Source organism: Lemur catta, chromosome 1 (genome assembly GCF_020740605.2).
Source record: "Lemur catta isolate mLemCat1 chromosome 1, mLemCat1.pri, whole genome shotgun sequence".
NCBI lineage: Eukaryota > Metazoa > Chordata > Mammalia > Primates > Lemuridae > Lemur > Lemur catta.
In genome coordinates, this window is record NC_059128.1 from 117,873,591 (window position 1) to 117,979,460 (window position 105,870).

The 105,870-nt window shown below is 50.8% G+C and overlaps 1 protein-coding gene across 8 annotated transcripts; it reads right to left on the bottom strand.

Moving 5' to 3' along the window:
- Positions 1 to 5,583: 5,583 nt before the first annotated feature.
- On the bottom strand, positions 5,584 to 103,159 carry EPS15L1 (epidermal growth factor receptor pathway substrate 15 like 1). 8 transcript variants are annotated; one of them, XM_045551281.1, is made up of 25 exons: positions 102,993 to 103,159; positions 79,388 to 79,429; positions 79,104 to 79,193; positions 78,559 to 78,606; positions 76,429 to 76,524; positions 75,616 to 75,678; positions 72,964 to 73,089; positions 68,154 to 68,213; positions 63,696 to 63,929; positions 60,120 to 60,277; positions 56,868 to 57,024; positions 56,456 to 56,541; positions 53,866 to 53,938; positions 48,728 to 48,889; positions 47,868 to 48,065; positions 45,820 to 45,984; positions 40,056 to 40,179; positions 38,960 to 39,010; positions 37,773 to 37,909; positions 33,700 to 33,760; positions 32,663 to 32,745; positions 26,819 to 26,951; positions 23,247 to 23,294; positions 11,471 to 11,676; positions 5,584 to 6,901 (listed from the first exon to the last, which is right to left on the bottom strand). In XM_045551281.1, the coding sequence occupies exons 1-25, from the start codon at positions 103,023 to 103,025 to the stop codon at positions 6,755 to 6,757; spliced, it is 2,781 nt and encodes a 926-aa protein (XP_045407237.1). In that variant the 5' UTR covers positions 103,026 to 103,159; the 3' UTR covers positions 5,584 to 6,754. The 8 variants fall into 8 exon arrangements, 7 of the variants coding, with proteins under 7 accessions (XP_045407237.1, XP_045407281.1, XP_045407246.1 ...); XM_045551325.1 differs by lacking the exon at positions 102,993 to 103,159 and adding an exon at positions 86,806 to 86,881; XM_045551290.1 differs by lacking the exon at positions 23,247 to 23,294 and having other exon boundaries at positions 102,993 to 103,064.
- Positions 103,160 to 105,870: the final 2,711 nt, after the last annotated feature.

The following is a 105,870-nucleotide window of genomic DNA, read 5'->3' on the forward strand; positions in this document are numbered from 1 at the left end:
CCACACTCCCTACTATCTTACTTGCGCATCTAGAATGTGCCAGGAACTTGGCATAGAACATTGTTCTGTGAACAGCCCTAAGATCTAGATAGAGTTTGTGGTTTCTATTTTATAGATTGAGGGAAAATGGAGACTCCAAGTGGTGACTTGAGCTCTCCCAGGTCCCACTGCTATGAACAGTCAAAGCTGGGTCCAGGCACGTGGCTCACACCTACAATCCCAGCACTTTGGGAGGCTGAGGCAGGAGGATCGCTTGAGACCAGGAATTCAAGACCAGCCTGGGCAACACAGTGAGACCTCATCTCTACAAAAAGTTTAAAATTAGCCTGGCATGGTGGCCCGTGCCTATAGTCCCAGCTACTTGAGGGCTGAGACAGGAGGATCGCTTGAGCCCACGAGTTTGAGGCTGCAGTGAGCTATGATGATGCCACTGGACTCCAGTCTGGGTGACAGAGTGAGACTATGTCTCTAAAAACTTAATTATTTAATTAATTTTTTTAAATAACTAATTAATGTTTTTTGGGGGGAGACAGAGTCTCACTCTGTCACCCTAGCTAGAGTGCAGTGGCATCATCATAGCTCACTACAACCTCAAACTCCTGAGCTCAAGCGATCCTCCTGCCTCAGCCTCCCGAGTAGCTGGGACTACAGGCATGTGCCACCACACCTGGCTAATTTTTCTATCTTTTGTATAGATGGGGTCTCGCTCTTGCTCAGGCTGGCCTCAAACTCCTGAAATTCATTAATTTTGAAAAAAGAGTTGAAGCTGGATTTATATCAAATCTGTCTGACTCCAACATGCTCATGGGCCTCTTCCTAGCTTCAGTATCTTCTCTGGTCTATCTCAGGGGAAGAGAAGCCAGAGGTATCTTACCCCAGACTCTAGAATGGGAAAAGGAACCAGAGTTCTGGTCTACCATGTTGTTCTCTTAGAATCCAGATCCTCAAGTTCCTTTAAAAAGTGTGTTTATAATTGAACAATTGCTACATCTTGTCTTGAGTCTGGTTTTGGCTTTTGGAGTGGACACTCTGCCCTTTGTCTTCAGTGCAAAGAAACAATACTCATTGCAGACCACGACCTCAAAAGTCCTTATGCTCTGGCCACAGAAAGGGCTCGCTCCCAGGCGAAAGGAAACCACTGGAAGGTCACAGAATTGTTCATTTATTAGGCTAGTGTTTCTTATACTATAGCAGTGTTTTAAAAATTTATATTATGAGATGTATATTATTTCTGTAATCCCAGCACTTTGCAAAGCTGAAGTGGGAGGATTGCTTGAGGCTAGGAGTTCGATACCAGCCTGGGCAACATAGTGAGAACCCATCTCTACTAAAAATTTTAAAAATTAGCCAGGTGTTGTGGCATGCGCCTGCACCTATAGTTCAAGCTACTTGGGAGGAGGATCCCTTGAGCCCAGGAGTTCGAGGCTGCAGTGAGCTATGAATTGGGCCACTGCACTCCAGCCTGGGTGACAGAGTGAGACCCTGTCTTTAAAAAAAAGAAAAAAAAGTATATTATTGATATATATTATAGAATGTATATCATATTGATATGATTTATACTGATATAATGATATATTGCTATATCATTATCATATCGTATCAGTGTCATTTAAACCGGCCTTTCTCCCTTAGCTGTCGAATCAAGATTACGGAGTGTGAGCAAAATATTTTAAAGATGATTTCATTACCTGAAATCCTAAAATATGTGCCTTTTTAGTCCTGAACTCCTGAGCTCAAGGGATCCTCCCCGCCTCGGCCTCCCAGAGTGCTGGGATTACAGGCGTGAGCGACTTCACCCAGCCAACCTTTTTAGATACTTGAATAACAATCTTAAGGACTTTTAGAGCTAGAAAGGTCTGCACTGGTCATCTGGCTCAATGTTCTTGGTCAAACGAGGAAAGTGAGGCCCGGAGAGGTCAGTTAGGAAACACCACCGAGGTCCTGAAGACAGAGCACCCACCTCGTCAGCCAGGGAGCAAATCACAGCGTGACATTTAAAGACCCGCTCAGTCTAAACACAGCCCTGCCCCGGCGAGCCCACATCACGTAATTTCTTTGGGACAAGCTTGCGATAACCATCATGTTTCCATTTCGCTTTATATTTTTCCAACAACAGCTCCTGACACAATTTGTACGGCCCCCCAGTAAACTTTTACTGGGGGAAAATTCGGGGAAGAAAAAAAAGTAGCATGTTTCAAAGGCACCAGATCTGATAAGGGGACAGAAATATTTACTCCATTAATTCAAGAGGCAGGTTCTTTGTTTCCCAGACACTTCCTGTACCGTCTTAAAAATAGCTTTCCACAACTGTTCCAGGACTAGAATGTCCTTTGAAATAAAACTGGCTTTGAAGATGTGATTTCATTTACTCGGTGGAGGCTGCGGATAACCGGTCATCACTTTCCAAAACAATGCTTGGCCAGGCCACGTGGGCCCTTTAACTCTAGTCCAGACAGCAGTCCGAGCTGGGGCGCTGACATCGAGGAGGCAGATTAAATGGGGAGAGGGGTCCCCCCCAAAGGGGACAAGACTCCTTACCATCGGGGAGCTAAAACCCAAGGACGTCGCAAAGTCAAACATGACCTCTTGCCCACTGTATCCGCAGGCTTTGCATCTGAAGATTCAACCAACCGAGGATCAAAAATGTTCCGGAAAAACAAACCAAAATAAGTGGCCTCTTATCTGAAAGATCTGACTGACAGAAGGAGGGGGTTACTGTTCATTCTGTCAGGTGTGACCTTGGCAGGGCATTTATATGACACGTCACGTGTCTTAGCGACATGTACTTCGAGGTCTATGGGTGAAATGATGTCCCGACTCTGATTTGCTTTATTTTTTTATTTTTTTGAGACAGGGTCTTGCTCTGTCACTGGGCTAGAGTGCTGTGGCATGATCACAGCTCACAGCAGCCACCAACTCCTGGGCTCAAGCGATCCTCCTGGCTCAGCCTCCCGAATAGCTGGGGCTACAGGCAGGCACCACCTCGCCCGGCTATCTGATTTGCTTTAAAACACTTCTGTAAAGCAAAGGAAGGAAGCAAAGGTGGAAAAATCTGGATTAGAGTTGATGCCTGGCAAGGGGTGGAGGTGATGGGGTTATTGTCCTTTTCTCACAACTATTATGTTTGTTAATTTTCATAATACACTTTTTCAAACTGGACACTCTGCTTTCCAGGAAAGGGTGGGAGTTTTTCTCTGCTCGGGAAAAGGCAGAAAGAGCCAATGCGGGCCGGGCACAGTGGCTCACGCCTGTGAGCCCAGCAATTTGGGAGGCCAAGGCGGGAGGATCACTTGATGCCAGGAGTTCAAGACCAACCTGGGCAACATAGTGAGACCCCATCTCTACAAAAAATAAGAAAAGTTAGCTGGTTGTGGTAGCACATGCCTACAGTCTCAGCTCCTTAGGAGGCTGAGGCAGGAGGATGGCTTGAGCCCAGGAGTTGGAGGCTGCTGTGAGCTGTGATGACGCCACGGCACTCTTGCCTGGGTGACAGAGCAAGGCTCTCTATTGAAAAAAAAAACAAAACTAAAGAAGAGCCAATGAGAGTGGAGATGGATGAGTGGACTTGACACCGACTACTTACACAGCAGGGGACTGTGGTTCTGTGTGTGTGTGAAGCAAGGAAGGAAGGAAACAAGATTTAAACTGGATCTAACTTTTGGGGGGAGGTCTGAGAACCTGTTTAAGAATCAGATGCAAAAGTTAGGAACATGCTGCACACGCACACACACATCCAAAAATAAAATAAACCCACAAATGTGCATTCATGGGGTCACCAATCCCCTAAAAACCACCCCTCCCCTGGGTAAGAACAATGGATTCGATGCACAGTTTTCTATTTCTAAGAAATCAAGAGGCTCTTTCTGTCTTTTCTAGATACAATGCGATGGATATGTAAATAAGCAGAAGGCATCGAGAAACTAGAAAGCCTTAGATTTTCTAAGAAACACTCGACTCTTTTCTCAGACCAAAAGAAGCCACCACTGCCCCTGGCTGGGTTTGCGGCTCTGGGCAAATGACTCCAGACACTGAGTCTCGGTTTTCCCATCAGGAAAATGAGCTAACGTCCACCCTCGTCACCTACATCCCACAGGATGACACAAGTTGAATCACTCTGAAAACTGTGAGGTCACACGCCCAATATAGAGTGTGGCCTCACCTGTGCACAGTGACAAAGCTGAGACCACCCTGGACAGAGGTGACTCAGTGCATTCCCTGAAGGGATGTGACGGCAGGGGCACGTGGCTCGGGGGCTCCCCTGCTGGAGGAAGGAAGCCGCAGGAATTGCCCCAGCCATGACCGAGTTCTGGAAGCTGCTGACTCTTCCAGAGGGGATTAGAAGCACCTTAGAGTTCACAAAGTCCACAGACTCCCCGCCAGGCCCCCAACAGCGAAGCAAGGCTGTTCCAGGGGCACCAAAGAATCCTCCTCCCACCCCACCCTCAACCCAGAGCCACAGGGACCCATCGTCGTCTGCAGCATGGAAAAGGAAGATGACCAAGGACTCAGATCGTCTTGGGTCAATCTCTGCATTCCCTGACACCTACCGTCACCTGCAATTTACGGCTCACATTTGACCCTTGACCAACACTGGTCTGAACCGCACGGGACAGCTTTCATGTGGATTTTCTTCCGCCTCTGCCAACCCTGAGGCAGCAAGGCCAGCCCCTCCTCTCCCTCCTCCTCCGCCTATTCAACATGAGGAGGATGAGGATGAAGACCTTTGTCATGATACACTTTCACTTGAGGAATAGGAACTGTATTTCCTCTTCCTTATGGTTTTTTTTGTTTTTTTTTTTTGAGACAGAGTCTTGCTGTTGTCCTAGCTACAGTGCAGTGGCGTCAGCCTAGCTCACAGCAACCTACAATTCCTGGGCTCAAGCAATCCTCCTGCCTCAGCCTCCCGAGTAGCTGGGACTACAGGCATGTGCCACCATGCCCGGCTAATTTTTCTATTTTTTGTAGAGATGGGGGTCTCACTATGTTGCCCAAGCTGGTCTCGAACTCCTGGCCTCCAGGAATCCTCCTGCCTCAGCCTCCCAGAGTGCTGGGACTGCAGGTTGCTCCACGGGAAGGGAGCCAGCAAAGACGTTCCCAGAGAGACAGAGCGAACAGAGAGGTAACTTCTCGAGGAAGAGCGGAATTCCTCCCACACTCACACTGTACGAGGAGAAGGGGTGGGGCCTGCACCTGCTTTTTGATTCCCAATAAGGGCTGATTTTGAGATGGACCATTCTGGACAATTGCATCTCCCCCTTGTGAATCTGCCCAGCTCTCTGCTGTTTCTCTGGTGCTGCGGTTTGAATGTTCCCTCCAAAGCCCGTGCTGACAGTTATCGTCCCCGGGACGATGCCAGGAGGTGATCGGGCCATACAGGCCTTTGCCTCGCAGACGGATTCCCGTCCTTATTGGGCAGGGCTGGGGGGGCGGGGGGACATTGCAAGAGCGAGCTCAGACCTCTCATGCGCCCTCTTCTCCTCCTACCTCCCAACACGGGATGACGTGGGCACGAAGGCCCTCACTGGATGTCGGCACCTTGACATTGAACTTCACAACCTCCAGAATTGTGTGAAATAAATTTTTCTTTATAAATGATCCAGTCTGTGGGTTATAGAAACAGAACAAAGACATCTGGCGGTGCTCAGGCTGCTCTGCCGCCAGTTGGTATGTAGGGTTGACCTGGAGTTAGAAATACTTCACAGGTTTTTAATCATCTTAATGTGAAAGAGACCAACCTGGCATGTCTCACCTGCATGGGGACAGTGAGAAACAAAGCAGGGATCGGGGTGGGGGGTGGAAGGGAAACTGCAATATCCTCAATAGCCTCTGGGACCCTCCCAACAGTTATGTCCAAGCAGAACATTCTAAGGGAATCAGCTGTGTCCTGATTGAAGGCTCCCCGCCTCCCAGTTCTGAGTAAGGGCTGGTGGCGCAAAGACCCGCTGGCCTTGCCCCTGGTGCACACACGGCCTTGCAAACTGCGTGCAGGAAGTGCAAACTGTAGTCGTGTCAACGTGCTTGGGCTGTGACGATGGCACAACCAACGCTTTCAAAGACACTCTTTGTGAGGGGTGGGGGGACTGGAGATGCATTTTGGAAAACTGCAAAATTTCCAAAACTGGCTTTCTCTGTGGCCCTAGAGTGTCTCCCAAAACTGAGCATTGAGACAGGAATGCTCGACCTATTTTTCCGCAGTTGATCTGCTCCCACGACACCGATGCAAGGAAAACAGTGTTTGGACAGATGGAAGAAGATTCTTGTGTTTTCTATTAAAATATTTTATATTAATCATTCAAACTTCATTTTTATACAACGAATGCATACATCGCTGGGGGAGTGTCTCGCCGGATGTGGGGACGGGCTGGGGCGGAGGGTGGGGCGTCTGTGGCTGCGGGGGGCAGGGCAGGAAGGCCCCTGGCACTCCCTCCGCTCGGCCGGCCGCCCTGCGCGCCCTCGGAGGAAGAGCTGGACGCCATCAGCCCTCGGGGGACGGCACAGTGGAGAGCGGCCGAGGCAGCCTGTGCAAGACACTTCCCCAGGAGACGTGACCTTTCACACCTGTGTCCACGGCTGCGTTTGCACACCTGGAACGAGCCCTGCAGGGTGCCTAGTCCTTGACATATGGTGGCTGTGGCATGTCACAACGTGAAACGGGGACCGCTCTGAGCATGTGCGTGTGTGTGTGTACGTATATAGACACGTCGTCTCCCCTCTCGCACTGCCCGCACTGTCCCAGCCTCACTCGCGGCCCCGCCTAGGCGGCGGGCATGTCGGCCTTGCTGAGCGCGATGGCCAACTCCAGGTCCTCCTGCTCCTGCCGCCGCAGCCGTGCCAGCCGCTCCTGCTCCGCCTTCTCGCTCTCCCGCTTGGCCCACGCCAGCTGCTGCTCCTCATTGCCAAACTGCAAAGGAAAAGCAACAGGTGGGTTACACGGCCCGGGGGCTGAGACCTGCCAGCTCTGGGGGAGTTGCAAGGCGGGGCCCTGACTCCTCATCTGGAAGGCGGTGTGGAAGGGGGGGACACATGGCTGGCTGTGACCTTAGCCGCAACCTCTGGGCCTCAGAGGAACCAGCTACCCTGCCCCATGCACAGAACCCAGGACAGGCTGGGTTCCAAGATGCTGGCAGTCAAGAGGCACAGAGAAAGGGAGGCTCGGTCGCACGTGTGTTCAGGTGCCCACGTCTGAGCATCAGATGCGTCAAGGGGCTCTGAAGCCCAGGGTGCAGGGACAACTGTGCCGTCTGGAAACGCAGCATTCCCACCTCCAGCCATGCTCTGCAACACGCTGAGGGTCACTGTGTACTTGAACGTTGACCAAAGCCCTAGCACGTACTTGCCATAAGGAGTTTTTATTGGGGTATTTTTCTGAAACGTTCAATTTTTTTAAAACCACTTTAAAAAAAAAAAAAAAGGGCAGGAGAAAACCACCTTGATCCAGAGGCAGGAAATCTCAAACCATTGAAAGTATCTTAGCTATGAAAAGAAAAGCCACATCCCACAAGCCGCTCCCCTAGCGTGGGTCCTCGTTTCCCTGATGTCCCCATCACTCTGTGCTCCCTCCCTGCATGAGATGCTGAGATGCCTCCAGCACTGTTGGACCCAAGGAAAGCTGTCCCCTGCTTGGGGACTTAAAGGATTTCCCTTAATCAACATCTCTCTCTGAAGCGCTGCCTCTGGCCTATTCTCTGCCACATGCTGGGGTAACACCAGGCCAGGCCCTCGTGGGGGCCCTGCAGACTCCCCCAGGTGTGCGTGTGAACACCCACAGCCACTCCACACACAGTGCTGAGCCGGCATGACACCCGGGGAGTCAGCCCCCTGTCACCATGCCCCTCTGACCAGCTGGGGACACTATGTCAGGGGACGGGGGAGGGCCCCACACTCCAGACCTCCTCCCTGGGCCCGAGGGGGGCCTTGGCTATTGGCTGTGACTGATGGGGAAGACGGCCTCGGGCCCTGGGGGCCAGATGGGCACTGGCCCTTGTGCAGTCCCAGGTGTGAGGCCCAGTGCCCCACCCTGGGGTCACCGGGAGCTGCGTGGGCTGGGAGGAGTGGTGATCCCCCGGGGAGGCTCCGTGGGTGAGCGAGCAGGACGGCTTCAGACTGGCAGTTTTTGAAGGTTTCATGGCCTGACGGCTGGCATGAGGAGGGACGGGTAGGAGGAGCTTGGTTTGGAGGCAGACGCGGCAACAAGGAGGTGCACAGCCCAGGAGGCCTCCCTCCACCTGGCCTTGGGACTCAGGCAGGGGACAGCTGGGGCGGGGGGCAGTATGAGGAAAAACGTCTCCCAGAGGAATGGCTGAGGCCTGATTCCTTAGAGGCACTGCCCATAGGACATCACAGCCTTTGTGTTCCCACCACAGGCCACAGATAAGCGCACCCCCGCCCCCCAGGCTTTGGAGAATTTTCCAACACCTCATCAGGAGAAAAACAAGGAAAAAACAACAAATGCTGGTGGAAACCGTTCCACGGTGCCACTGACAGGGACCTCGCCCTCCACCGCCAGCCCCGCGGACCTCGCGGGGAGGAGCTACGGGAGCCGCTGCCCTGATCTGGATCAAAGCCCCGAACCAGCCAAGTAACAGGCCTGTTGGGTCCAAACCATAAGCCCCCTGGCCTTTTCTGGCCCTGCTCAGCCTGCGTGTCCCCAAATGTCACACAAGAGCCCCCCCACTGGAGGGGTCTGCATTTCCAAATTAAACATGCCGACGAGAAAATTCCAGGTGCCTTTGGAGTCGACTGGTTCAAGGCTGGCTCAGGAATCCGACACCAAGACTTGCATGGTGAGGTTTGCACACACTTGCGAGACGCGTTGGTCAGTGGTGTCTGGGCGAGGTCTCTGCAGCTCCCTGTGTGTCTCGAACGAGGAAAAAATTTTTACCACTTCCTAGCCCTGGATGGGGCCACTTTGAGACGGGCCAGAATCTGGAACACCTGTGGCACACAGGGCATGGTGGACAGCCCCAAGAGGTGCCCAGCGCCTCCCGGTGAGCAAGTCTCCTTGCTGGGAATGGACACCTGCGCCCGGAGGCATCAGAACGCACCCAACTGCGTGCAGGACACTGGCAGCTGCCTCCCTTTCACGCACTTACTCTGACGTGGAAATTGCATCCAACTTGTTACACAACACAAAGCACAGCTTAGCAGATCTGATATCTGTGCTACTCTTAATGCAGACATATGAAAAGCCAAAAGAAAAAAGAACCATTCTGCTAACCTATAAATGCCACTTCCTAATAAACACGTTCGCCTGAGACAGAAAGTCTTGTTTTAAAAGAAATACCAGAGAAGGTAGAGGTTTCCCGTGAACCGCTACAAGCACAAACAACCCATTGATGGGGGACTTGTACAGGAGAGAGCTCCAGAGCAGCACAGCGGGGGTTATCGAGAGCAGCGTGCGGGTGACATCGGTCCCCCTGACTGCCAGCATGGATTGAGTTGCTTCACATGGGTGACAACACGTCCTGGACAGCACTCTCAGAACATCTGACGCGAAAGATTTTCACCACCAATCTGCTGGGTATTTCGAGACCTCTTAGCATGGACTGGGGGATGCGGAAATATTCAACCAGGAGGAACCAGCTGTGGCCTCTTCTGAGCTAACACAAACATCCAAGATCCACCGAACCTAGACACCACTGGCTGAGCCCCCGGACGCCAGAAACATGGAAAGCTGTCCTGAGTCCCCGCAGAAAGGATGGGTATGGGCACTTTTAGACTATGGTATGACAAGTCCCGTCTTTGCTCAACCAACATCCCACCAGAGTGGGCCAAACTGCACTATCTGATAACTGCCTCTGGAAAAACCGGGCCGTTTGCAGTGGGAAAGGTGATTTTAAACAGAAGACCAGCAGAGATGTATACTAGACTGGGCACAGTTTGATTTCTCGCCTGGAGATGACGGTGATGAATGACCCAGGAGTGTTTTCAAATCAAAGCTAACGACTGTTCTGGAACAACCAGAAATGGGAAGCCAAACAACAGCTTCAGGCCTTGGGTGTTTTTTAAAAATAATGTTTTTGAAAAACGAGCCCTTTGGAGGTGGGGGTGGGGGTCACAGGAAATAGAACTGTTCATTTCAGAAAGAGAACACTCATTTCTTCATGCAAGCTTCACTCGCCTAACTTTTCCCTGTCGGAGACAGAGTACCTGAGTCATGCGTGAACGGCTTTTTTTTTTTTTTCCATCAGCATTTAATATTTTTCCACCAGAAAATAAATGGAGGGCTATTCAAGAAACTCGAGATAAAGCGGGTTTTGTTTCTGGCTTTGATTAACAACGTCACCGTTTTGTATACATCCACGGTGTGCGCCGACTGTCAACAAAATCAAACTAACTGCAGTCATAAAATATGTGCAGGTCGCCAAGGGCCAGGAACGTGTCAGGGTCTTGGACAATTTTAAATAAGCCACAGGATAGCCATGCACGGTGGACGTCACCAAGGTGGCTCTGAAACAAACTGGGTGTTTTTGTTCATTGATACGTCCGGGCTTGTTTTAAAAGAAATAGCCATCTATAAATAATGTATCTCATACCCAGTGACAAAACAAAATACTTGACAGATTTGAGTGAGGAAAACCTACTTTTAAAAGTGGGTACCCAACACAGGGTGAAACTGATTCTGGGAAGACAGCATCTCCACCTCTCAGAGAACAAGACTTTTGTGCACCGGGGAGGGGACTGAAGGACTCCCTCAAGCGATGCCATTCGACAATCTGGAATATTTTTCCGCACGGAGGAAACAAAGCCAGGCTTTCAAAATCCCAGGATCAGCTTCTGAAAAGGCACTTAACTTTGCTAAGCAGCTTTTTGGAGCCCCTTTTTTGGTTTTGGCAAAAGGAAAGGGCTTCAGAATGGGTTGTTGTAGATTGGATTTTTCACTGTAGCCGGTAACTGAAATAAAAGCTTAAAAAAAAAAAACAAACCCAAAAACCCACATTGCTCTTCATTTGTTGTCCTGCCTGGGGCCTTCAATTGGTACTTGCTGCACACAAAACACATCTAGGCAGAACCATCAGAATTTTTGCACAAAGACCTTTCTGGGGACAGCGGAACCCTGATGTGACTTGCGCAATCTTGTTTTCATACTTCGGAAGCGTTTGCCATCTTGGCTTCCAAACAATCAGTGAACACAATGGCCTTCATGCAACGGAAATGATATAAAGAGTCCACTGTGAGGGACAGAGGTGGGCATGTTCTGCCACCATGCTGGAAGAAAACGTGCCCCTCATCATGGACTATACAAACCGCTCTTTTATTATTGAGAAAGTTTTTCTTACAGAGGCAGCAGTACTGAACAAACAACACAAGGGCCAGATAGCGTGAGGTACCGAGAGACGGAAAAGCAGGGAGCTTTGCCAATTTAAAGAGACAAAAATAAATACGTAAATAAATAAATCAATCGCCCCGGAAGAGCTGCAAGCGGGAGGGGGGGGCGGGGGATGCTGCGGGGGCGGAGGACTCAACTTACAGAGGTGAAGTCAGCAAAGCCCGAGGAAGAGGCCTTAGAAGGTTTAGCTGAAGAGGAGGGGACAAATGGATCTTTTCCACTAAACGGGTCCCCAAAACCCTTTTTATTTTGGAACGGGTCGCCGCTGTCAGCCCCAAGTGACTGGAATGGATCGGGGGGTTCGGGAAAGTCTGCAGAGCCGAGCTGGCTTACAGGTGTACTTTTACCTGGAAAGTTTAGGAGAAAACAAAAACAAAAACAAAAAAAAAAAAGGAGAAAGAAAGAAATATAAGTGACTCGGCACCGACAGAGCAGAGGCGCTGCCCTGGCTGGACACCCTGCTGCGTCTCGGGGGGGGGGGTGGCGGGGGCCTGTGATTCAGCTAAGGGGACAGACCCCAGGAAATCCTAGTTCTAGCTGGCTTTACCCCAGGGGCTTAACAGGTTGTGGACGACACAATAAAAACACTTCGGATGACAGATGCACAAACACATACACACACACGCCAGCTAAAACATGAGAGTTGTCCTTAAAAAGCTCACATGCAGGCGCATCTCAAAGTGATTTGCGTGAGCGTAGCAACACACTTACTACCACACTGTGTTAAACAAAATCATGGCTGAGCAGAAAAATACACCGCAAGCTTCTAAAAATTAAAAAAGGGTGGGGGGGAGGGTCACCTGCAATAAGAAGGGGGATTAACCCCACAGCGTGGCGGGGTTATCAGGCGTGTTAGCGACGGGGTCTGCGGGTGGCTCACCAAATGCGCTCTGCCGCCCCTGCGGTGCTGGTAGCTCTGAGGGGCAGGGTTTGTTTGGGAAATGAGGCCGTGAGACCATAAAGGGGTGTGGCCTGAGGGCAGGTGGCTTCTCCTAATGCATCCTACCAACATGCCGGAACATTCCACCAGGAACCTGATGGCCTCTCGAGACCTGCTCAGTGACGGGAGGTCCCTGGGAGATGAGCCTCACAGAATCTGCGGTTTGCAGACCCGCCGGGCTGACCCGATGCTCCTGCTGGACACCGCTCCGCTCTGTCTTCCCAGCCAGTGCCCAGGGTGGTCGGAGCGCCCAGGGGGCCAGACACTCCGTCACCTCAGGCTGGCAGCTCCTCAGCACTTGACACGATTCCAATTTGTTAACGGAGCTGCCCATGGTGACCCTTGAGGTTTCAAAGCTCACGTTCAAAATGAAACCAAGAGCCACCTGCCACTCCACAGCTGATGCTGGACCTCTGGCTGCACGTCAAGAGGACACCCTGGCTCCTGGCTGCACCCGACCCCTGCAGCACCCCAGCCCGGGGACACCCGACTTCCTCACTGGCCTTGGTCGCTCTCCATGCCCAGACCTAAAGCCATTCTCTCGCTTTCCTGGCAGGTCACCCTTCCCAGGCCACATTTCTGAGGGCCCCAAGGTGCCCCTAAGGGCTCCAGGGTCACAGCCTGCCTCTCCCACCTTTAGCCCTGGGGCCTTGGCAAAGGCAAGCGCCTCCCTCCCAGCTGGCTTCAGTTTCCTTATCTGCAAAGTGGGTCACACGAGGTGACCTGCACCAGCACGCACAGCAGGCACCTGGTGCTTGTGTGGCAGGTGGGAACCAGGCCTGCAGCCCGCCTTCTGGACACGGAACTTTTTTTTTTGGAGACAGAGTCTCGCTCTGTCACCTGGCTAGAGTGCAGTGGCGTCATCACAGCTCACTGCAACTTCCAACTCCTGGGCTTAAGCAATTCTCCCACCTCAGCCTCCCAGAGTGCCAGGATTACAGGCCTGAGCCACCTGGCCTGGAAATAGCACTTTGTCTCTCAGTTGGGACCAGCTGGAGCCGGGTGGCGTAAGGGACAACTGCCGGCCCAGTCTACTCTCAGCCTCATTCACGGCCTTGGGGGCACAGCCATGAGCATCGCACGTCACAGGCCATCGGGGAACCAACAGAGGTGAGCACGGGGCAGAGCCCACCAGGAGCACCTGCTCCCATAGAAAGCCTCACCCAGACGTAGTCAGGACATTTGGGGTGGGGCCACGGCCACGGGAGGGTGGTCTGGCCCGGCCACAGCCCCCGGCTTGTCCCACTGGCCTTGAAGAACTGTCCCCGCCCAGGCAACCCCTGCGTCAGACACACTCCCTGCTCCTTCAGAGGAGGACAGGCAGCTCTGCGGGAGGGTACTGTAGACCCCATGCTGTCCTGGGTGTGCCACCTCCAGCTCTCCCACCTCAGCTCCCTCCCTTGGGCCAAACCCACTGGCAGAGTGGCTCTTCCTTCCCTCCACTCAGCCCTCCTCACTGCTCTGGGATTACCCAGCCTCCTGGCCTCCACCTTTCTGCCTGTACCTGGCTCTGGTCCTTCTAGTATCACCTGGAAGCAGCTATTGGGTCAGGTCAGACGCCTCTCAGGCGCTGTCTCTGCACCCCTTGTCATACAGCCCAGCGGTCAGGTCACTTCACTGCGCATCTTCTTTCAGGCAGCTCCATGAGGCTGGGGAGCCCTGGTGTCCACCCCTGTGTGCCCCCTGCCTAGAGTAGAGCCTGACACTCAAATCCCTCTGCTGAACGAAGCTTTCTAAAATGCACACTCCGTTGCACCCCCGCCCCATCTCGGGTGGACACATTCCCATGAATCGGGAAGATCCCAATGACCGGCACCAACCTCTCTCCTGACAGCCTTCCCCAGGGTCTGGGCACAACTCCTTCTCCAGTAGCCCCCAAACCCGGTGCTTCTTTTCTGGCTCTGCCGGGAAGATACTCCCAAAAGCCGTTGCAAGCAGCGCTGTCTGGCAGAAGCCCCTTGAGGAACCCCCTGTCACACCTGTGCTTGGCTCTGCATGCGGGGCCAGCCCTAGGGCAGGGATTGCCCTGCGTGGGGTGGGGCAGATGTGCCCCTTGAAGATGGTGAGGGGCATAGCAGCCACCCACCTCGGCTTTGCAAGGCCACTCTCAGTCTCAATTTCCCAATTCAAGAAAAGGGCTGAACTATGCCACCCCCTCCAAATGCACATGTTCAAGTCCTAACGCCTAACTCAGGACACGACTGTATTTGGAGAAAGGCTCTGTAAAGGAACAACTGTATGAAAAGGAGGTTATCAGGGTGGGCCCTGCCCCAGTGACTGCTGTCCTCAGAGGACGAGCTCAGGACGCAGACACACACACAGACGACCACACAAGGAGACAGGGCTCAGGAGAACCACCCCTGCTGACATCTTGAATTTGGAGTTGTGGGAATTGCCCTCTGCTGTTTACACTGCCTGGCTGCTCCAACAGAATCATGCAGGGGTGGGGAGAGGGCATGGCTGACTGGGAGCAGGTGTGTGCACGGAGACACCACGGCCACGGGCAGGGGTGCCCTGGCAAACGGCATGTCCTGTACCCCCCTGGGTTTGCAAGGGGAAGAGACTGGCCACAGCCAGTCTCTCGTGCCCCTCCCTGCCTCTGCACGGCCTCTCCCTTCACCTGGAAGCCCCCCTCTCCCCCAGGGGCCCACGCAGCTCTGTCCTCTGGCACGTGGAAGGGTCAGCTCCGTGAGGGCCGGGCCCAGCACAATGCAGGTGCCAGTCAATACTGCCCTGTGTCCCTGGTGCCGGCCAGCCTGGGGTTCAGCACGCAACAGGCTTCGGTGGGTCCTCGTGAGCCAGGTGCTGCCCACACAGACTCCACGGGTCCCGAGGGGCACAGGGCCCTTTGGGGTAACACCTCTGGGCAACCAGGAGGGAATAAAAGCACCAGGCCTTCCTTGTTTGCAGGAAAGAATACTGAATGCTGGTGCTTGGGCGGACTGTCTCTCAAATACTTAAATGATGTGGATCTAATGGCAAAATTCTAGCAGAGGAAACAGTGAGCACTTGCAGGGGACAGGATGAAAGTTCCAGGACGCAGTGCAGCCCCCTGGGACCTCCTGCAGGGTCTGACCACCTGGGGCAGACCTGCGACTGTCTGGGCAGGGGGTAAGAGGAGGCCGACTCCAGCCAGGCCCCCCACAGTGTCCACCGTGGTGCAGAGGTTCAAATAAATTTGTCATTTCTGAGCTGTTTTTCTTCTTCTTTTCAGAGAAGATCTTCCTCCCTCGGTTTGGGGGATTAAAAAAAAATTGTTTTTTGGGAGGGGCGGTTTAAGAATTCAGCCTGCTACAATTTCGAGCTGAGGTTTCTGAGAGCAAAGAGATTACTGAAGAGATGAAAAGCTCTGTTCACACCAAGAATTGCCTGCGCCGGGTTTTGCTCTGTTGCCGAAACCATTGTTATTTAGAAATCATGACAATGTTAATATGAAACCAGGGCACATCAACTGCTCGCCTCTTGTTTTCAGAGGGGAAAAAAACGGTTTTTTCTCGAGTGTCTGTGTTTGCGCTTTGGTACAGAGGCGGCATTTGGACCTGGCATGTTCCAGGTCGGCGGAGTCCTCTGTCTAGCTGTAGACCTTGCCGGGGATCTCAGGCTGTGCAAAGAAGCTGGGGCCAGCCCTGCGGGGGTACTGCCCTTGGCCCAAACTTCCCACTTTTGCACACTGACTTATTTTTAGCAACTGTACTTTTAAAACATACTGGGTCTAGTTCCTGCTTTTATGTAACCACTTCTGCTAAATCCTTAATCGTTTTTCCGATTTTCTGAAGGATAGCTTATCTCAAACGTGACAAAATGACTTTAATATGCCTCTGAGCCCTGAAACAAACGCACGACGATGCATTCAAAGCCAGGGCTTCGTGCTTTCTCCCAGCTCCAGGATCTCTAGGGAGGTGTGTATCAGAGAAGGGGTCAGAAATCATTTGTTAAAAAAACAAACAAAAATCGGCATTAAAAACTAGCCAGCATGATGCCTGGCACATGGTTTGGCGCCATCATTCCTAGATCTCTGTGGCGGGAACTGCCCAACCCCACAGCGTAGCAGAAGGCAGAGAATAAACACAAATGAAGTTAAAGACCCCCCGACGTGTTCACTCGACACCCACGGTGAGTCTTCATTAACAGGGGGCACGAGGAATGTAAGATTGAAGAAAAGGCAAAATAGAACTTATTTTCAAACCACAGCAGTTTCAACAGTTACCCAAGCGGTGTACCGAAACCACACACAGGACTGACTTTGGCAAAAACAATATGAACCGAATGGTTTACCGCAGTGTGTGCTGTTAAAAAAAAAACTCGGTGGCCGGCTCCACCCTAGTAGAAATTTCTTTAATTCTCCTATTTCTTAAGCTTTTCAGGGCCACAAGTGCGCCTGGCACCCGGGACCCGGGCCGGGCTTCTGGACACACATTGGCCAGTGAAGGTTCTGCCTTTTCTGTCTCGCTTTGTCGGAAAACTCCTGCCGGAAGGGTCCCCAAAAGCTGGGGTCGGGACAAAACAATAGAATACACATACCCCGCAAACTCTAAAAATGGTGAACACCTTTGAAAACCTGGAAGAAAGGAAACTCTTTTGGTTTAAGTTTGTTACTTAGGAAGAAAGACGTTTCAGGTGATGTGGGGTCTTAATCTAATTAATAAAGATACCAAAAACACACGTGAGAGTGTGTGTGTGTATGTGCTGGATCCAGTCAGATCCTTGCTGGGTTCTGTGTATACAGTTTAGTGCTGTACTTGGAACATGCAGGACTGGAGATGAGAGACAAATACAAAATAAACAAACAAAACAAAACAAAAAAACAAAAGGTTTGTGGTCAGGGCAGCTGCTCACCTCAGCCATTGTCCTATGCAACACAAGTTGTTCACACAACTCCCATTTATCCCAACACAGAACGGCCACACAACTGTCATTCATCCTGCACAACATGAATGACCACACAGCTGTCACTCATGCTGCACAACACAGAACGGCCACACACCTGTCACTCATGCTGCACAACACAGAACGGCCACACACCTGTCACTCATGCTGCACAACACAGAACGGCCACACACCTGTCACTCATGCAGTGTAACAGAGAAGGGCCACACAACTGTCACTCATGCTGCACAACACAGAACGGCCACACAACTGTCACTCATGCTGCGTAACAGAGAAGGGCCACACAACTGTCACTCATGCTGCACAACACAGAACGGCCACACAACTGTCACTCATGCTGCGTAACAGAGAAGGGCCACACAACTGTCACTCATGCTGCACAACACAGAACAGCCACACAACTGTCACTCATGCTGCGTAACAGAAAAGGGCCACACAACTGTCACTCATGCTGCATAACACACAACTGTCACTCATGCTGCACAACACAGAACGGCCACACAGCTGGCTTCTGAGAGTCACAGCACACAGAGAGCTGCAGAGCTGCTGCCCGGGACGGGGCACCACTGGGGCCAAGCTCACCCAGAGCCACTGACTTGTGCCCTTGCTCCTCCCTCCCCACCTGGCCGACAAAAGCAGTTTAGCTGGGGGGAGAAGGGAGAAAGAGAGAAGCCAGGGTGCCCAGAGCACAATTTTTAAAATTCACAATCACTCAGGGACTTGCACTGAAAAAGACCGCTTTTCTCCAGGGCATTTCAATGCCTTCCTCTGGCTCCCATGGGAGGTGGGCGAGAAGACCGAATTTTAAAAACATGGGTGGTGCGCAGGACCACGTAGGGCGCTTGCAAGCCGGGAGTCCTGCAGACGCCAGCCCCGCGCTCTCACTGCAGCAGATCAAAGCTGTGCCAAGTAGCACAGCCCCGGGAGATAAAAATCTGAGGTCCCCGCGGATCACAGCATTGAGATTTTCCACTAAAAATATTTACCAAATTTTAAGAAAATCTGCTTAATGCATTGAAGGGAACAGGATGAGGTTTGGTTCTGAATTGTTGAGAAAAGCTGAACAAATATTTACTGTGATCCACCTATGGCTGGTCATGTTTTCAGCCTCTGGGAAGCGTGTGGGGCGACCAGGGCTTGTGGAAATCTCACCGGGCTGACCAGCCTGGGGGCCGGGGTCTCATTCCACTGTTACAAGGAAAAGAAAAAGGGGAGAAAAATAGCCACACTCTTTGGGTCCCCAGAAGACAAATATCATTTGAAGTGAGAAGTAACAATTTTCTAGAGGTTACCGCAAAAGACTCATGACATTTACATTAAGCCTGCCTGGGGTTACGTTAGCTCTGCAGCAAAAGAGTGTGTGTGAGTGTGTGTGTGTGTGTATGTGTGTGTGTATGTGTGTGTGTGTGAGTGTGTGTGAGTGTGTGTGACTGTGTGTGTGTGTGTGTAGGGCTGGGTACATGATTTGGAAATGAATCTACAAATCACAAGTGAGTCTTCACAACAAAAATAATAGACGGCCAGGTGTCCCAGTTCTGCTTTTCTGGAAAGATTGCATTTGTTCTGTGATGGGCACCTTTGATTCAATCTGCTTGAGCGCCCGTGGGTGCTGGCCCTGTCCCCTCCAAGGGGCTCTCCGAAGGGAGACACTATCTACATGTAAGCCAGGCAGGGGGAGCCCGGCCTTTGTTCCTCCCTGCAGAGAGCAGCAACCTCGCCAGAACGCCACCTCTGCAAAGGGCAGGGAGGTGCCATGCCCACATTTAACAAAGTCTCCAAAGAACACCGTGCGCGGGTCTGCCAGCTGGTTAGGGGTCGCGTATGCACTGGGGTGGAAGGATGTGAACGAGCCCCCGTGGAGGGGAGGAAGTGAAATGCGCAGGAGCTCCCATGGCGGGGAGGGCACCTCGGAGAGTCAGGTCTGGGTGGAGGGCTCCTCCTGCTCTGTTTGGGGCCAGGTTCCCGTCACCTGTGTGCATGCACTGTTGCCGTTGGCAATGGCAGGACTAGGGGGTGCTGACTCAGTGCTTTCAGCAGGAGAGATGGAAGACTAGGGGCCACATTCATCCTGTCAGAAAAGCAGGGAGGCTGTGCCCGGGGCTGCAGCCTGAGTCCCAAGCCCCCTTCTGACGTGTCTGCCTGGGCCCCTCACCCCGACGCAGGTGGAGCCTCTGCCAAGCGAGGGGCTGGGGAAGTCCTGGTGGCAGGTACACTCGGGCCCTGTCTGGTCATACCCACACTCAGATTCGGGGTCGCTGGTGGCCTCTCTGGGCCTACACCCCACCCCACGGCCCCCCAGACCCCTGGCTGGCTGAGCCCTGACTCCTCTGCTCCAGGACCCCAGGCCCAGCATGTGCACCCCACTGAACACCAGATGACAGCCCAGTCACATGACACCCACTCCATCCCCGCCCTTTTGGGTACAGAGGGTGGGTGTGTGCCGAGGTAGGCAAATGCTTCTATTTTCAAACTTAGTGGACTTTACAGAACAGAAATCGCCCCAAACAGCAACCTGCCTCTAGGCGGCTTATATGCAAGAGGTTGACACTCCTCCCTCTCCCCAGTGCGGGAACCTTTCCGGGCTGGGAACCCTCTGTGCTGTCCGCAGGTCACACCCAGCCCTGGGACAGAGGAAGCCCCAAAGTTCCCTTGACCATAGCAGTGCCAGGGGGCACAGGGTGAGAGTGGACGAAAAAGGGGGACTGCACAACGTTGAGCACTTTAGGCTCCTCTGCAGCCCCCACATGCAAATCCTGGCTGGCAGGCAAGTGCCAGCATTTTCCGGGTCCCTCGAGATGGTGGAACCACTTGTGCCGTTCTAAAACTTCACATGTACCCACGAAATTATCTCTTTGAGATCATCGTGGGAACGGAATTAAAGTAGTTAAGTTCAAGGCTGAGGTGCTAACCGCACGGCTCAAATGGAGATGCCGTCTTAAAATTGGATCTTGTGCAACAAACAAGGGGTTTTGGGACCAAACGCGAAAATGACAGGAGAGACCACAGACCACCCTGGTTTCCACCCTGACGGGGCACTTCAGAGGAGGAGAGGAGCTGGCGTCATTCAGGAACTCAGGCTTCCTCTGCTGTGACCCTGTCCTGTGTGCTGGTCCCCCCAGTGGTCCGCAAGAACCCATGGCCGCCCTGTGGGGACTCCACATGCAGGGGTGGGAGGGGACTCGTTTGCTAGGGGAGAAAGGATTTTTGTCTTTTCTTTTTTTGAGAGAGCTGTGTGACTCAAACAGGATGCTGGTTCAATTGCATCTCGAGCAAGTGAAGTAAAAGTGCATGAGGAGAATTGTGGGGAGGGGGCAAGAAGGCACCCTGAGCAGTATCATCACACGCAGGGCTTTGTTTAGGAGGTGAAAAGGTCGTCAGCAGTAATAAAGTGATCATTAAATTGGAGAGAGGTTAAAGGTGACTGGCTGGTTAGCGGTGGAGGCTCGCAGGCTGGTGTCACCCGGGCGCTGCAGCAACCGCACCGCAGGGCTGCGCTGGCAGGAAGTGGCAAGGGTGGGGCCCTTGCAGGATCCCACTATCGCAGCCGGCCCGAGGCCCAATCACTGACACCCACACAGCCGTTTCCTGCACTTAAAAAAAAAATCTGTTTCTCTCTTTGCAAATCAACAACTTTTACCTAGAAACTCTTCAGCGGTGAGTTCTGACTGATCTCGATCTCTGGTCCGTTGCAGAAAATACACCATTGTTTACCTGGGGGGGGTGTGCACCAGGGCTAACTTTAACCTAACTTTAACTGACAGGTTTCAGCCGCCTGCTGGGGCTGTTTTGCATCTGCCTGGAAGAAACCAGCTTCTTCTGCCCCACACAGACACCTGCTGCTTACTTAATACCTTGATAGACCTTTCTAGAAAAGACCTATAGGCACAGAGAACTTAGTGCAGACACCAAAGCTCTGTGCGTGCCCCTGGAGATGACCCTGAATGTCCACAGGAGATGCTTCTTGGCTGGGATTGGGAGAGAACTGAGTATCTGGTGTGGGGGGCAGGTGGCCAACCATGGGCTGCTCAGGTGTAAGATGTGACCGCAGTTCTCCCTTGAGGAAACTCCATGGGGCTCCCCGGTGGGGAGGGTCCCTACCATGACTGCCCAGGTTGACACTTGTCCAGCGGTAAATATGTGCTGTACATATCCAACATCAACTCAACCTCCATCGAGCTTTAAACAGTAAAAAACAAAACAAGCGGCTCCCACAGAATTTGAAAACTGCAGCTTCTAGAACACAAGAGCTATAGCACCAAAAATCCAAATGTGACTCAGACCCAACCTTCACTTGGTCCTGTACCGGCGACAGCCCAAGGGGACCCTGGAGCCCTCTGTGAAGCTCAACTCACTGCATGCCGACATTTTTTAAGGGAAGAGATTTCTGCGAAACCGCAGTCTCGTGGGGGAAAGGCCCCTCGGTAACGCCCTGGCCCAGCCTCTGTCTTTCCTGGAAAAGGCGCCCACAGCCGGAGGACGCTGCGTCTTGGTCCCTGTTCCCTGGGGTGGGGGAAGGGATGCAGGTCACACACAGCACATTGCTGCAAGGCTTTCCCCACACACCCACCTGCTAGCCCTGACTCAGTCCCATGTTCAGGTGGGGAAACTGAGGCTTGGCCAGGTTAAGTCACTCACCCAGAGCCCCGAAGACAGTTGGTAGCAGGATTGGAATCTGAACAGGAGACCTTTCTACAATGTCCAGAAACCAGCCTGATCAAGCAGCCTCCTGGGTTGGAGTGGTATGGATGGCCCCGAGGCCAGAGGTAAGTGGACTCAGAGTCTCCTGTCCTGGCCTCTCGTGTTGGAGCCATTTCCTGGCGCAGAGACCTAGCAGGTTTCTAGAGCGCTCCAGGTCCCCTGGGACACACGAGCCCTGGGTGGGCGTGTGGCAACATCAGGTGGCTTCCCAGGCAAGGCGGTGAGATGATGGAAGAGAGTCTTCCTTCATCGTGATTTCCGAGAACACAGGTACGATGCTTCGTGCATGGTTTGTAAGAAATACCGCCATCATTAGACAGTCTGTCTACTGGTCTGTCTCTCTCCACTGGGTCACAACCCAAGCACCAGTGCCACAGGGGCTCCCACCCGTCCCTCCCCCGCACTCAGCCACGCTGGGACCAACACTTCTCCCACAAAGCCCCAGCACCTACAAGGCCCTTGAGGGACTGAGAGTGCCCAGGTGAAGGTGGTCTCACCACACACTGGACACATGGTCTCTCAGAGGTTGAGAAAAGGCTGAATCAGCACACAGGGCAGAAAAGCCATTCCCTCATTTTCAAACTGCTGGACTTTTATGTTTTCTTAAAAACAAAATAAAAAAAAAAATACGGACACAGGCTTGGCCATCTCCCATCTTTTTTTTTTTTTTTTTTGAGACAGAGTCTCACTTTGTTGCCCAGGCTAGAGTGAGTGCCGTGGCATCAGCCTAGCTCACAGCAACCTCAGACTCCTGGGCTTAAGCAATCCTACTGCCTCAGCCTCCCGAGTAGCTGGGACTACAGGCATGAGCCACCATGCCCGGCTAATATTTTTGTATATATATTTTTAGTTGGCCAGATAATTTCTTTCTATTTTTAGTAGAGACGGGGTCTCACTCTTGCTCAGGCTGGTCTCGAACTCCTGACCTCGAGCGATCCACCCGCCTCGGCCTCCCAGCGCTAGGATTACAGGCGTGAGCCACCGCGCCCGGCCGCCATCTCCCATCTTAAGAAGCCAAGGAAACAAGAGACGTGTCTCATGTTTTCCAGATGAACTTTCTGAGCGGGACTTCATCTGACACTCATCTGCTGACCTCTCTTGCTAATGGCCAGACACCCAGCGAGCTGCCGCGTGGCTGGGAAGTGGGAAGGGAATTGTGGAGGGCTGGGCTCCGAGTCCCCTGACCAGAGAACCAGGGCAGGGTGAGCAGCTGCCTTCGTCTCCCAGTAGAGAGCCACACACACCCCACCAACATGCGACTTGTTAAAAGGCCACCCCCGGTCCCACGTTTTGCACGGCCGGTGGCATTCAGATCATTAGATGTTAGTGTGGAATTGCAGCAGAAACGGTGCTGGAAGCTCAAACGGCAGTCCCTGTACAGTCTGTACCTACCACCCAGCAGCGTGTACAACGCAGAATTTTTCTGTTCAGCCATTGCTTCTAGGTAAAAGAATCAAATGAGAGACACTGAGGCCTCCACACCAATATCCCCCAGTCGCTCACAGATTAAAACACTGCACATGCATCGACCATTTTCCAGAACACTCCGAATCGCACAGCTTGGTCCATATTACTGCTGTCTAAGGGAGTAGGGTGAGGCCTGGGCAGGAAGCAGGTCACTAGGTCTAGATCTGGCCCTGCAGCCACCTCAATGAATGACCTCAGGCACTCTCCACGACCTCTGATCCCCTGTCCTCTTCTGCGAAAGGGACAGCACACCTGTCCTGTCTCTCACAGGTCTTGCTAGGGTCTGCTGAGGGAAGAGCTGAGCAAGTGCTTCCTGAGGGCCCATCAATGTTAATGTAGTTCTGCAGAGGGCACCGAGGGCCCCCAGCACCTCGCTGACCACAGCAGAATAAAAGTGCAGTGGCCCAAGCCAAAGCAAATCCTGACATGGCTCTACAAAAAGCCTCAACTCCGACGCCAGGTCCAAAGGGGTCCTCCAAACCCCGGTTGCTGAACATCCCACTTTTAACCAGCATTCTCTGCTTTCTAAGCCCACGGTACACTAAAAATAGAAGCCAAAATGGGGTGGGTAGGCTCGCAGAGGGAGACACAAGGGGAGGTGACAGCTGAGGAAAAGTTCAACAGCAGACCCAGTTGGGTTCAGGTAGGCGGGGAGGTGGAGGTGACAGTTTCCATGAAACACTCAAAATGAAGCTCTGTGCCTTTGAGCTACTGAGTGGGATGGCTCCTCCGCAGGGCCCACCAAATACAGCATTGCCCTCCACGCATATGCCTGCATACACATTCCCATATGAATATGCATGTGTGCAAGAATCTATATATACAAGTATTCATGTGTGCGTGAATGAATGCATGCATGTAAGCATGGAGAGCATGCATGCATGGGTACGTATGTGTTTGTGTGTGCATGCGTATGGATATGTGCACACATACATGAGCATGCATGTGTGATGCAGTATGTGAATGTGTGTGCTCACCTGTGTGCATGTGTGTGCATTCACATGCCATTCTGCCTATGTGCATGTGCGCACAAGCACTGAAAATGTATATGCACACACAGGCATGTGTGTGCATGCAAGTGTGTGTACAAGTGTGCATGCATGTATCACATGCATGTGAATATGTGCCCTTGTGTGTACGCATGGACATGTGTGCCAACTGTGTGCATGTAGTATGTGACTATGCATGTACTCATCTGTGTGCATGTAGGCATGTGTGCATGCATGTATGTGTACATGTGTGTGCATGCATGCTTTTGCTCCTGTCTTTCAGACAGAATGAGCAGGCCCCATGCCATCCATCAGGAGACCGACAAGGGTCCCCTCAGAGCCACTGCCTCTATGTAAGGTGCTGGTGGCCTCTCATGGATAGAAGGGAATTCCTTTGTTGTTTTTTTTTCCTCCATTTTATGGTAAGTGCCTTTGATGTGTGGTTTACAGAAATGATCTCTTTACCCATCTGTTATCTGCTCACGGTTCACAGACAATCTGCTCTAAATCTGCACAGCCCTCTGGTCATACTTTCTTTCATGACTCATCAACAAGGAAGCCAACCTGATCACTGCAGCCCGCTTCACTGTCCTCCCAAAAGGCGGCCAGGCCAGGTACCAGGACAGGAGAGGCAGTGGGTTTTTGTTTGGTTAGATTTTTTTGTAGAGACAGGGTCTCGCTCTGTCACCCAGGCTGGAGTGCAGTGGCGCAATCATAGCTCACTGCAGTCTCAAATTCCTGGGCCTAAGTGATCCTCCTGCCTCAGCCTTCTGAGTCGCTAGGACTATAGGCGTGCACCACCACGCCTGGCTAATATTTTTCATTTTTTTACAGACAGGGTCTCATTATGTTGCTCAGGCTGGTCTCGAACTCGTGGCCTCAAGTGATCCTCCTGCCCCAGCCTCCCAAAGTGCTGGGATTACAGGCGTGAGCCACCTCGCCTGGCCAGTGTTTTTAAAATAAGTTCCCCTCTGCTCATCCCTACTGACCGGTGGCCCATATGCGGGATCGAGGGTCACTGGTATTAATAACTGTAGAGCTGGGTGCAAGGAGAGCCTACTAAGATCTGCTCAAGGACCTGCAACGATGACGGAGCCACAAGTGGAGCCCACTGGGTGGATTCAAGGGGAGGGGCGAGTCCAGGCTGGAAGGTGAGTGCTACACCCCACTGCAGAGGCGGTGGGGCTGGGAGGGGGCACACCTGTCTAGGGAAAGCCGAGTAACAGAAGGCACAACCATGGGGGCGTGTGGGTCTCCTGTGGCCACCACAATCCAGGGACAGTGCAGGTGAGACTTGCCTGGAGACTAGAAAACAGAAGGGAAGTCCCAGGCCAGGCCTGGACGAAACGGGCAATGAGGGGCTGGGGACACAGACTGGAGAACTGCAGCGACTCCTTCTGCCACATGAAGCAACAGCTTTCTGCCCGAGAGTCTGGGAAATGGGCCTGCCAGCCTATCTCTAGCACACGAGAGAAAACCCATGAGTGAGTTTAAAGTCCTCAGAATCCTCAGGGGCACACTCGACTCTCCCGAGAGCAGAGCCGAGGGCCGAGGCTGGGAGACCCGGCAGCACCAGCCACTGAGAGGCCAGGCAGGGTCTGCAGGAAGACCTTGCTCGTAAGTGTGTGCCGAGAAGCAGGGCTGCGGGGAGGCCCGCACCATCCTGCCTCTTCTTGCACCGAACACAGCCACGGAAGACTCCCTGCCTTCCCAGCACGAGTCCTTTTTTTTTTTTTTCAATTCTTTTTTTTTTTTTTTTTTTGAGACAGAGTCTCGCTTTGTTGCCCGGGCTAGAGTGAGTGCCGTGGTGTCAGCCTAGCTCACAGCAACCTCAGACTCCTGGGCTTAAGCGATCCTACTGCCTCAGCCTCTCGAGTAGCTGGGACTACAGGCATGCGCCACCATGCCCGGCTAATTTTTTCTATATAGATTTTTAGCTGTCCAAATCATTTCTTTCTATTTTTGGTAGAGACGGGGTCTCACTCTTGCTCAGGCTGGTCTCGAACTCCTGACCGCGAGCGATCCACCCGCCTCGGCCTCCCAGAGTGTTAGGATTACAGGCGTGAGCCACCGCGCCCGGCCCCCAGCACGAGTCCTTAACCAGCCAGGGAGGGCTGGACCGAGCAGGCGGCCTCTGCTGCCATCCCCACTCCAGGCCCTCCTGGAGTGCTGGGGGTAAAGGAAGGGGCCAGAGCAGCCCGGGGGCCGAGGCCCGTGGTGCTTCCTGAGGTGTAGCCAGGGTGCCGGGGTGGCACTGACATGCTTGGGCAGGGGCCACAAGGAGGGCTTTGAGGCCTGGGTTTTCTAGACCCCAGCATAGAGCCTGGAGCCAAGGGGCCCACAGGATGGGGGCGAGGGCAGGCAGGTGGGAGGTGCTGGGGAGACCCTCTTGCTCAGCATGCATCAACAGGGCATCTGCTTCTACTCTAGCTGGTGAATGGGGGGCCCTGGGTCCCCCGCTGTTCCGCATCGGCGGGCGGCGGCAGTGAGAGAAGAAAGCGTACTGACCGCTGGGCGGCTTAGGCCGTGGAGGAGCGGGTTTCTTCGGAGGCAGAGCAGGAGTGTCCTGTTTACTTTTAAAGGGGTCATCTGAGAATCCTGCCCCTCCCAAGGAGGAGGTGAAAGGGCCAGAAGTTGGGGGCTGTAAGAGAGGACATGAAACAGAGGCAAAAACAGTCATTAAAACGAAGGCAATGGACGTCCACTGAGCAGATGCTCACGCACCGAGGCCCCTGGCGAGGCCTCCAACCCTCCAGGCTGCATGCCATGGCCCTGCTCGGACCCGAGTCTTTTGAAAGGTCCCTGCTTTCCTACACCCTCAAGGACCTGTGGCCTGCGAGAGGCAAGCTACCTGACGTACAGCAGCCCTGTCCCCTGAGGGCACCCCCGGCTGCGCTTGCCATCCCACCTGCACAGGTGGGAGTGGTGGTGCTGGGGTCTTTCCTGACTCCAGGACTTGGCACACAGGGTCCCCTGGGCCTCCTGCTCACACTCCAGAGACGCACCCCACCCTCACGCCTGGACCCACTGTGGTGCTCGGCGTGGACCCCAGTGTGATGCCTCCCAGCTGAGCGGGTGTGGTCACAGCCTCCGGTTAGGGACAGGCAGCTCCAGGCGCTGGCACCAGATCCCCCCTCCTCACCCCTGGGCTGCCCACATGCCACATCCCATGACTGACCCAGGTCACGTGCCCAGCCCAACCCCACCCATCAGCACAGCCACGCCACCCCCCATCGGACTCTGACCACCTCTGCCTGGAGCCCCCAGCAGCCTCCTCCACCCCTGCACCTGCTCACCCCCACACCTACTGCCTCAAACCCAAACTGGATCACGTCACCCCAGCTCTGAGCAGTTAGACAGAGACGGTTATAGACAGCTGGGTGGTGGTATAGGGGGATGGGGGCGGACAAGTGGGTGGGCAGATGGATGTATAAGTGGATGAGTGGCGGAATGAGTGGTAGGCGAGTGGATGGAAGGACAGGTAGGGAGGGGGTTCAGGGGGTCGGGGCAGGGATGGACAGGGAGAAGGTCGATACGCAGAGGTGATACTTAGGTAGGCAGGTAGCCCTGGACGGCCCACACCTACAGGTAGCTCTGGGCTCTTTAAGTCATTCAGGCCCTCCATTGCTGCCCCCGCTGCCTGATTCTTCAGCCTCATCCCTGAGGTTACCCCCCCCATCCCCTCACGATGACGACTCAGTCCCTGGATTCTCTTGTGATCCCCGGACGCTGACTCGGCCCCACATTTCTGGGCCCTGTGCACATGGGTCTCCCGCTGAGGAGCCTGTCTCCTTCCTCAGACACTGTGGGTGCCCTATCCTGCCCCAGGGCTCTCCCTGGGGCCCCTTCCTACCATCCATGCCTGCTCCAACACCATGCTGTTGCCCAATGGGACACAAGTCACGGCGCCATTGTGATTGGCTTCCAGGGCTCTCACCTGGAGGGCAAGCGCAGGCCCTTCCTCTCCGGCAGTGGACAGGGTCAGCACACGCCTCTGAGTGCCACCTCCCATGGGAACGCCTGCCCCTCACCTCAAGCACCAGCACAGCATGAACTCCACTGCGCCTCAGTTTCCCCACGTGCAAAGTGAGGGGCATGAGGCAGAGCTGCATCACAGGTGCCTGAGTAAAGGGGCTGGGGAGCCCCAGGAGGGAGAAAATTACTTTCTACTGGGGGCAGGGAGAGGGCGGAATACAATAGAAAACAACTACAAAGAGGGTGGGGGGGGACTCAGTGTGGGGTGGGGACGGGCCACAGTGAGAGATGGAGGAGTGGCTGGGAGGGGGCTTTTAACTGTCCCCCCACTAGGGCAGGGCTAGCGACAGAGAACAAAGCAGAACACAAAGGCACCTTTAAGGGGTTCCCTTAGATAACTGGGACCCCATAGACTGCTGGAGGAGCAGGGAGGGTCAACCCCACCTCTAGTGACGAGTCGCAGAGTGTCGGCCACCTTGGCCTCTAACGTCTAGTCGCAGAGTCTCGGCCGCTCGGCCCAGGCAGAGCTGCATCAGGGACAAGGCCCCACTGCAAGAGGCAGCCACCCCTACCCACGCCCAGGTCCCCGAGACAGGTAACTGGCAGGGGCCCCAGGGAGGAGGAGGGGCCGGAAGGGCTTTTGCACACACAGCAGCCCACCTAGCCCTGGCCCTGGGTGCTGCTCGGCTCTCTGGAGCCACCCAGGTGGGAAACGCTCACTCCGCACTGATCTTCTCACCTAACCTAGCCAGTGGCCTTGGGAGGGAGCCCCCCTTTTTTAAATGGGGTCTTGCTATGTTGCCCAGGCTGGTCTCAAACTCCCAGCCTCAAGCAATTCGCCTGCATAAGTCTCCCAAAGTACTGGGATTATAGGTGTGAGCCACTGCACCTGCCCTCTCTGCACAACTTCAGCTAGGCAGGCAGGAATGGAAACCACTTAGCAGAGAGGCAGCAGGACTAGGTGAAGCCCGAGTGGACCCCAGCCCTCATCCTGGTGCTCCGGGGAAGGGGCACGGAGGGGACAACCTCTCTGTGTCTCTTCGTCCACCCTCGGCATATGCTGCCTTCTGGGCCATGTCTCCCCACTCAAATTGAGCCACTGGCCCTGAGGACCAAGGGGTGCCTTTCTGTCCTCTGGGTTGTGCGGTAAGACCTGGGCTCTAAGGGTACGCTCAGCCTGAAGTCCCTAAGGTGTAAGACCTGGTGACGAATTCAAACCTGAGCTGCGTCATCCCCTAGGCTGACTGGGGACATCTCAGGCCAAGCAGGCTCAGCGCCTCCCGCTTACATTTGAACCCGAAGGGCCAATCGGCTCCTTGCAGATGCCAGGGTTCCAATTGTAAACGCCTGGCACCCCCTCAACGGTGAACTCTATCGCTCCTAATGCCAAAACGCCGAGTCATTTCCCAATCCCAATTTTCATGACTTCACATTTCCTAAGACATCTCTCTGGGGACTCAATTCTTTCCTACTAGGGCAGCAGCTTCAAGGAAAGTTGCTATTTTTAGAAAGGTTTCAGTAAAGCTGTCAGGGGCTCGGCAGGAGTGAAGTGTGCTTAAAATAAAAGACAGACAGAAAAGCTACTATGAAAACCGGCTCTGAGAGACACAGGTTTGGGTTCACTGTTTAAAGAACTGGCTCAAAGCAAACGGCTCTGACCTTTAAAAAGCAGCCCTAAGTACGAACGCATAGCTTTAAAAAGTGATTGGGAAGTTGCTAAAAATGGGCTGAACACCAATTAAGTACTTCATAGATGGCCTTCCTTGGGGCACGGAGTGTGAAATAAGTAAGTCAGACTCTTGTTTTTATTCTCAAATGCTCCCCAAAAATATATTTTGGGGAATTTGCTTTTAAAGCAAGCTGGTGTCATTTAGGCCCAATACTATCTAGAAAAATCTCTCCAGGTGGGGGTGGACGGACCTCAACTAAGTGTGCAGGCCTGAGGGCCTCCCAGAGGGAACCGCTGGAAGCAGATCGCTGCCTGTTACTCTCCTCCACAAGCCCAGCAGAGGGGAAAAGTTGGCAATGTTAAAAAAAAAAAAAAAAAGCCCAAAAAACACCTTCTCGTCACTTTACTTTCATTTCCTTCAGCATTTTATTTATATACACGATGTTGTTCTTAAAAAACAGAAAGGTAACCGGGAGGAAAAACAAAGCTTCCAGGTCACGCGGCGCTTGGTATCCAGCTGTCTAAGTGTCACGACAGCAGGAGCGTGTGGGTCGGTGGAAACAAAACAATATAGTACTGGAGACCAATTTTCCACAGCCCCGTCCAACTCTGTTCTGGCCCGGCGCCCCGCACAGGAAGTGGGACTGGCTCTCAAATCACAACCGCACGTGTGTGAACAGCCTGATCTTGGGGCACGAGGACAGGGAGAGGGAGGTCATTCGAAGAGGAGAAAATGCAACTCGGGTTAGGACAGACAGCAAAACAGGGAAGGGCCAGGCTCTGCAGTGTCCCACTCAGGAAAGACGCAGTAGCTCTGGGAAACTCAGGGTCTGTGGGACATGGTGCCACGCTGTGGGGGGAGTGAGGAGACGGTGGTCTGACACTGCTGGGGCTGGGAGGGCTGCTCCTGCCGTCCAGGGCCGAGGGTCGCTGCTGCAGGCTGGCCACCCTGCCCTGGCCCCGGCAACACCCACGCAGCCTCTGCTCTGCCACTGCTTGACACAGGGGTCCTCACTCGTGCACAGCAGGCCCCTGGAGCTTCTCTCTCATCCTTGTCCTAGCTCCGGCCACTCCGGGTGACATGGCCTGGTGCTGACAGTGAGGAGGATGGAGGAAGGAGGATCTGAAGCCCTCTGCCTCCAGGGCCAGCCTCCTGCATATGACAGTCAGAGAAGACGAGCCACAGCCCTGCCCTTGGGATTGCTGCCACCGTGTGGCAGAAGTTTCTGATTTCAGGAGATGGTTTCCCACCTGTTCGGGAGCGTGTGAGCCAACGTCAGAGGAACTCTCACTGCCCTGCTGCCCTCTGGCCATCCCAAACAGTAGAGCCGCTGCTCCACCAAGTTTGGGTACTCCAGCTAACGTGCTTCTCTGAAAACCTGAACAGAACCTCAACTGTTTCTCAGAAGCTGTGCACCACAACCAATCACACGTTGCTACCGCTGCCAACCACAAGGCACCCAGGGAATTGCTTGCTCTGTCGGCTGAGCCAACACGGCACAACCAAGGCAGGAAGCCCCACGAAGCTGGCACTTCGGGGTGCCTGGGTTTGGGGGCTGGCAGCGGCTGGGGGGACTCCGTACCTGGGGTGCTTGCATTCCATGTACTCACAGGGCTCCCTGCCGTCCCCGCCTTCAGGCTGAGGCCACTGCCTCTCCCTGAGTGCTGATGGCACCTGGGCCTCAGCAGGCACTCAGTAAAAATCGGCGGAATGCGTGGGGAAAGCAGGGCCCAGGCTGTGGCCCAGAGGCTCCCTGTCTAGGGCTCCCGAGAAGGAACAAAGCAGGATCGGGCACTGGCACCAGACGCGGCACAGCTTACCTGCTTCCCTCAATGCCCATCAGAGAAACGCGCTCACTGCTGAAACCGAGGGACACACGACGTCGAAATGAAGCACAGCGGACCCTCACCTTGGCTTTATTCTCACTCACCAAGGTGACCATTTTTGATTTTTTAGCAGTTTCTTCTGGAACTTACCTCAGTAATAATGGGCTTCTGCTGTTATTTCTTGATCGGTCCATCTTGGACACTACGGACAGACGTCTTGCCATGTTACAGATGTGGCCCTAACCATGGCGCCCCACCAAGCCCCTCGAGGAAGAGCCCCAATACCATTCGGGCTACAGCCACGTCAGTTCACGCCATCGTGTGTCAGGCTGGACGCACACACTGTCTGGCCTCATAGCGGCCCTGACTAGTGTCCTTCTAGAACAATTCGCTTCTGCCCTGTGGACTTATTCACATCTATTCCTGGGCCTGGCCCTCATGTTTGGACTCCCCTCCTGAGTTCTGCCCCACAGGGGGCTCCAGACACTGGCTCGGCCCACTGCCTCAGACGCCTCACACCTACAGGCCTCGACCCTCCTGGGAGCTCTGTTCTCAACATCTTCATGAGCTCCTACGTGGCCATGGTAACAACTTCATCGCCTGTGATCTGATGGTCGCCAGATGCCAGCAGGAGCCGGGGGAACTGGGGCACGGACGGTCACTGCAAGGGTTTCAGGACTACGGCCATTTCACACAGAGGGAGACGCATCCGATCACAGCCGGGGGTGCTTTCTGGACCCTGCCCTTACTTACGACCTCACGTTTGAAAGGTGCTGGGGAAATACATATGTGACATTAACAATTCTGTCTGGCAGCCCACACCACGACAAGAGGCACAAAGAGACTGGCAGAGGCACGGGGCTCTGTGGGAGGGGCTTTACCTTGGACATCTGGCTGAAGTCGGCAAAGCCCTCAGCACTATTGAAGGACCCACTTCCAAAGGGGTCTAACGTTCCAAAGGGATCTGCAATTGGCACCAACAAAGTCACAGTTACAGGTCTTGAACGGAACATGCCTTCTGGGGTCAAAGGAAAATACTAAACGGCTCCTGACTCAGGCGTCAGGGAGGCTGTCTACATTGGCCAGAGACGTGCACCTGTGTGGTCCTCAACACAGCCTCCCCGCGGGCTCTGCCTCAGGGTTCCTGCATCTCGGTAGGACACTTTCTCACCATGACAGCCGGCTCTGGGAGGGCCAGTGTCATTCACAGCCATCACAGGGGCAAAAAGGTGCTGCAGGGCCACGGCCTGCTGTCCCACTGGGTCAGGGTGGGAGGATGAGACAGAGGGGAGGGGCAATTCAGGGGCCACCCACGGCCCACATAATTTTTGTAGGGACGTCGTCTGCATGGTAGAGATTTTTGCTGAACGTTGCCCGTTGGCCTGGGAGTGATTTGCCTGGAGCAGCTGACGCACCCACCTATGATACCAAACTCTGCTAACCACCAGGTGAGGCCGCACGGCCAGGTGGGGCCCGTTCCCAAGAGAAATGAGGAGCATGCGCTGAACGCTGTGTGCAGGCTCGAGAGCGCAGCGGTGAGGTGAGGCTTCTTCACACACAGACCCCACCACCCAAGCCAGGAGCCTGGGTCAGGCTTTGGATTCTCTTCGGGAGAAAACCCAAAGATACAAACCCAAGGCTGGTACGAAGGAATGAGTAAACAGTAACTAGTAACTCTGGTGCCATCACTGGATTCCTACTGCAAAACGTCCTTTCTGGACAGATGCCACCGCTTGCCCAGGAAGCTGAGCAGCTGGCGTGGGTATTGGTTTTGGCCTAAGGGTCTCAGGCAAGGATCTGGGTCCCCAACTATGACAACACCAAGGCCACGCTGGATGTGGAGGTGAAAGCATTAACTGAGCCTGCTCTGCCACTGCCCGAGGAACCGTCAGGAAGGAAAATAAGCCGCAGGACTCACCTGATCCTTTTGAGGAGACGCTGGAGGAGGAGAAGGGATCGCTGGATTCAAAGGGGTCGAGCTGGGGGGAAGGAGAGAGGAGAGTAAACAGCAGTTCGTTTGTTCCATCACCCACTTGTTCAACCAAACTTTCCTGACGTCCACACCCGCCATATGCAGTGCCAGGCCATGGGCAGGGTGAACTGATTTAAACTAAACCCAAGTGGAGTAAAATCCCTCCTGCAAATAATACACCTGTAAACTCTGGACAAACTACAAACAAAAAATTAAAAAGCCACTACCTGAAGGCTTGGGAAGTGAACCAAAGCAAGAAGACTTTGGGGGAGAATTGAAATTTGGCAGAAGAACACAGTATGAGGTTGAGTTTTCCATTTTGACAGCAAGAGCCTGAGGGTGCCAGATGGCTGCAGTGTGGCGCAGTGCGGTGCAGGCGGCTGACATTACAACGGAAAACTGGGGCTCAGGGATAACCACTGCCATGAGAAAGGGAGGGGTGGATCAGAAAGGAGTGGCAGAGAATAGGAGCCCCCAAATCCGCTGATACGCTCTGCCCAAGTCTCAGGCTGACCCCTGCCCCGTGTGTGCATGGTAAGACTCAAAGAGGCCTGCAGCTGAGGCTGTAAGAATTAAACCTGGATTTGAGCATCTGCAGGAGGCAGGCGAGGGAGAGTCAGAGTGTGAGGCCCACCAAGTTGTTTGCCTGCTGAAACAAAACCAGCCACATTCTTTGGAGGAATGTAACAGAACACAGTCTCCACAACAGCACTTGCAATGTACAGGATACATTTCTAAACTAGTCAACACACAAAGAACCAGAAAAATGTGGCCAGTTATCAAGGGAAAAGACAATCAAGGGGGCCGATTCCACGACAGACACAGATGCTGGAATTCTTGGACAAGGACAACCTTAAAGCAGTGATTATAACTATGCTCAATGAGGAAAAGGAAAATACACTTAAAATGAATGAAAAAATACGAGATCTTAGCAGAGAAATAGAAATTATACAGAAGAAACAAACAGAAATTCGACAACTGAAAAAGTATAATATCTAGAATGAAAACTTCAGTAGGTTAAACAAACAATAACAGAGGAAAGAGTAAGTTAAGTTGAAGATAGATCAGTAGAAATTACCTGATCTAAAGAAAAAGGAAGAAGAAGAATGAAAAGAAAAAGAAACAGAGCCTCAGGGACCTGAGGGACAATAATAAAAGGTCTAACAAACATGTAACTGGAATCCCAGAAGAGAGACAAAATAGGGGAGAAAAAAATATTTGAAGAATTAATGGCTGAAAACTTATCAACTTTGGTGAAAAAAAAATTTATAGACACAAGAAGCTTGGCAAAGCCTAAATAGCATAAATACAGAAAAAACCACATGTAGATATGTCACAAACTAATAAAAACCATAGATAAAGAAAGAATCTTGGCCAGGCATGGTGGCTCATGCCTGTAATCCTAGCACTCTGGGAGGCTGAGGCAGGAGGATGGCTTGAGCTCAGGAGTTCAAAACCAGCCTGAGCAAGAACAAAACTCGTCTCTACTAAAAACAAAAATTAGCCAGGCGTCGTGGTGCACAACTGTAGTGCCAGCTACTCAGGAGGCCGAGGCAAGAGGATCACTTGAGCCCAGGAGTTCGAGGTTGCAGTGAGCTAGGCTGACACCACTGCACTCTATCCAGGGTGACAGAGCAAGACTCTGTCTCAAAAAAAAAAAAAAAAAAAAAAAAAAAATTCTTGAAAGCAGAGGAAAAAATACATTACATACAAGACAACTATTGAAAAGACAAATCTTATCAAGGACAATAGAGGCTGAAAAGCAGTAGAACAACAACCTAAAGTGCTGAAAGAAAAAAAGAAAATACTGTATTGAGCACAAATATGCTTCAAGAATGACAACACAATAGATCTGCACTACATGAAGTGCTAAAGAAAATTCTTTAGGCTGAAGGAAAATGACAATGGAGGGAAAATCAATCTTCAGAAACGAATGAAGAACATTAGAAATGGTAAATATTTTGGTAAAATTAAGACTTTTCCTATTCATTTCTTTAAAATACACACAGTGGATTAAAGCAAAAATTAGAACACTGTCTTATGGAGTTTATAATGTATTCAGGTGTATGACATTCATACAATAGCTATAACATAAGCACACTGATTGGGGAGGAGGATAAATGGATCTATATGGTTGCAAGTTTTCTACATTTTACATAAAGTAATAATATTAACTCCAAGTAGACTACGAAATGTTAAAACTGTACATGGTAATCCCTAAAGCAACCTCTAAAAAATAACTAAAAGAGGTATAATTAAAATAAGAAGATAATAGATAGAATAAAATGGAATTCTAGAAAATATTCAAATAATCCAAAAGAGGGCAAGAAACAAAATATGGGATAAAAAGCAAGCAAATATTTGCTTCTAACAGGCTGTTAGGGAAAAAAAGCAAATCAAATATAGTGGACTTAAATCCAACTATATCGATAATTACACTAAATGTTAATAGACCAGAAACTCCATTTAAAAGGCAGAGACTTCCAGACTAGATTAAAAAAAAAGCAAGCCCTGACAGTATGCTAATTACAAAAGACACCTATCAAATATAAAGACCCAGGTAGCTTGAAAGTAAACGGCTGAAAAAAGATATACCATGCAGTAAACAGAAAAGGATGAAGTAATAAAATAGATTTCAAGACAAAGAATATCATCAGAGATCAAAAGGAATCTTTTCTAATGATAAAGGTTGTTGGATTAGGAAGACATAATAATCATTAATGTGTATGCACCTCACAAAGCTTCAAAATACACAAAGCAAAACTTGACTGAATTAAAGGGGGACATAGATAATTCCTCAATCATAGGTGAGGGTTTAACACCCCTCTCTCAGCCATTGGTAGAGCTAAAAAAACAGGTAATCTGAATGCTATCAGCCAACTCGACCTAATTGGCATTTAGAGAACATTATGCCCAACTGCAAATACATATTCTTCTCCAGTGTATATGGTACGTTCACCAATACACACCATAGAAAACAGGCTCGATAAATTTAAAAGTATTGAAAACATACAGAATATGTTCTCTAATAACAGATTTGATTAGAAATCAATATTATAAGATACCTAGGGAAAAAAGCCAAATATCTGCAAATAAAATATACCACCCTTTAAATAATCATGGGCAAACAGAAATCACAGGGGAAATTAGAAAATATCTTAAAACTGAATGACAATGACAATGAAAATACAGTTTCAAAATGTATGGAACACAGCTACAGCAGAACAGCAGGGTAACAGGCTGCTTTAAATGTAGACAGATGTTCCTCCACTTACAGTGGGGCTACATTCCCATAAACACCCTGTAAATCGAAAATATTGTAAGTTGAAAATGTGTTTGATGCCCTGATAAACCCATCGTAAAGTTGGAAAATCATAAGTTGAACCAATGTGAGTCCAGAAGCTCCCTGACTTATAATAGGGTGACTTCTCTTAATCCACTGTGGTCAAAACATCTTAAGTTGAACCACTATAAATTTGGGATCATCTTTATATTAGAAAACAAAGTCTAACATCAATGGCTTGAAGGCTGGATCGTAAGAAGTTAGAAGAGCAAAGTGAACCCAAAGCGAGGAGGAGAAAGGAAATAACAACAGGAGAGAAGCAATCAGTGAAACAGAACACTAACAGTAGGGAAGATTCACAAAGCCAAAACATGGTTCGTGGAAAGGATCAACAAAATTTGAGAAACAGATCACCAATACCAGGAATAAAAGGCAGATTCTCACTACAAGTCTTAAAGACATTTTTTTAAAAGGCTAAAAAGGAAACATTACAAACAAGTCCCTGCCTCTGCAGCCACAAAGCCAACGGCTGCCTCACTATCCGTGAGGGAGACTGGGCCCAGGACGCCAGCTCCCCGAGAACAGCCGGCACAGCTCACGCTGACAAGCCCGGTGGGGAGCGAGCAAGCACGCTGGGGACTCGCTCCATGCTCCAAGAAGGGGGCCAGCTGTCAGGAGGCGCCACCTTCCCTCCTTCTCTCTAGGCATTCGGCTCTCCGATGTCTGCCCCACTCACCTTTGCCGGTAGGGAAGGGTTTTTCGTGAACAGGTCTGAGGTAAAAGGGTCGTTCTTCGTCTGTTTCTTAAAGAAGTCGTCAGTGGTGGAGCTGCGGAATGGGTCACTTTCTTTGAAAGGATCCCCTCCGAATGGATCTGGAAGGTGTTTAGGGAAGTTAAGGAAAAATGCCCCCCGAGTAAACAACGTTATGCTTAGTGACGGAACTCAGGCATAAAAGAACACATAACTGAATGGTGCCATTTCCACGAAATTCTACAAAAGGCAGAAACCCCAGTAACAGCAAGCAGGTCAGTTGTGGGGGGCGGGGAGGTGACGCCAAAGGAACACAAGGGAACGTATAGGGATGAGGGAACTGTTCTCTGACCACACACATCTGTCGAAACTCATCTCATCGTATGCTTAAAACGGGCAGATTTTGTCATGTGTTATTTATGCCTCTTAATAAAGCCGATTTTAAAATAAGAAGCAACATGGGTCAATCCACGGGTAGAGACAGAAGGCAGATTGGTGGCTGCCAGGGGCTAGGGGAGTGGAGAGTGACTGCTACAGGGGACAGGGTCTCCCTTTGGGGGGATGAGAATGTCCTGGAACCAGAGGAGGTGGTGTCTGCACAACCTGTGGATGTGCTACACGCCACTTAAACTGGACACTTTAAAATGGTGAATTCTTTGTTATGTGAATTTCACCTCAAAAAAGAAAAAAGAAAGAAACTAGCAAGCAATGTGATCCCAACGCCAACTACGCCCACAGTTCCCTCGCCCAGCGCCCCGGAGTGGGGTGACTGGACCGAGACCGGGGAAGCCACCGCCAGAGGGACGGAGACACCAGGCTTGCGTTCAACGCAGACAACCGTCCCTCCGCATCTACACTGCTGCCAGCCCCAGCGTGTGTACAGAGGTCCCACTGAGTGTGGATATTGCATAGGATACCTGGACACAGGCAACTTCATCACCAAACTGCTGTGGGCACAACCCAACAACAACTACCTGGCTACCGGGAGCTGCTGCTCGAGTTCTGAGTGTCATTACCAGGTTCCTTCCAGAACTAATCTCCCTGCCACCATGTCTTGGAAAATCTGGAAGGGGGAAGCTGGGAGGTGTTTCTCCATTTTCCTCACCTTGAACTAGGGCTGGAAGTATTCTGAGGACTAACTAGTCCAGGGAACATTTAACAAAAGCCTTTACCTGCTGAAGCTGTCTGCTGTTCTGCAAAGGGGTCATTCTGGAAAGGGTCGCCTAGATTGGAGAGGAGGGAAATGCTTATTAGCTCTGGGACGGAGGAACAGCACCTGGCAGGTCACCTGGACATGGCTGCCCACCTGCCAGGCCTTTCACTAACTTCTACTCCCCACCCCCAATTTGGGGAGCAAATGTTACTTCCTTCTCCACCAGCCCCTGCCCCCGGTAACTTCAGCATATCCAAGTGGGAGGCCTGGAGGCGGCGGCCATTCTTGGCTAGAACATTCAAGATGGCATGGAAGGTATCACTGGCTGCTTGGCGTGGGCCAGAGATGTAGAACGAGCCAGAACTCACTTCTCTTTCCACGCCCAGTTTCCTTTATCTCACCGCCTGCCACCTCCCACGGTAAGAGAACATAGGTCCCCAGGGCTGTTCCACACTTCACTGCCAGTGCACTTGAACTTCCAGAGCTGCCTGATTCACCTCTCAGACCTAAGATACCTCAGCCCCAAACCTGACACTTGAAGGGAGCTCCCACTGCCCTCCCCCTGCCTCCAGATTCTTCTCAGAAATGTACAGATAACCTTCTTGGAAATACTATTTTGCTCTGAAAAATGGAGAGAAGTTAGGAAATCTTGTTTCTAGAATTATTCTTAGTTATTCTTGACTGGTACGTGAGTAACTCTGGGTAAACTCCTGAGAGTAGGAAGACCTTAGGCTTACGTAGCAATCCGTGGTTTCATAGGTACTTTCATAATCATTGATCTATGGTATCAACCCTGCGAGGCGAGCAAGGAAGAGTTTATCAACCTGCCAAGGGATTAGGAAACTGAAGCAGTTTGGAGTTTAAGGGCCAACCAAGAAGCCCTCAAACACAGGAATCTTGCTGTGAGCGTGTAGCTCTTCCCGCCACATCCTGACGCTCAGCTCTGTAGTTAACAGGGTAAGATAAGAAACTCCAGAGGCTAATTAGGCTTCAAGAATTCCTTTCCTCCTCCATTTCAGATCATGCTATTTCCTCACTTGTCAAGCCACTGAACAACTCCAAATGACATAAAATAAACAGTCTTTCATCAAGAACGTGGGCACCAAGTGAGATACCTTTGAAAGGGTCAGCTCCTTTAAATGGGTCGGATTTGAAGGGGTCCTCTGCCTGGAAAGGATCCGGATGTAATTCTTGCGTGTTGTTGCTAAATAACAAGGCTTTATTTTTGAAAGGATCATCCTATAATTTTGTGAAGAAACAGGACAGGGATTTTATTATTTCAGATTTAAAGCAAAGTACAGAATTCCATACCTAACTTGCATTTTCACTTTAAGTAGTACGACCATAAAAAGAATGATTAAAAAAAAATGATGAAGTATGGACTTCACTGAATAATAATGTTTGATGCTGGTTTATTAGTTATGACAAATGTACCATGTAAGATATGAACAGGGAAAACTGGGTGTGGGGTATATGGGAACTCTGCCCTATCTTTGTAATTTTTCTGTAACTATTCTATATAAAATAAAAGTTCAGGCCAGAAATGGTGCCTCATGTCTATAATCCCAGCACTTTGGGAGGCTGAGGTGGGAGGACTGCTTGAGTCCAGGAGTTTGAGACCATCCTAGGCAACATAGCAAGACCCCTGTCTCTACAAATAATAAAAAAAAAATTAGCCAGATGTGATGGTACACGCCTGCAGTCCCAGCTACTTGGGAGGCTGGGGTGGGAGGATCACTTGAGCCCAGGAGTCTAAGGTTGCAGTGAGCTATGATCAGGCCACTGTACTCTAGCCAGAGTAACAAAATGAGACTTTGTTTCAAAATAAATTAATTAATAGTTAATTAAGAAATCATTGAGTAGAAGCAACACAAATGTCTATCAATGGATGAATGGATAAACAAAATGTGGTCCATCCATACAACAGATTATTATTCAGCCTTTAAAAGGAAGGAAAGTCTGATACATGCTACAATGTGGATGAACTCTGAAGACATTATGCTACATGAAATAAACCAGTCACAAAAAGACACATACTGTGTGATCCCACTCACAGGAGGTCCCTCGAGTAGTCAGATTTATAGACACAGAAAGAAAGGTGGGTGCCAGGGGCTGGGGTGGGGAACGAAGACAGTATGGAGCGTGATGCACGACAACGTGAATGTACTTAACACTACTGAACTGCACCCTTAAAGATGGTCATGATGATAATTTTTATGTCTATTTTGCCACAGTTAAAAAAATTTTTTTAATTCATTGAATCAGAAAAAAGTAATGTTTTTAGAAATATTACAAAGAAAACATAAACAGCCACTCAACAACTGCAACACAGGGCTCATTCCAAAGTGTAGTTTCAACACCAAGAAACCCGTTAGTTGTTTACGCTCTATGAGGAAATGAGTACTTATGCAGTTAGAATTACTAAAGCATATACAACACTTTGCATTTTAAAAAAAGGTGCTTGTTTCTAGAAACAAACAGGCATCTTGAAGCCAGGAGAAAAAAAGTATTGACTTTTGAAGAGCACATTGTTATAATGGAAAACAGCCTGTGAGGGGTGGGTTTGTAAAATACATGGGAACAATGCACTTGGTTTAGAACTAAGCAGTGTATTTTAGTTACTAAAGACACGACCTCAGTGAAAACACGGATGTTTCATGGTGATATTAAAAAAAGCATAACACCCTCACTGAATTTGGCAAATATGTTGTCATCTTTGTGCAGGACTGGCAGACCAATCCAGTATTCCAACCAACTGAAACCAAATGATCACAACACTGAGACTTTCATGAAAACATAGACAATGGTTTGGGGCAATGACATCAAAGGTCCAAGAGGGCTGCCACCACCCTGGGGCAGCTGACTCAGGGGCACAGGACAGTTCTCAGAGGTATTAGGTTAAGAGAAGCCATGGTCCGGGCTATGAATGAACGTGAGCCGGCGTGGGGGCCTCTTCCCCAGCCCTGGCTCTGGGAGAACGCACCAACATCCCTGCCCTCTGCCAAATACGGAACAGTTTTCTTACCTGGGGAAGATTAGCCGGAGCCTCTGACCACAGGGCTTCCCAGGGTGGGGAAACCAAGCTGGTTCTTAGGCAAGTAAAGAACAGATGTCCGAGAGCACCGCATCTGGAAACGGTGCTGGCATTCTGCACGGACGTCACGGTGCTGACGACTGCAAGACTCACGCGCCCAGCGAGCGTCCGACAGGGTTCTCGGACACAGACATGGATGGAGAAGTCCTGATCTAAGGAAGCCAGGGGGCCAGAGTGGAAAATGCACTTCTCATGCTGCACTGCGGGGCAAGGGATGGATTTGTTCCAGAAGGAGGACAGAGGGGGATCACCACCTGAATGAAGTGGTGAGTTAAGAATGATAGCTTGGCCTCAGAACAGAAGCTTCTGTTTAGTTTTTTAATTGACATTTATTTACAAGTTGGGTTTTTCCTTTCTTTCTTTCATTGTTTTTAATCGTCGATTAGAAGGCTGCCAAATAAGTGTACAATGGCAGAAAAGAGAACGAGATTCTGGGAACTCCGGTTGCAAGCCTCCTGCACTGAGTCGGGGCCTATTAATCTCCTTAGGAGGAATCATCTGCCTAAGGCCACCATTGTTCCTTCACCTTCAAAGAAGCCTGAGAAGACACAGTGGCGTTCAGGTGGTTAGGCTACCTAATGGTGGCTTTGATTCCAACTCACAGTTTCAGAGTAGAAAACCCGGACTTCCCACCCATTACAAAGATGTCATCAGCCAGGGCATGGTAGTTGAGGCAGGAGGATCACCTGAGGCCAGCCTGGGCAACATAGCAAGACCCCCTCTCTACAAAAAAATTTAAAAGTTAGCTGGGCATGGTGTATGCACCTGTAGTCCCAGCTACTAGGGAGGCTGGGGCAGGAGGATAACTTGAGCCCAGGAATTCGAGGCTGCAGTGAGCTATAATTGCACCACTGCACTCCAGCCTGGGAGACAGAGCAAGACCATGTCTCTGGAAAAAAAAAAAAAAAAACAGAGATTCTACCAACTTCACTACACCAAGAACTGACTCATCTGCCAACTTAGGGGACGCAAGTACACAGACAAGTCCTGGGATGAACAAAATGTCTCCTCACAGAGGTGAATATCTTGATCAAGTTCAGCAACCAGTCTTATGTGCTGCCCTCCTTTAGAAATAGACATGGCCAGCCGGGCGCGGCGGCTCACGCCTATAATCCTAGCACTCTGGGAGGCGGAGGTAGGTGGATTGTTTGAGCTCAGGAGTTCAAGACCAGCTTGAGCAAGAGCGAGACACCGTCTCTATTAAACATAGAAAGAAATTATATGGACAGCTAAAAATATATAAAGAAAAAATTACTTGGGCAGGGTGGCACATGCCTGTAGTCCCAGCTACTCGGGAGGCTGAGGCAGGAGGATTGCTTGAGCCCAGAACTTTGAGGTTGCTGTGAGCTGGACTGATGCCACGGCACTCTAGCCCAGGCAACAGAGTGAGACTCTGTCTCAAAAAAAAAAAAAAGAAAAGAAATAGACATGGCAACTCTGAAAGGGCACTGAAGAAATTTCTGGGATGGTCCTTCCCTTCCTTTCCTGCGAATTTGGGTGGTTGGCCCAATGTAAATGGTGCTGGGCTGGGGCGTGCTGGCAAACCAGTTTTCTGAGAAGAAAAAGCCCTGATTTGGAGCCTCTGCCAATTCCTGTGGTGTGAATACTCCCACTGTGGTGGTTTCAAGTAACCACAGGTTTAACCACCAGCTCATGAGTCCCTATTTAATAGTCGACTTTGGGGAGTCAGTAAGAACTGGCTCTGGAATGCCACTGGGGCTACATGTGACAGATGACCTGGACTAATCTTTCATGACAAATTCTCGGTGAGATTTAAGTCTAGAATGGTTTATTATTAATACTACCTTCTCTCTACTCCAGGTTGGTTGGGGACTGAGCAAGAGGCCAAAATTCTCATAATCAGATGACAGATGAGAAATAAATATGGCTTTGAGAACCCTGTGTGTCTTGGAAAAAGTCTCACTGTGTGAGCTTAATAACTTGGGTAACTTGGGTAGACTTGTCCAGACACAGAAAGTTCCAGAAGCAACACTTCAGTTATACTTTTCTCAGGGATCTAAATCCCCCACCTTCACCCGGCAAAGAGAACTAAGAGAGCTCTCTCTTTGCCCTGGAGCAGTCCCGAAATGTTTAGGAGTAAATGGTGGGGGGGAGAGGGAACCCTCTTCAAAGTGTTTATTAAGCAATGGAAACAAACCAAAAAAATGCTTTAAAGACTGTATTTGTACAACAACATAAAGATAGTTTTTCTTCCAGACATCTGTTTCCTATGTAACATATCTGATGTCTACATTCCAAGAGTAATTGACTCATGTAAATTTTGCCCCACTTAAAAGATGATCAAAAGTAACGAGAAAGGTAAAAATCTGTGTGTGGGGGGCTCCACTGGCTACTTGCAAATTGCGACTTCACTGCCAACTTTTTTCCAGGTAAATCAATCTTTAAAAAAACCTGCAAAAGGGGTGTTTAAGAGGGACCTGTTCCCTGACCTAAGACCAAACGGGGCAAGCTGAAAGCCAAGCAAGGGGGAACAGTGCCAAGATGGGAAAGTAAGAGCAGGGTCGTGAGGCGGAAACACACACACCAAGAACAGGAGCAAAGCACGAAGTTCTGGCTTCATGTAATTCATGAAGGATGAACGTTCACTGTTTAAATCGAGACGACAAAGTGGATGATGAGCCCAGCGGCAGACATGGAAGTCACCGGTTTATAAGTCCGAGAGAAAAAGAGTATTTGGGGAGGACAGAGGGAGGCAACGCACCCAGAGTGCGGGGCAAGAGACAGGGGCTTGCCAACTGTGTCTTCTAAGAGACCCAGGGAGGCCTGTGCTTCCCCGTGAATTCCTGAAACTGAGAACTTGGCTACTGAGAAAAGAACCATGTCAAGGAATGAACATAAAGAGGTGAGTCTGGAGTTTAGAGAGAGGGAAACCATATTATTGTGACAGGGAGGAAAAGGAATTCAAGACACAAACAGGGCGAGGAGCAGAGGGGCTCTGGAAGAGCGAGTCGCAGCACTGGGTGAGCTGTTAAAGGCAGCAGAGCACCACGAAACATCAAGACCAGCCGCGGCCCATCCATCCACTCCCTCAACAGCACAGCCAGACAAAACGGAAACCGCACATGCCTGGGGCCAGGGCTGTAATGGCAGGCTCTGCTGTAAATGGCAGGAGGTGGCAATCTGAGGAAGAGGTCACACCAGCCTAAGCCCACAGAAATCTAAAAGGCCAACAGCCCGAGCCCTTGGCCTGATCACACTCCCATGGTCAAGAGGTGCTGATGTTTTAAACATAACCAAAATTTCAGGAGAGAGCCCAATTTGCAGTTGAACAGCAATGCCCTGGGAGGACTGCCTGCCACTTCTCTTGATCTTCAGTGAGATACCTGATTTTTAAGGTGCTCCCGGTGGAAACATACACACTCCTGCAGACTCCCCAGTGACCCCAGATTAGAAGAATGTGGGGTTTCCACAATGAATGAAGAGGCTGATCCAATTTCATCTCAACATGTTAAGTTTGAGAAGCCCTGCGAATTTGGGTGGTTGGCCCAATATAAATGCTTCCACGGGGATGGAGGGCTTCAAAAATGGGTTTTGCAAAGGATTCGGGCCTATCTTGGGCTTTGTCCTGGACACCAGGGTGGAGCTCAGCCACCGCACTACACTGCGGGGCCTGTGCAAACACGCCAAGTGGCAGCAGAAATAACAAACGGCCTGAGCTGGGACAGAACCAAGGTTGGCCGTGGACAGATCCAGTGGGTGGGGCATTCTCTTTTCACACCAGGGGACTGGATCCTGGTACCGTAGTACATTTATTCAACCTTTACCATGGCTCCAAAACCGCCCCTCTCTGCCAAGGAGACGCCTTCACTCAGGTCGGCCAGGTCAGTCAGGCTGGCACCATGGACCCCGTCAAGTGCCTGGTCGTACTGCTCGAGGCTCCGGTGGGCGTCCTGGCGGCTTTCGTGCAGCTGGGAGAGCTTGCTTCTCGCCTGCGCAACAGAGACACAGCCAGCATCACACAGGGTTCAGGACACTGCATCAGGCAAGACATTTTTGCTGACACCCAACTTCAGGCATTCACATGTGTCAGGAGTGGAGCAGAGGACCTTGTCGGCAAACAGAAATGAGACCGCTCACACGGCAAGGCATGACCTTGTCACTACTCCAGGAGGTCTCTTTGTATCCCCACCCCTGAGAGGGTAATACAAACAAACATTTGCTGATTCTCAACTAATGAAAAGTGGACAAAACCCAGATTCATAATCTGTTCAAAGTGATGTTCAACAGTCAATTTCTTTTATGAGGTTTTTATTGCCCCATTAGTTCCTCCTTGTTCCTGGAGAAGGTATGTGAAGAGAGGTAGAGGAGGACAATCTGCAAAGTCAGACAGACCCGGGTGTGTATCTGAACTCTGTCTCATACACGCTGTGTGACCCCAAGCTAGTATCTTAACCTCTCTGTTTCCTCTTCTCCAAAATGGAACACTAGAAATGATGGGAAAAACACCTGCCAGTGGTCCTCGACACACAACGATCTGACTTATAATTTTTTCACTTTGTGAGGATACAAAAGTGACCTGCATTCAGTAGAAACTGTACTCTGAACTTTGACCTTTTCCCGAGCTAATGATACATGGTGGGACACTCTGTGACGGTGCTGGGTGGCAGCAGTGAGCTGAGACTCCAGGTCAGTCGCACAACCCTGAGGGCGAAGCCCCAGGACTCCCTTGTGTGCTGTGCGGCTAGCAGTTTTTAGATACTGTGTTTTGTGTTTTCACATCCCATCGTGTCCACAAAATGCCCATTTTCCATCTATGAAATTTGCAACTTGCAACAGGTTTATCAGGACATAACCTCCTCGTGAGTTCAGCAGCATCTGCACTGCAGTGTCTGGCAGGGTGGGCATTGCACCAGCTAATTATCATTACCATTATATTATAATAATTATCATTATCATTATCACACACACCTGTGTCTTGGCTCCCATCTAGACTTTATAAACTCTAAGGGTTGGAAGGGAAAACACTCAAAATAGTCCTACAGATATTAATTAACAATAAAGCACAACACAGGGCATTAACTCTCTGAATGGTACACGTTTGTGATCAACTTTTGCTTGCAAAATAGCAAACAGAGCACAGAGATTGGTTCAGTCAAGAAAGAGAACTTGGCTGGTCACCGTGGCTTTGTGTGGCAGCACAGAGGCCTGCGACTGCTGCGTGTGGGGGAGCAGGGAAGGGCCCTGGCTCTGCTGGAGGCAGCAGCCGCAGACCCTGGGAAGCCAGTGCCACCGTGGACTGTGGAAGAGTGTGGTGGCACCCTGGGCAGCCTGGAGGTAGACTTGGAGACTGGGGGTCCCGGGGTGACGCTTGGTACAGGGTGGTGCCTCCCTGACACGCCAAGTTCTGTTCGAGGCCTTGGAGGATGGATCACTTCTGTCCTCTCGCACAGAGACAGAGAAGTCGTTTCTCCAACACTGTGTGTCTTGTGTGCGGGAGGCCCAGGCTGGAGAGAGGGGCTCTCTCCAAATGAGCTGCTGATGAAATGTTCTCACCCAGTCCCTGCCCGCTCCCTGTAGATGCAGTGTGCTCAGCTGAGGCAAAGTAAACTGCCCCCAGGCCAACATCAACACTGGAGCACACTGGGGAGTTCTCGCACCGCACCTCCAGGCCAGCGCCACCGGAGAAGAGACCCTCACACAGACGAGGGGGTGAGCGCAAAGGAAACCAGCAGCTGCAGTGCAGACGCTCAAGGCTTGCTGGTCACACGCATCTATGTGACTGCCCCAGCACTACCCTCTGCTTGGCAGAAGACGCCAGAAGACCCCAGGCTTCAGCTGCGCATGGCAGAGACCCCACCCCCTAGAGAAATACCTGGTTGATCTCGTCTTGCGTGGATTTCAGAGACTTGATGATGGTTTCCAGCTGGACTCTCCCAGCCTGAATGCTCTGCTCCAGCTGGGTTTCCTCCTGCTGCAGTCGGCTCAGCTCTGACTTTGCCCGGTTCAGGTCATCTTCCTGGGACTTTAAGTCGGATTCCTGAGACTGGATTTGTGTTTTCAGTGATGAGATCTGAAACAGGTTCACAGTGCAGGATGAAGTGGGACTCCAAGAAAGAACCTAGTTCATGTTCTTGAACTTCTCGAACAAGCTGACCCAGGAAGGCAGACACCGAGCCCAAGCCCGGACGCCTGGCTTCCTTAGAAGGCCCCCTTTCTACACCTGAAGAGGAGACACAAAGGAAAAGATGGACAGGCTCATGCCCGTGAGACTGATGGAAGGTCACTTTGGAATAAGGAGGGATGTGACCAAGCATGAGCAATCTGTGTGTCCCCAGGAGCTGCGTGTGCCCATGCAGTTTGCTGAGGCTACAGCCTCTCTGGTTTGTAACAAGCAGCAGAGACCCTAGAGGAGGTGGGACAGGCACCCTGGAGCTCCCCATATTGTGGGGCACAGGCCACAGGGGATGTCCTCAGGGCACAGGTTCACAGGGACCAAGGCATTCGCTTACACAATGTGGTCTCTAGGAACACAGGTGGGTGACTTGGAGGTTGGCCACAAGTGCTTGGGTGCTTTTCCCCGTGATGTTTTAAACAACTCTATTAAACTGATAGGACGTCTTAGCGGTCCGTTTCCAGGCAACCAGGAGCCCAGAGAAGCCCTCAAGAAGCCCCCCACCCCCACCCCTACCCCACGGTCGGGGCACCGGCCCCCAGCAGGCGGCTCTGACTCACCATCTGGGTCTCATCCTGGCACTTCTGCCTGACGTCACTCAGCATGTCTCGGAGCTTGGCCTTCTGCTGGTCCATTTCGTCGAGGCGGTCTTGAGCGTCTTGTTTCTGAGCTTCAAGCTCTTGCAAATTGCTTGTTTCCCGGTCTAGATCGTTTTGTAATTCCTAGGGAAGAGGTGCAGGGATTTACCTGAGGCCAGTACAGACGAGGCACATCTGAGATGACACAGTCACAGGCTGGGCGAGAGCGCCCAGAAGTCCTACAAGACTGCCGGCAGGGCTGTGCGCAGGGCAGGTATCCCGCAACACCCGCTGCTGATACTGTCTCTCGGGCCAGGGGCCAAGCCTCAGTTTCTCACTAGCCCCCTCCACAGATACTGACTGATGGCCTAACAGAGGAGAGGCACCGAGAGGCTGGCTCCCCAGTGATGTGCAGTCACAGTTGCAGAGAGGAAAAGACAGCCCCCAAACAAAAATACAGTGGAACATGTGGCACCTAGGAACAGCATGGTACTTCCTGAAGGGCTCATGGGGAGACCAGAGTCACACCACGTGGGCAGAGAAGATGCCCACGTTAGCACCATTTCAGGTGGACCCGATGGGTGAGCAGGTGCCAGCCACATGAAGAGCTAGGGGCACACAGAGCATGGCAGAGGGAACCGTGTAAGGCCCCAGGATGAGGAGGGAGTGTCATGGTGTCACACTCCAGCTGGAGCAAAAGGGAGTAGGGTAGAGGTAGCAGAGGCTGCACCCTGCAGGCCACGCCGAGGAGACCATGCCGGGTTCTGCAGTGGGGAGCAGGTCTTGAACTCCTGGCCTCAAGCCATTCTCCCGCTTTGGCCTCCCAAAGTGCTGAGATTACAGGCATGAGCCACCTCGCACGGCCTCGGATGGTATTTAAACATGTGGGAATGGATGAGGCCTGGCGGGGAGGGGCATGGATGAGCCTGACGTAGCCCAATGCTCTGAAAGAAGCAACCAGGGACGGGAACCTCTAGAACCTGCCACATCACTCCTGGCCCTGCCACCGGATGATCCCGGCTGCTCACTCCAATGTACCCGAGCCCCGGAGTTCTCATCAGCACCACGCCGACCCCTTTCAGGCCACAGTCCACATTTCACAGTCCCAGGACACTGCGGGCTCTGATGGTCTTGGCCTGCTTTGCGCCCATCCCCCAAAGAGAAGTTCCTTCCTATTTCTGCCCTTAAATAAAAACCAAAGATGACAAAATGCATACACCACACACTTCATGCCCAGAGAATATGTGCCTGGAAGAGGCATGACATGAGGACCGGGGGAAAAAGAACTTGCTGGCCATGTGCTGTGGACTGAACATCTGTGTCTCCCTGCCCCCCAAATTCCTATGTTGAAATCCTCACCCCTAAAGGGATGGGATTAGCAGGGGGGCCTTTGGGAGGTGATGAGGTCATGAGGGTGGAGCCCTCATGAGTGGGATCAGTGGCCTTATAAAAGAGACACCAGAGAGCTGCCATGACCCTTCCACCATGTGAGGACACAGCGAGAAGGCGCCACCTACGAACTAGGAAGCGGGACCTCACCAGACAGAATCTGCCAGATCCTGATCTTGGACCTCCGGCCCCTAGAACTGTGAGCAATGATACATTTCTGTTGTTTATTAGCCACCCAGCCTATAGTATTTCATCACAGCAGGCCAAGTGGACAAAGACAACATAGTCCACGCTCAGGCTGTGTCGGGGTCTGAGATGACAAAGGTGCTCGGGGACGCCTCGCTACTCCTCCTAGCAGAGGGTGCCCAGCAGAGCCCACTCCCTGGAAGCCCCTGCCCTGCTCACTCTCCCCCCTCTCTTCGCCCCTCTTGACTCTTGCTTTCCCCTGATATATAAATCCACAGAACTGAGAAATACACATTTTTGACCTTCCTGCATACGTTTTTGCACTGTAGGTTCTCCCTCCTGGATTCCCTATGACACCAGTGGAGACTCTGGGCTGTTGATGGGACAGGGACTGTGTTTCGGAACCCCTACACTGAGGTGTGATAACACAGAATATCTGAAACAGAGTTAGTCATGGGGAGTCGAGGGCCTGGGTTTGCCACATCCAAGGGAAGTGACAAGTGACAACAGAGATGGAGGAGGGAGGAGAGTTAGGCCCAGTGTGATAGCCTGAGACAATGGGTGACTAACAGCCTGGGACATCAAGGGATCTGGGCCTCATTCTGTAATGGAGAAGGAGCAACTGAAGAGTCCCATGGGGACAAAGACCCACTAGCTCAAGGTGAGAAAGGGGCTTAGTGGCAGCATGGGGGACAAGCAAGGAGAACACAAAAATAACTCAGATGGTCTACAGATTCAACATGGTCCCTATCAGAATCCCAGCTGGCTTCTTTGCAGAAACTGATGACAAACTGATTCCAAACTTCATATGGAAAAGCAAGTGGTCTAGAATGGCCAAGACAATCTCGACAAAGAAGAAAGAGATGGAGGACTCACACTTTCTGATGTCAAACCTGCTACAGTCATCAAGCCAGTGTGGTCCTGGCATAAGCAGAGGTGTGTAGGTCAATGGGACAGAGCTGAGTCCAGAAATAAACCCACACAGCTACCATCAGGTGGGTCAACAAGGGTGCCAGGACCATTCGAGGGGGCAAGGAACAGTCTCTTCAACAAATGGTGCTGAGACAACTGGATCTCCACATGCAAAAGAATGAAGCTGGACCCCTACCTCACACCAAATACAAAGAGTATCTGGAAATGGATCACAGGCCTAAATGTAAAAGCTAAAACTATAAAATTCTTAGAAGAAAACAGACTGCTACATTTTTGTGACCTTGGATTTGGCAATAGGTTCTTAATATGGCACCAAAAGCAAGAACAACAATAAGAAAGAACAGATAAACTGGACATGACCAAAATTAAAAACTTTTGTGCTTCGAAGGACACCATCAACAAAGTGAAATGACAACCCACAGAAAGTATCTGCAAGTCATATGACTGATAAGGAACTTCTAGAAACAATAAAAAACTCTTAAAAATCAGTTATGAAAAGACAACCCAATTTAAAAATACACAAGGGATCTGAATTGATTTTTCTCCAAAGAAGATATACAAATAGCTAATTGGCACACAGAAAGATGCCTGGCATCATTAGGACAGCACTGACGATATGCAAATCAAAACCACAGTGAGGGACCATTCCATACCCGCTAGGATGTCTGTGACAGAAAATGGGAAATAACAAGTGTTAGCGAGGAAGCAAAGACACTGGAACCCTCACACACTGCTCATGGGAATGTGAAATGGTTCAGCCACTTTGGAAAACAGTCTGGCAGCTCCTCAACAGGTTAAACATAGAGTTGTCGTATGACCTGGCAAGTTTGCTCTTACGTATACACCAAGAGAAATGAAAACAGGTGTTCACACAAAAATCTGCACATGGATTTTTTCAGCAGCATTATTCACAATAGCCAAAAAGTAGAAAAACCCAAATATCTGACATCTGATGAATGGATGAATAAAAAGTGGCCCATGCATACAATGGAACAGTATTTAGACTCGAAAAGGAATGCGATACTAACACATGCGACAATATGGATAACCCTTGTCAATGTGACACGCAGCGGAGTGAGAGAAGCCAGACACAAGAGGCCATGGGTTGTGTGATCCCCTTTACGTGAAATGTCCAGAATAGAAAAATTCAGACATAGAAAGCAGACTGGTGGTTGCCAGGGGCTGGGGGCTGGGGGGAGGCGGGGATAGGAAATGAGTACTGATGGTTATGGGGATCCACTTTTGGGTGGTGGAAATGTTCTGGAACTAGACAGAAGTGATGGTTAAGCAATACAGCGAATATGCTAAAAAACACTGAATTATGCACTTTAAAATATTAAATTTTATGTTATGTGAATTATATACATACAGTCATCCCCTGGTATCAGTGGAAGATTGGTACCATGATCCACGGATGCCCAGGCCCCTCTCATAAAAGGGCACACAGTATGTGCACACAACCTGCACACACCCTCCTGTATGCTCTGAGTCCTGTCTGGATTACTTTTTTTTTTTTAGACAAAGTCTCGCTCTGTTGCCCGGGTTAGAGTGCCGTGGCATCAGCCCAGCTCACAGCAACCTCCAACTCCTGGGCTCAAGCGATCCTCCTGCCTCAGCCTCCTGAGTAGCTGGGACTACAGGCATGCGTCACCATGCCTGGCTAACTTTTTCTATATATTTTTAGTTGTCCAGTTAATTTCTTTCTATTTTTTAGTAGAGATGGGGTCTTGCTCTTGCTCAGGTTGGTCTCAAACTCCTGACCTCGAGTGATCCACCCACCTCAGCCTCCCAGAGTGCTGGGATTACAGGCGTGGGCCACCTCGCCCGGCCCTGTCTGGATTACTTATAATATCTAACACACTGTAAATTCTATATTAATAGTTGTTATACTATATTGTTTTATTAATTTGGATTATTTTTATTGTTTATTTTTATTTTTAGAGTAATTTTGATCTGCAGTTGGTTGAATCTGTGGATACGGAACCTGTGGATACGGAGGGCCGACTGTCTCAATTTAAAAAAAAGCAAAGCTGCTGTCTATGGTTATAGGCAACTGTATTATTTTTATTTCTTTTAACTTTTTATTTTCTTTCACAAACATTTATCCCATATAGTAGGTTCTAGGCAACTTTAAAAGATTCACTTGGGCCGGGCACGGTGGCTCACACCTGTAATCCTAGCACTCTGGGAGCCCGAGGCGGGCAGATCATTTGAGCTCAGGAGTTCGAGACCAGCCTGAGCAAGAGCGAGACCCCGTCTCTACTAAAAAAATATACAGAAAGAAATTAGCTGGACAACTAAAAATATATATACATAAAATTAGCCGGGCATGGTGGCGCATGCCTGTAATCCCAGCTACTCAGGAGGCTGAGGCAGGAGGATCGCTTGAGCCCAGGAGTTTGAGGTTGCTGTGAGCTAGGCTGATGCCACGGCACTCAAGCTCTGTCTCAAAAAAGAAAAAAAAAAAGAAGAAAGATTCACTTGGAAGCCCCCAAGAGTTCACGCTTCTGTCCAGTGCAGACCTTGGCCCCTCCCTTCCAAATGCTAAGGGAAGTTTTCTCACACTGCATTTAACACAAAGTCGATGGAACCAAAATGAGCAGCGTCCTTACCTGTACTTCATTGGTTTTCTGTCTGATTGCCTCTTCCTTTTCTCTAATGTCTTGTTCCAGTGAGTACTTCTCTCTGAATGTTGAAAAATATTTCATGAAAACACAGGGTGAACAGGAACTCTCCACCCTGACTTCTAAAGACCCGATTCTGCTCAGCCCCACAGAAACCTGCCCATGTCGACCCCTCTCTGCGGTGGCAGAAGGCTAAGAATGATGCCCAAGACCATTTGCCCTAGGTAATCCCCCTCTGACTGCAGGCAGGACCTGGGACCAGCCCAGCCAGCACCTTGACCTCAACCTTGAGAGACCCCCCCCCATGGAGAGCCTAGTCGAGCCCCCCTGGACTTCTGCACCATAGAACCGCGAGCTAATGCTTTTGTCTTGTTTTGAAGCCACTACATTTTGGGTGATTTGTTACATGGCTAGAAAACCAACACAATCTCTCACTCCACTGACTTCCTCCCTGAATACTGAGCACAGAGGACCTGGGGGCACGCCATGAGGCACTGCGCCCTGCCTGCAGGGAGCCCACCGGCCGGTGGGGAGACAGAGGGAGTCAGTGAGAGAATGTCCTAAATGACAGGAACTGGAAGGCAAAGCCGGGCTGGGGGAGCCAAGGCGAGAAGTTGGAGTGATGCAGAGGGGGGAGGTCCACCTGGCTCGCAGTGGGAAGTGGCAGTGAGGTGCTGCCCCCAGCTCCTCCCTGGCAGGAGGCTGTGTGCACATGGCCGCTGTGCACGCCAGTGCGCTGGGGCTCAGCAGTCTGTCTCCCAGGTGCACACCAGCTCCCTCCCTCTTGCTCTCCTGTTATGAACTGAACGTTTGTTCCCCCGAATTCCTATTTTCAATCCTCACCCTGAGTGAGATGGCATGAGGAGGTGGGGCCTTTGGGAGGGGATGAGGTCATGAGGGTGGAGCCCTCATGAATGGCTTTAGTGCCCTTATACAATGGACCCCAGGAACTCTCTCTGCTCCTCCTGAAATGTGAGGATGCCGTGAGAAGGCAGGCGTCTACCAATCAGGAAACGGGCCCGTGCTAGGCACAGGATCTGCTGGTACCCGGATCTTGGACTTCCAGCTTCCAAAACTATGACAAATGTCTGTTCTTTAAGCTACTCAGTCTGTGGTGGTCTGTTACAGCAGCCTGGATGGGCTAGGACACTCTGGTGCCCAAAGGGGCTGTCTCAGGGGCAGGAATGTCATGTGTCCTACAAATCCTGCCTCGTGCCCGGGGACCCAGCACTTGCATGACAGTAAGGCCCTCTTTGGGACATTTGGCCAGACATACACAACTATAGTCATCAGAATATCCATTTCCACAAACCTAGAAACTAACAACACAATGTCGTCTTTAAACTCAACCCGTTATAGCTGTATGGAACCAGCCCACACTCCGCAAATCCAAGGGACACTCTCAAAGCCACCTGCTCAAGGGCTGCTGCAGGCTCCAGCCTCCTGCAAACAGGTACTCTGCACACACCTAGCTGTCACCTTCCTAGGGCTGAGACTACTCTGGCCTGACTCAGACCCCAGCGTCCCTTCTGCGACCTCCACCCTCGCCTTACAAGGGCTCCCTCCATCCTGGTCCTTCCAGTCCTGATTCTCAGGCCTGCCTAGGCTCTGGGACACTGGCCCTCCCATCTACAGACCCCGTCCACCCTGTCGGGTTGCACGTGCTCATCTCTGGTTTGGAAAACACAGCCCAGGGAGCTGGGACAGAACAGGAACTGTCCATGGGCTGAGCGTGAAGTGGGGAGTCTGCGCTGGGGAGGCTGAGGGTTTGTAACCAGCCCCCATCCCGACCCCTTCCGAGACCTAACCCGCCTTTGCTCATCAGGGCTCTGCTGACAGCACAAAGCCAAGTGCGGAGGGACTGGCAGAACGCTGCACTTGTTACAGTGACACCCAAGGAGCCTCCAGCTATGGGTGGGATCTAGCCCTGTCTGGGAAAGCAACAGCCTCTTTGCATTTTCAGGTAAGAAAAGGATCCCTTTCCCACGGAGGGCAGAGCACCTTTGGGGCCTTCGGCACAGTGCCCCCACATCACAAGCATCCATCCTCCCCCAGCATTAATTGGAAAGAGAATTTCTCTCTTGAGGCCCCAGAGGGGAATACAGGAAGTGACTGTATTTCTTTATGCTGGACTCCAAAAGCGCAGACAGCCCGTTCAAAGCCTTCATTTACATGTAAGGAAACTGAGGCAGCGGCCACAGGGAGTGGGGCCAGAAACCTGGATGTGAGGCCCTTTCCCGCGGTTTGGCTGTCAGGTCCTCAGCCAGCTGCACACCGCGTGACACTCCGCTGCCTCACCTGCCACCGATAGCAAGGCCTTCCCGGCGCTGGGGAGAGGCTGGTGTGCGACCACACAGCTGCTGCAGCCCCTGACCCATCACGACTCACAGCAAGGCATTATTCTTCAAGCCCCTTCAGCCAATTTAGGAACTCGGAAGAATCTGTGTCCCTTCCTTTTTCCTGAATAAACTTGTGATAATCAAATTTCCACTGCAGTCTCTGCCGTTTCCAGAAACTACCTAGGAGGGAGCTCACGTGAGATTCGGACGCTGAAGGGAAAGAGCTGTTTCCGACATACCTTTGCAACTGAGCAATCTCCTGACTGATGTCATCCAGCTCCTTCACGCCAGCGAACTCCCCTGAGCCAAGAGCGCTTGAACTGTCCTGGAATCAGATTCAGACGTGAGATCCCGGATCAGCAAACGGACATCCCCCGACAGCAAGCACTACCAGGTCTCAGGCCCAAGGATGCAATTTTCTCTTTAGTTCACAGGTGGTGAAAGTGCCACCGCCAGGCTGAGGCACTACCTGGGTGGCCGGGCCACACTCCCGGGGAACGGGGGGGGGGGGGGGGGGGGGGGGGAGTGGGGGGAAGGCAGGGACCTCGCGGAGGCGCCCCCCGGACTGTGGGGCTCGCGCGGGCCACCGGCGCCACCTGGTGGCAGGCGGCGGGCAGGGACGCGAACGCAACCGGGCCACCGGCTACTCACCGGGACTGGAGTGCCTCTCTCCGAGGGCGGCACCATGTCCGGCGAGAGGACTTGAGGGGGGTCGATGCCTTTACTGACCTTCTGCTGAATGAAATACATAGCTAACGCGAATTGGTCTTTGCTTAACTTCCCCGTTTGCCTCGTATCGGCCAGGGCCCTGGGAGAGACGTGGGACGCTAATTACACATTGCAGGCTGGGATTCCAATTGCACAACCAACACGAGTCATCCAACCCGTACTTTTGAAAAAAATGACCATGACACACACGATTGGCAGGATGTGGTGGCAAGCCTCAACTCCTGTTCCACATAACATCCCAACCCTGGGAAGCAGTTCTGGGGTGCCCAAACTCCCAGTGCCCCCAACCCAAGGAGAGACATCAGGGGCAGCGGGGGGTTGGGGGGAGGTCCTGGCTGGCTGTAGAACCAAGCCCTTTCCCATGGGCCAAGGAGCCCACCCCCCGGGAGACCTCGCTAGCCACAGAGAGAGGTAGTTTGGTTTATTGACTCTACGACAGACCAGCCATTCCTGTGCAAACGGAACTACTCAGCCTGTTCCTGCAGCTCTGGGTTATCTGAATGGCCTAGGCCACGGGTTTTCAGCAGGGACAACAGCAGCAATTTGGGTTGTCATGATGATGAGGGAGGAAGCAAACAGCCTCTCTCTCCCCATTGGGCACTGAATGTTGCATCCCCCCAAACTCCTATGTTAAAATGCTCACCCCCATGGGATGATATTAGAAGATGGGGACTTTGGGAGGTGATCAGGTCATGAGGGTGGATGGGATCAGTGCCCTTATAAAAGAGACCCTGGAGAGCTCTCTCTGATCCTTCTGCCAGGTGAGGACACAGGGAAGGTGGCCCTCACCAGTCACCAATCTGCCGGTACCTTAATCTTAGACTTCCAACCTCCAGAACCATAAGAAACATGTGGCTTAAGCCATGCTGTCACAGCAGCCTGATGGACTAAGACAATCCTCTTGTGCCCAAAAGGGGCTGCCGCAGGGGCATGGCTGCATTACAAAGGACAGCCCCCACAGCTAAGCATCCCCTGCCCACAGGACAAGGTGGCCTGTGAACAGCAGCATACAGTGGTCCCGCAGAGCTTGGATAAGAAGCGCCCCAATACTTGAGGTAAGTGGGGAGCCGGCCACAGAACCAGAGAAGACACACGCAGTAAGGATGCAGCCTCTGTGCCTGTGAAAATTGCGTTCCTCCACTCTCGCCACCCTCTCGACAAGGGATCTCCTTTCCTACCTCACGTGCAGTTACCGCAGAAGCCATGACATGGTTTTCTAATTTCGAGCGAAGGAGAGCCGGCAATGTTCTAACTGTAAGGCCCAAAAGCTGGCCGTGAACAGACACGGGGAATGACCAGATCACTCAGAATATGACTGATAAAGATGTTTTTGGGGGGTTTGTTTGAGACGGGGTCTCACTCTGTTGTCCAGGCTGGAGCAGTGGTGGGATCATAGCTCACTGTAACCTCGAACTCTTGGGCTCCGTGATCCTTCTGCCCCAGCCTCCCAAGTAGCTGGGACTACAGGCGCACGCCATCATACCTGGCTAATTTTTTTGTTTTTTATAGAGACGGGGTCTCGCTATGTTGCCCAGGCTGGTCTTGAACTCCTAGCCTCAAGCAATCCTCCTACCTTGGCCTCCCAAAGAGCTGGGATTACAGACTTGAGCCACCTCACCCAGCCAAGGCTGTTTTTAAAATGCCTATGTTATCACCCACAGTTTGTGGCCAAAGGCCACTGTCTCTCCCCAGTCTGGCTGTGGAAGGCCTGCGGCCTGCCCTTTGGCTGCTGCTGCCTCTCCTCACTGGCCCTTCTCTGCTCCTGCTGTCTCTCAAGGAGCCCGGGCTCCGAGGCTCACATGCCGGGGGTTTCAAGAGAAAGAGAGGACCCTTGCTCTGCTGGCGTCCACCACGCCGACTGGTAAGGTACCAGCCATCGTGGGGGCAAAGCCTGCACTCTCGTGTTCCCCTGTGATCCCCCTTGGAGCATTATCTCCACTTGCGCCCCGCCCCCGCCTCTGCCACCTGCAGACAAATGCAGACCATTGCTCTAACTCTCCTCGGGTTATTTATTCTAGAGCTCGTTCCCTCCCCCTTTGCTCCCTGCATGGAATGGATTCCATGTTCCCTCTTTGATCCAGGTAGATTTGTGATTTCCTTGTGTCATTTACATGCCAATACATCATGGATGGATTGCACTCTACCTTATAATTACTTTCCCTGTACTGTCCCTTTACACTGCACTCAAGGCGTCATGGCACTATCTTAGAACTGCACGTGCAAACTCTCCTTACGATTCCATTTTGGGATCACAAAGGGGCCATTCATTGTATTGGTTTCCAAAAGGGAACACTAGATCCAAAGGGGTCGAGAACCACTGTTCCTGGCCAGTCGGAGGCAGGTGGCTCAGCCATTATGGTGACGACTCCGGGAGGCTGGTTTCTCAGGCCTGGGCTCTCCCCTCACACTGCGGACCCGCACAGTGTAGACAACACCTGCGAATTATTACTAAGGATGGGCGTTGCCCCCCCCCCCAAGTAACGTGCTAAATTTCACTGCTCTACCCGGAGGGATTCACCTGTCAAGAATTATATGGAAATTCTCTCCTTTTTATAACTCTTAAGTGAATCTCTCTAACGTCCCAGCACTCTGTGGAACAAGCTCAAAAGCGACTTCACCACTGGCCTGTTACAGAAGGAATGGCCCTCCAACCTGTGACGTCCGCTCTGTCTGGCCCTGGAGGGAAGAAGGGGTGAGGCTGGCTCCTGGACTGGGCCCTGAGGTACAGACCAGGTCTCTCCACTGTTTATTGTCCCGCCAGAGCCAAGGCACTGGCTTAACAGAGCAGGGGACCCCTGGAACAGGCGGCCACAACCCAGACTGCTCAGAGGACTCTGCTGGGGCCTTTGAGGCCCCGTTGCAGCTGTGACAAAGGCCGGGCCTCCTGCAGGAACCAGTATCACCACCAGCAGCAAGAACTGGGCCCACTGTGCAAGCAGACGGCCTGAGAGCTCTCACAGGGGCCCAACAGGGCCTCTCCTGCTGGAAGACGGTGAACTGCCCTGTATGGAGGATGAGCTCGAAGCCTGTACGCTTGCACCTTGCTCAACCCCTATCAGCCCAGGGAGAATAAATGAGGCCAGGTACAGGCTGGGGCGGGGCCCTCACCACCATCCTCCACGCGTCCTCTCCCAGAGGTCCCCTGGAGCCACCCACAGCCACAACTGTCCTCACCATATGTGTGCTAGAAGGTTCTGGGTGAGGCCTGAGTGCATGAAGATCTCCTTCACCTCCTGGCCACTGACATAGCCGTCCAGGTCCAAGTCTGTCTTCAGGAATATCTCGTCGAATCGCATCTTGTCTGCCACTGGCACCACCCAGTTTGCTGTTGGCTGAAATGGTTTTTTTAAAAAACAGTTAATCTGGAAGCTCTTTATGACCTACAAACGCACACTTTTTGATGGCAGGACAATCCAAGTGCTTTCACGTGCATTTGGCACCAAATTCTTCTCACAATTCCATAAGCCAAGAGTGCAGATGGGTCCCCTGGTCTGTAGGTGGGAAATCTGAGGCTGAGAGAGGTTGACGCAGGCTCGTTCAAGCTCCCCCAGCGGCCAGTCTGCACCTCTTTCCACCCCATCACTTTGCTCTCCTGTGCTTACAGGAAGGTCAAGAGCCAGCATCCAACCACCACGAGCCCTTCCATTCCGCCACCTGGGGCGCCAAGAGAGGCCGGTGATCTTCCAGGAGAGGACTCCAAGCACGCCAGGACAGACCCCCCGGGCACCCATTACGGAAGGACTGTCTCCTGAGAGCCACCCCTGCTCACATGCCAGCCTCCCTGGTCTTAGGCTGCTCCGCCAACAAAGGCTTCTCTGCAGGCTGCCAGGTGCTCTTGGTGCCCAGGGTTCCAGGACTCTACAGACCATCCTTCTTTGTCCCTGACCCCACCCCCTGAGACAACAAAGATCGGCCCTGAGGTGTCAGCACACACGTCACTGACAGGTTACAAGCAAGACCCCACCACCCAAGAGGACCAGCCCCTCCCCAGGGGTCCACTCCTGCAGATAGAACCAAGAGCCCAGCGCAGCATGAAGTCCATGGCCTCAGGGATGGGCCACCTGCTGCGTGTGTGGCCTGTCTCACTGCCTGCTCTCATTTTGCTTAACAGAAGTGAGTGCCAATCGTGGGTCACCCAGGGCCCAGCCACCCCGTCGTGCAGAGGATCAAAGCCCTTGGGCACCCAGGAGCAGGTCCCTTCATGGCTGATTCTGGCTGTGTCCCCTTGGGCCTTTGACACACTCATCACACCAAGGTTCACAGTGTCTCCGTCCTGGATTCTAGAGACACTTTTCATCACCTAGGTTTTTTTGTTTTTTTAAATAATTAACATGTATAGAAGTCTCTCCTTTTAAACAATCTTGTAACAACAGCAACAAGAATAAAAACGTAACTGAGGCCAGGCGTGGTGGCGATGAGCCCAGGAGTCTGAGGTTGCTGTGAGCTGTGACTGTGCCACTGCACTCTAGCCCGGGCTCCAAAATGAGACTCTGTCTCAAAAACAAACAAAAAAACCCTAAGTGAATTGATCTGGATGACGAGGGAGTTGGGAGAGAAAGGAAGGCGGAAACTTGGGCTCGAGGGACTGTCCCTCTACAGCGTAGCGACTGATCAGAAAAGCCCACACCACTCCCTACCCTCAAAGAACGGCCACGATGCCCGAGTTTTCCACTTAGGAGTCGTTCCTTTCGGTTAGGAAAGGATTTCTCAAAGAACGTTGACAACCCAAGGATGTTAATAAGTATTAAGGAAGAGAAGGGATTCCTGGTGGAGACCGGCGGTTATAAGGCTGGGTGACCTGCACCTGCCAGTGAGCGTGGCCCTACTGACTACCGTGACAATAAGACACATCTCCCCTAACCCGGCTTTTGGTACTAAGAACTCCTGGCAAGAGCTCTGCGGACACCCACTGCTAGGCCATCTCGAGCAGGTGCTACGTGGCCCAGCCTTGGCCCCCTCTCTGACCCCACCCCACTGCCAGGTGGGCTCACCCTGCCCTGACCTCCTTCCTGTTTCTAGAACACACTGAGGGCTCCCACACCAGAGCCTGGGCAAGGGCTGGTCCCCTGATGGCTTCTTATCGCTCAGGGTCCACCTTGGGAGTGACCTCATTGGTGGCCTTCCTGCTGGCCCATCTGCAGGGACACACCCCCTACCCACTGCTGGCACTTCCAGGCCAGGCTCTGTGGTGCTTGCTCTCGGCTGTCTGCTTATCGCCTGTCTCCCTGGGAGAGCAGGAGCCTGTCATGAGGGCATTGGGGTGCCCCTAGGGCCCCCAGGATGCACCAGGGCATGGGGTGGGCACGGTAAAGATGCCTGAGCTGGGCCATCTGGACGCCGGGCTTGTTAATAGCCGACCACATGAAACTCCCCAAGTGGAGGAACACCTGCAGGTCCTGCCTCCCCCTGGGATGGACCCCCCCCAGATCGCCTCTTTCAAACTCTAGGGTATGATGCTGTGTCCTGCAAACTCCTTGGAAATGGGCCCCCTGGAGTCGAATACTTAACTTCACAAATACAGCATGTGTAAGACAAAACACTGTCTGTTTATACCTTTTTCATTTTCATTATCCACAGTCTGTCTGAAGCTGTGTGGTGACACTGGTGGCCGCCTTCTTGACATGACCACTCACTCACTGCTGTGCTTTGAAACCACAAATGAGGCAGGACATGAAGCATGATTCCAGATGTGACTCTTGGTCACTTTCTCGCATGTTTTAGACAATCTTAAAAACTCCCTTTTCTAAGGAGCCCATTGTGATGCTGCATTTGCCAAAACAAGAAAGACCTTTTTAGGCCAGGTGTGGTGGCTCACGCCTGTAATCCCAGCACTCTGGGAGGCTGAGGTGGGAGGATTGCTTGAGGTCAGGAGTTCAAGACCAGCCTGAGCAAGAGCGAGACCCCGTCTCTACTAAAAAATAGAAAGAAATTAGCTGGACAACTAAAAAATACGTAGAAAAAATTAGCCGGGCATGGTGGCACGTGCCTGTAGTCCCAGCTACTTGGGAGGCTGAGGCAGGAGGATTGCTTGAGCCCAGGAGTTCAAGACCAGCCTGTATAACATAGAAAGACACCAAATTTTTTCTCTACAAAAAAATTTTAATAAATCAGCCAGGCAAGGTATGCAGGACTGTAGTCCCAGCTACTTGGGAGGCTGAGGCAGGAGGACTGCTTGAGCCCAGGAGTTTGAGGTTGCTGTAAGCTAGATTGATGCTACGGCACTCTAGCCTGGGTGACAGAGAGAGACTCTGTCTCAAAAAAAAAAAAAGATCTTTTTTGATACGTGGGATGTGGTTGTGGGGAGGAACAGAGCTGCCAGGTGTCTTCCTAACATGACGCAGATGCCTCCCTCACTCACCTGACCATTTGACACACAGTTACTGAGCATCTCCTAAGTACCAGAGATCATTCTAGATGCTGAGGGTATAACCAAGAACTCTGCTCTCATGAAGCTGAGGAGTGGGGACGTGGACGACACGTAATTGACCCCACAACAGGCCAGGTCAGAACCGCACAGAGGCTCGAGGCTGGGGCAGAGCCGGGAGGAAGGAGCCCCAAGGGGGCAGTGTGCTGGTGTGTGCAGTTGGGCTTACATGCAAGTGAATAATAAAGTCCATTCCAAATCCCTGCAATTAATATTTTTAAAAGACATTTAATCACAAACTTGACCTTTTTTGGGCCACATGTTAAGCAATCCCGAGAACCGTCGTGCTGCATGCTGAGAGGTGGCCAAACGCTGAGGCCGCGTACCTGTGCTTGCTTGATGCTGTGTTTGGGGGACAAGCTGCCAGTGCTATTGAGGCTGCTGACGCTGCCATGGGACGGTGTGGAGCGGAGGCTGTCTTTTGGTGGGGGGCTGGCAGGCAGGACAGGGACGGCACCAGGGAACACAGTCTTCTTTCTCTTGGAGAGTGGGATGAGGGACGGGGGCAGGACGGAGGGCACGGGCTCCTTTTCGAGGGCTCGGTACACCAAGTGCATGGCCTGTAAGTACAAATGACAATGGACGGCAATGAGGGGGCAAGGCCAGGGGCCACCAGGAGCAAGAGAAGGCAGAAGGTGGCCCTTTCCAGGACTGCAGTGACACAACAAAGACTCTTGAGAGGACGCCAAGTGACCAGAGTAAAAGTAATCTTTTTTGATGAGTTATCTTCCGATGTGTAACTTTCCAAGACACTTGTTTAATTATTACACAACACTAAAATGAACACAAAGATAATTCAACCAAGCCAGAATTCATGAGCGTCCCTTCACTGCTCAGGAGGGCCACCAGCTCCAGGGCTGACAACTTCCGAAGTGCTGGAGCGTGGAAGTCTAGAGACACCTTGAGAGCTGCTTGTGCTTCAAGATACTCAGCTACTCAGGAGGCTGAAGCAGGAGGATCACGTGAGCCCTGGAGTTCAAGGCCAGCCTTGTCAACATAGCAAGACCTCATCTCTAATCAATCAATCAATCAATCAATCCCATATTCAAGGGATGCAGAAAATGCAGCCCAAGGGCATGCTATGCAGAGGATGGGAGGCTCCCCTGTCCCTGGTGGGAAAAACAAACTTGGTCTAAAACAAGGACTTAAAAAGTCCATTTTAAAATCTAACGAACACCAAAATCACAACCCTCCTCCCTTCAAAAGAGCTTTTAACTTGCTATCTGCATAGAGAACAGATGAAAAACGTAGATAAAATTTATGGTCACTTCAAAACAACATAATGTTAAACCCAGCTAGTGACAAAAATAAATGCAAAATGACACAATTCGAAGACCCACTTACAGACTCACACATATCTTGACTGAAATGATGAGAAATGATCAAAAGAAAACAAAGGGAACTCAGGGTGAGGCAGGTCCCTGGGCACCTGAGTACATGCTGGGCCGGTCACCCCATTGCTGGGGTCCCTCCCCAAGGGCCACTCAATCAAGTACGATCAGAAAAAATATAAAAAATACATGATGAGGGGCTGGGAGGAGGAGGTGATAGGAGTTAGTGTTTAATAGGGGCAGAGATTCAGTTGGGGAGGGTAAGAAAGTTCTGGAGAGGGATGGGGGTGATGGTTGCACAATGCTATGAGTGTGCTTAACGCCCCTGAGCTATATATTTGGAAATGGTTAAGATGGTGAGTTTTTGTTGTTGTTTTTTTTTTTTTTTTTTGAGACAGAGTCTCACTCTATTGCCCGGGCTAGAGTGCCGTGGCATCAGCCTAGCTCACAGCAACCTCAAACTTCCGGGCTCAAGCGATCCTCCTGCCTCAGCCTCCCGAGTAGCTGGGACTACATACAGGCATGCACCACCATGCCCAGCTAATTTTTTCTGTATATTTTTAGTTGTCCAGCCAATTTCTTTCTATTTTTTTAGTAGAGACAGGGTCTCGCTCTTGCTCAGGCTAGTCTCGAACTCTTGACCTCAAACAATCCACCCACCTCAGCCTCCCAGAGTGCTAGGATTACAGGTGTGAGCCACCGCACCCGGCCAAGATGGTGAGTTGTATGTATATTTTACCACCACGTAATAAGTCATTAATGACAACCACTGAAAATAACAGGATGACCGGAGAAGCCTGGAAAACACTCAAGGTGGAAAGGCAGAACCAAGCTCACCTGTGCGGGAAAGGAACACAACTGAGTGCTATGGGGTGTGGGGGGTTAATGAAGGGAAAAGTAAGAGACACTTGTCATTTAACCTAGATATTTCAAATTTCAAAGGCTTTACACACACGTAAAGTAAGGTAATCATAAGCTCCCTTCATGTGTACATTCTAAATCACATTTTAAAGGTGTTTGAAATCCTTAGGACAGAAGATGCATCCTGGTATACTGTTGTATTTCATGGTTTTTCTACTACTTTGAAATCCCCAGATAATTCACAGGGTAGTTGGACATTTGTTTTTTGGTTTGGTTGAACTCAATTACTAATTATTAAAGCATCAAAGGGCTACTTTATTCTACTTTCTTTGAGACTCAACGGAATGAGGAGAGTGATTAAATCCCATTACCGGCACAGAAAGGCCAAAGATGGGAGGGAAGGAGGCGGAGGAAAAGGAGAATGAGGAAGAGGAGGGGAACCTCTATCATTCAAATGTCTGTGCCCCTCCAAAACTCACATTGAAACGTAATCCCCGGTGCAACAGCATTAAGAAGTGGGGTATTAAGGGAGGTGGCTAGGCCATGAGGGCTCGACCCTCGGGGATGGGACTGGTGCCTTATAAAAGGGCTTGAGGGAGTCCATCACTCCCTTTTTGCCTTCCTGCCACATAAGGACGATCATCCCCTCTGGAGGATGCCGCAAGAGGTGTTACCCTGGAAGCAGAGATTAAGCCCTCACCAGACATCGAATCTGCTGGGGCCTCAATCTTGGATGTCCCTGCCTCCGGAACTGTGAGCAACAAATTTCTGTTGTTTACAAATTACCTGGGCTCAGGTACTTTATTATGACAGCAGGAATGGACTAAGACCAGTGTGGTGACCTGGGCCCAGGGGGAGGAAGGCAGGCTGGGGGGAAGTCAGCCCAGCCCACCCAGCTGCAGGGGTGCGAAGGCACCCACGGGCCAGGAGGGCCCTGCCATACACACAGATCCCCTGCTGTACCAGAAGAAGAGGATGGGGACACCTGGACCTTGACACAGGCAGACGTCCATGGCTAGGGGGTATGGCCCTACACACAGCTACTGCCCAGCTCTGTCTGTAGAGCAAGCCTGTGAGCAGTGGCACCCAGCAGCCACAAGCACCCCCAGCACCTGGAGCCTGGTCTCTAATCCCATTCCCCACTAACAGGACCCAGGGCTCCCTGGGGAGACAGCAGAAGGCAGGGCTGGGACGGGAAATGCACAGGGGGATCCAGGAGCATCTCCTTGGGCCAAAGGTAAACAAGTGCTCAGATGGGGAGGAACGAAAGGACCAAAGGGGCCAGCTGGGAGGAGTGCTCACAGGTCAAACTCAATCATGTCAGGAAGGATTATAAACAGTGGAACTGAGGATGCAGCCATGAAGCCACACTGATATAAATCAACTCCTTATTGTAGAAGGCCAACTAATAAATGTGCAAAGAATGTTAGAATTAGAATAGAATGTCCCCACGTGGCAGCCATCATCATCATAGCGAACTTGGGGGAGATTCATCGGCAGCTGCTAGGACTGGCAGGTGAGAGTCTGAGAGTAACCAGGTATTTACATTCTCAAGGTGCCCCCTCCCCCAGAGATGGGCTGAGCACAGAAAGGGAAAGAGAGACTGTAGGGAGAAACCCGACAGCCTCCACCTTGACCCAGCGATGAAGGGCAACATGGCGGGAAGACACATGGCGACATCATATTCCCATGGGGGTGGCGTTCCTGCCCCATAACAGTGCAAGACCTGGGTCATTACAAGGAAGTGGCAGCCAACCCCACACCTAGGGACACTCCGCAACTACTGGCCTGTGTGCTTGGAGACGTCCACACCACGAAGACAACTGGAGGAGCTGCTCGAGGTTAGACAAAGTAAAAGTCACAGAACAATGGAATGTCACCCTCTTTTGACACAGGGACATTTGGGGACAACTGGTATACCCTTCAATTAGATAATAAATAATACAATCATAGATATACTAATATAGAATATAAGATATGCAGGAGATAATAAAAATGTCATAAATGAGCAGACATCATGACAATTTCTTGATTCTGAATTGGACAACAGTTATTTAAGGGAGTTCTTGTTTTTAGGAAACACATGCTGAAGTACTTTGGGGTGAAGAGGTATCGTGTCTGTAACTCAACTCCAAAATGGTTCAAAGGAATAATCTGAGAGACAGAGAGAGAGAGAAAGCAAATGTGGTACACAGTGACACTGGGGAATCTGGGTGAAAGGTATCCAAATCTGAAATGCTTGGGATAAGAAGTGTTTCGGATTTCAGATTTTTTTCGAATTTTTGAATCTATACATTACACGCACGGGCTAATGTGAAATCCCTAACCCAAAATCTGAAATCCTCCAGTGAGCATTTCCTCTGAGTGTCATGTCAATGCTCAAACAGCTTCAGATTTTGGAGCATTTCGGATGTCAGATTTTCATACTGGGATACTCAACCTGTGCAGCAACTTTTCTATATATTTGGAATTGTGTCAAAATAAACACTTTAAAACACATTAAAGAAGAAAAACAACTGAATCCAGAAATCCCCGTGTGAGCTGCACACTGCCTTCCTCAGCGGGGTGGGGAAGAGACACAGCGGGGCCTACCACAGCGAACTCGTCCCGGTCCAAGTGTCCATCCTTGTCGATGTCACTGAGGTCCCAGACCTGTAAGGGCGACACCAAGGCAGGTTATTAGGGCAGGAAAGGCCCATGTGAGAGCCAGCCTCACCCACCAGAACTCGGATTCTGAGTCCGTGGTGCTCACTGAGGTCTGGACAAGGCGATCGACATGCACTTTAGAACCAGTCTATGGGTTCCCTGAGAAACCATCACCTGCTGAAGCACTGCCAATCCCAGATCCACAGACTGCCAGACGTCATGATCATGATCATGCCCAGAGCTGCACATTAAACCTGGCCTGATTTTTTTCTTTAATGTCTTACAAAGAGATCTTAGATAGAAAAGACGGCTTTCATTTGGGCATAGGTGTTGCCCTGAACACAAGCCCTGTACACTCACTCCTGCAAAGCCAGCATTCAGGGCTGGGAAGGGCTGCAGGCGAGGGTCTAAGACAGGACTGTCGGTCTCGTCCCCTCTCCCTGGCCGCAGATGGTGAGATGGGTGCCAGGGAACGTGGCAGGCTGCTCACTGCCCTGCAGACGAGGTGGACAGGTGTGGGTTCTAGGCTGTGTTGGGGGCCAAAGCAAGGTGCTAGCTTCCCAGCCCAAGGCAGCCTTCCCGGACCAGCACGCCTGCCTGACCTGGACAACATGGGGCATCTCTCTGTGACACTCCACATGTCAGCATCACCCCTCCCCAGTCAGCCACTAGGATCTTGGCCCACGGAGGTTTCTTATATCAGGTCCTCTCCACCTCTGCTCCTGTGCACGTGACTTGGGCCTCACCCACTCCACACAGGCAAGAGCCTCCAGCTGGCCCCCTTGGCACCACAGGGACTGCTCCAGAATGCACACCTGTCCCTATCCCAGACTACCCCTTGGCCTGGTAGATGGAGCCCTGTCGCCTGGCTGCTACTGAGCCCCTGGCTGCTACTGAGTCCCTATACCACAGCCTAGCCTCCTTGGGCTCCACCTGGACCCCTGGGGACTGTGTGAGGATTCCAACAGGCTTTTCTGGTTCCAGTCTTCTCGCAGCCCAGGGCTTCCCCACCGCACCACTACTGACCCTTGGGGTTGAATCATTCTCTGGGGTGGGGGCATCTTGTGCACTTGTGGGGTGTTGAGCAGCATCCCTGGTCTTGGCCCACCGGATGCCAACAGCACCCAACCCAGGTGCAACAACCAAAAGTGTCCCCAGTCATTGTCTGACATCCTCTAGGGGACAGAAGTGTCCAAGGAGAACTCCAGCCCTAACCAGCATGCCAGGCTGCCTCGGGCCTCTGTGCCTTCACTCAAGCCGTCATATGCCCAGACTTCTGCCTAAGTTCCCCTCAGGCAGAGGGTGTGGCTAGGGGTACCACTTCTAGGAGGCCTTCCCTCCCTGCCCTGCTCCCCGACCTCAAGTGGGTCAGGGCCCATCCCCCGCCATCCTCAGTGGACCAAGCCATGATACCCAGAATGCACAATGCACATCTGACCCTGCCCCACCCTGCTGACAACAGGACCTCATCCCTTCTATGCCCTTCAATCAATGGGTAGTCCATGCAACTTCCTGACTGCCCTGAAGGCCCGTTTCTCCATCTGGAAAATAGGAGGGGGCGGCACCGTCCATAACTGGGTGGCTGTGAGTACTGGAGGTATTCATTTGTGCAGAGAGAGCATCAGAGCCGGGCCTGCACATACCAAGCCCTCATTAATGAGTATTAGCATCTCAGCCATTACTTATTTGACCTCCTTGACTGTATCTAATTTCATCCCCATTTTCCCAGCGCTCAGCACAAGGCCTGGTCTAGCGCAGACTCTGAAAATTGCTTGCTGAATGACAGAAGAGATGTATGATGTATGGGTGACTAGATGCACAGGTGAGTGACTGCAGGGGTGCATGGATAAACGAGTGCACAGGGACATGGGTGTAAAGATGCATCCATGCACAGATGCATGGATGAATGCATGCGCAGATGCACGGACGACTGAACGTCTCAGGTGTGTGCATGCACGGATGCACGTACAGTTCAGACGGTGGAGGGAGGGAGGGAGCGGCAGATGAGAAGCGACCCTGGTACCACAAGACCTAGAGCCAGGGCAGAAGGTTGGCAGAACATGTCTTTCCTAGCTGCGGCTCCCTTTCTAATAAAGCACATTCCACCACTGTCAGTCTCTGTTTTGATCATGATTTGGCTCTACAACAGTCTGCCATTTTACATCCAACTGTCAGGTATTTTGCAAGGACTGCCAAATAAACGCACACGCTGCACAAGAAAGGGCCACCGTACCCTGCTGAGATAAGAACTCATGCCTTCTAAAGCCTGCTGGTGATCAGCCTGGGTGCCCACCACAGGGCTCCGTCTACACCAGGCCACAGCTGACGTGAGGATGGAGGCATTTGAGCAATCCCCTGTTGCAGCTGTCCCATTTCAAAATAAAGCATCAAGACGGGCTCTACCAGGCACACCCAAACTAGGCCAGTGTCTGTGAACAAGTCATATAGATTTTAAGGTGATATTCAATGTCAACATTATTAGGTGAGTCAGGGTTGGCCTAAATTTTTGCCTTTCCCCAAGTGGCACACCTGGAGCCAGGGATGGCAGGAGCCACATGTGGACCTCCCACCGAGGCCTGCACCTCCACCTGCCCCATCGAAGCGATCCCATCCACACAGACTTCAACCACCCTCTGTAAGTCCAGACAGAGAACTCTCCAGAACACAGCCAGCCATGTGGAACGTGGATTTGTGCACAAAGCAAACCCACGGCGCCACCATTCAGACCTCACTAAGAGTGAAAACAGGCCTGGAGCGGTGGCTCATGCCTGTAATCCTAGCACTCTGGGAGGCCAAGGGGCGAGGATCGCTCAAGGTCAGGAGTTCAAGAACAGCCTGAGCAAGAATGAGACCCCATCTCTACTAAAAGTAGAAAGAAAATTAGCTGGACAACTAAAAAATATATAGAAAAAATTAGCCGGGCATGGTGGCGCATGCCTGTAGTCCCAGCTACTCGGGAGGCTGAGAGAGTAGGATTGCTTAAGCCCAGGAGTTTGAGGTTGCTGTGAGCTAGGCTGACACCACAGCACTCACTCTGGCCGGGCAACAGAGCGAGACTCTGTCTCAAAAAAATAAAAATAAAAAATAAAAAAATAAAGGCAGGGTACAAAAGAAAAAAAACAGAAGGAATAAGTTCTAGTGTTTGATAGCACAACAGGGCAAGTCTAGTTCATGATAACTTATTATATCTTTCAAAAATAACTAGAAGAGAAGATATGGAATGTTCCCATCACAGAGAAATGAGAACTGTTTGAGGTGATGGATATTCTAATTACTCTGATTTGAACATTATATATCGTATGCGTGTATCAAAATATCAATGTAACCCGTAAATATGTACAACTATTATATATCTAAAAAAATAAAAATAAGAAATAAAATAGGCCGGGCACGGTGGCTCACGCCTGTAATCCTAGCACTCTGGGAGGCCAAGGCGGGTGGATTGTTTGAGCTCAGGAGTTCGAGACTCTGTATCTACTAAAAATAGAAAGAAATTATATGGACAGCTAAAAATATATATAGAAAAATTAGCCAGGCATGGTGGTGCATGCCTGTAGTCCCAGCTACTGGGGAGGCTGAGGCAGGAGGATTGCTTGAGCCCAGGAGTTTGAGGTTGCTGTAAGCTAGGCTGATGCCACGGCACTCTAGCCCGGGCAACAGAGTGACCCTCTGTCTCAAAAAAAATAAATAAATAAATAAAATAAAGTTGACCCTTGAACAACATAGGTTTGAACTGTTCGGGTCCACTTCTACCTGGATTTTTTCAACCAAACAAGAATCAAAAATACAGTATTTGAGGGATACAAAACCTGAGTATACAGATGGCAACTTTTCATAAGTGTAAGGGCCAGCTTCAGGACTCGAGTATACATGGATTTTGGTATATGAGGGGGGTCCTAGAACCAATCCCCCAAGTGTACCAAGGGATGACTACACTTATATTTAATAGGAACAAAATTGAGTCTTTTTTTTAAAAAAAGGGAATGCACAAAATTTCTTAGACTTGTAGCAGAGTTGAAAGTACCTTTCCCTTGAGCTTTATAGGAAGGAAAAAAAAAGCAATTAACAATAGAAAAGAGCCAGGCATGGTGGCTTACACCTGTAATCCCAGCACTTTGGGAGGCAGAGGTAGCAGGATCACTGGAGTCCAGGAGTTCAAGACCAGCCTGAGCAAGAGCAAGACCCCATCTCTACAAAAAAATTAGCCAGGCATGTTGGTGAGTGCCTGTAGTCCCAGCTACTCAGGAAGCTGAGGCAGGAGGATCCTTTGAGCCCAGGGTTGGAGGTTGCAGTGAGCTAAGATTGCACCTGTGACAAAACAATGCACTCCAGCCTGGGCGACACAGTCAGACCCCATCTCAAAAAAAAAAAAAAAAAAAAGACAAACTATAGACACACACTCCTACACTCAGCACAATGGAAAAGGGGCAAGTCCAGATCAGGGGGCTTAAGGCTGAGCTCTGCTTGTCCCCGGGTCCTGTGCGGCAATTTCACTTGAGTCACCTTCCCATCTATGAAATGGAAGGACTCTAGCACCTTCCCCACGGGCTGGGGGAGCACCTGGGAGCCAAATCTGGGAAGCCCTGAGCCAGCCTAACTGTAGCAAGTGCCACATGACGGCTTGTGAAGCCCCTGATGACACGGGGTTATGCACAGAGCTAGAACCTTGTTAAGTGTCCCTGGGGTGGGAGAATGGTGCTGACCAAACACAGAAGCAGTGTAGAATGCGAAAGAACCAAACCCACAGCTCACTTACCCTGCCCAGGACATCAAGAGGTAGTTTTGAGTTCATGAGGACTGGCTTGACTTTGTCTCCAGAGAGCAAACCATTGATGGGTAAGAGGCTTTCAAAAATCCCATCAAATTTTGCCTTTTCTTCCACCTAGTTGGAAATAAAAAGTCTAGGTGAGTGAAAGAATGTACCTGTGTGAGTGTCCAAATCAAGTTCTGACCCAGAGCCAGGTGAAAACAGCTGTGCACCCACCATCACCTGGGGCTAAAAGCACGAGATGGTCTTAGAACAGTCTCAGCCCCTTGGGTTGCCCAAGTGAACGTATGCCTTGAAGGAAATGGCTGTCTGGCAAGCTCAAATCCAGGAGGGCCTGGCCCAGGTCTTGCTCTCTGCCTGAGTGGGGCAAGGGCCTCAGCAGTGGGGCGGTGTCTCTGCAGAGAGACAAAGATCATTCCCACCAACCTCGGAGGAGCTCACTAGTTCCAGAAACATGAAAGTGTGAATGAGTGTTAGTGATGAGCAAATAATTATCAGAAGAAGGAAGGGAGGGAGGGAGGGAGGAAGGAAGGAAGGAAGGAAGGAAGGAAGGAAGGAAGGAAGGAAGGAAAGAAGGTCGGTCCTCATGAACAGAAGGAAGATCTTGGCAGATTTACAATGCAGAGCAGCAGCCACTGCCATTCTGAAAGATAAAACTCAGGCAGCATGTAAAAGGAGCCATCAGTACGAAGGTCTGGGCAGTGGCCTTCCAGTCCACCCTCCAACAGAAATGAGGCCCACAGCGAACGGAGAGTGGAACCGAGAGAGAGCAGACCTCTCTCCACCAGCCTGGCTGTGCGCTGGAGCTCCTGGGAGCACTAAGAAAACACCCTCAGCAAGAATCCACCAACAGATGGATGGATAAACAAAATGCAGCATATCCGTATAATGAGGTATTATTCAGCCATAAAATGGAATGAAGTTTTGACACACACCACAACATGCTATGGGACTCGCGGACATTATGCCAAGTGAAATAAGCTAGACGAAGAAAGACAAGCACTGTACAAGTCCACTCACATGAGGTTCCTAGACTAGGCAAATCCCCAGAGACAGGAAGTAGAACGGTGGGTGCCAGGGGCTGGGAGAGGGAGATGGGGACTTAGTGTTTAATGGGGACAGAGTTTCAGTTTGGGAAGATAAGAAAGTTCTGGAGATGGACGGTGGCAACTGTTGCACAACATGAAGGTATTTGTCATTACTGAACTATATGCTTAGAAATGGTTAAGATGACAAAATTTATGTGACGTATATTTTGCCACAGTAAAACATTTAAAATTTTTAAAAAGAGAGGAAAAAAAAGACGGTGCCCTCGATAACACAAATGAGAGCTCCTGTAGACACTGCACACACCAGGGGCTGTTAAGCGCTGAGAGGCCAAACGGTCCAGTCCTGTCTGGGGTGCCTGGGATTCTCCCCACCCATCAGGCTCACTGACTCAGCACTCTGAGAGGCGCGGGAACGTTCACAATGGAAACAAGCACTTGGAAGTTCAGGCTGGGGTTTTTCACTGTGTCCATGAATGGGACACGGAATCTCTCTTTAGAAAGGCCCATCCCAGTCACAGCACCTGGTCCCTCGCTCCCCGGCTCCTCTCTGCGAGGCCTGGCAGGCCCCTCGGCCCCAGCCCTTCCAGTGTGGCCTGAGCACAACTCCCGCTGGAAGAGAGAGTAACACTTTAAGGAATGCGATCTCATGGGTCCCATTTCCCATGACAAAGCAGCTCTCTTTCAAAGTGAGCATCGTGCTGTTGGACGACCCAGAAATCCTTCAGTACTGTGACAGTTGCCAGCAAAGTGCTCCACACGGATGCAACTGCACAACTCCGTGATCACACGAAACCTCCTCGTGCCCCAACCTTTCCAAGAAGGGAACAAACCAACCCTGTGAACACAGGACAAATGTGCTTGGGGCAGGGGAAAGCTTGTCTTTATTTTACAACAAGAGTGTTATTAATGTTAGCATTTAAACCACACAAAAGTAAGAAAACGTGACAATCCTCTAAAAGAAAACGGAGGTGAGGAGGCCTCACATTATCTGGGGGAACGTGTCCACGTCCCACGCTCACTTCCTTTAGGAGGAATTCTGTGCTCATGAGAAGACAGCCCTCATTTTTTTCCTTTCTGGAAGCAATAATGCATCTTTCTAGCCACAACATCCTCTGTCTTAAAAATAACACTTTCAGTGCTAAGAGAAGCTTTCCACATGGCGATCGGAGCATTAGGAAGAATCATAACATGTGGCTGGAAATAAGGGAGAAAGCAAGGAACACATTTGGGAGTCTGGGTGCTTGCAAGTTGTCACAATTTCCTTTTCTATTCTCATCAACCAACACAAGCAGCAAAAACCACAGTATGTGACCTGAAAGTGCAAGACTTAAACTGCAGGCTTTTAAGAACTCAACTCCTGTAACTTAGCTAATTGTCCCAGTTGGCAATTCCCAATTACAGGGAAGGGCCATAGCCTTTTCAAAACATTTCCCTTTGAAAAGTTATTTCATCCAAATTCTACGGCAATTCACGCACTGAGACAGAATAGATGATACAAACGTCTGAATCATCCTATAAAACATCTTGAACGGTATCACACATCACCAGGACAATGCCAAGGGAAGCCAAGGAGCTGTCCCTGTTCACTTACCCTCACGGCCCAGTGGGCCTCTGCAGAAGGTGGTGTGACCATCAGAGGGCTGTTGGTGTCATGCTGAGAAGAGAGAGAAACATTTCTTTGTGGCTGGCACAGAATTAAATTACAGAAGGATGGGCATGCTGACAAGGACGCACATTTCAAAGTGCTTTCCAAAAGGGTAAAGACCTCAGAAAGTTACTCCCAGAATTATCATATGACCCTGCAATTCCACTCCTAGTATAGACTCAAAAGAATTAAAAACAGGTGTTCAAAAAAATCCTCATGCATGAATACTCATAGCCAAAAGGTAGAAGTGACTAAAATGTCATCGGTGGATGAATGGATAAAGCAGAGGTCCACCTGTACAATGGATTATCAGCCACAGAAAGGAATGAAGCGCTGACACCTGCTACAACGTGGATGAACCTCAAAAACATGACACTGAGTGAAAGAAGCTGGACACAAAAGGCCACAGTGTATGATTCCATTGATATGAAATGTCCAGAACAGGTAAATCTATACATAGAAATTAGATTAGTGGCTGCCAGGGCCTGGGAGAGGATTGATTACATAATGGGGATGCAGTCTCCCTTTGGGGTGATGGAAATGTTCTGCAGCTACATAAAGGCGATGGTACATCAAAGTGATAGTACACTGCAAATGTACTAAATGTCATTTGAATTATTCACTTTAAAATTATTTTATACTATGAATTTCACCTCAGTAACAAAAACAGGGAAGGGGACAGAAAACACTGAGATACACAAACACACACACACACAGAGGCATTAGAAGACTGCGAACGTGAAGGATGTGGACACTCACGAACTTAGGCGGAGGCATGTTCAAGTTCAGATTGCTCAAGGTAACTTCATGGCCACTCTGCGCACAGGCCACCAGTCTCAGTGCAACATAGAAACCCTGGAAATCCAAAAAAGTGTTTGTCTCGTGGTAAACATCACCAGGGCGGTGAGGGCAGGAAGGGAGCTGTCTCCAGTAGAAGCTTCAGGACAAGACGGTTTCACTTCAACAGTGGAGACTGTGCAAAAGCCACTTAGAGAGTAGGGGGAACTGGACTCACCCTAGGGAGATCCTTTAAATGAATACGCTAAACTGGATTTATCCCACTGCACGTGGAATGCTGTACGATTTCAGATCAATGTATTTTTCCAAAAATAATGAGCTCCCAACTTTTAGGAAATGCTAGATTGTATAAAGTAGCAGAGTTAATACGTTTAAGGTGACAAATGATGGACCAATTATGTGTTGACTTTTTTAAAAAGCAGTGAAATACACACAGTTGCCCGGGAATTTACATCTGAGGTTCCCATGATCCGCTGCTCCCCCCAGCAGCCTGACTGGACTCCACCTCCTCCTACCCAGGGACAGAGAACCTGAACGTGGCTGTCAGGTACCTCCACCCCTCCCCGCCCACCTCCTAACCCAGAACCTGCCACCCCACAGGCTTAGTGGACTTTGAAGATTTTTCTGAATGAATCAACTGGCCTAAGAACATGGATGGTTTTAAGGATATAAACACAGTTACAGCTTTAAAATTTTTTTCAAAGAGATACGCGCTAGATCGGCCTTTCTCAGGCTGATGTCCACAGAAACCCTTGTAGAGTATAGAGGGTGATACAGGGGTGTTGAGAAAAGGAGATGTAAGTAAGTTTAGAGGAACTGCAATAGGCAAAGATAACAGGTTTCTTCTCCATAAGGATTCTGAGAACCTTTCCCACGCATACATGCATCACGAATCTCAAGGAAGCGAGGTACGGCTGACCCTGCCTTCCCGAGGGACCAGACCACAGGCCACGGCACACCAGGAACAACAGCCCTTCGAATATAGTTTGGTGAAAGGCTGAACTAACTTAACTTATAACTATGACCACTTAAAATCACTTGTAAGTACAGGCTGAGTATCCCTCAACCGAAGAAATGCTTGAGACATTAGTGTTTCAGATTTTGGACTTTGGAATATCTGCATTATGACCACCGGATGGACATCCCCAATCTGAAAATACCAAATGCTCCAATGAGCATTTCCTTTGAGCATTATTCGGTGCTCAAAAAGTTTTGGATTTTGGAGCATTTAGGATCTCCAATTAGAGATGCTCAAACTGTCCTGTAAAATTCCATTTATAGAACATTTTTTTTCCCTTTAAAAGATAGAGTCTCACTCTGTCACCCAGGCTGGAGTGCTGTGGTATGATCAAGCTCACTGAAGCCTCGAGCTCCTGGTTTCAAGCAATCCTTCCACCACCTCAGCCTCCAGAGTAGCTGGGACTACAGGGTACATGCCACTGTGACTGGTTGTATAGAACATTCTTGAAAAAACAAAACTATCATGATGGAGGACAGACCCGTGCTTGCCAGGGATCAGGGTGTGACTACCAAGGGGCAGCACGAAGAAGTTTCTTTGGGGTGCTGGGACAGTTCTGTATCTTGACTGGGGTGGCACTTACATGAATCTATGAAAATCATAAAATTTCATAGACCTATACACCCCCTCTTTCTCAACAGTGCACGTCAACTCTGATTAAAGCCTTTAGTTCAGTGTTGCACCAAAGTCCGTTTCCTGGCTGTGATCATAGTGCTGTGGTTACCTAAGACGCTGTCACAGGGCAGAGCTGGCAAAAAATATATGGGAATGCTCCAAACTATTTCTGCAACTTCCATCAGAGTCTGAAATTATTTCAAAATATAAGTTCTGACAACACTTAAATCATGTGTAAAGTCAAAAAACATTAAAAGATATGCTAACCATGGAAGATGGCTCCAAGTGTTTAAAAGACCTTTATTTCAAAATGAAAACTTCCCATTCTAAGTCTGATAGCTGCATTTATGCCTCGTGACACTTGACAGTGGAGAAACTTGGAATGAAGTGTGGAGGTCACCCAGCCTGGGGGGCTCTGACCCAGCCCCTCCACTCGCTCTGTGCATGCGTGTATATACCTGTTTGTCCAAGAACCCTTTACCTTCTGGGTCAGCCAAGTCCCATATCTGCGGAAACAAAAATGCTTGTGAGCGTGACTGCTAATCACTGCCCGCGTGTTAACAAAAGCAGGAGTGGCCACCACAGCTACTGTGGGCCTTGCAGACTGACGGCCTTGGGGGCAGGAGTGACAGTCCCCAGGTTGCAGATGGAGAGGTCCACTTGGAGCAGGTGAATGATCTGCCCACAGGCACACCCAGGTCTACTCAGCTCCAAAGCCAAATGGTGTTTATTACATCCTTGCACCCCCTACATAAATCCACATACTGTCAAGACCCCAAAAGCACTCAGGTATCTTATCTGCCACCCAACTAGTGGTGGCCGCTGCTGCCCAGGTGTTTGGATCCACCTGGTACAGCCTAAGTGGCTCACAGTGACCAGGCCACACCCTGGGAGGCACAGTTCCACAGAGGGGGGGGGGGGTCTGCAAAGGGTGGCTTTGACCTGCCCGGGGGGAGATGTGAGGGCAGCCACCGAAGGGAAATCACTCTTTGTCTTCACGTACCTTCCCAAGGATAATGTCTGAAAGGCCAGACTTCTTTAGGAAAAGTGCAGCTTCGCTCGCCCCAACTCTCCCTGTATATGCTGGGTCGACCTGAAATGGGAGGGTAAGAGTTGTGATGACTTTGCAGCAGCAGGTAAAGCAGCACCCGCCACGCTGACTGTTCCCTGAAGATTTAAAGAACAGAAAAGGACAGGAGGCCGCTTCAACTGGGCTTCAATTCAGTACTGTGCTTTCCAGTTTAATTGCTCTCTGGTTCCATCTAAAAAGACATCAGTTAAACTTACCTGCTTATAGTAAGATTCATATAACGGATTTCCAGTGGGAATCTGCAAACAGAATCACAGATATTGGTCAAAAGTGGACACATTCCTTCGGGTGGGGGAGAGGGGAAGTGCCACCCCCTCAATGTTGTCATTACCAAAATGTATGATACTGAAAGTCAAAATTTCGGTACTTCCAATATCCTCCAGATGCTGAACTGTTTATCTTCAGACACAGATACGACACTTATTTGATTTAGAAAAACCAAATGCTAATGATCTTCAATAAATCCTAATTCCAGTGCAAACAGTGTGGTTGTTCAGGAAGCTGCAGTAGCAGCGGAGGCCCAGTGTCAATTTCCATTAATTTCCATTCACTGAGCGATGGGATTTCAACGCATCTGAGAGCTCACGGGGAAAAAACGCTCTATGCTTTGAGATTGTTCTCTGGCTCCAGAATTAGCAGACGAGTGTCTGCATGGCATCATGAGTCCCCAGGCACTCAGCCTTCCAACAGGCTGTCCTGCCCTGGGTCTCGTCCTCACCCTTCCTGCCCGTCCTCCACCAGCTACCTGAGTGACTACAGAGAACATGCTGACCAGCCCCCGCCAAGAGAAAGCTGGCCAGTGACAGCTCCCACCAGGGTAGGCAGGAAGTTCAAAGTCCTCAGCTGGGCATTGATGACATTCCAAGTTCCAGCCCATCAAAGCACCAAGACATCACCTTTCGGAGAAGGTAAACTGCCTCATCTAAGGCCACGAGGCTAATCAAGGCCACCTCCACATCCAGCATGGCTAATGGCCAAGGTCACACACTTCCCACCGTGTCTACTGCCTTTCTTCCTGATCTTAAGGGGCTGTCCCCTAGTGGGGAGGAAAGGCATATCAGGGAGTGTGCCAACCCGGTGAGGAATTAAGCAGCCACTAAAACGCTGGCTATAAAGGCTTACGTGCTAGTGTTTTACTGAGTGAGGCGAAAAAAGCAGTACACAAACCTGCTGTTGATTTAATAAGTGATCAAAAGTGAAGAATGCACAATTAGGCTTAATTATATAGAAGAACAGGCATGTAAACAGCTAAAGAAAGCAAGGCGGAAAAAAAGAGTATTGTCTAAGAAGCAGGAGTATAGTGCTTATCAAATTAGTCCTTGAATGCTGTCGCAGGATTTCTCACAATGAATGAGACCCCAGCGAGGTTGGTTCCCTTCAGTCATAATCACTGGATGTGAACCAATATGCACCTAATACTTGCACACTGTTGTGCTGTGGTGGGTCATTTCAAGTTAAAAATACTGCCCGGATTACAGTCAGCTTCTCTGGGGGACGCCAACACCTACAAACATATAAAGAACTGAAAGTACAAAGAAAAATACCACGACAGAATGAAAATAGAAGGAAAACAGCCTAAGTGTCTCAAAGGGGAAAGAAGAAAGTCAAAACAAAAAGAAAAAGGGGAAAAGAAAGAAGGAAATATTGAAAAGGCAGAAAAAACTAGAACAATATGAAAAAGAAAGAAAGGCCAGAGGTTAAGGAATAATAATTTAAAAAAAAAAAAAAAGACAAAGACACCAAGGAAAAGAATTAAACTAGCTGGGCACAGTGGCTCAGGCCAATAGTCCCATCTACTTAGGAGGCTAAGGCAGGAGGATGGCTTGAGGCCAGGAGTTCAAGTCCAGCCCAGATAACACAGCGAGACCCTGTCTCAAAAAACAAAAAAAAGAATTAGGAGGAGGTGAGTGCATAGCTACAGCAGCCCCTGTCTGTTTCCCTCATCCCCAGGAGCCCCTGACTAACTCAGTCCCTGGGGGAGTGGTCTGGGGTTCAGGAAGGACTGGGAGTGGCCATCACCCTTAATTTCTTTATGACTTTATTAGATGACAGTCTGTAGCCATCACACCCTGTGTGACCTTCTGGGTCTAAACTCCAGTTTGCTTCTGAAACAGCTCCCCAGAGGGATAAGATAGACAGAAAGGAGGCAAAGTCAGGTAGGCTGGTTGTCACTCATCAGTAAAGGTGACAGTGGCTGGATCCAGACAGCAGGTAGCACATCACCTGCCATTGGCTCACAGACCCCAGAAGCTCCCCACTTTAGATGACAAAGGTGCCCTTTCTACCAACGATCAGAGAGGTACAGATATGAAATACATTTCCAGTGTTTTTTTTTTAAAATAGATTTCATAATAAGCAAGAGAAAGAGGTTTCCAAGCCACTATCAATCCAGTGAAAAAAAGAGTTGTGGTATTTGGGGCATGCAGGGTTATTAAATATCCATCTCAAACTTCCCAAATGCTTATGAGTGACAAGATCTACAACCAAGAGAAAAGAGGCCCTGACTAGCGCAGAAAAGCTGCTGAAGCACTTGACTCGAACCTCCAACCTCTGACGGTCCATGCTAAGAGCTCATTCATATACACTGCTTGACATTCAGTGGGCCGGGCGTGGTGGTGGCACCGGTAGCCCCAGCTACTCGGGAGCCTGAGGCAGGTGGATCTCTTGAGCCCAAGAGTTTGAGGCTGTGGTGAGCTAGGCTGATGCCACTGCACTCAAACCTGGGAAACATAGCAAGACCCTATCTCTAAGAAAAAAAAAATTTGTAATAAAAAAATAAAAGAAAGTTTGATGGCCAGTTATCAATCCCAAAGACTTCAGCTGATGGAAACCTCAAGCATTCCCCTTTAACTATGGGATCTATTTGGGTAACCTAGGAAAATGACAGCAGTTAGAGATTTCGATTTAATGACACGTATTTCAAGTACTGCTAAAGCAGAAGGGGGAAGAAAAAAAGGAAAACATCAGACCCTAATTACCACTTCCTCTTACCCCACTGCTGCTTCCTGGGGACAGCAGAGTTACACCTGCAAGCTACCCTAATGTGCCACTGCAGCAGAGCTGAAGACACACACGGCTAACGCCGTGAATCCTCAACCAGGGGCAGTCTGTGTTGTCCGCCCCTGTGCAGAGACCTTGCAGCTCCCAACAGGAAGCCTCAAAGCTGCCGGGAAAGAGCCCTTTGCATGTGAAAGCAGCCACCAGAGCTGCCCACCCATGTCTGACCCCAAAGTGAACCCAGGGCCAAGCCAGAGGCAAAGGCAGAAAGGGGACAGACCAGGGTGAGACTTGCAGTGTAAGTGGCTGCAGGTGGCACCGTGACTGCCGCAGGAATGGAAGGAAGTACGATGGAGCCTACCCCAGGGTACAGAGAAGACGCCATCTTCACCTCTGCCGTGTCTGAATTATTGATGAGGTTCAACACAGCTTTCAGCTTGGTCTTTTATTAATAGCTGCTCTTCCTGTCTTAAAATACTAAGAGAGACAACATGCAAAGTTCCTGTGGCCTTTTCACTTTACCCTCCAGCCCAGAAACAATTTACAAGTGGGATGACATGAAGGGGATCACATGGAAGAGAACAATTTCACATCCTTCTGTTGTGAAGGCTTGAAAATACCACAATTCCTGTGAGCATGTGTGATTTTAACCTGGGAGAAAACCAGTTGAGTTTTTAACTGCCTTAAAACACAGCAACACTACTTTGGAGGGAAACCCTCTGAGGATAGTGTTCTAATGACTCCTAATCCTCCCAGGACTGAGTCCACCCAGCTCTGATCCCCACATTCGGCCAAGGGCAGGGCGGGACTCCTCCTGGGTCTTCATGCTTGGCTGTCTCCAACCAAACTCCTGCTCTGCCTGCAAAGTGTTCGCACACAAAACAAAGCAATGACTGCCAGCCTTGTTCGTTTCAAAATGACACTTTTAAGCAAATTCATTTGCATTTTAAAACTTTCATAAAAGTACCTATAATCCCTGGTCCTAACAAATAGTGGGTCGTGTTTATATAAAAGTGAAGGCTGGCTGTTTTATATCCAGTGCCTCACTGAGCCCTCCCGACAACACTACAGCGCAAGTAACAGTGCTAGTTCCAACTGACAGGTGGGGAAACTGAGGTTGCCTGCCTAGGGTCACACAGCCAGGCAGTGATGGGGCCAGAGAAACACCCAGGCTAAGGGGCCCTGGAGTCAGACCCTAACCTACTTCGGATCCTGCAGAGGTGGCCCAGGTGAGACAGAGCTGGGCACTGAGCCTCAGGACAGCCTCACGTGCCTGCTTGTCTGGGAAAATGCACATCCGTGATTACGTGATGCTGCAGTTTTATTAAACAGAAGAGGCAAAAGGGCATATTTGAGCATATAAATCGACTGGAAAACCAGTATTTTCCAAGGGCCTGCCATTTCCGCAGGAAAGTGGAGAGCCTATAATGGCTGTGTTTTTCAATGCTGCTGCCAAGTTTTGCAGGAAGTTAGGTACATACACCAAAAGACATCCCCATCTGAGTTTCTACTTAGAAAAACAGGCCGAGGCAAAAACATAACCAGAGAAGTGCTCACTTGATGATCCTTGCACTTCTGCCTTCCCTGGAGTTCCCCACGAGTCTTGTACCACCATCATCTCAAGTGTGCCCAGCCCTCCTGGCAGGCCGGCCCACAGTCTGCAGGTGACGAAACCTGGCTCAGTCACACAGCAAGGCAAGTACATGGCAGACCTGGGACTTGACTCGCACTCAAAAGGCATCAGGAGGCCGGGTGCAGTGGCTCACACCTGTAATCCCAGCACTTTGGGTAGCCGAGGCCATCACTTGAGGCCAGGAGTTTGATATCAGCCTGTGCAACACAGCAAGACCACATCTCTACAAAAAATTTAAAAATTAGCTGGGCGTGGTGATATGTACCTGTAGTCCTAGCTACTCAGGAGGCTGAGATGGGAAGATTGATTGAGCCCAGAAGTTCAAGGATGCAGTGAGCTATGACCAGGCCACTGCGCTCCAGCCTGGGTGACAGAGCGAGACCCTCTCTCAAAAAAAAAAAAAAAAAGAAGAAAAAGGCATCAGGAAAACACTGGGCCATGTCTAACTTCCCTGGAATGGACACCAACAGCTCTTTCCAACTGCCTGATCAGAGGTTTCTACATCAGGGCTAAGGTAAATGTTACTGAGGGAAGGAGATGACTTGGGAAGTGAGAAAGAGCTTTTCTAAGTCACTTTTGGAAGCCAAGGTGGGAAGATCGCTTGGGGCCAGGAATTGGAGACCAGGCTGAGGAAGAGTGAGATTCTGTCTCTACAAAAAATAGAAAAATAAGCCAGGAGTGATGGCGCATGCCTGTAGTCCCAGTGACTTGGGAGGCTGAGGCAGGAGGATCACTTGGGCCCAAGAGTTTGAGGTTGCTGTGAACTATGATGAGACACCATAGCACTCTAGCCTGGGTGACAGAGCAAGACCCTGCCTCGAAAAAATAAAAATAAAAAATAAATAAATCGTAAGAAAAAAGACTTACCAATTAAAAATGAGCCAGGGATAAGAGAAAGGCGATTCAGAAAGAAAAGAGGCAGCAAAGCTAGGGGGAAAACATTACGCCTCACCAGTAATTTAAGTATTACAAAATAAAATTTGGTGCCAGTTTTTGCTATCAGTTTGGCAAAGCTGAACAAAGACATATGCTGTGCAAGGTTGCCAAAAGTGGAAATACACGTCCCGGGCTCTGCTGGTGGGAACATAAACCATCTCAGCCTCTTTGGAGGGCGACGTGGCACTGTGAGTTTAAATGTGTGCAACTCTTGCATGCAGGTTGAGCACGATTCCTACACCAAACTCCAGCAAGGTTTTTTGTAAACATAGATACGATTATTCTGAAATTCATACAGAAGGGCAGAGAAACTAAAATACCTAAAACAATTTTGAAAAAGAAGAATAAAGTGGAAGGAATCAGTCCACCTGATTTCAAGACTCAGTCTATAGCTAGAGGGATTAAGACAGCACAGTGTTGGCAGAGCAGCAGACAGAGGGAGCTGTGGAACAGAACAGAACGGAGGACCCAGAAATAGAGCCACACAAAGATGCCAGTCTGATTCTTTTCCTTCCTTTGAATAAACCTATGAAATCCCATCTGATTTTTCAACAAAGGTGCAAAAGCACTTCAGGAGGAAAGACAGCATTTTCAACGAATGGTGCTGGGGCAACTGTATCCATAGGAAGAAAATGAGCCTCGACTTAAGTCCTCTACCTCATACAAGAACTCACTCAAAATGCATCATGGGGGCCGGGCGCGGTGGCTCACGCCTGTAATCCTAGCACTCTGGGAGGCCAAGGCGGGTGGGTCGCTCGAGGTCAGGAGTTCGAGACCAGCCTGAGCGAGACCCCGTCTCTACTAAAAATAGAAAGAAATTATCTGGACAACTAAAAATACATATAGAAAAAATTAGCTGGGCATGGTGGCGCATGCCTGTAGCCCCAGCTACCTGGGAGGCTGAGGCAGGAGGATCGCTCGAGCCCAGGAGTTTGAGGTTGCTGTGAGCTAGGCTGACGCCACGGCACTCACTCTAGCCCGGGCAACAAAGTGAGACTCTGTCTCAAAAAAAAAAAAAAAAATGCATCATGGACTTAAACATAAAACATAAAAATATGTTTAGGAAAAAACACAGGAATCAAACTTCAGGATCTAGGGCTAGACAGAGAGTTTTTAGACTTGATATCAAAAGCCCAATTCATAAAAGGAAAGACTGGCAAATTGGATATCATCAGAACTACAAACGTTTGCTCTGTGAAAGAGTTGGATAAGAGGATGAAAAGACAAGCACCAGACTAGGAGGAGACATTTGCAAAGCACGCACCCAACAAAGGACTAGTGTCTAAAATATATAAACAGCTCTCAAAACTCAACAGCAAAACAAAAGCAAACAATCCAATTAGAAGATGTGCAGGCTGGTGTGATGGCCCGTGCCTATAGTCCTGGCTACTTGGAAGGCTGAGGCAGGAGGATCACCCGAGCCCAGAAGTTGGAGGCTGCAGTGAGATATGATGACACCACTGCACTCTAGCCTGGGTGACAGAGCAATACCCTGTCTCCAAAATATATATGTATATATACACACACACATGCACACATTAAAATAAAAATAAATACAACATAAAAACACAAATATGCAACTACTGCCCTGGGCATTTACCCCAAAGAAATACAGAGTCATGTTCACATAACATCCTGCATGCAATGCTTACGGCAGCTTTATCCATCACTGCCCCAAACTGGAAACACTCAGAAGTCCTTCGACAAGTGACTGGTTCAACAAGCTGTGGTGCAAGCACACCATGGACAGTACTCAGCAGTGGGATATACGCAACAACCCAGATGAATCTCCAGAGAGTTATACTGAGTGAAAAAGGCCTAACCCAGAAGGTTACATACTGTATGATTCCATTACAGAACATTATTAAGATGCTAAAATCACAGAAATGAACAGATTGATGGCTGCCAGGGGTTAAGGAAGAGCTGGGAGGGGAGTGGGTATAGTTATGAAAGGGCAGCAGCAGACAGCTGCTCAGTATCTGACTGTATCAACACAGTCATCTATCCTTGTTGCAAAACTACACCATCATTGTGCAAAATGTTACTTACCTTGGAAGAAACTGGGTAAATGGTGCACAGTAACAGTTCCCAACCTTTTTGGCACCGGGGACCAGTTCCACGGAGGGAGTGGGGAGGCGACGCTCAGGCAGTGATGTGAGAGATGGGGAGAGGCTGTATAAGTACAGAGGAAGCTTTGCTCCCTCAAGTGGTGCTCACCTTCTGCTGTGCCCGCCCCCCCCCCCCACACACAGTTCCTAAGTTTCACAGAAGACAATTTTTCTACGGAAGGGGGGACCAGCGGAGCTCTGTAGCCCAGAGCTTGGGGACCACAGGTACACAGGATTTCTCTTACAACTGCATGTGCACCTACAATAACCTCAAAATAAGACATTTGGTGTTATTTTTCTTAAAGAGTCTTAGGAGATCTAACAACCAAATGCAAGGTGATATCTGCAGACAATCACGGAAATATAAATATGGACTGGGTATTAGAGAATACTAAAGTGGTTATTATTAGTTGTGTAAGTATGATAATGGCATTGTGGTTATGTAAAGAAAACAGTCTTAACTGTTAGACACATGTTGAAATACAATTTCTAAGATTAAAAGAAAAACGCCTAAAAGTCAGGCCTGGTGTGACACGCCTGTAGTCCCAGCTACTTGGGAGGCTAAAGAAGGAGGATCACTTGAGCCCAGGAGTTTGAGGCTGCAGTGACCTATGATAGCACCACTGCAGCCCAGATGACAGAGCAAGACCTTGCTTCAAGGAAAAAACAAAAAAAAGACCTAGGAAATAAAAATATATGTGGAGGGTATCAAGGGATGGTGGACAGGTGCAAAGAAATTTGCAAAATGCTGATATCTACTGTAATGGGTGGTGGGTACATGAGAATTCATTAAACTCTTCCCTCTAATTTTTGAAAGTTTAAAATTTGACATAATTAGGCCGGGCGTGGTGGCTCATGCCTATAATCCTAGTACTTTGGGAGGTCGAGGCAGGTGGATCGTTTGAGCTCAGGAGTTCAAGACCAGCCTGAGCAAGAGCAAGACCCCGTCTCTACTAAAAAATAGAAAGAAATTAGCTGGACAACTAAAAATATATAGAAAAAATTAGCCAGGCATGGTGGCGCATGCCTGTAGTCCCACCTACTCAGGATGCTGAGGCAGGAGGATTGCTTTGAGCCCAGGAGTTTGAGGTTGCTGTGAGCTAGGCTGACGCCACAGCACTCTAGCCCGGACAACAGAGTGAGACTCTGTCTCAAAAAAAAAAAAAATTTTTTTGGACATAATTGAAGACCACCACTGATGTGTCTCTGCTTTGGCAAGGACCCTAATGGCACAAGGGGCTGCTTCTTGCACCTCTGTTGTTCCATTTCTGTCCTTTTTGCAAAAGCAACTCGTGCCAACATAGAACACCAGAGAATACAGAGAGCCACAAGGAAGCAAACCAGGACACCCACAGAAATCCTTGTCAGCGTGTCTGTCCTGCCAGTTTCCAATATGGGGAGAGAGACAGGATGCCACTTAAGGTTTAAGTGTTAGAAATGAAGGGAGCGTTGTCATGAATAGGATCGTAGTTTTGTCAAACCATAAAAACTATCATTCAAGCAGGGTGTGATGGCAAGTGCCTACAGTCCCAGCTACTCAGGAGGCTGAGATGGGAGGATCCCCTGAGTTCTGAGTTCTGGAGTTCGAGGCCAGCCTGGGCAACATAGTGAGACCTCATCTCAAAAAACAAAAAAAGAAAGAAAAGGCCTGGTGGTGGTGGCTCACACCTGTAATCCTAGACTCTACAAAAAACAAACAAGTAAATAAAAACTAGCATTCCTTTAAAAACACATACAGGTATGCCCTTCCAAGGCTACAAATTCTGCTCTGGGAATCTACGCTGAAGAACCACTAAGTTACACAGGAGCAGGGAAGGGCAGGAGCGTTGGTTCAGTTTTCCCTTCTCAAGGGCAGAAATGCAGGGCTGAAACAGCTGAGAATTGGTGAAGCCAATAATAACTGCTGTGTCTCCATGGGACCAGAAGAAATACCTCGTAACAGTAAAAACAGCCGAGTGTTTCCGAGTGGGGTACAATCGTCATCTATTTGCCAAGCGAAAAAGAAAGGCCTGCACTAGCAAGTCCGGCGGGACCTGGCCTGTAAGAGCATGGTGTCCTATGTCCCCAGTATCTGAGCCTGGCAGGACAGACACACGAACAGGACCTTCTGTGGGTAACCTGGTTTGCTTCCTCATGGCTCTCTGTGTTGGCTAGTGTTCTACATTAACACACATCGCACTTGTAAAGAGGACCGAAACGGAACGAGAGAGGTGCAAGGAGAAGCAGGACCTGAAGGAAGATTCATGGATTCTCCCTGGGGACCCAAATGACCACCCTGCAAGACAGATATGCCCAGGGCTCAGTGCCTCCACCCCACCCAGAAGGAACTCAGGGCCACAGCACAGCGATGAGACCGGCAGTTCCCGGTCTGGAGAACCACCAAGAAGCAAGAGAAGCAGGCCTGAGAGTCTAGACATGCAGTGAAGCACCAGGGTGAACAAGATGGGCAGGGTGGGGGGCGGAGCACAGATTCAAGGTTTGAGAGCTTGAAGTGCTCCCAAGGGATCACTGCTCCCAGCCTCCTGGAAATGCAATAATGAGAGACAAAAGATAACTTGCGGCAGGCTTCCCGCCCTGACGATGCACTGCCCTGTGGAGGACACAGAACTAAGCTGGCTGGGCCCTGAGACTGCCTGGCTCCATCTGCACCTCTGGGCTACCACTAGAATGCTGTGCAACCCTGGGGAGGAGAGAGCAGTCTCTCTGGGCCTTAGTTTCTGTATCTAGAGACAGGGGTGAGCATTCCCACCAGTGGGGACTTGTTCATCACTCGCTATTGTGATTCCTATTAGCCTCTCCTTCCACCGACTCTAGGTGAAAATGTATCTTATCCCCAGAAATACCTCCTTTATCCCAGTTCCACCTCCAGCCACTGACCTCCCCCTGCCCTTCACAGAAAATCTCCTGAAAGAGGGGTCCACCCTTGGATTGGCCAGCTCTCAGCCCTTTGGACTTGGGAATTCATTCATTCATTCACTCACTCTATGAACATACGTTGAGTTCACACTAAGAGCCATTGGGCTGGGCGCAGTGGCTCACACCTGTGATCTCAGCACTTTGAGAGGCCGGAGCAGTATCACTTGAGGCCAGGAGTTTGACACCACAGCCTGGGCAACATAGCAAGACCCCTTTCTATAAAAAGTAAGAAAAATTAGCCAGGCATGGTGGTGAGCTCCTCTAGTCCTAGCTACTCGGGAAGCTGAGGTGGGAGGATGGCTTGAGCCCAAGAGTTCAAGGCTGCAGTGAGTTATGATGGCACCACTGCACTCCAGCCTGGGTGACAGAGTGAGACCCTGTCAAAAAAATGAAGAGGCACTGGGGCTACAAAAGTGTGCGGGACAGTGCCCTGGGCTTGAGGAAGGAGAGGCAGGCAGGCAAAGTGAGCCCAGGATTACAGCGCGGAAGGCTGTGTGACATGATGGTGGTGGTGGGCACAGCCAAGGTGGCCTCCAGAGCCTGGGCCAAGTTGTCAGGGCCGGGCCAGGCGTGCCCCAGGGCAGAGAAGGCAGGCTGGGGCTGCGGGTAACTCAGCACAGTTCCAGCCAGGCAGAAAGGCAGACACATCGGATAACAGGGTCTGTGCTTGCTGTGAAGCCAGGATGTCATCCCCAAGGCGAGGCAGAGCCACGGCAGCGCGGGCCTGGCAGTCCATCGAGCTGGGCAGACGCGCATGCGAGCAGGTGCATATGAGCATGTATCAGCTACACAGAGTGGGGGACAGGAGGGGAGCCTGGAAGGGAGAGATGGCCACAGTCCTCCAGCAGGACGAGCCCCAGGGAACGCAGTGACTCACTGTGCAGACACACATGCAGAGGGGGGCACACCGGTTCCTCTTTGAATGCGTTTCTTTGGGATGTCCCTGTGGAGTGTCAACGTAGAAACCTAATTCCCATTCCAGCAGTGTCTACTGAGTGCCTCCCTCCGCCCGGGCGCTGCCCTTGGTGCAGGTGCAGCAGTGACCAAGGGCACCCACCCCACCCCCACCTAGTGGATTCACTAGACACAATTAGCTGCCAAGTACTAAAGGGAAAAGACAGGATGGAGGCCAACTCTGCAGCCACACACCCAGGACAGCAGGGAGACGCCACCTCCCGAGGAACACCCTTACCAAAGCGGTGGGGGTGGGGTGGGGGGACAGGACTGTAATGGGGAAGGAGGAAGGAAGGAGGGGCCACCAAAGCGAAAACACCAAGGGAACAGGCCTTGCAGGGAGCGAGGGGCAGAACAGCGGGGGCAAGCAGGATAGAGACAGAATGTGCCACGCAGGAGGGGGGCAGATTCCAGCCCTTCCTCTCAATGATGCTGCTTAAGATGACAAGTTGCACCAGCCTCCAGCAGCCCTCCCTGCTGCTGACCCGTCTCTCACAGACGCTGCTCCTGGGCATCTCAGAGAACAGCCCTGGCCATTCTGTTTCCTTCCTCCATCCAGTAAGGAGACTCCCTGGAGAGACTCAGGGGACAGTCCACCTGATGGGGTCGATGGCTCAGCAGCAAGTGCATCCCACACAGCGGGGCACCTAGCGCCTTCCTTGAGGGCTCCCAACTTTCTGCAAGTGCACCCTGAGTCTTCCCGAAATCCCTCTCCTACATTGGCCACTCCTGGGCTCCAACGCCCCTGCCATCCTCTGATCCCTGGCTTGACTCGGCTCCTGCCTGGCCCCTATCCCCTAGCCGAGCACGCTGCCCAGGGCTCAGGGCTGGATGTGTCTGGCCTCCTGCTGGGGTGTTCCTGGCCATGGGTGGAGCCAGGCAGGTGGGCCCCTGCACCGCCTCCCTCATCACTGTGGTAGCAGCATCTGCCTCCCGGCGCCACTGTCTTTTCTCCTGGGCCCTCCAGACATCAGACACCACACTAGGCTCCCAGATTCCATGGCCAGCAGAAACATGAGCCCTGCCACCGCGGAGCATCAGTCTGGTCAGGGAACCAACGCCAGTCAGCTAGCACACATGACAACACGCAACAGCAAGCGTGCTGGCAGGGGCAGTGAGGACAAGGACAGAAAAAGAGCTCTGTTCCGATGGGAAGGCCAGCCCTCCACCCAGACTCCTGGGCCCCACCCTCTGGCTCTACCAGAGCCCCGCCCACCTTCACCTGTTGCTCTCTTTATTTCACTCCCCCACACACGGCCACTGTCATGCTCAGAAAGGCCCTGCGGCGTTTCCAAAGGAGGGTAAGGCCCCAGTCCTTGGCCCAGTACTCAGAGTGCGCCCCAGCCATGCTCCTCCCCGCCAGGCTGATTCCACTCCACACACTCAGCTGCATGCACATGCATACACTCACTGCACACCGACACTCTCACACATGCACACCCATACGCTCACCCACGCACGCATGTACACAGTCACTCTAACACAGGCACACAGTTGCACACCCATACACACACTGAGCAGGACACTCACAGAGCACGCAATCAACCTCCATCTGGTGGACGCTCTACTGAACATGGCTCGCACCTTCTCATGTTGGTACAAAACACAGTCATGCCTTGGTTAACGACAGGGCTATGTTCTGAGAAATGCGTCACTAGGCAATGATGTCGTCATGTGAACATCGAAGTGCACTTACACAAACCTAGGTGGTACAGCCTACTCCTCGCCGACGCTGTGTGGTACAGCCCCCTGCTCCTGGGCTACAGACCTGTGCAGCAGGTTACTGTCCTCAACACTGTAGGCAATTATAACACAGTGCTAAGTATTCGTGTATGCAATACCAAAAAAACACGGTACTATAACCGTATAGGACTGCTGTCACATACGCAGTCCAACACTGACGAAAACGCCATTATGCAGCACATTACTGTGCTCCCTGTGCCTGGGGGGCCTCTGCCTCCTGAAGGCCGACCCCCTGCTCTAACACACCTCCTTGTCTGTTCCCCCAATTGAAACGAGTCTCTCTCCCTTCCACAATGCCATAGCCCCGAGCTTAAGACAAGGGGCACTTTTTAAGGTCCAACTGATGGAAAGGCTACTCTGACAATCAGCCCCCTCTTCCTACATTCTCAGTGCCTGGGCAGGTGGCAGGTTCTTGTTTATTCCACACCGCAGAATGCTGTGGCTCCTGGAAGCAGCCTTCGCTAAACGTCTCTTCATGCAGCGTGTAAGATTCGGATGAGGAGGGGGTGCAGCGGGTGCAGCACAATGGGCAGACATGGCACCATTGCTCTGCAGCAGAGGGGACAAGCTACGATGCCTCTCTGGGCCTCAGTGTGGCCACCTGTAAAATGGGACTAACCCTGCCCCTGCCCTGCAGATTACTGTGAGTATCAAAGGGTAACATGCAGGTAAACCACACTCCGCAACCAAAAGCCATTATCGCGTCTTTTACTGTGGTTATTACATCACTGTCATTATTCCTGAGATATAGGAAACCCTCAGCGCCCTCACAGCCCAGCCTGCCAAACGATCTCTGCCAAATAATAAGGTACTTCACCCAGTGCTGACTACACTAAAGCATAAATCATACTCATTTTCTCCCCCAGCCAGTCAGCAAGCTGCTCCCAGCACCTAGGATAGAGCAGTATTGTACCAGTTCCCTTAGTCTTGGCTGACATTTTTTAAAGATGGATGATGTTACACACAGCAGGTAAGTACATACCTACAAAAATCTGCATATGTGGTGGTGAGTTAAAGGATATTTTCTAGTGCCTAAGAGTCAACAACAACAAAATTAAATCAACAAAGTCAAATAACTTTGAATGCCAACACTTAGAGCTCAGCCTAAAAGAAAACGCCAACTCCTTGGCCTGCTGTGAGCAGGTGAAGTGACAGCACCGACAGCATCGATCTGCACCACAGGGTCACCAGACTGTCCTGACCCACTCAGCAACTGTGGGGCCTGCGTGGCCACTCCAGAATCTTCTCAATGGAGAAAGTTTCCAAAACCATGTAGGGGTGTGCTATGTTCAAGGAGCTGTTCTAAATCTTACCCAAGAAAAAACTCAAAGGGAGAAACATATGCAATAGCACACACCTAGGTCAGCTGCATTTGGGACCACCCCGCAACCACAAACAGTGCCATCTCTAGGGTGTTGGGGGATTTAGAGGGCTTCTCTACCCCCAAAACTGCATAGTCCTGGGTCTTCTCAGTGTAAGGACCTCATCATCAACAGGTTTTTTCCCTGTTTCATCTCTCCCCTTTGAAAATAGTCTGAAACAAGATCATTTTCTTTTCCATGGGAAAAGGTAAAATTGAAAAGTACATCCCCTTTGGATTAAGCCAATCTTCTATGGATCGATGTAATGACACAGGCAAGCTCGTGTTGTCACTAATAAATGAGGGAAGCCCTCTCCTCACCCTCTCATGAGTGGAGGGGAAGAGGCAGCGGGACCCCAGCCCTGGTGGCGCCCTGAGCCCTGTCACCAGGGAGTGGTTCTGGGCCCTGGGGCTGTTTCTTTGGCCTGGAGACAAAACGTTCCATCTATCGACTCCCATCACAGGCAGCTGGAGAGACAGACCACGCCCCTGGCTGCTGTTCCAAGTATCCAGCCTCTAACAGATGGATATCACCTGACTACTACATGCTGGACACCCATATTTCAGTAGCTGGGGGCACAGCAGGGAGCAGGACAGAGCTTTTCCTGCCCTTCTGGGAGCCCACAGTGTGGCATCTACGGGACACATTGGTGGCTTTGGAGCCTGCAGTCTGATCCAGGCACTCGACCTCCCTGAGGGGCCTGACTGGTCATTTGACCTCTCTCCTTCTCAGTTTCCTTATCTAGAAACAAGCACAGGGACAATGACACCATCAGTGGTCCAATAACACTCCCTTACTTCTGCATAACATCTGCACCCAAATCTCTCAACACTGTTCTGGGAGATTCTGGGTTACCAGTCAGAGAAGCGGGGACAGGCAGCTGTGGAGACAGTGCCGGGAGGGAAGGCACACGCAGAGGGTGGGGGAAGGCCCTGGTCAGGGCATCTGCAGCCAGCCCTGCCGGAACAGAGGCAAAAGAAAAAGGGAGGTGCAGGCGCTGTCTTCCTCCACCCCAGTGGAGGCAATTCATTCCACCTCTGTGGGTGCCGCCTGACCTCCATGAGGGTGTCTGTCACACTGTGTCCTAATTATCTTTGTGCCTGGGTACTCAGCTCCAGTTGAGCTGACCCAGGGTAGGGCTCAGCTTTACCCATCTCAGTCACAAACAGCACAAAGCAGTTCAGCGAATGGAATCTAATGGTGCCCCTAGCTCAAGAGTTATTCTTCTGAGCTGCGCCTAAATCTGGGGTCTCACCCAACCTGCAGGGTCTCCTGTGACTTGGGGGACTTTGCCTCAACTCACACAGCCACAGCCCACAGGGACCACCCATCGCTGCTGTCCTGGCTCCCTGAAGGCGCATCCTGTCCTACTGGCTACACATACACCTGCTTCTTTCTCTGGCTTCTCTCCCCAATCAGACGATCGCCTGTCCAAATGGCCACCCCACATAGTCCTTGAATCACTAGCCCCTTCTCTCCTCCTGAAACAATCTCGGGCCAGGTTCCCCTTTATCACTTCATGCCCCTATCACAGCAAATGTCTCTGAGCTAGTACCCAGCCCAAAGCATTCCCTGTGTAAGTGGCTGGACAATCTAAAGGTGTCACTCTTCAAGAACCTGCCATAGCTCCCAATGCAATCAGTAAATGGATTCTGCTATCAAGACTGCATCCCCACGCAGCAGGCAGTGCAGCTGGAAACCTGAGGTAACCTGTGGCCATCTGGAACCTCTACTTCCCCCCAAAAGCCTGTGGTATTGTGAGCTGCAATTGGTCAGGTGCAGTAGCTCACACCTGTAATCACAGGACTTTGGGAGGCCAAGGCAGGAGAATCACTTGAGGCAAGGAGTTCGGGACTAGCCTGGGCAACATAAGGAGACCCCCATCTCTATAAAAAATTAGCTGGGCGTGGTGGTGCGCACCTGTAGTTCCAGCTACTCAGGAGGCTGAGGCAGGAGGATCACTTGGGCCCCAGAGTTCGAGGCTGCAGTAGCTATGATCACACCACTGCACTCCAGCCTGGGCCACAGATAGAAATCCCATCTCTTAAAATTTTTTTTAAAGAGCTGGGACTATTATGGGGGAAAGCCCACACAGGCTTTAAAAGCTAATTTGTTTACACTCCACACAGAATGGTAACCTTCAGGCCACCACTCTGTCTGGTGGTAAAGCCCAGCCCAGCACAGGGGACAGAAGGTAGTTCTCAGTTCCCCAACCCCCATCTGCCATTGGCCACTCTCTGGGCAAGCAGACACCCCAGCAGTCCCTTTTGTCTTGGGCCAATTTGCAGCCCAGGCACAGACTCCCCTGTCCTATTTACTAAACCACCTTCCTCCTTTCATCCCCAAGCTGCCCTAATTAAGAGAGGGACATGGACCCCCAAGTCCCAGCCCCACATTTTGGGCCTTTGAGCTCGAACTGCAGCCTCTGGGCTCTTGCTCAGTCTGCTTCGCCTCCATGTGAAAGGCCATTCTTCCTTCCCTTCCCTGTGCCCCCAGGGCCCAGTCCAACACCCCCTCTCCTCCATGCAGCCGTGTAGTACGTCTGCCCCTCCTCCTGCTCAGACCACCTGTGACCTGAGCCTCCACTGTGGCCTGGCCAAGCCACCCCTCCTCATGGGCAGGGCCTGGGAATACTGCTCACCACTCCCGCAGGGAAACCTTTTTATCCTCGTGAAGACAACCAGCAGGCCTTTCCACTTCCTCTCTCGCTTCCGGTGAGATGAATTAAAGCAATAAAGTAATGACTTGACAAGTGCTGTCCTCTCCACTCAGAGGACAGAGTATCTAATGACCAGGTGGCAAGATCACTGTATAAAAACAAACGAGATCAGGAGACGTCACCCCATTGTAAGGCTTGGGAGATAAAAGAAACTTTCCAAGACAGGGAACTACGGTGCAATGAAGAGGCCTGAACCTGGGTCATTAGAGCTGTGTCAGCACGAGCTCACCAGGTATGACCTTGGGCAAGGGACACACCTCCGGTCTCAGTTTACCCCCTCACACATAGAAGATAACACCGACTGGGGGGACCAGGAGGACAGATAAACCAAGCAATCCCGGAGGCCTTTCCTACTCAGTCCTTCCAGCCTACGTGGTGAGGCCATCCTGGACCTCATATCAGATCACAGTCCTCCCCTGCTCTGCTCTTCTCTTCTCTGGATATGGATCACGGCTGGACAGGCGACGTATTTGTGCATTTCTTTCCGCCCGTGCCCCCTCCTCAGCTCCATGGAACAAGGTTGTCTTCAGAGTCCCTGTTCCATCCCCTGCCCGGAAAGCACCCAGCAAAGGGAAGATGCCGCATAAATATTTACTGAAGGAACAGCGTGACCTAGGACCGGAAGGCACAGGGAAGGCACCTGATGTCACACCTCAGGGTCCTGAGGCTCCACTGTGGCTAGTCAGGTAGAGCAGTACTGTTCCCAATCTGCAGATGGGGAAACTAAGGTACAGAAAGTACTTGCCAATTGAGGGCAAGGAGCAAACATCTGGGGACCCAAACATTGAAAAGCTGGCGAACATATGGGTACCCTAACATGGCTTCAAATAATACTGGGACTGAAGAGTCATGTTCAAGGAAGAGTATGGAGAAGATTTCCAAGTGGACGCTGGCTGCACAGGTCAGGTCAAGGTGGGGAGGACCCGAGAGCACCCCCAGGCGGGGGCTGACAAGGTGCCCCTCACTGGGGTGCAGCAGTGGTGTCTGTCCGTCCGTCACAGGAACACAGCACAGACTGAGATAACAGAATTGGAAAGTGGATGCTCAGCTCTCTGGTACCACCTGACCCGAGGGCAGTCACTCTGCTTCCTGGATCAGCTGACCAAGGTTAAGAATCAGGCGTGAGAAAATTGTTTTAAAGTTAGGAACTGGGGTGGCGGGGGCAAAACATACATATTCTTGCTTGATGAGGTGCTATTTAGTAAAAAAACACCAGACCAATACAGTCAATAAGAGACAGCCATGGCCAGGCACAGTGGCTCACGCCTGTAATCCCAGCGCTTCGACAGGCTGAGACGGGAAGATCACTTGAGACTAGGAGTTCAATACCAGCCTAGGCAACATAGCAAGATCCAGTCTCTACAAACGTTTTTTTGTTTGTTTTTTAATTAACCTGGAGTGGTGGCACATGGCTGTAGTCCCACCTACTTGGGAGGCTGCAGTGGGAGGATTGCTTGAGGCCAGGAGTTCAAGACCAGCCTGGGCAACACAGTGAGACCTCATCTTAAAAAAAATTTTTGTTTTAATTAGCCGAAAGTAGTAGCACCTGTAGTCCCAGCTACTTCAGAGGCTGAGGTGGGAAGATAGCTTTAGGCCAGGAGTTTGAGGTTATAGTGAGCTATGATCGCACCACTGCACTCCAGTCTGGGTGACAGAGTGAGAACTGGTCTCTAAAAAAAAAAAAAATCAGAGAGAGAGAGAGACACGCACACACAAACAGGGGTTCTGGATCTCACAGGCATGGATTTCACTTTAAAACTTCACTCTCAACTCATCAATTTACACCACATTGCCATTAGCATTCTAGTAAGATAGACTCACAATTATTTTAAAGAAAAAAACAAGGGACAAGAGGACAAGCAAACGTTGCAAGCCACTCGCATTCATTCCAGACACACTGGCCAGGCGCTGCTCTGGGCGGGGTGCCCAGCAGGCTGTCTGGAAGGTGGGGAGCTGCAACAGGCAGACGTGGGTGCAGCCTCAGCTCTGGCACGTTACTTAATCTCCATGGGTCTCAGTATCCGCGCTTGTAAATGGGAATAAAAACCTCCTAGAATGGTGGCACCCAGCAAAAAGAAAATGTATCTAAAGCCCCTGGATGGAGGAAGCATGACCAGGGAGAAAGAAGCAAGGAAGATGGAACTCCTCGGGCACCGGGCAGTGTCTCCTCATCATTGAGCCCAGTGCTCTCCTCTGGTTGTCAAGCACTTCCTAGGTACAGGGGACCTGCAGAAGGCACAGGAGAGAGAACTGTCCTTCGGGTGGGGCTGAGGGAAGACAATGCAGAAGAGGCCCCAGAGAGAGGCCTCAGAGAGCGGCTCCAGCACAGGCAGGATGCAACAGGAGGTCACACCAAGTAAGGTTCCATCAACAAGAGCAAACAGAGCCAGGGATGCTGAGGCTAGAACACGTGCGGGACAGCGAGCAGGAGAGGTCAGGTGGAGCCCAAACAGGGCTAGGGCATAGGAAGGCAGGGCTTGGGCTCATCCAGCCTGACTCACTTGAGAGGGAGGGGAATGGGAGCTGCGGAAGGGTTTTGGAGCAGGGGAGTGGTTGAGGATGCGTTTTAGATCAATCCCATGGGGGTGTGGGATGAAGTGGGAGGGAGAGACTAAGCAGGAAAGGAAACAGCCCCAGACCACTTTGGGGTGTGGCAAGGAAGAGGCCAATGCCAGAGTCCAGCAGGCTGGCAGGGGAAGGGAGAGACACGAGGCTGGACTCCTGAAGGGTCTGGGGGCAGGCAGGTTTAGAGTACTCTGCATGGAAGCTCCAGGGGAGACAGCATGCAGAGAGACAGAGAGGAAGGAGGCAGGTGGGGGGTTGAAATTTGGAGGCAGGAAAGAGAACAAAGGGAGAGAAGATGAAGACTGAAGGCCGACAGCTCCAGTGTTGCAGGGCTCAAGGAGGACCAGCTCCAGCAACAGGCCACTACAGTCAAGGATGGTGGGGTTGCTGGCAACCTCGGAGAGTACAAAGGTATAAAGGATATGGGTGTGCTCACATAGAAGATTTTCTCCAAGAGTTGAAGAAAGGCTGAGCAGGGAGAAACATAAATCAATGAGATGGGGAAAAAAACATCACCCCTATCGAGCCATTCTAAGGGCTCATTAAAATGAATTTTAAAAGAAAAAAGAAGAAAAAATAAATAAAAATCACTCCTAGAGAGGCAGGAGTACAGAGTCTTCAAATTGACATTGATCTTCAGGGTCAGAAAAGGCTGTGTGAGGAAGGCAATGTCCTAGATGACGTCGGGTATGCAGAGCAGACAGGGAAAGATGGACAGTGCCAGGGGCAGAGGAAACACACCCCCTCCTCCCTTCCGCTAACCCACTAACTAAGCGCTTTACTCACCTTCACCTGGCCACCCATTTCCAAGTGTGCCCTGTTACCTCCAACCAGATCACAGCCTTCTTTCTGCTCCAGGGTGTACCCCCCTTACCCTCTACTGCCCCCAACCAGAAATTGTCTGGAAATTATACCCATGCTTCCCCTGGAATTATCTGTGAACCTGTGTGAGCTCTGAGCTAGAATGCAAGGGCCTAGGAGGGCCATGCCTCACACCTGGGCCGACAGTAACCCCTGGTGCAGAGCTTCACTCAAGAGCAGGCATAGAGAAGTATTGACAAAATTACCTGAAGGAAGAAAACTGGGACATGCCTTCATTCAACAAACATGCAGGGAAAGAAACAGGACAAAGCTTAGAAGTCAGCACCCTGAATTTGTCAGAAGCCACAGGATCCAGGCTGTTGGTCACTTCTTACAACTCCTCAGTTCAATTTTGTCCCCTGCCACAGCCCTAGCCCCCACATAGAGAAGAAAAGCCACGTGGGAACTGCACCAGGTGGTGCAAGTCATTGGTCCCAGCTTCACAGGTTTGACTGACATTTCCTGCAAGCTGAGCTCAGGAGCACTGAGCAAGAGGCCTGTCCTTGCCTTACTGGACAACTAACTGGTCTAACAGGAAGACAGATGGCAGAGAAACACACAACTGTGGACCGTGTTCAGTGCTGAGGGGTGGAATGAGGGAGGCAGACAGCTGTGTGGGGTGCTGCTTATGACAGGTGATCAGCAAAGGCCTCTGGGAAGAGTGACATTTGAGCTGCCACCTGAAGGAAGGGAAGGAGCCAGGCACTGGAAGTGCCAAGGGGGAAACGAAGCAGAGTGATTCAGGAAGAAGGAACAGCCAGTGGGTACACCCTGAGGACAAAGAGGGCTTGGACTATGGAAGGGAGGGACAGAAAGCAGTGCATATGGTTGCAGTGTGGGGACCAGGGACAGCACAAAGTAGGTGAAGCGTTAGAGGCTGGCAGGTGCCTGGCGGGTAGGGCTTTGTGGTTCCTGGGAAGGAATCCGGATTCTATTCCAAAAGGTTTTAAGCATTGAGTCACATGACCTGATTCCTGTTTTCATATATTCATGCAAATTACCACCCTCCTCCAAAGCTAAGCCTCCATCAGTAAAATAAGAATTCCCTCCTTGAAGTGCAGGTAAGCGACAACAGGCTAGACAACATTCTATAACTCTAAAGTACTCAATAAACATTAACTATTGTCATCAAAGTTCAAATTAGGGTTAGTGTCAAAATTAGACAGGAAGTTCTAAAAAGACCCCCCTCAAAAAAAAAAAAAAAACAACAAGAATGCTTTCTCATTAAATGAGCTTAGGTGAGTTTCACTCCCCCCACACCCTAAACTGTAGCACTTGGCTATTAATAATGATACCTAGTATCTGTAGAGCACTTAGTTTACAGAGCACTTTCATGTCTGTTACAAGAACTTGTTAATTAATAACCACCAGTCGTTATGGCTGTTGATTCCAGTCTTTATGGCTGTTAATTTAGTGACAGTGTTGCAAATTGGCTAGTTCTTGCAAGATTTAAAAGGTGTACACGTTTCTCTTTCTTCTCCACAGTCATGTCAACCTGCTAATCAGCTCTCGTCAGCTTTGGCATTCTTACTTGTTGTGGTCCCTATTCCCAAATGTCCAAATCTGGCAACGATTAAATGATGATAATAATTATGGTATCACTGAGTGCTTCCAATGTGCTAGGCACTGTTCTAAGTGCTTTACACGCTTAATCTTCACATTATCCCAATACAATTTTTTCTTCTTTGAGACAGGGTCTCATTCTGTTGCCCAGGCTGGCCTGCAGTGTTGTCATCATAGCTCACTGCAACCTCAAATTCCTGGGCTCAAGCGATCCTCCTGGCTCGGCCTCCCAAGTGGCTGGGACTACAGGCATGCACCACCACACCCAGCTAATTTTTCTATTTTTTGTAGAGATAGGGTCTGGCTATGTTGTCCAAGCTCGTCTTGAACTCCTGGCCTCAACTGATCCCTTCAAGAACTCCCACCTCTGCCTCCCAAAGTGCTAGGATTATAGGCGTGAGCCACCACCCCAGCCTCAACACATTTTTATACCCCCATTTTCCATATAAGGCAACTGATGTGTGGAAAGGCTAGGAGCTTCATCAGAGGACATTCACAGGAAAAAGAGCTGGAGGCAAGACTTGAGCGAAAGATAATCTGACCCTGTGTTCTCACTGTTAATCACTATGTTCTCCTAGATGATTCTAGCAAAGTGATTATAATATGGTGCTTGGTGCAACACAGGTATTCAGCAAATTAAAGGCAGCTATGATTAGCAGGACACAGGCAGTTTCTAGCTCCCACGAGCGTCACCTCCAAGAGAGCAACGACCTTGTCTGTACGACCGTTGCGCTCCCAGCACCTGACCTAACGCGCATTTGAGGACTGGACAGATGAATGAATGAAAGTCCCTCCCAAAAAGCAGAGCTGCCTGCGCATGGCTCTTTTTTGCATGTCTGTGTCACGCTACAGATACTGCCCCTTAGTAAGCACATCAGGCGAATTTGAGGACGCAGAAGGCGCCTGGAGACCAGCGATCTCCGCACGGTGCAGGGAAAGCTGAAGCAGCTCCCCAAGGAGGGAGAGATGAGTCCGAGATCGTGCTGCCGGCAGGTCCTGGCTCCAGCGAGGCTCTGCCCTCCACCCCGCCTGCTCCCCGCGGCGACACGGGCGCCCGAACCAGCAGGAGACAAAGACTCCCGGGGCCGCCGCGCCGACAGAAATGCTAGCTCCCCTCGCCCACCTCCCGGAACAGAGCCCAGTGCCGCCGTGCACCGCCCCACCTGCTAGCTTCTGCGGCAGCACGGTCCGGGCCCGGGCGGAGCAGACACGCGCCGCGCCCAGCCTCATAGCCACCAGCGGAGGGTCGCTCGGGAGCGGGAGGCTGAGGGCCCCGCCGGCCTGTCACCTTCAGGGCCGCACCTCTGCCCGCCCGCCGCGGGTCCCTCAACGCGAGCCACACCAGCCACCGCCGCCTGCTCGGGTCTCCCCGCGCGTCGGCCTCCCCGCGGCGCCTGCTTCGCTCCCCGCGCCCCGGCGCCGCCCCCGAGTCCTCCCCGCCCGTACCTGCTGGGAGAGGGGAATGAGCGGCGCCGCCATCTTCCCACGGACTCGGGCTCCGAGCGCCTGGGGAACGGGGGCGGGGCTGCGGCCGCGCGTGCGCACTGGCGCGAGGAGCAGTGCGCGCGCAGCCTGTCCCGAGAGTGGGCGTGGCCAGAGGCAGGGTCACGCACGCGCAGCCGGGGCAGGAGGGGCTGGGGCGAGGCCGCGCGCTCGTAGCTCGGAGAGGGCGGAGCCAGGGAGGCGCGCGTGCCATTGGGACCCACGGGAGGTGTTCGCCGCGTTAACCTGCCCTCTGCCTGCTGCGTTGGTCCGATTCTCGCACCTTTGCCCGCTGTCCGAAGCTGTCATGCCATGTCAAGCCTTCAGCCCCTGCCCACGCCGAGCTGTCTGCTAGAGACGCTGTCCCCTCCCGGTGCGCCTGCAAAAGCGCATGGGGACGCGGTCGCCCGCCCCGCAGAGGATCGGGACCCTCACCCTGCCGCACACGGCTCCCTGTTCTTAGGATAGCTCTATTATGTGTGTCTTTCTCTGTTCTAATCTGTGTCTGCCCCTTCGGGCTTCGGCTTCAGCTAGGCTCGGGCCAGGACTTAGCCTCTCTGTGCTGCAATAGCACACACAAGGCCTGGGATTATTTGCCAGCTGCTCTTTCTGTGTGACCTTTGCAAGTCACTGAACTAACCTCTCTGAGCCCCCAACCCCCTCTTCTGAAAAGAAGGCATGGAAATATCTGTATGCTATTGTTATTTGTGCATCACTTTGCGACACAAAGAGAAACAGGCACCTGATGCGTGCAGGAGGACGTTACTGGAGGGAAAGCCCTACCTCAGAGGAGCATTTATTTATTTATTTATTTATTATGGGCATCCACCACTCCAATGTCCACAGACAGGGTGAGGAAGGAAGTCCAATCGGGTGCTGACCACAGTGGCACGAGGTTTCTTCAGGGAAGGTTACCCTCCCACCCCCTTTACCAGGCCTCACATGATGGTGGCACAGTGAGTCTGCCCTGGCACCAGTTCCCAGCAAGCAAGCCAGAAAGCCTGGGATCTCAGGGGTGGGGACACAGCCTCTGGTCCACCTCCTCCTTCCTGATGTCTCACAAGCTGCTGCCCCAGCACCTTCAGTGATTCCGTGTGCCTCATGCTATTCAGAGACGAGCACTGCTTTATGAATCATTGAGCAACCATTTACTGGCCAACCGAGTGTTGAGCACTCTACCTTTGGCCAGGCCCTGGCCTCGACACAGGTGCACTAACAGTGGACCAGGCAGACACACTCTTTACCCGCAGTTGACAGTCTAGGGCAGGAGTCTCTCCCTGGAGCTCTGTTAGAACCATGCAGAGGACTTGTTAAACACAGACCGTGGTTCTGATTCTGATTTGTAGATCTGGGTGGAACTTGAGATGTTAAGATGGAGCAGGGATCCCTCTTAGGGGCCTGCTAGGCACCCTGAGCATGGAAATAAAGGAAAACCTTGAGTCCCTTCTGGGGAAGTTTTGGGCACCCAGTTAGCCTTAAAATGTGAGTGGGAATAACCACGATCCTCCAGGCAAGCCAGAGTCAAGAGGTGTTTTTGTTCCCTATACAAACTTAACATATGTTCTTGAGGCTTTTTCCAGAAACACTCACCCCTATAGAAAATGGACATAAGGGGAAACTGAGGAACTGAACTCTTATCTCTGCTACTTTTTGTTCTAAATTTCCCCCAAGGGGCCTGTCACACCCATCTTAGCATTCCTTTCCACTAATCCAAGAATCTCTGAATCCACCCGTGCCGCCTCACCCCGACTTTAGCATATCCTGCCCTTTTGGGTGAGACCAATGTGTGACCTCCATGTATTGATTTACAATTTTGCCTGCCTGAAATGTACCCCTGCCTTTAAAAACCCTGACTTGTAAACCATCAAGGAGTTCAGGTTTTAAGTCTTAGCTGCCCGTGCTCCTTGCATGGCACCTTGCAAATAAAGCCCCTTTTCCCTTTGCAACTCTTGGCTTCAGTGTTTGGCTTTGCTGTGCCAGGTGAGGGACCCCAGTTTGGTTCAATAACAATGTTTGCATTTCTAACAAATCAATCCCAGGTGATGTTGATGCTGCTGGTCCCAGGACCCCATTTTGAGAATCACTAGCCTACAGGAAGGAAACAGACATTAATCAAATATTCACACAAGGAAAGAGATCACTATAAACAGTGAAAGGTGCTACAGGGTAGACCTATAACACCTGAAGGCTGAGTGTGCATGAAGTGATGGTGAGGATGTTATAGAAACTGCACAAGGGGGTTTCAGGCTAGGTACGGTTTCTCGGTGAACAAAGATCCAATTATTGAGACAATGAGTACTGCCAAGGAAGACAGGAATTTTTAATATGAAAGTTGTCCTGTTGGGACAAGCTGCCTCAAATCCCTCTCTCCGGGTAAACTCACAGCTAATGGACGTGGTGAGTGTTGTAGGGGGGAAAAGGCACACTCCAAATCATGGTTTGGGTGTGACAGTCATAGCATGTAACCAAAATGTTTGTACCCCCATAATATCCTGAAATAAATAAAAAAATAAAGAAGGCTGAGCCTCTCAAATAGACTTTCACCAGAAGGTGATCTTCGACTTAGATACATTGATGCCAGCCCCAGAAGAGGAGGCCATCTGAGGTAGTCAGCTTGCCCAAGACACAGGACCACGCTTGTGTCTAAGTGAATGCTTGATATTAAGGATTGTTAATAGATGGAGAAATTTTTCCTTTACAAGTTTCCAATAAATTTCTTTCTTTTCAGCCCTAGCTCTTATGTTTTGGTGCTACTATCATGTGGTGGCCACTCACTATGTATAGCTATTTAAGTCAAACTAAATTGGGCCTGAAAAAACCTCCATACTCACATACTTGAGTC

Bases quoted from the DNA above. Each gene is read 5' to 3' on its own strand.
- EPS15L1 (XM_045551281.1), bottom strand. From the start codon at position 103,025: ATGGCGGCGCCGCTCATTCCCCTCTCCCAGCAG. The intron at 56,542-56,867 runs GTGAGTAGCCGG...ATCTGATTCCAG, and splicing joins AGAGAGGCACTCCAGTCCCG to GACAGTTCAAGCGCTCTTGG. The intron at 48,890-53,865 runs GTAAGGACGCTG...CCTCTTCCCTAG, and splicing joins AGAAAACCAATGAAGTACAG to GAATTACAAAACGATCTAGA.